General features: G+C 42.0%; 1 protein-coding gene across 1 annotated transcript; it reads left to right on the top strand.

Moving 5' to 3' along the window:
• Nucleotides 1-941: 941 nt before the first annotated feature.
• LOC126282162 (odorant receptor Or2-like) lies at nt 942-58,410 on the top strand. The gene is made up of 6 exons (XM_049981683.1): nt 942-994; nt 11,592-12,409; nt 28,070-28,169; nt 28,341-28,445; nt 52,041-52,196; nt 58,308-58,410. The coding sequence occupies exons 2-6, from the start codon at nt 11,607-11,609 to the stop codon at nt 58,359-58,361; spliced, it is 1,218 nt and encodes a 405-aa protein (XP_049837640.1). The 5' UTR covers nt 942-994; nt 11,592-11,606; the 3' UTR covers nt 58,362-58,410.
• The last annotated feature ends 85,769 nt before the right edge of the window (nt 58,411-144,179 follow it).

Consider the following 144,179-nt stretch of genomic DNA (forward strand, 5'->3'; position numbering starts at 1 on the left):
CAAATGGACCAGTATTGTTGTGTTGATATTGATTCCTTGCCTATCTTGATTACGATAATATATTCAGTTTGTTGTGCATAAAGGCTTAACTTCCATATTTATGCAAAATTAGCTTCAAGCTTTTCGTCTTTTCTTTTACATTAAACTACCGTGAACTTCATATCCATACTACGATTGATTTTAAAATTTTGTTGCGCAACAACTGAAAACAACTCGGAACTTGCTCAGTTTCTGTAGCCATCTGGCTGAAATAGGACGCTGTTATGCATAAAATACGAAGCATCTGATAGCTAAGCGAACACCATAGGGAATACTTTAAATTTCGTCGATATGGTCGATGACACGAGGCAGAAGGCAGAGAACTGAACCTCTGTTTACTGAACGCTCAGATCTCTCGTTTCTGCGACAGAATTCATGAATCATAATCTAAAAAGCTGGTGCGCCGCCACAGACCGCCACAAAAATTACAACGCTAGGCTGACGTCCGTCCACTAGGAGTTTATTTCTCCTTTCTCGTCGTTTAAGATATCGCGGATGAATGAGAAGGATTGAAAGGCCACAGAATTGTGTCACGATTCCTTGTAAATATTTTGTGCGTCGAAAATTAGAGACTCGCGTGGGACCATCTCCTCGACACTTTAGCTGCAGTAAACAAGTACTTTGGAAGACAGTCAACCTCAGCAAGTCATAAAATGCGTGTCTCGCGTTTTTTCTGTAGGAACTAGTGCTTACAGTCTTTGATGTCAGTTGATATGCGGACACGGGACAGAAAAACATTCATAGTTACTTTAGGACAGAAAGAAACGGCCTGTCACTGGTTAATTAAATCTGAAGTAGGCCTTTCCAATATCTGGTGCATATAAAAACCAATAAATAAATTAAAACAGACGACACTGCTTTTATTAAAAAATCCGTCCTCCTGTTCACGGAGGTCAGTCGACAGCGGGTCGTCCACTCTGCCACGACTGCCGCCTCGACTTTCACTCTTCAGAAAGTACGTATGCACATTCAGTTTCATCGACGGTGACAGAGTAAGGGATCACCTCCTAAATATCCAGCATAATGCACAGCGGTAACTTTGCAACACATGTTCTAGACGTTTTTCGGAAAAAGTCTTTGGTAAGTGTTAAGAATCATATGAGTGGGAAGACAGGGACTGAGAATCCAGATCCGTTCCTTTGTTTATTATTATTTACCGCACGCGTATCTGCGTCTCGTACGATGCAGTCTCAACTTCCGAAAGCGCTCCTGTGATACTGTTTCAGCTAGTTTCTACACTCACTTAACGCGATGGCGTAGATAGCTTTCTGTTCATTCATTTAATAACAGTATCAATTAAGAAGTGAATCATAGTCATCTTGCGCAAAACTAGTGTGAGGGAAGCATACGACGGATGAATCAGTATATTACAGTATTTCCTTTTCTTCCGTTTACAGCATTTGGCCTCGTTACCCAGCCAAGAAGATATCTTAATGTGTTCTGTTACTCTAATTTAAATTCACGGTAATAGAAAAGCAATATAAACGCGTTCTTTTCAAAGAACTTGGCGCATATGTTTTAAAAAAACCGCGGAAAGCCTTAAGCGGAAGAGTCTGAACACAGATTTGGAGCTCTGATCTTCTGAACAACGTCTCTGGGGGAAATATTGTACAGGGAATTTCACTTGTCTTCTGTCATCTGCAGCAAACAACATTTATTCAGTGTCTGGGACAGGACTCATTTCACGACGCTTAAAGCGACTCTTAGTCTAAGACATATCTGGAGAAAATAAGTGTATGATACGTTACTGACCACGCTTCTCCCCCCCACCTCCCCCTCCCCCCGAAGCCCTCTCCTCTACCCAGTTTAACTGAAATGTGACGCACGAGGTGAATTACCATTATGGGAACGCTGATTACTCTATTTCTGTTCTCAAAATTCTTACCGGAGCGATACGCATTTCTAAATTCTGGTTCTTGAAATTTTATAATTAGGCTTTCGCGGATTAGTTTCTGTACGTATCATGGGTCTGGCATTCATACTTTTTTCATATTTTCGCTTCACTCTCCTATAAGTTAAGGAAACCTGTGACCATTCGTGTTGGCCTTCTTTGTATATTTTCAATATCCCTTTCAGTAATGCGCTGAGATGAGATGCACGGGGGATTTGTAAACAGTCTCGTCTGTAGTGTCACTGAATTTTCCCAGTATCCTACCAATGATACAAAGTGTCCCACCTGCATTATTTACGAATGAGCCTACGACATCTTTCTTTCATATCCCTTGAAACAGTAACAGCCAGTAATTTGTGTTACTGAATATTCCCGACCCGATATCTGCGAAAAATCTGAGGATCTATTAATATTTTCCATCAGATCATTAACAAACAACATGATCAAACAGGATCACAACACAACTCCCTGAGGCACGCCGTAAGTTACTTCTAGATCTGGTGAAGACTCCATGCAATATAAAATGTTGTGTTCTCGTATGTAGAAATCTAAAATATAACAATAATTTTGTTAGATACTCGGAGGAATGCTACGTACTATCGATAATAACATATGGTGTGGTAAGGAATCACATGCTTTTCGTAAGTCAACAAATACAGCATCCACCTCACTGCCTTCGTCCGTGTCTGTCAGGACGTTATAAAAAAGGAAGTTATGTTTCCCATTGTCACTTCCAGAGACCACGTTGGTTGCCATGAAGCAGGTCGTTTTGTTAGACATACCTCATAGAATTCCCTGCGAAATATTTAGCAGGACATGTTTTTAGGGAAATGTGTGTCGATAAGCGTTAATAAGCATATACATCGGGAGATACGGAACAGGGACAGCAGATCCTTAACTTCCCTCTTTGTTGCAGACTTCTCAAATTAACTCGCATAAAAGCTTCTCTGATTAAGCTGTAGCGAACTTCTAGACACACACACACACACACACACACACACACACACACACACACATACACACACACAAGCGGACGTGGGTACGTAACTATCTGATCACCCATTTATTGATGACTAAAAGGAAGGAGAGACTGATTGTCTTCTGTGCAGAATCACTGCGAAGGAAGCATATGTAGCTACTCCCTTGAGTATTATTTATCAACATCTCTCTCGTACTATTTTACACTTGGTTACAGGAGAACTACCAGGGATAAGGCAGTGCATTACCTGTTTTCGTTTTTTCCTTCTTTACACGTTTATCCTCTTTACACAGCCTAGGTGATTAAATGTGTATTATTATTATTATTCCTAACATGTATTCAGTAATACATTTCCTTAATTACAATAGGTGAAATGAGCAGGGATAGAGAAGGAAGGCATATGAGCTCTGCGTAAACAGCTTTCAAATATTATTTGACGAGACTAGGGAAGGCATTAAGCTGACCATCTGGACTCTGATATTAAGCTCTGATGTCCTGAACGTGACATCTCTGTCGTAACTCTGACCAGTGGATCTTACAAAGCATACGGCACCTCCTCTGGCAGCTGAAACATGTAAATTCGGTATCTGAGACATCGGTAAGCACACGATGGTTAAGTACACCAATGTTACGTAAAATGTCTAACAGCCTCACGTTCCATTATACACACGGAAGTTGAAATAACCCGTAAAATGATACTAACAGCGCGAACTGAAGCAAAACGTTTCATGAATCTTTGCTCTATGTTCCTCAAAGACTGTTGCTCTCTGTACTAATGAGCTATTTTTAAATAAATTCCAGGAAGAACACTGTACGTTTTGAAATAATTCAGCTCACATGCTGAGAACGATTAACCTGATAGTTTCAAGGAAGGAACAAACATGTTTATTCCAGTATTTCTTCTAGTGTGACGCTAAGAAGTCTGCTTCTTTTCTTCTTCTTCTTCTTCCTTCTTTCTCTTTCTTCATGTATTTCTGATTCTTTTGTTACATCCTTTTAGTTGTAGCTGTTGATGATTCCACCTTTATCTGGGTCTCCTTAATGGTCTTCTACCCACTGCCTAGTAATTCGTCAAAAATGTCGATATACTTTTATCTTTCTTTCTTACAATATTGTACTTTTAGTTGTCCCTGTCTACTCCCAGTTCTTCTCCGATATCCGCATTCCTCCTCCTACTGGATAATGTGACTCGCATACTCTTCTTAGGTATCGCTTGTCATGTTTTTGCACATTCTGTACAATTCTTTTTTTATATAGTTCACGGCTCGCTTCCACGTGGCATGGTTTATATTGATTTCTTTCGTAGGTCTTAAGAAGAGTTTCCTTTCACCTTTAGAATTGAGAGTTCTGCAGATTGTTACGTTAATTTCATTGAATCCTTTTACTTCTTATTGCAGTCCGTTTCTGTCGTGAATGAGATGGTATTTCGTAATAAGTTGAAGGTATTTACTCCTTCTATGTTCTGATCATTTAATATTATTACGCTGGGAACTGGCTCTTCCCTCCTCAAAACTATAGTTTTTGTTTTCTTTGACGATACTAAGAGTCTATATAATTTAAACCTAGTAGGTAAAATACGAGCAACTACATGAAGTGCATTCTCGGATTCAGCAATCATAGTTTAATCATCGGGAAACAATGAAATCGTAGAATAGTCGTTGAAGTCATAACTACTTACATAAATTTAATTTAATCACACCTTAGTTGAAATAAAAAGAATCGGTGAGAAACTTCGTGCTCCTCTTACTCCCAAATTTGTCCTGGTTTCAGGTTTTCCATTTCCTGCAACGTTAATTTCTCATCTTTAATACGTTTTCTCTACTAACTCTATAATGTACAGAGGAATTTCTGTTTCATTATCTCCATAGCATTTCGCTATTTACCATATCAAAAGCTTTCAAATAATCTATGAATAGTGAATTTGTCGCTCTACTACACTCTGCGTTTGTCGGTGATTTTTCTAGTAGCGAACGTATTGTTTGTATACGATCTACCTGTACTAAAGCCCATTTAAGCTTCTAAAAAATATTTGCAACAATTACAACTAGTCTCTGGGTTACTCTTTTACAATATATTTTGTGCCCTGTGGTTAGTAGAAAGATGCTCGTGCAGTTTTCACAATTCTTCTATCTACTTGTGTACAGAAGTTGTTGTATCTAATTTCCAGACCTCAGAAATTTTATTATTCGTCCACTAGTATATATAATTGATATGAGTGAGAAATAGATTTCGGTGTGCGAGGTGCACATGTAATCGCTTCTGTGTTAATCCCATCACTGTCCAGTGTTTCTCGGTTTTTGATTTTACTCATTTCATATTCTAATCCCTTCAGTTACTTTTTTCAGTACCCGCAATGAGGGCGGCAACAAGCTCCATGAAGTACATTGCAGCCTATCCATGACGCCATGTTCGCTTCTTGCTGCAGAAGGGCAGATTCGTCTATCCGTTTACGTCCTCGTCTCACCCCATTCAATTTTTAATAAAGGACAATACCACAGTAGGGTACTTAGCAGTTTGCGGTTCTTACTAGAATATTTGTTATTCGCACTGTTCCATCGCACGGACCAAAGATTCCACCTGCATGCACAACTATTTCCGTCGCGTAATTGTAATGCAGTGCTAGCACTAAAAGGCACCATTTTAATATTTAATATTTTAATTTAGATGTGCCAAAAGAATTATTAATTTTTATTATTTTACGATTTCTTGTATGGTGAAATGCGCCAGCGTTGGTCATACGTTACAGGAATTTCCCGTGTTCATATCGGCACTGAGTCAAGGATATTCTTCGATCTCTTGTAATGTTAAGTTTTCCGAGCATCACAGGGCACTGTTTTAATAGTTACTGTTTTATTTTAGATGTGCCAAAATAATTATCAGTTTTTCTTGGTTTGCTACTTCTTCTACTGTAAAATGTTTCAGCGTAGCTAATATGTTATTTAAATATCCCATTTTCATATAGGCGTTGATCCAAAGGTTATCCTCAATCACTTTCTATGTTATACAGTCTTAGCACCAGAGGACATCATTTTAATATTTAATATTTTATTTTGGCCGGCCGTAGTGGCCGAACGGTTCTAGCCGCTACAGTCTGGAACGGTGAGACCACTACGTTCGCAGGTTCGAATCCAGCCTCGGGCATGGATGTGTGTGATGTTCTTAGGTTAGTTAGGTTTAAGTAGTTCTAAGTTCTATGGGACTGATGACCTCAGAAGATAAGTCCCGTAGTGCTCAGAGCCATTTGAACCATTTGAACCATATTTTATTTTAGATGTGCCAACACAATTATTAATATTTTATTTCACGATTTTTTCAGTCTGAAATGTTTCAACGTTGTTCATATGTCATTTAAATTTCCCATTTCCATATCGGCATTGACTCAAGTACGGTCTCCGATCTCTTGCCAACTTTCTGAATTAACTCAGATTTCATTTTGTATTATATAAAATCGCTTGATAGTAAACATCGTAATATACCAGAAAAGCTTGAAATCGGTATGTGTACTTGCCAAGCGTATTAAGAAACAATAAAACTTGTAGTTACGGCCAACTCTTGTTTTCATTCGAATCACTGTCGTAATTGGAAGGATTTGCTCACAACTAACGCGCTTTTATGATTACGTAATCGACAATCTCAACGTGTACAAAACAAGAGCATAATGTGATCTCCATCGATGAAGTCTTATTGAGTATATTTCAATATTACCCTCCAACTGAACAGGCCAGGAGAGGAGATCTCGTATTGTTCGAACTGAAGACTACGGTTAACTATGTAATAGTATAAACTTGGTGGTTCCTAATTCGCAGATAAACTGATAGGAAAGGAGGTCATTTCAAAGGAAAACTAATAAAAATAGTAGCCAGTGATTTTCGTAAGCTAGTCGTCCGCTAGAAGCAGGAAAGATGACGCCCACCATTGAACGCGATACGGGATTATCGAAGTGATCGCTGGCGGCCGCAGATGTCCACAAACAACGGAATGAAAAGCTCTCGTAAATTAAGATCCTTTTAGACAAGCGCGAAACGGCAATAAGAAACCCCAACAAAGGGCAAAGAAGAAAAACGCAGAGAGAATACACATGATAATATGCAAAAATTAGTTAAATTTAATTTATTCGCTAGTAATTTGTATCCCCTTTTCTCTCTTTTTACGAAGATCATCTAATAGCTACTTTCTAAGAGCTGAAAAATCTGTAGTGACTATTTATGTTAATTCAGGTTTTACGTGATTTCCCAAAATCGCTTAAAGTAAATTCTGGTGCCATTCCTTTGTATGGTTATTGCAAATTTTTTCCCCCATTTTTCCCTAATCCGAGTTTTTTCCCTCATCCCTTATGAGGAGAAACGTTAATTTTTCTTCCTTCTTAGGCTAAGAAACAGTAAAATAGATTTTTTTACAAATAGTATGATATCTACGAACCAAGGAATGAAAGCAGAATTGTGGTATGTACATTTAGATAACCTGTATAAGGAAGAAGAGTCGATGGCAGTATGAGAGAAAGAGAACAGGAACCAGCTGGAATGGGGCCGCAATCACCCAGAAAGAAATTGACAGAGCTCTGTAACACCTCAGTCGAAAGAGTACAGTTGGAGTAGGCGATATTTCCATGCAGTTATTAAGATCATTGGGAGAAATAAAAGACGATGGCAAATTTGTAACCGTCATACTTCAAGAAACATGGATAATCTTAATACTGATTACAGTTATGAGCTACGATAGGACAACTAGTTTAATAAACCGTGGTTCCTACAGACTGACAAGACTTATCTAAAGAATACTGAAACGGCGGGTATATGATTCATCGTAGAAAAGAGTTTGTGGATATTTCGGCCTAATTTTATAGCATTGTTAGATTTAGAAGACTCTGTCGACAACGTTCTCTGCAATTCACTCTTTCTAACTTTCAAGTTATAACGGGTAAAATAGAGGGAGTGAAAATGTTATCTTTATTTAGTGCATAATTGAGACAGCTGTTCTAAGTCGAAGCACAAGAAGAGAGTGTGGCGGCAGTAGGGAGGTAGCAGTCAACAACCCTGACTGCCTTGTGTCGTTGAATATGTACACAAAACAAGTAGAAAAGGAAACCAAGGAGAGAATTCGAATAGCAGAAAGAAGAACTTCAGGGAAAAGAAATAAAAACTTCGAATTTCGATGATGGCACTGTGTGAGAGATGGCGAAAAACTTGAAACATCTACTGAGAATATCGGGTAGCATGTCTGTATGCAGATCAAGCACGTGAGACTATACTATACAACTTCATTTGGCTGGAACTAGTTTATAAGTCGACATCCGGCATACCTTGGCATAATGCATGTTAAGACACATATGTTTCTGAAGAAAACGGTATCTAGCTATACAAAGCTGTAATTATGTTGTATGGTAAAGCTTTTTGACACTCAAACTTGTATATGCCACATATCCACGATCGTACGGTATAGTTAAAGCTGTAGAAGCCAAAGGGCGTCTAAAAGCAAAGTCAACATGAATCACAATAGTAGTGTTATATATCAGGGACATCTACTTTCACGCGGAGTCACAAGCTACCTGGTGTATTGCATGACATCAACCAAGATCGGAATACTACTGAACTGGGATTCTCCGATTATTTGTGTCAGACGGGCCGCTGGTAGGAAACGGGGAGCAGAGAAGCTTCGAACAGTGTTTTTGCTTTAGGCAGAGTTTGTCACAAGCGCACAACACACATACGCGCAGTCATGTAAATAATTTGAAAACATATAAAAGAAGCCATCAGCCAACATCAATGTCGCTGGCCTAGCTTATCATTCACTGTCGAGTACAAAACAGCGGCCCATTACCCTACCAGGATGCGTCAGCACATCCCACTTATTTTGTTTATCTGTGCAAGCTGACCATTAAATTTATGTTGTCTGTTGGTGGGGTAGTAAGTGTTGACTAATGGAGCATAGATAAATGAATTTGTTAAACGTTACTTATTTCACTTTAAATTCTTACCTGCGGTTGAGATAAGCTGTGAGATTAATATTATACTTTTATTTAAAGCAGATTCGCCTCTTTTTGTAAATTCTTTTAGCCAGATGTACTTTCATTCGCTTGTATCACGCTGAGATAGGTCTCTGGTTGGTGTTGGATTCCCGTATTGTTGACTATATTCCTTCTGGATGTAAAGGGATTATCTGTGTTTTTATAACTTTGTCTGACAGATGGCACGGGGAAGAAAAGTCTGATACCAATAATCAGCTGGTTCTGTAGATGACCGAGCTGATGTTGTTAGAGAGTTAATTTCCTATGCATTAAATTATGTAGACTAATGGTATAAAATATACTGTACCGGTTTCAATGACGTTTCTGCTCATTCAGATTATTTATTTTCACAAACCTTAAAATGTCAAACCTTTAAATATAAGAAAATGCCGTTGGTGAAAGAGGATAATTTATCGTCTGTGATTACGTTGTGATTAATGTCGCTTTAACTACTTCTGGGTATCTGATATAATTAAACTTTCCTTAAGATATTTCAGTCTCAACTTTATCTACGATAATGGTAGAAGATGAGGAAATGAATTAACATTTATGCAACGTCCGCGATTAGAACCAGGGTATCCTTTCTTAGTACGGAGGTGTGCTAGCCATTAGACCGCCATAGCCGTAGAGGCAAAACAGCTCCCTAACACAAACTTCAATTCGTCTTCAGTTTATTTTCCCCTTCTTAAATCGTCACTATTGTCAGTGCTCTTCGGTATTGGAGTATCACCCAAGTATTGGGGGTCAATGGGGAAATCTTGCCTGGACCTCACGCGTGGGTGATCTGTAGATGATACATTTTGCCACGGAAATTGTCTGACGGTTACGAGTAATTTTACGAGCAAATACAATAATACCTACTGCTTAAACAACTTACTAAAAATCTGGAACGAAACGTAACGGCGATTTTACGTGGTATGTATTCGACAAGCCCATGGTAGTTGTCCGGACATTATGTGGCACCACAAAGGTTCACACAGATCACGAAAATTCGTCAACTTGAGGGCTGGTGGCTTTCGGGCGCAGTGGAGACGCTCACTGGCACCCTTGGTACGTTCCACAGGGTTCGAGTAAGATGAATTTGCTGGTGAAGTCATAACAGAAGTTCACTACAAAGTTCGTCAAACTAGACGCACAGTACTTCTTTCTCACTCTCCGCCCCTCCTCTCCCCCCCCCCCCCCCCCCAACTCCAAACCAATCTCCACGCCGCCGGCGTGCATCCGTAGAACGGTGCCTGTTTCGAGCAGCGTCGATTCCAGAATAGACCCTCGAACTGGTACAAGAAGATATGTGATACCTACGAACAGGCGACGTGTACGTTTCCATTGTACCACGATCGAGCCTCCATTTTCCCGCTCCCACTACAGCCGTAATTGACGCTTGTCATTGAGTCAGTATGGTAACATGTGAGAATCGTCAGCTGTGGTGTCCCACGTTCAACAACGTGCACTACACTGTGTCCTAAGAAACAATAATTTGTGCCTGCACTGAGATTGAACTCTACCGACGGATCGGCCACGGGTAGACGTCTATCCTGCTTTACCGAGTGGGTAAGTTTCCGCAATCCAGTTTCTGTGACGAAGTAATGGTGTCCAGCACCTTGCACACTACTCGTGCTTTCACCGCGCTTCAGACGCTTTTCGTAACTCTGCATGCGAATAGTCGAACATCTTTGTCGTTCCCAAGAGCCGGCCATAACATTCTGCTCTTGTAAATGTCGCTAACGTCAGTGGATTTTCCCAACCGCAGCACGTATCGTCGTGTACTCTCCGTTCGTTTCGGTTCCGCTTACATACCAAGTGATCAAAAAGTCAGTATAAATTTCAAAACTGAATAAATCACGGAATAATGTAGATAGAGAGGTACAAATTGACACACATGCTTGGAATACTATGGGGTTTTATGTGGTTTTATTAGAACAAAAAAAATACATAAGTTCAAAAGACGCCCGACAGATGGCGCTTCATCTGATCAGAATAGCAATAATTAGCCTAACAAAGTAAGAAGATGTTCTTTACAGGAAATGCTCAATATGTCCACCATTATTCCTCAACAATAACTGTAGTCGATGAATTATGTTGTGAACGGCACTGTAAAGCATTTCCGGAGTTATTGTGGGGCATTGGCGTCCGATATTGTCTTTCAGCATCCCTAGAGATGTCGGTCGATCACGATACACTTCCGACTTCAGGTAACCCCAAAGCCAATAATAGCACGGACTGAGGTCTGGGGACCTGGGAGGCCAAGCATGACGAAGTGGCGGCTGAGCACACGATCATCACCAAACGACGCGCGCAAGACATCTTTCACGCGTCCAGCAATATGGGGTGGTCCTAATAAAATGCCATGTCATTTCAAGCATGTGTGTCAATTTTTACCTCTCTATCTACATTATTCTGTGGTTTACTAAGTTTTCAAATTTATACTGACTTTTTGATCACCCGGTACTTTCGTTACCGATTAAGCCGTCATGGCACGTGGCACCACCGAGTGTCATGATGGCCAGGGGTCATTATGGTTGGGCTGAACAGTATTTACCTATAAATCCCGTCAGCCAATTTTGGAGACAGAGTGGAGTTTAGTGCAGTTACCGATTTAATTGTTTAAAAAGAGGATCAGTACAAGATCTTTTTTACGATGATTGCTGTAACCAACTATGAATGTCTTCTTTCCGCAGTTCGAGATAACGAAGATGAAGGACGGGCACATCCCCTGGTCAGAGACGGCCCTGTGGATGAACGCCCGCGTTCTGGCCCTCGGCGGCTCCTGGCGCCCTCCCGGAGTACGCGGCTTCACACTGTACCGGATCTGGGTGCTCTTCACGCAGTTCAGCTTCCTCATCGGGCAGCTGCAGGGGCTGTACTACTTCTGGGGAGACGCCAACAGGATCATCCAGGACGTGTGCCTCCTGGTCACCACCATACTGGGCCTCTTCAAGTTCTTCGTCTTCGTCATCAAGCAGGAGGACGTCTTCAAGATCGTGCAGACGATCGACGACCGCAGGCGCGAGCAGGGTAAACTGGAGAACCCGCGCATAGCGGCCATCCTGGACGCGTCGTACAGCTCGGCCAAGACGATCACGGTGTGCATGGCCGGCGTGGGCGGCACCGCCCCCGCCGTCTGGGCCATCATGCCGCTAGTGATGCGGAGCTTGGGCGTCGGCCCTCCGGATCGCGAGCTGCCCGCCATGGCGTGGTACACCAGCCGCGACACCGTCTCCCCGGTCTACGAGCTGCTGTACATACTGCAGTACTTCAGCATGCAGTACTCCTACTTCGCCGCCATGTGCCTCGACCTGTTTTTCGCGTGTCTCATCATCCACGTAGCTGCCCAGCTGGAGGTCCTCAACGTCAGGCTCAGCCAAATTCGAGAAGACCTGTACCGTAAAGACCGTACGAGTGAGCCGCTAGGAGATACTAAGGACGAGGATGTAGAGGAAGATTCAGCATGGAGGGAACTCTCTGAATGCGTGGAGCACCACAAAGATGCCATAAAGTGAGTCTAAACCCAAATCACTGTGCATATCTTGGCCAACGTCTATCACAATAACTGTTCTTCACTTCTACATCTAGATTTATACTCCGCAAGCCACTCAACGGTGTGTGGCGGAGGGCACTTTACGTGCCACCTGTCATTACCTCCCTTTTCTGTTCCAGTCGTGTATGGTTCGCGGGAAGAACGACTGTCTGAAAGCCTCCGTGTGCGCTCTAATCTCTCTAATTTTACCTTCGTGATCTCCTCGGGAGCTATAAGTAGGAGGAAGCAATATATTTGATACCTTATCCAGAAACGCACCCACTCGAAACCTAGCGAGCAAGATTCACCGCGATGCAGAGCACCTCTCTTGCAGAGTCTCCCACTTGAGTTTGCTAAACATCTCCGTAACGCTATCACGGTTACCAAATAACCCTGTGACGAGTCGCGCCGCTCTTCGTTGGATCTTCTCTATCTCCTCCGTCAACCCGACCTGGTACGGATCCCACACTGATGAGCAATACTCAAGTATAGGTCGAACGAGTGTTTTGTAAGCCACCTCCTTTGTTGATGGACTACATTTTCTAAGGACTGTCCCAATGAATCTCAACCTGGTACCCGCCTTACCAACAATTTTATATGATCATTCCACTTCAAATCGTTCCGCACGCATACTCCCAGATATTTTACAAAAGTAACTGCTACCAGTGTTTGTTCCGCTATCATATAATCATACAATAAAGGATCCTTCTTTCTATGTATTCGCAATACATTACATTTGTCTATCTTAAGGGTCATTTGCCACTCCCTGCACCAAGTGCCTATCCGCTGCTGATCTTCCTGCATTTCGCTACAATTTTTTAATGCTGCAACTTCTCTGTATACTACAACATCATCGGCGAAAAGCCGCATGGAACTTCCGACACTATCTACTAGGTCATTTATACATATTGCGAAAAGCAACGGTCCCATAACACTCCCCTGTGTCACGCCAGAGGTTACTTTAACGTCTGTAGACATCTCTCCATTGATAACAACATGCTGAGTTCTGTTTTCTAAAAACTCTTCAACCCAGCCACACAGCTGGTCTGATATTCCGTAGGCTCTTACTTTGTTTATCAGGCGACAGTGCGGAACTGTATCGAACGCCTTCCGGAAGTCAAGGAAAATATCATCTACCTAGGAGCCTGTATCGAATATTTTCTGGGTCTCATGAACAAATAAAGCGAGTTGGGTCTCACACGATCGCTGTTTCCGGAATCCATGTTGATTCCTACAGAGTAGATTCCGGGTTCCAAAAACGACATGATATTCGAACAAAAAACATGTTCTAAAATTCTACAACAGATCGACGTCAGAGATATAGGTCTATAGTTTTGCGCATCTGCTCGGCGACCCTTATTGAAAACTGGGACTACCTGTGCTCTTTTCCGATCATTTGGAACCCTCCGTTCCTCTAGAGACTTGCGGTACACGGCTGTTAGAAGGGGGCAAGTTCTTTCGCGTACTCTGGGTAGAAACGTACTGCCTACTGCCACAAATTTATTTCACTCCCATCACTACTGCATGTCGGAGAAAAGCTGAATGATATTACCACTGCAGGGTGTCGCCCGGAGTGGCCGTGCGGTTCTAGACGCTACAGTCTGGAGCCGAGCGACCGCTACGGCCGCAGGTTCGAACACTACCTCGTGCATGGATGTGTGTGATATCCTTAGGTTAGTTACGTTTAATTAGTTCTAAGTTCTAGGCGACTGATGACCTCAGAAGTAAATTCGCATCGTTCACAGAGCCATTTGAACCACTGCAGGGTAGAGGATGTCGAACCAAGTAATATGTTTCCAAATAATAATTATTGTTGTCGTCTTTGTTGTTGCTGTTGCGGGCTTCAGTCAGAAAAATGGTTCAAATGGGTCTGAGCACTATGCGACTTAACTTCTGAGGTCATCAGTCGCGCAAAACTTAGAACTAATTAAACGTAACTAATCTAAGAACATCACACACATCCATGCCCGAGGCAGGATTCGAACCTGCGACCGTACCTGTAGCTCGCCTCCAGACTGTAGCGCCTAGAACCGCACGGCCACTCCGGCCGGCTTCAGTCAGAACACTGGTATCATGTAGCCTCTTCAGCTTCATATCTACATCCACTTGCACCTACTTACCGTAACCTTCGCTTCGTTTCACTCCAAAAATTTTAATATAATTGAAAAGCCACAATCGCTTCAATCGTTTATTAGATGACCGGTTTCGGCACTCTGAAGATCTGAAACGTGGATTATCATTTATAAAACCATATGTACATCATGGCATATGAGGCAGACCAACTGATAAAATCATTGTCACAACCAATAAAAAATAATAAATAACTGCTCTCATGGTCGTTCTTTCCATAAAAAAATAAAAATGAAGTCACCAGACGTTAATCCATGTTCCAAATCTGATGATGGAACCTTCAGACTCCTGAAACCGGTCATCTAATAAACTATTGAAGCGATCGTGGCTTTTCAGTTATTTTAAAAACAGAGTGATCGCCCTACGACACACCATGTATTCACTCCAAAATTTTTACTCACCACCCTTCCTTTCATTATCAAGTTGACCATTTCTTCATGCCTAAGGATAAGCACTATCAGATCGCCTGGTTAGCCGTGCGGTCTAACCCACTGTTTTCCGGGCGGTAAGGCGTGCCGGTCCCCGGCACAAATCCACCAGGAGGATTAGAGTCGAGCTCCGGTGTGCCGGCCAGTCTATGGATGGTTTTGAAGCCGATTTTCCATCTGCCTCGGCGAATGCGGGCTGGTTCCCTTTATTCCGCCTCAGTTACAGTACGTCGGTCATTGCTGTGCAAAAGCTTTCTCTACGTCCGCTTACACCATAATTACTCAACCACACAAATATTGGGGTTATACTCGTCTGGTGTGAGACGTTCCCATGGGGTCGACTGGGGACCGGACCGCACGATAACCCTGGGTCCGGTGAGGGGCGTCAGTGGGTTGAGTGGACTGCTGTAGCCTGTTGTGGGGTTGTGAACCACTGAGGGCTACGGCGGGAACAAGCCTCTTCGTCGTATCTAGGTCCCCGGTTCCATACAATACAATACAATACAATACAATACAAGACAATCACTATCAACCAATCCCTTCGTTCAAGCTATTTCAAAAATAAATTTCATTTGCCCCTACCCGATTTGCAGTTATTCAGTATTCTTCCGTAGCATTACATTTTCCATTCTTGCAATCTCTTCTTGTCTGACCTGCTTATAGTCCGCCTTTCACATAAGCTGACCTTCCAGACAACTACCTTTAGAAAAGACTTAAATTTTAACACATTCCTCTTTTTTAAAAAGCTTTTTCTTTCTGCAGCCAAACTGCATTTATATCCTCTCTGTTTCGACCAACTTCAGCTAGTTTGCTGGTCAAGTATAAAATTACCTACTACATACAGTACCTCATTTTCTAATCTAACTCTCTCTCAGCAGCACAAGATTTAATTCAGCTACATTTACGTCATCTTTTAAAAACACTTTCTACTCAGACTTCCTGCTTTTCTCAACCACTGCTTGCCTTCCGTGTCCTTTGACTCTTACAACTGCAATCTCGTTTTTGTACGAACTGTAGACAAACTTAAGCTCTTCGTATTTTATTTTTGCTACCTTTAAAGTTAACTCCAGTCAACACTGTCAAACATTATGTCTGAACTTATGATAGCTGTAGACGTTGCCTTGACCTTCTTCAACGTGTCTTCTACGATAATTCGTAGGATCAGTATCGCGTTGCGGGTTCCTTTATTCCTCTGCAGTCCAAACCGAGGTCAGTTTCTACATCTTTCTATTCCTATCTAATTAATTCGTGTCATTATTTTGCAACCAGTCTCACTAAACTAATACTTAGATAACTTCACACCTGTAAGCAGACGTCTCTTGTGCTACGGGAATTATTACGTACGCCCTGAAATCTGAGGATATTTACAAACAAATCCTTGTGCAGCTACGTACATAAAACGCCAGCCAGTCACTGAAGTCTTGCGGCGGTGTGTACATTTAAGCCGATTTGCCCCGGCTAAGTACTGGTTATGCTGTACAGCGTCGTTATTAAGTAAATGAACAGCTGAATTGTGAAAGCGAGACGAAGTTTAAATACCAAGCCGTGGTGTGTTTCCAAGGAGAAGAATTTTGTATGAAGTATACTGGGTAAAACTTTGCTATTAAATCAACTACTCTAAAAGTACCGTACTGACATTATCTGCAAAGATACTCCTTAAACAGCACTGTAGTATGGGAGTAGACAAGTTGCATTGAATGGTGCAATGTTATTAATATTGAAATCAAGGGACATACGTTTTAATTTTTAGTAATGAAGAGAACCCATCAATGAATTTCCATTCCGAAGGTAGAATACAAGCTTTTTGTATAAACTAGGACAATGGTGAAAGAAACAAGAATTAAGTTTTAAACAACCTTTTCTTCTTAACTAATATTTCTAAAGCAAGTGTTCCAAATTATTTCCCTCAAAAGGGCTGTAGAGTAGACTTCGTCGTAGAAAAATAATGGAACTGTCTGATACAGCAGCACCTTAGTCAGACAAAACCGCACTGCACAGTGAACACAACCAAACATATCTGCTTGCGGACGAAGATACGCGTGTTCGTCGCTGACTGGCTCTCTTTGTTTCTCCGCAACTGCGCTGCGGTGCATTTGTGAGCAACGGTTATCTGGAGAATTTTGCTAGATTCCCCTATCCTGCTTTGACCCTATCGTGTTGCTTTTCTCTCCATATTTCCAACAAATTATCACAATGTACAGAAGAATGTTTCACATAACGTCAGTAGGATAGTCAAATTATCTCAGATGTCACTTGATTAATTGTATGGAAACTTCCTCAAATGTACAAAACAAAGGATAAACCCCGTAAGAAAGAGAAAGGACTCAATAGCGCCTGATTATAATATTGGCGATTAACATCTGGAGTCTCTGATATTACTGATTCCAAATAGGTTAATACCCTGAACGTAGTAGCATGGAATAGTTTTACTTGAAGGGTTCCAGGTAAACGTAATTGAGCGGTTAATGGAAATTCCTTAAAGAAGTTACTGCGACTTATTTTCGATGACTGTTTGACCATTTGGAGTCGTTGTGTCTTAGGATTTGGGGATGAGATGGTATGAATTCTAATAGAAGTTGGTATGGCTGCACCAAGTTGGTACAGCTCAGTGGAAATAGAAAAGAATCATTCTTACATTTAGGACCTTGGTGCCGCGGACCCATTTTCTTTAAATTTAGGAAACCAGTATTTGTCTGATGCTGCGGAAGAATTATAATACCTCTGTAATTTGGTTGTTATAGGGATTAACGGAGAGATTGCGGAGCATATCAAGGTGTATAAATGTTAATCTTTTTCCTCAGTGGGTACTCGAAGGGCGTGTATAGTTGTTTATACCAGTACAGCTTGCGATGAACACTTGCGCAAAAGTGCCATTTCTTTGCGGCCTACCTGGAAATATTCGTTCTGTTTGTATAAACATACAACGATCTGACTATAGGGAGCAAATTACATCTGCGCAAGTATGCATTAGTAGTTGTACATCGTTGGCGAGAGTGGACTGAGTTCGGTGCTCCTTCCCTTCTTTTCCAGCGTTAATAATGTTTTCCAGCTGCCTGTAATTCACTACTCCACTACAGTTGGGGTTCAGTCGTACAGATGGCCATCACAAAGTCCTGGTACATACTTCCCACCTATTCTGAGAACAACGAATAACATTCTGGTTGCAATGATCGTAATTTATGAACCTTCACTTTGGTAACGATACACACTATTGTGATTGAACTGTCGCAGTTTAGAGACCTTTATTCGCAAACGCACGGTATTACAAGACTACCTAACAGTTTCTCCATGATCAATTTGTCCCTCAACTTTGCTGTTATTCCCACGAGTAGAATATCAGTACACTGATTTGAATAATGACATTGCTAATCATACAACATACGTCATAGTTTCAATAGTGATGTCAATTAACGCTTCTCTCGTAACCAGTCTCTACACAGGTGCTGCTTAGTACATAGAACGGATAATCTCAGAAAAGTTCATACTTCAGGTATAAAATGAGCAGCTATGTTGTTTCTGATTTACTCCATGCTCATAGGTCTTAACTACTGTATAATTTCATTCCATTCCCAAAAGCCCAATTTCGCGTCCTCCCATCCTGCCTACGTAAATTACTCTCTCCAAACAAACGCGGTTGCAGTACTACCGACATAACGACGATTTCACAATAGACACACAGCATCTTCTGGTATGAGCTGTAAATTGTTTTTAGGAATGTGTATGTGGACTTAGGTCACTCGTATCTATCCATGTTCCTTATAAAGCAAAGAAACAAACCTTGTGTACTATATCAAGTAGGGCATGCTTTCGATATATGACAGTATTTCCACTGATTTCTGATAGGTACAAGATGAATTTTACTTTCTTTCTTTCTTTCTTTTTCTTTTCTTTTCATTTTTTAGAAAACATGGAAATACTTGTGTTTATCGTTTTGTGCGCAGGTGTGAGTAAGCGCATCAAGTAGACATCTATCTACAAAGCAATATTCCTTCCTTCCTCGAGATGTAGTTTATGACACAGACTGTGTATGATTTCGTACAATAACCTAAAATTGTTTCCATAAGTGCGAGTATTCCTTTTACAATCGATGAGTCTTGCTTTTCATAACACAAAGCAGAAACAAGATACACACACACACTATGGCAAAAAATGAAACACTCAGAAACAATAGCATGTAACACGCCAAGATAAGAGTACGTGTAGACACACAATAGCTGAAGTTTTGCACCACGCCGGTTCCCAGAACTTCTGGAGATAGACGTTGACCGTTGATATTGTATCACAGTCCCTTTGACTGTTCAAACCCGCTCAAAGGTGTAAACCATGCATGAGAAGCGCCTAGTAGGTGGAGGAGGTCCGACAGCCGATCAGTTCCAGTCATTCCACCAGGACGGAGGTACAAGGCTCGTGTTGTCTGTAGTTCAACCGTGCCTAGACGGCCAATACCGCGGTTCGATCGGGTCCGCAGGAAGGTCTCTCAATAAGGGAAGTGTCCAGGCGTCTCGGAGTGAACCAAAGCGATGTTGTTCGGAAATGGAGGACATACAGAGAGACAGGAACTGTCGATGTCGTGCCTCGCTCAGGCCGCCCAAGGGCTACTACTGCAGTGGATGGCCGCTACCTACCGATTATGACTCGTTGGAACCCTGACAGCAACGTCACCATGTTGAGTAATGCTTTTCGTGCAGCCATAGGACGTGGTGCTACTACTCAAGCTGTGCGCAATAGGCTCCGCGATGAACAACATCATTCCCGACGTCCATGGCGATGACCATCTTTGCAACCAAGATACCACGCATCGCGGTATAGATGGGTCGCTCAGGATTGATATCACGTTTTATTGACCGATGAGTGTCGCATATGCCTTCAACCAGACAATCGCCGGAGACGTGTTTGGAGGCAACCCGGGCAGGTAGAACGCCTTAGAAACACTGTTCTGCAAGTGCAGCAAGGTGGAGGTTCCCTGCTGTTTTGGGGTGGGATTATCTGGTGCTCAGTTCCATAGCTGGTGGTCACGGAAGGCGCCGTAACGGTTGTACAAAGCGTAAATACCATCCTCCGACCGACAGTGCAACCATATCGACAGCATAATGGCGAAGCATTCGTCTTCATGGACATTTCGTGCCACCATCGTGGACATCTACATCTACATCCATACTCCGCAAGCCACCTGACGGTGAGTGGTGGAGGGTACCTCTATCGGTTCTCCCTATTGTTCGTGCAAAAATGACTTCCTTGAGGATGACGACATCGCTCGACTAGAGTGACCAGCATGTTCTCCAGACATGAGCCATATCGAACATGCCTGGGACGCATTGGAAAGGCTGTGACCAACAAACGGCTCTGAGGGACCTACGCCAAATAGCCGCTGAGGAGTGGGACAATATGAACCAACAGTGCCTTGATGAACTTGTGGATAGTGTGCCACGACGAATACAGGACTGCATCAATGCAAGACGACGTGCTACTGTTTATTAGAGGTAGCGGTTTGTGCAAAATCTGGACCACCACCTCTGAAGGTCTAGCTCTATGGTGGTACAACATGCGATGTGTGGTTTTCATGAGCAATAAAAAGGACGGAAATGATGCTTATGTTTATCTCTACTCCAATTTTCTGTACAGGTTCCGGAGCTCTCGGAACCGAGGTGATGCAAAACTTTTTTCTTATGTGTGTATGACAATTGATTTAAATACCAGAGAGGTGGCGGGCACGGAGGCCCTGCAGTGCCCACTTTTCTGTTACCGTACAGGTCAGTGTTCACGGTACACTAAGTCCGTGTGGAGCTGTCATATCAAATGTCACTGTGAGTTGCCGACATCATAGTGTGGAATACTGGCATGTGCGTCCAAACAGGCAGGCGAATCTCTCTTTCCGTGACATTTCAGATGGTACAGGGCGCACCGCTTCAACAGTAAAGCTTACATGGAACCAGTGGAAAAAAGAGGGACGTACGCATTATCGGTAGGGTATTGGAAGACAAAATATGACCACAGTGTGATATGACCACCATCTTGTCCTCTTGGTCGTAACGGACAGAGAAACGTCTTCTTCAGAGTTGGTGCTACTTTGAAGCACTGAAACGGGTGTGGACTTGCCTGCTTCGACGGTTCGACGCCGTCTTCTGTGGGCTGGATAGGCGGCAAGCATGCCACTGCGTTGGCTCCCATTATCCAAAAGGCCCTAAGCCGCAAACTGCAATCGGTAGGTAAACGCGGACAGTGGCGTGCTGAATTGCAAAATGTTGTCCCGCTTCAGCTTGTCCTGCAGTAATGGCCTCATACGCGTTCGATGCCGACGTGGTGAACGTAATCTGGCAGATTGATGGGGGGCAGACGGGACGTGTCCCGAGTGTGATGGCTTGGGTCGCCATTTCCTATAACACGTGATCTCGCCTCCTAAGTCTTGAGGGAAATCTGAACAGTGTCACTACATCAGAGTGGTTTCACAGCCCAAGGAACTGCCCCTCCTGCTGCCGTTAAATTTGCATATTTCAGCAGGACAATATCCAGCCGCAATTAGCGAGGAATGTGCAAGCCTTCTTGAAGGAACGATGGGTACCATTGCTGACGTGTCCACCTGGATATCTGAGTGGCAGGCGCGGCAGAATGCCATGCAAGTGGTCACGGATTCGATTGCAGGCTGAGTTGGAGATTTTCACCCACGGGGAGTGGGTGGAAATCATGTCTTCCTCATCAGAGACACACAACTCACCGAAGTGGCATTGAATAAATAGTCTTGTACCGCTCGGCTGGTCTATCCGACGGAAGACCCTAGCCACACGACCTTTCATTTGGTCTCACTGCTTCCCTGGCCTACCTATTCGCGGTGACATGCCACCGATCTAACTTGTGCGGTATATGATCGGTCGGCAGCTTCTTCGTTCAGGCACTCCTGCAGCCTCAGGTGGCGCTTTCTGGACACGCGTGCAAAACGCGCAGTATAATATTCCCCAGCAGCATGTTACCGTCTTTTAACCGTTTATGTATCGTAATTTCCGGTGTGGAGATTCAGGAGCTGGCCAGTATTTGCGTAACAAAGTTGGAAAATAGCTTAATACTCACACACTAAATGGCCAGTTTACCAGGCCAATGCTCTTTAAACGACTACTCACATTCTATCTGAGCGTGGTTCACCTCCGAGTCTCGCAAGCTACTGCACTGCACATTAAGCTATACGAGCAGACACTCCGCATACCTCAGAACCTCTGTCGACGTTCACTCCCTCCGCAACATACGAAGGCAAATCTGCAAGAATCTACAGACTACGATTCACGTGCATTTTTCTCGCACGTACAATACCATGGGTGTGTGTGCTATTATTACACGTATTCCTTCGTAATTTTGAATAATATTTTAAACTTTTATTTTGATTTTTATGTTTCACCGAGATACCACCTGTAATGCAGACACTTTTGCTATTTGTGTGATGAAGTCTCTCACTTCTGCGTTTCGTGGCGTGCTTTTAACTCCTACGTGCTATTTAGATTTACGTAATGCAACACACTCATTTGTTTTGACAAGAGCAGGTTGACTTGAAGACAACTGGACACTGTCGTGATACATAAATTCTAAAGGATTTAATGACTTTAGACTTAAGGAAAGTTTAACTGAGACCGAGGACGTTTGAGTTGGTTCCTGGATATAATACACACAGCACATACACATAACAGAGACTTCAGTGAAAAGTAATATGTTGTCCGTCTCTGTTTACAACAGTGTACCAAAGCTGGGGTAACTTTTCGATTCCGCGACTGTAGAAATGACGTGTTTTTGAGGCGAAGTCCTAGTCGAGCCATGTTATTTTTGTTGCCCACTGTAGTCACTTGTTCGGTAGCTTGTCTCTGATGTACTGTTGTGTTTGATAACATAATTTGATAGTGGAAACTGGAGTCTAGAAATTTTCGGTAAAATATCTGAGGAAACGTTATGGAAACTGTATGAGCATGGAGGGCGATAATTTGAACCGCTGTCCTCGCGTTCGTTACCACTGCTCAACCTCACTCGGTACTACCAATCGCCCGAACTGGAAACTTCTAACGCTCTGTGTCTATGCATCAGTCAGTCACGACATAGTCTATTCTTACACCTTCCATTGGGGCGCTCCTGTAAATTCGGCGTTATCACCCCATTAAGTAAGGATCTAAACAAGAGACAAGGTTTTGTTGCACAAATAAATAACTGCAGTTGACTGCGCACTCTGGAGTTCCCCAAGGCTCCGTCCTTGGTCCACTACTCTTCTCACTGTACATTAATGATATTTCTTCAGTGATTCACTCCTGCAGCTACCATCTATATGCTGACGACATCCAACTGTACATAAGTGCAAGCCCCAAAAACATTGCTGGCGCAGTAGCGAGTATGAACACAGATCTTTGCTCTGTTTCTCGATGGGCACAGAACCTAGGTCTGAAACTAAACCCCAAGAAATCCCAGGTCACACTTATATCTCATCCAAAGTTAATCAGCCGGTACTTTCGCGAAACGGTCCCTAAAATACTCCTCAATGGTACCCAACTACCATACCAAAAAACAGTAAAAGACCTTGGAATAATCTTGGATGAACACCTAAACTGGGAAGAACAAACAGTCACAGCTTGCCGGAAATCGCTCTCCTCCCTACATGCAATTCAAAAATTTAGAAAAATATTTCCAACCCATGTTAAACAAAAATTAGTCCAAACACTAGTCTTTACTACTGCGATGTAGTTCAACACGGCACAAATAGTGAAAATTCTAGATGCCTCGAGCTAGTGATGAATGCTTGCGTTAGATACGTGTGCAATATTCGGTTGTATGATCATATCAGTCCTTCATACTCCCAGCTAGGTTTGATACGCCCACATAAGGCACGCGATCTCCACACGATGTGCTTACTTCATCGATTTCTTAGCCACTGGTGCCCCCAATACTTATCTTCTCACATTAAACACCTATCATCATTCTACAATCGCAATACCAGATCGGATACGTCTATCATCTTGGCTGTACCTTTACATAACACAAAATCTTTCTCCGTGTCATTCTCCATCTCAGCCATACGACTATGGAACGCACTCCCCTGTGATCTGCGTCTTATCCAGAACTACTCAACATTCAAGAGGGAACTCAAAACTTACATATTAGGGACGGTATAGCCACCATTGTTGTGCCCCTCCCATCTCTTTCATTCTCCTCTCCATCACAGCTTCGAATTTTACCATTCTTTTTCTCTTCCTCTAACCTTTCTACCTCTTATATATCTCTTTCACCCCATTCTATCGTCTTATGTCTCTGCTCGATGAGAATAACTCACAAGCTGCAAGAATATAACAAGAAAATTCCCAACTAACAATGGGACTGACATTCACAAAATAAATGTATGTTTACTTTCATACACTTAGTCATCATCATTATTATTATTATTATTATTATTATTATTATTATTATTATTATTATCATTATTATTATCATTATTATTCTTGATTGTTATAATTATTTTTATTGTTATAATTATCATTGTACTACTGTTATAATCTCAATTTTTTTTGTTTAACATCAATACTGCATAATACGTTAAATGTCCTTAATGTTATTTAGAAACTGTAACTCGTTCAATCTGAGTATGCCTGGTTAGGTGTAAGAGAGGACCTGAAGGCCCTAATATTGTCAGGTGAAATAAATGCATAAATAAATAAATAAATAATAGAGAAGCCTTTACCTGGGCAATGATTTGAACGCGCACTTTGCCTTAGTATGGAGATTGTCTACCAACGCCGGCCGCGGTGGTTTCGCGGTTCTAGGCGCGCAGTCCGGTACCGTGCGACTGCTACGGTCGCAGGTTCGAATCCTGCCTCGGGCATGGATGTGTGTGATGTCCTTAGGTTAGTTATGTTTACGTAGTTCTAAGTTCTAGGGGACTGATGACCTCAGCAGTTGAGTCCCATAGTGCTCAGAGCCATTTGAACCATTTGGTCTACCAACGGAGGTTTTCGAATACGATTAGTAGCCAGATTAAAGACCTCAGTACTGTAGTGACACCGAAAGGTTTATAACAACGGTTAAAGGACTGGCTATTAATCACGGAAAAGCGGTATTGAAACCCTCATCAGGTCATGAGGATATACGTTTTACTTGGTTTCTCTAAACGGCTCAAAACAAGTTCCAAGGTGGATTTTTTGTGAAGCAATTTGTCTATTTCCATTCTTATTCAACTCTCATTTGTGCTTGTGCTCCATCTCTAATTTCCTCGTCGCCATCGTGGTCATAAACCATAATTTTACTTCCTTCCTTCCGTCTGGTAGTGGTGCCACCTCATTTCTTGAAACTACACAGAGCTTCTTCTGTGCACAGTGGCTGTTTGGCATGTAGGGCGAACCAGAAATCCACCCACGAACTACCAGAGGTTGTTCAAGGATACCTTCTGAGTATCTCTATAAATAAATGCATTGAACTTGTCTTTTGGAGTCCGTCTGCATCTGCAGGCTAATCGAAGGAAGTGCTGTACTGATTTTGATCGGATTTCCACTAACATGTACACTGTTTCACGGGTAAGGCTTTATGTATATAATTCTTAAATATTTCGGAGAAATTGTCTGAACTAACACGAATTGAAATCAAACTGGGAACACGACGGCTATGGCACCTAGGTAACAGCCGCCATAAGCGCAGTAAGCAGTAGTGACTGAAACCGAGACGGAGAAGTTGTGGAATTGAATCCCAAATCCGACAGATTTTTTTCTTTGCGCTTTTAACTTTGCGTTCACCTCACAATGATGTGGAGATTCGCCAGAAAGGAACGGGGCTCGGTTTGACGTTACGCAGTAGCTTGCCTTTCCCCGGGCGCATAACTGCTTAGTGATGGGCAACTAGCCTAACTCACATCCATCTGTTTGTAATCGTTTGAGAAAAACTAAAGACCGAAACAACGTTCGAAACCATAACCTGTGGTTTTCAGTTATTTAGGCATCAAAACGTTTACCAAAAGCTACTTCAGCAAGGGATGCAGTTTTGCTTCGTCTGGATAAAGAAAGCAGCGCAGCAGATGACTCAACTTTCAGTCTCGCTATCCTTGACTCAAACATAGATGCGACACAGTTCTTTGCGCGGTACGGCGAAATATATTATTTGTTTGGATGCTTGCAAGTTATGCAGAAGACTGCTAAACAAATCTTCACTGGCGAGAAAGAGATTTAGGCTTTTAAAAGGTCAGAGATACATGCGCTCGATTTTATAGAATGAGATCCAAATATTTCTTACGGATGAGTTCAGAATGTTTGGAAATGCTTCAATAGATTATTGAGAGACGCATTTGGAAATGTGGCGACAATTTCAACTAGCAGCTTCTGGTTCCCTTAGATTAGCAACCGCAATTCGTACTCCTAATTCACTGCACATTCTTCGTACAACGTAAGTGAGCTACTAAAATTTGAAGCATTGTAATAAATATGACCAATAACGAAAATATAACAACTTCATAATGAGACTGTGCTGTGAAACAATTTGAGATAATCAATTTTTTTAACCAATAGTTTTCCTGTAATCGTTAGAGAACATTTGCAAAGAGAAATAACATGCAAATTCAAACTACATGGTTCTTCACACTTTACGGAACAAGTAAAACGTTTTCCGAAAACATGCTTCAAGACTTTGTATCGTTTACATGCAGTATGTACTTTACTTTCACTACAGGTTACTCAGATAACACTGCTTTTGTTGAATATGACCTAGGAGTGATTAATTATGTAGCACAACGAAATAGTCTCCCAATGACGAATTAGACTCAACAACGTATCACAGTGTATACTAAGCATCACAAGAAGAGTGCTTTAGAACCAAATAAAAATATACCTCATTCAAGTTCCTTTCTTCTTTTTTGCTTTACTTGTGTCCACTCAGACATACTCCCACACATACTGAATCATTCACACAAAAACACTTATGATTCGCAATTAGTACTTACTTTGGTTATAGACATACTGCTTACGTCACAGTTTGATCCCATCATTGCCATGAAAAGTCACTTCACACTCCAATTCAATATGGGAGACATATTATTCATGCCTCCAGCCAAGTTTTCTGGCCTTTTCTGCTCACACCGCGTAAGTTGTATGAAAATAATGATGTTCATTTACTTAACGTTGTTCTCTGGATTTTGTTCGTAAGTCTATACACTGGTCGGTAAACAAGTCGTCTGGAATAGACACATGCGAAGTGCGGACGGATAGCTAGTTCTCGTATTAAGGCATCCACGGTTTCCGGCGGTTCGTTACAGAGTTGTACAGAGTTACTGCATTACACCAAAATACTCTGAGGCTGAGTAACTTCCGAAAGTTTGTCAGTGGAGCTGCTGTTCACTCTCTATACTCGTATATTGAATTTCTGAGTTTAACGATGTTTTGCGCGTCGATGCGGCTTTGCTTATAAATTTACATCGCCCATGTTTCTGTCTCCGTCAGGTATTACTTATTTTTCTGTCAGCATAGCTTCTACTTTATTTATATCACTCTTATTGATACGGAAATGATCTGGATGACTATGTTCCACATAGCCTGAAACTTGTCTGTAGAGGATATCAGAAATGTTCATAGCCGTGGAAAATAAATACAATTTAGTACTCTAATTAAAAGCTATAACATTGCAACAGAACTGTAATATTCGTAGTATTGCTGGAAAGAAAAAAAAAGCCTTTGTGAACAGGTACGCAAATTCAGACAGCACATGCATTTCACCAACATTGTTAGTAATTATGCACGAATATAAATCTATTTTTAGGCCAGAAAACGTTGCAGTGTGACAGAAGAAACTGATGCCCTGGAGTTCATGTAGAAGCCTGATGCACATGTTTTCCTCTTCTATGAATTTTAATTTTATTAATTTACAATTCTGTTCGTCTCATCTGTGCATACGACTCCGTACATTAATATTTGAAGATATATGAACTAAAACGATACATACAGATATTCTCAAATTTAATCATCTGCCGTCCATACTGAAACCATAACACGTAGCTCTTCCACACACTTCGTGAGGGGACTGTTTCATGTATCTACTTCCAGTTTTGTGTGCTGTGGATTCTTTACTTACTGTTTTTATTCTCTTTCAGGTTAGTAGACGACTTGGAAACTTTAGTGAATCCAATTATTCTTTCCCAATTCATGGGCGCCACAATTATAATATGCGTGACGTTATTCCTAATTACAACCGTAAGTCTCTTCGATCTTTTTCCTATAAAAGTACAGTAGCTTACAGGAAAAAATTGTGTATGGATAAAGATATAACATAACCCCCCGTTCTTAATGCTCCTATCATAATCAAACATACATGTTTAATCTGAGTGACCGTAATTTATGGTGTGTAAATATATCTGTTTACAGAACAAACAACACTTCGTAGCACTCGTGAGACTACAGGCATATCTTGCAGTGGTCGTGTACGAAATATTCATGTACTGCTGGTTCGGTGACGATATTATGTACCAGGTACAGCTGCTCATTACATTTCTCACGCACTTAAGTACCTTTAGCTTAGGACGCGCGATGACGACAGTAAGTTATGTAAGTGTCTAATAATGATTGCTCAATTTTTCTCAATTTTAATGGCTTCAAACACTTCTCATACCATAAATCAGTAGAACTCTAAGTGCACGTTGCAAATTACATTAATAGCGTACTGTGCCGTAACTGTTTTACTGATAGAATTGATTAGTTACTCTCTCATTCTGAATTCATTCCACTTCCGGTCTTCAGGCTTTGTATCAACCGATTACAGCCGAGAGTATACAACAAAATTTTGGAATTAGCATACGATTACACTAAGCTTTACGAAATGGACGCTGAGATGTACATTGCTCCATGTAGAAGTGCATCATCTTTCCTTTCTCTTAAAGAGGTCATAAAAATGTTTTTTTAAAAGTTTAATTCTGACAATAACTGGTGTTGTCAGGTTTGATTCCATGTGGAAGCAGATGGCCCAGTAAAGGATACAGCAATCAGTCGGAAAGTAATATTTATTGCATATCCAGATTGTGGTCACTGTGTATCCTCCTTCATTACTGAAAGGCATATAAATACCTGTGACATGCATACCTTATTCTATATAAGCCTTAACTGTGAGTCAACAATAAAGAAACATAGGAGTAAATGGAAGTTAAATCGTTAAAAGCACTTAGTCCCAACTGAACTACTCATTTTCAATGTCTGCGAGCACACAGGGAGACCATTGTTTATACATAATAAATTAAAACATTTCAACACTTGTTTAAGTTTGAACATTTATATAGGTTAAACCTACCGGTATTTGGTTTATCAATGACCTCCTTCAAAGCTTATACAGTTGTACGTATAATAAAGCACGTATGATACTTATTGTAACTCGTTTTTTGTATGAGTTTTAGCACTGAAGATGGCCAAACAGTGACCGAAATCTCGATTTGCAATAAAAATTATTTGCGACTGATTACTGTACCCTTTACTACTTGACACCCTTTAATACTTGAAATAATTTGTCTAGTATGAATAGTAGGCACTCTACGATTGTAATGTGGCCTTATCATACAAGTTCGTTTGTACGATTATATAATGTGAAAATGGTCTGTTTACTGTAAGTGGGTAATAAAATAGGATCACACAATTCTGGCCGGCCGGGGTGGCCGAGTGGTTCTAGGCGCTACAGTCTGGAACCGCGCGATCGCTACGGGCGCAGCTTCGTATCCTGCCTCGGGAATGGATGTGTTGATGTCCTTAGGTTAGTTAGGTTTAAGTAGTTTTAAGTTCTAGGGGACTGATGACCTGAGAAGTTAAGTCCCATAGTGCTCAGAGCCATTTGAACCATTTTTGAACGCAATTCTGTTGTATCCAAAACACATGAATATAATATGTGGTTACATGTTACCTCTTCATAAATGGAGTAAATGCAACCCAGAATTATTGCAATAGAGAAAATATGTCATGAAATGTAATGGTGGATGACGTGCAACAGAAAATGGTGGTATCTTTTTCACTCAGTAACTTAAGAAATTCTGTTATATCCAAAACATTTGAATATAATATATGGTTACATGTGATCTCTTCATAAACGACATTAATGCAGCATTGGTTTATTGCAATACAGAAAGTATGCCGTGAAAAGAATGATGGATGCCGTACACCAGGAAATGGTGGGATCTTTTTCACTAAGTAACTTAAGAAATGACAGAATGTGGTAGCTATGGTCCATTTGTCAAACAAGGCAAACTGTTTGGTACGAAAGTTTACTCTAGAAAGTAACGATAAGTGCTACCATTGTTCGGTTTATTACCTTCACTGTATCATATTTACATAACGTGGCTCGATTTAATCCAAAAACAGTTTTTACTAAGGTATGTGAATGGGTCATTTATGATTAAATTGGTTTGTGATTGCTTTAACCTTATAGTGGTACTGCTCTAAAAAGTGGTCGCATGGATTACTTGTATATTCTCTTTTCTGAAATAAAGAAGCCGAATAATATGAAGTTTGAAAATTTTTGAGTCGGTGTTTAAGATGTTGCCCATAAAAATTTTCATTAAAAATGCGAACATTATTTTGCCATGTTTGCGGAAAACAGCAGAATTTTAGTAGTACATCACAATTTTAACTAAAATGACGTCACTGGCTTTCAGTTTAAAAAATATATATTTTCTGAAAAATTGGAACAGAGCATACTACTGATCTTGGAATCATCAGGGCAAATGAATTTAATACACATTTTTCGAATACTTCCATTTCAGTTCTCCTGTAGTTGTAGCAGCAATCTACAGAACCCCATCCATCACGTTGATGGCTAACGTATCTCTAGGAGAATATTAAGAAAGTATTTCTTTTTGAGAAACAGGTTTTGTGGCAACATTTTTGTAATCTTCTGTTGTCCAGAGGCCAAAAACAAGCCACAGACAAGTCAAGAAAAAACAATCTTGACACTGAACAGCAACGTAGTTGTGCTTCGCTATACAAATGCAGCTAAGACCAACAGATCGTAAAATGCAGCAAGAGGCCAACTTCTTACACGTCGTAAAGCGGTCACATCTTAGCAACAGGATCCCCTCCACTCTTCGTACGGTTGTAAATGTTATTACTTCCGGTTGTAAATATTATTACCTCAGGTGTTTCATGAGCTTCTGTTTTGTTATGAATTTTTGCGTCATTGTCGACTTCTGAATAACGACTTTGTCAGGCTGAAACATGCTGTCTGCAAAAGCAGTTTTCATTCAGGCAGTTCATTTAGGCTGAGACGACCGGTATACAGTGTTATCGCTTCAGATTCTTTCTACCATCAGAGGAAAAGTCATCCGAAAGTATCTATGGCAGTGTAGAAATCAACCTTCCTGCTTGTCCATGATAGTTCATATTACCCAGATTCTGGACTGTATACACCTGCCTCACGAGGGACTTTTCCCTCTTGTTCAAACTCAGGCTGATGGTCCCGCTCTTCAAGAACATCAGCTTCAGCACTAGAATTCGACTCAGAAAAACAAATTCAGTCGCCTCCAGCCGCCCCAGAATTCGAGTTTCTTGTCTCTCATCAACATTGTTTCTATAATTTTAAGAAAGTAAATTATTATTTCACATGTTTATATGTTTATAAACAATGGTCAATGAGGAATAATCGTTCCCTCGTAATAAAAGTTGAATGGAAAATTAAAGAAAAATAAATTACTTTTTGAAAGCACGTAAGCAGTTCGTGGCGCGGACTACAGTGGTAGGTCACCGAATTCGCGGAACGCCTGTGGCAAAATCAAACGTGAACGGCGCTCGTCGGTTATTCATTTCAGACTGCACAGAAACTGCTCGAAACATTGTTGTTTCCTCTATTTCAAGCTATTTTTAAAATTTTTGCAGGTGGGTTACATATGTAATCCACGCAACCACTTTAGGGTTAATTTGTAAACGTGACGTATTTTGCACCAAAAATTGCATCTGTCCTATTAATTAGTAGGAACTAAAATTGTCATCATAGATGGACATTTGTAACCTGTTTAAAAATATTGTGGTCCATAACTCGGAAGAATAGAAAAAAGGACAAAGCTCCAAGGGAAAAGATGTTTTAACTGACGTCCTTGATGTCACCCACTGAAATCCATTCGTGTCGGTACTGAGTGGGTCTGAAATGTTTTATCGGCCACCTTAAGATAATCGCGTAATTTCAAAGCTGGGAGTCGCAGTTCTGAACTTCATCGCAGAAGCAGAAGGGGTGTATAGGAGAGGGTGTGACGACTTTTCCATCCCGTGACACGTCCACAGCGACTTGGGCAGAACTGTGGTGAAATTTGATGCCAAAGCTGAGCTGTGGCCTTTCTTTCGCACGTGGCGACACCTTTCTGTTAGAAGCGCCGACCTCGAGGATGATGTCACAGGATGACAGCCTTTTGCACCATGGCAGAAGAAGATTGTAGGCACCTTTGAGCCAAATTTCAAACTTATGCATTCTAACGAGAGACAATTAAGGGGTTTCGAAAAAGTGATTCTTTATTTTTGTTGCCCACTGTAGTCACTTATTCGGTAGCTTGTCTCTGATGTACTGTTCTGTTTGATAACATAATTTGAAAGTGGAAACGGGAGATTTCTGTCAGCATGCCACCTTCCAGGGTGGAGACTTAGGTGCCTGTTGGTTTCTCTAGCAGAATTCTATGGTGTGGCTAAACTGCTCTAAGGTCTCGCTTACTTTAACTAGTGGGTTCGCATATACCAAAGCAACATGCATTATGCGTACCTGGTTCCCTGCAAACATTGGTTCCCGCCACACGATACACATTATAGACACAACTAGCGTACTTTTTTTTTATGCTACAGAACATTATCAACGATTTTGTTGAGCAGAATTGTAAAAGCTGTTAAACATTTTTTGAAGACTAAGAGGTTAACATTTTCTAAGACACAGTCTATTGCTGACAACACAAAATTTTGATACAGTTATTGATTAAGGAATAAGAGCGTAATATGAGTATTTACACGACGTTCCTTTACATAAAAAGGGCATATGACAGTTTTCGCTCCTGAACAAATAAAATGCAGAGGCTAGTTTAATGTAGCCAAAAAGGAAAGCAATCCAATAGGTATGTCAGCTAAAATGTTGGCAGCGACAGTGATGTATTTCTGCGAAGCGGTTGGGATATTGCAAATGAAGTGCAGGCTTCGGAAGGATGATGCAGTATCCCCATTTCCATTCAATCAATTGCTGGAAGCGGTCTAGAGACACGAAAATATCGACAGTGAAATTCAGTTAAACTGAAAGGTTGCCATAAGTGGTAATGGTATGAAATAGAATAGTGGTGGCACAATCTAAGGAAAAGAAGCTGAAAACTTCAGAAGTCAGCATCATTCAACAGGCTGCGAAAATGTAGGCGTAGAACAGTTAAAGGAAGATGATGTGCTTGCTGATGTTTGCGATGCAACCGACTGTACGCAAGGTAAGTACGATTTAAATCAGTGTAAGAAATGGGCTAAATGGGAGTATGATTCACAAGCAATGAGTGATGCCTCGATTAAAATGAGAAAATACATGTAGGAGTAGCGTAAAATGATAGCTTGCATAGCACTGCTCCAAGGTATCGGTTACCCGACCAAATGGGTTCGCATGTGCCCTAGTAAAATAATTAACTGAGACAGTTATTCGGCAGACATTAATTCTACTCCCATCTCCCCATACACAGTACATTCAGAGCCTTTTAAGCTAAAAACGACTGTCCATTACCACCATAATTCCAGCTGTAAGAAGTAGCTTACATTATAAAGAAAACAAGCATCTAGTAGTAGTATGAGTGAAAGTAGCTCCTCTGAAACATGGGTGATTATGAGCAACTTTTAACCTCTTAATGATGTGGACATAATGAAAAAATAACTCATTATATGGTACATTCAGAGACATAAAAATGTTCATTTATTTGACACGAAAGTCATTCAAGTACACTGAAAAAAGTCAAATTTGTGGTGGTATGTCTTCATATAACGATTATTCGAAACTGAGATCAAACGGAAATTGTGAATGCTTCCAAGACTGTTCCTATTTAAAAAAGAAAGAAACTGAAGTAAACTGGTTAATGTTAGGTATACATGAGGCGTGTAAAACGCCAACTTATTCCCAAAATTTGGAGCTATAAGCGTGAGACTGTGAAAATTAGTGAGGCATGGAAATTCGTTGAAGGTGCCATATAACAAAAACGAAATTTAATCCCTTCAAAATACGAGAACAAATTTTGAAATGTCGATAAAGGTATGAAATACGAACGAAATTATGCTACAGAAATTGCCTAAACGTTTCCTGGAAGTATTGCGAAGTTGATATACCGTACCTTCACTTACCTAATGAATAATATCCTCTGAAGAAAGGACCAAAATATAACTTAAAAAGTCATCAGAATTTACTGGTGAAAGAACGACAGAAGAACCGAAGGCAGAAAATGATGTTAATAGTAAGAGACATGAAAAGATTTAAATAGCTCTAAAATGTAAGCAAATATTATTTAAAAATGCAAAAATATTGGGTTCACTTAATAAGAAGTAGCATGACCACAAAGATACAGTTACAAAAGTAGATATAGGTAATACAGCCATTCAAAACTAAGGCAGCAAATATTTAACCTAAAGAGAATTTTTTACATCCAATAATAGAAAACGGGGATCCAATTAAGAATTTTCATAATCTTCTATCAAGAACATAGCTAACCTGAACTTTCTCTTTTCACAAAACACAAGATATACAAAGCGGGCAAAGATATTGACCCATTGTAAACAGTAATTCTAGCCCTACACATTTATTAATTGAGAGCTGAATGAGAACTGGAAGGATCGTCTCGCATTCGCAAAATCATAGGATATAAAAAATAGGTCAAGCTTTGCTCATGACATTAATGTTGGAGTATAACAGAAGATGCCATCCCGACATATCTGGATACTCTAGGGCTATATACAAACATTCTAAAAGACCTTATCATAGCTATTGTACAATAAAATCCACTGACTCATTAGACTACGCCATTCATTGAAATCATAGAAATGATCGAAGTGTTGCAGTTCATATTATCATATAACTGTTTTATGTTTAGTAGTAAATGTTATGAAAATGGTGGTCTCGCATGGAGAACACCTCAGCGAAGAAAAGCCTAAAATTTATGTGAAACATCTAGAAAAAAAAATTCTTCAGGGAAAATTGAGATTCAGATGGCAAGAGGTGCACCAATGACTCCAATATGCTACGGAAAGGCGACACGTCACATGTATGAGAAATAAGGTACACGTTAAGTGGAGTGCACATTTAAGTACAATTTACAATAGATCTCAATGTGGAACGGAATATAAATTATGTAGGGCTATTTCTAGAGTTACCAGTAAATTTTACCTATGATCGAAAAACAAAAACCACTTTCACATCATCTATCTTCACATAGTTATGCCTTTCTCTACATGATTATACAGAACATTTGATTTCTCGCTTCGAATGGTGCCGAAATCAGCAGTTAGCACTTGCTAATAGTTAAGACACACCGGTTGTAATAACATGCACAGCAAAATCAGAAGTGGACTCACCAGTACCTTTGAACAACATAAAATAAATGTAAATAAATAGAAATTGTTTTCAGTGACATACATCCGTTTTGTGTCAGGTAAAATGGAACACCATACACAGAAAAATAATATAAGAATGACCTTTGAAATGAACTGTAGTCAGTAATTAACAGCATAACATAATGTTATAACACAAAGAGAAAAGTTCTTATAAACCATGGTGTGTAAAAGCGTATGTGAAGACTGAAAGACAAAATATGTATGGAAGACTGGTAGATCAGGCTTTTGTTTTTAGTGTAGAGGGTGTGATTGTGTTGCGGTGAACGATGGCGGGCAAGGTTAAGTCAAAAGCCGCTCAGAGTAGAATCCTTTAACTGCTTACGGTGAGTTCATATCAGTAGCTAAAGACCATATGTCGTGGGCGCTGGATGGCGGGCACTGACCTACATACATCGACGGATAGGTTTCGTCGTGAAAACTCCTGTAGCTGCGATGCCTAACACAACCCAGACGTTGTGCGATCTTGCATGGCGGACATTCCCGGCCGGTGGTCATGCTACGGCAAGAACTGACGTGCCACGCTGGTACGGCCAGGCCAAGTGTAGAGGAGGCTGGCAGCCTGTACCTACAGTGGCGGGTGACTGTAGTGTAGACGTCCCAAAAGTGAACGACATTCTTGTATCTGATAGCCGAACTCTGTCACTGACGGACTATCAGTGGCTCGCTTGCTGGGAGGGCGTTCGACCCTCAGCCTATCAAAGTTGTAGTTGGATCCGCATGGCGGGGTGACCTGTCGGAATGACAATGGGGTAGTAGCATTCCCACGGTTGAAACAGTCTCACTGCGACAGATGCCAACTGGATGACTCGCCAATGCGATAACCTACCCAGCCGGACGGGCCAACACTTATATCAGCCAAAGCTGGTGTTTCGCAGTGTCGCTGTGAATACCACGTACGCCACGCTCTGAAGAGTCCATGCTTACTGTAACTGGCTGGGCACTGAATGGCAACTGGCGGCAATGCTTACTGCGTGCCATGGCCTAATTCGGTGCCGGCGCATTGGAGCAAGTGTCCTTTACACGGGCGTAGGCTCGAGTCGATAAGCAACCAACATACGGACAACGGCACTGAAGCTTCACCTTAGTAAAGGAGAACACAGTATGATGCAATTTTTCGAAAGAAGGACGGGGCTGGGGACCGTGGCGCTTATATGAAGTAGACTGTTGATGGTGTACAGCAACCAGCCAAAAATTCACTTTAGGTTACTTCATTTAACAAGTACCGTTACGGGTTACGATTTTTTTTCATGCTTTCATCAAAACAAATTATACATCGGTTTCCTACGTGTTGCCCTAGGATGAACATTAATTCACAATTATAAACGTGTATTCAAATGGGTGCGCCAAGATTTGTGTTGGGATCCAACTTACATGAAATGTAAATTTACTAGGTACATGAGTGTCAAAGATGCTGCAATGCAGTGATACAAAGTCGTGGTTTTTTTTTGCCATATCCTTGTATCATTGTTCTGTAGCGTCTTTGAAACTCAGGTGCTGCAGCACGTAGTGGCCGCGTGGTTTGAGGCGCCGTGTCGCGGACTACGCGGGCCCTTCCGCCGGAGGTTAGAGTCCTTCCTCGGGCGTGGTTGTGTCTGTTGTTCTTAGCATAAGTTAGTTTAAATAGTGTGTAAGTCTAGGGACCGATGACCTCAGCAGTTCGGTCCCTTAGGAATTCACACACATTTGAACATTTGAACACTCATGTGCCTTGCGAAGTGGTATTTGTTTTCGTATGTCGTGAATCAGTATATGGGGTGCACATTGAAAATTAGTTTCGTGTCTGAATGAAAGTGGTTTACAATGCAGTTCAACGTTTGTAACTGTGTAAATACAAACATCCTTGAGAGGGTATTTCATTGCCGGAAAACTGCAAGAACAAATGCGCCAGATGGACAATTCATGTAAGTTGCATTCCAACATTTGGCTACATGTTTATAATTTTGAATGATTGTTTATCCAACCCATATGAGATCAGCGTATAATTTAGCTTGAAGAAAGCGTTAAAAAACAGTCTGATGATGAATTGTGTAAAATTCGAAACCGGTTACGAAAACCGGTTACGATAATTTTTAAATAATGTAACCTAAAACAAATTTGTGGCTGTTTGCTGTACCCCATCAGCAATTTAAAACATATTATTAGCGGGAATGAAAATTTAAAAATCCTGGTCACAGAAGGGAAACGTGAACACATGCTTCTATTAATAAACTATACACTTCCATTTCGTAAACGAAAAAACTCGCATATAGTGTTAAATAAACACAGTGGTTTGCACGGACCGCTTATTCTTAATATTTTTGACAACATTTTATAAAACACTTTATCCCACCCGTCATCTACTGGTGCATGTAACCAGTGGAGTTCGTCTGCTGCCTGCCCGTGCTATCTACACGAGGCCGGAGCAGAGCTGTTCGCCAGGATCTCTGTGCCCCTGATAATCAAAAGCAAATCATATGCATCATAGAAGTCCCTGAAAATGTTCAATATTTCCTTTTATCAGTAACATTTCTGTGTAACGTACTTCTCTTTCAATACGTAAATTGTAAAACTTGTTTAAAAATTTAAATTTAAATGGTGTTTTCTTATCAGTGGACTGTGATACCATTCTACGTAATGTACCTACTTGTGACAGATGCATCACATCTGTGTCAGAACATACGATTAATGTAGACTTTTTAATGCAGTTTTACATATACTAAACGAAATATATGTGTATAAAATATACATGCGGTTTTAAATCATTTATTGGAAAATGTATCATTTATGTATGTCGGCAGGATATGAATGTACAGTCAATAGCATAGTAAGGGGTTAACTTTTATGTACATGACCCTCTTCTTATATCTTAATTGACAACATGGCTTCCGCATTGGTTGGCCGGAATCACAGCACTTACTGTACGGCGTAGCATCACTTTATTTTAAGGTAACTTGATTTTATGTAACCTGCGTAACTTCTCCGTTAATATTTCAACTTACAATCTAATGTTCATTGGAAAGGCATTTTCCAGTCTTCTGTGGAAGCGAAATCACTGTAAACGAGCACCATTGGAAAACCAACTTTGGTTTGCTATAGTGACTGGGGAACCGATTATCGTCATTTGGGTGTTTCAGTGGTGCTGGACGGAGAGCATCATTAGGGCAGCAAATGTGACGTATCAATTCTGCTTGATGAACAAGTACATGCATTGTTGTCCCACATTGCATCTACATATCTCCCTAATCACTCCAGATGTTCTGTACCAAATGTGACGAGATCTACAATTCTAGCAGTGAATTGTTCATTGACGAAATGTAGCAGTAAAGTAAAAATCACCACCTTCATTTTCAGAGCGACTTTTCAGTATTTACTGTTTTAAAAGTCACATGTTTCGCTTAGTATACTTGCCATACTGGCAGGATCATTCAATATCTGAATTAAATGTGACAAAAGTCAAGAAGTCAATAGTTTTATCTTAGAACTATTTGTTGCTAAACTCCATGCATTAGTTTCAAACGCAATTATGTTTGGTTTTTTTTTCAGGCTAAGAAATAATCAGAATTTTTTAAAATTAGTTTTTGGAGTTTCTTATGTCTTTGAATCTAATTTAGCGACTGTATTTCCGGGCCCTTTGAGGTACCGCTGAAAGATTCTCTGGCTGATGCTCTGAGTGTTGGAATTATTGGGAACAGGATTAATGAAAGAATTCTATACACACAAAATTAGCTACAAAAGATTTCAAGTGACAAATAGATGCGCTCCGTTATATTGTAAGATGCAACCGGAAGTAGCGCGTGTAACATATCGTCCGTTGGAAAATCGACATAGGTTGAAATGAAGCATATTGTGTTGCGAAAGTCACGGAATGAAACCTGCTGTGGAAGTCACGGAATGAAACGTTCAGTTAAAGTAACTGCAAACTCATAAACCATGGACCTTAGTGTTGTGACTTGCGTGCTTCGGCGATACAGATCGATTTATCGTAGGTGCAACCATAATGGGGTGGTGGTATCTCCTGAGAGGCCAGACAGACGTGTGGTTCCTGAAGAGGGGCAGTAGCCTTTTGATTAGTTGCTGTAAACAGTCAGGAACACTGATTGATTTGGTCTTGTAACATCAAACAAACATGCTTTGCTGTGCTGGTATTATAAACAGCAGAAAGCACTGGAAACTACAGCCGAATTTTTCCTTGGGGCATGCAGCTCGACTTCCTGGTTAAATAATGATGGCATCCCGTTGGATAAAATATTACGGAGGTAAAACCACATTCTGATCTTCAGGAGGGAACCACTCAGGATGATGTTATCAAGAGAAACAAAACTGGAGTTCTACAGGTCGGAGTGAGGAACGTTATATCGCTTATACAGGCAGGTAGATTAGAAAATTTAAAAAAAGGAAACGGACGGATTTAAGTTTGATATAGTGGGAATTAATGAAGTCATGTGGCGAAAGGAACCCAACTTTTGATCAGGTGAATATACAGTTATAAATACAAAATCAAACAGGACTAATTCAGGAGTAGGTTTAATAAGGAATGAGAAAATAGAAATGTGGGTAAGATAGTGTGAACAGGAGAGCGAACGAATTTTCACAGTCAAATTGAATACTAAACCCACATCCATCACAATAGTACAGGCTTATATGCCAACTTGTTCTGCAAGTGATGAAGAGATTAAAGAAATGTATGATAAGACAAAAGAAATTATTTAGATAGTTAAGCGAGACGAAAATGTAATTGTGAATTGTGACTTGAATTAGGCAGTACGAAAAGGAAGAATAGGAAAAACAGTAGGTGAATATGACCTGGGAGATAGAAATGAAAGAGGAAGCCACCTGGTAGAAATTTGCACAGAGAATAATTTAATATTGCTAACACTTAGTTTAAGAATCAGGAAATGAGGTTGTATATATACACTACTGGCATTAAAATTGCTACACCACGAAGATGACGTGCTACAGGCGCGAAATTTAACCGACAGGAAGAAGATCCTGTGATATGCAAATGATTAGCTTTTCAGAGCATCCACACAAGGTTGGCGCCACCGACAACGTGCTGACATGAGGAAAGTTTCTAACGGATTTCTCACACACAAACAGCAGTTGACCGGCGTTGCCTGGTGAAACGTTGTTGTGATGACTAGTGTAAGGAGGAGAAATGCGTACGATCACGTTTCCGGCTTTGATAAAGGTCGGATTGTAGCCTATCGCGATTGCGGTTTATCATATCGCGACATTGTTGCTTGCGTTGGTCGAGATCCAATGACTTAATTGAATATGGAATCGGTGGGTTCAGGAGGGTAATACGGAACGCCGTGCTGGATCCCAACGGCCTCGTATCACTAGCAGTCGAGATGACAAGCATCTTATTAGCATGGCTGTAACGGATCGTGCAGCCACGTCTCGATCCCTGTGTCAACAGATGGGGACGTTTGCAAGACAACATCCATCAGCAAGAACAGTTCGACGACGTTTGCAGCAGCGTGGACTATCATCTCGGAGACCATGGCTTCGGTTACCCTTGACGCTGCATCACAGACAGGAGCGCCTGCGGTGGTGTCCTCAACTTCGAACCTGGGCGCACGAATGGCAAAACGTAATTTTTTTGGATGAATCCAGGTTCTGTTTATAGCATCATGATAGTCGCATCCGTGTTTGGCGACATCGCGGTGAACGCACACTGGAAGCGTGTATTCGTCATCGCCATACTGGCGTGTCACGAGGCGTGATGGTATGGGGTGCCATTGGTTACACGTCTTGGTCACCTCTTGGGCGCATTGACGGCACTTTGAACGATGAACGTTACATTTCAGATGTGTCACGTCCCGTGACCCTGTCCCTCGTTAGATCCCTGCGGAACCCTACATTTCAGCAGGATAAAGCACGACCGCCTGTTGCAGGTCCTGTGCAGGCCTTTCTGGATACAGAAAATGTTCGACTGCTGCCCTGGCCAGCACGTTCTCGAGATCTCTCACCAATTGAAAACGTCTAATAGTGGCCGAGCAACTGGCTCATCACAATACGCCAGTCACTACTCTTGAAGCTCATGTGGAAGCTGCATGGGCAGCTGTACCTGTACACGCCATCCAAGCCCTGTAGGACTCAATGCCCAAGCGTATCAAGGTCGTTATTACGGCCAGAGGTGGGTGTTCTGGGTACTGATTTCTCAGGATCTATGCACCCAAATTGCATGAAAATGTAATCACATGTCAGTTCTAGTATAATATATTTGTCCAATGAATACCCGTTTATCAACTACGTTTCTTCTTGGTGTAGCAATTTTAATGGCCAAAGTGTAGAAGAGATCTCGAGACACCGGAAACTTCAGATCGATTGTACAACGATGACAGAGATTTCGTAACCAGATTTTAAATTTTAAAACATTTCCAAATCGAGATGTGATCCTAACAACAATTTTTAGTTTTTGTTTTAATTGGGATCTGAAAACCGAAATTCAAGTGGCGCATTGGGCTATCATTTTGGTTTTTCTACGACATGCCACCAGTTATGCAAGTGCCTGGTTACCTGTTCCAAATTCGAACACTATATGCTCCAGATCGAAAAGGATCTTTACCCAGCCAAACAAGAGCCTCCAACTCATACATGGAGTATTGCTTTCCAGGAACTGAGAAGGACCTCGGGGCATAAGCTACAGTCCTTTCTCTCTCAATTTCCTACAACAATATGGCCGCCGACACTGAATTGGAAGTGGCTCCTTCTAACGTAAACCCTCGCTCAGTGTCAGGAACGCCTAAGACTGTCACACTAGCTAAAGCGTCTTTTAGCCCTTCGAATGTGACCTATTGGCTGTCCGTACCCTTAGACGGTTCTCGCATATGTCCTAATTGGTTTAAAGGTTCAGCCAAGTGCGCAAAACTGTACACGTACTTTCGGAAAAAGTTCCCCATTCCAATTATTGGTGCTATTTCTTTTTTAAGAACGTGACGCGAGGGCTGGTGAATGGCTTTGGTATGTTTGGAGAATACTCTCATTCCAAAAGGGGAAACAATGTGCCCAAGAAATATATCTGTCTGCAGGCTAAAACTGTTTTAACCGTCTTCACTGTTAGGGCTGCGTAGCGACAATGACTTCTGAGTCACCCGATACGGAATCCAACAATCTGGATAACACTACGGCACCAGTTGCCAGACTGAATTTTATGCAAACAAGTTCGAGCCGGTGTTAAATGCTGTCAGTATTTCAGAGTCCTCGCCCGAAGGTCTGGTTTAAATCAAAGATGGTGAAAATTACTATGTAGGTCTTGTATGGGAACTGACACATGACAACTTTCTGGTTTAACAGGTGATAATCGGGTACAGGTCGATACCCCTTCCCATCCAGTTTAGAACGAAGAAAACTGGGAAACCATGTGGGACATTCACGGCCTTGAAACCACTTTGGCCAACTGCAGATAAATTATTTTATCATGGGTAGACAATGTGCGACGTGACAGCAGTAGAGAAACCTTATAGGATAACTGAGTTTTATACTTCATTTATTCAATACCCAGGATTATCTGTTGGATCTTCCTAATTCGCTTGCTCCTTTTCTAGGTGACCTGCATTAAACTGTGATTTTTTCGCCTTCTCGTTACACACGGTGAGTCACTAACTATTGCCACTAAGAACAACTCCGAAAGCATGACAGGAGCTGAAACGTTTGTCGGGCAAAACTTGCGTGAGACAACGGGGTCATATTATGACGTTGGTTTTTTGTTGCTCGGTGAGGTCGCTTCAGAGATCTGAAGGTCAACTTTGTTTTTTTAGAATTGGATGCTATAGTTTGGTACTTATTTCCTGATAGCGGCTATCGAGACAAATCTAAAGATGTGTAACAGTAAGCTCTTTGAAGGTCAACGAAGATCACAAAGTTGGCACGAACGTCCATTTACGGAAGGTGTTAGGTGATGACCATTGGTATCAATGCAGTACTGCAATCTTCTTATCATGGATTGAGTGGTATTCCTTACCGCATCGGCACTTATCGAAACACATGCTCTGACCATTCTCTCTCGCATTTTTTCAGGTGTAGTTGGAAGGTCTTTGTAATTAATGTCTTTTACGAATCCCCACAAAAAAAGACTCCAGAGACGTCAAGTCTGGCGAACGAGCCAGCCACGGCACATCGCCTCCGCGACCAATGCAACTATTTGGGAATTGTCTCTGCAACTCATTTCTAGCCATTAGCGAAAAATATGCCAGACACCCATCGTCTTAATACCACATTCTGTCCTTGTTACTAAAGATATTTCTTCCAATAACAGACTTAATGTTTCTTGCAGGAATGTGGTGTACTTCCTTCCATTACGATTTCCTTCGATGAAATAGGGACCTATAATTCTGTCCTCCAGAATCTCACACCTTACAGCCACCGACCACGGTTTTTGGTGTGCAATATGCCGCAGCCAACATGGATTTTCACTTGCTGAAGAATTCACGTTATGCAGACTAACATTTCCATGGTTCGTGAAAGTAGCCTCGGCAGTAAATAAAATCATATTAATAAATGTGTGCCGGCCGGGGTGGCCGAGCGGTTCTAGGCGCTACAGGCTGGAACCGCTAGACCGCTACGGTCGCAGGTTCGAATCCTGCCTCGGGCATGAATGTGTGTGATGTCCTTAGGTTAGTTAAGGTTAAGTAGTTCTAAGTTCTAGGGGACTGATGACCTCAGAAGTTAGGTCCCATAGTGCTCAGAGCCATTTGGACCACTTTTTGAATAAATGTATCATCCTTCTGAATCTGAAGTTGATCCCATCGGCAGAATTCAATGCGACGCATATAATCCCTGCGAGTTACTTCTTGGTGGAGACTGAAGTGGTAAGGATGATATTTCTGGTAACGCAGAACACGAATACCATTACTCTGGCCCATGACAGATTCTCTCGCGATATGACGCGAACCAACATAAGGATCTTGAACCACAGTGGCAAGAGTACCAGTTTCAGTTTCCTCGATAGTAACTTTCGTTTGCCGGATATGTTTTCGATGCGTTAAAGTTCATGTTGATTCAGTTTATCATAAACGTATTTAAATGTGCGACGTTTAGGGTGAGTACGTTGAGGATATCTCTCAGTGTATAAGTATCTAGCTCTCAGTGAATTTTTTTGGCATTCTCCGTAAATGAGAAGCATATCGACTTTTTCTTTGAAGGAATACATCATTCACATTCGCTTGAATCGACGATACTAGTTTTACCGTTCCTATTAGTGTTGTAGTGCGACTGCGTCGAATGGTGTTTACATATCAATGGCACGTATGATGGATACGCCGTATTCGGCTAATATTTACTATTTGCACGATATACGAGAGAGAATTGTCAGAGCATGTGCTTCGATAAGCGCTGCAGTGATAAAGAATACCACTCAATCCATGATAAGAAGATTGCAGCAGTGCAATAATACCAACGGCTATCACTTCGAACACCTTCTGTAAATGGACGTTCGTGCCATCTTTTTACCTTTGATTGCCTTCAAAGAGCTCAGTGTTCCAAAACTTGTTCAAATGGCTCTGAGCACTATGGAACTTAACATCTGAGGTCATCAGTCCCCTAGAACGTAGAACTTCTTAAATCTAACTAACCTAAGGGCATCACACACATCCATGCCGGAGGCAGGATTCGAACCTGCGACAGTAGCAGTCGCGCGGTTCCAGACTGATGCGCCTAGAACCGCACGGCCACAAAGGCCAGATTACTGTTACACATCACTGAATTCATCTCGATAGCCGCTATCAGAAAAAAAGTACCAATCTATAGCATCCCATTTAGAAAAAAAAACTTTGACCTTCATATCTGTGATGCGACCCCTCCTAGCAACAAAAAACCAACACGGTAATATGGCCCCCATAGTCCCACGCGACATTTGTCCCACAAACTTTTCAGCTAGTTTCATACTTTCCGAGTGATTTTAGGTGACAACAGTTAGTGGCTCACCGTGCATAGGATGTTATGTGTATAAATGCAAATTTTGTGATCCTTGGTACGTTAATGCGTACCCCCTTTAGTGGTTTTTTCTCTGGTTCTAATACTCTGTCTGCAGACACGTCACATAGCTTACTACCTGGTGTTCTCTGCTCTATTCCTGTCAGTATAGACTCCCCGTTTGCGTCCACGAGTCCACACTTCAACGGCTGATCTGCTGCCTACGGTAAAGTGAGCAGTAATTGCTTGATCTTGCTGTTTTGTAAACTTTCTTCAGCACCAATAAAGGTATCTGCACTTTTACACCTAAAACCCTGTATGCATATCTCCGCTGGCAATGCTTCAGTCTAAACCTTCTTTCTGCCTGAAATCGAAGCACGGAAGTCTTACCTCAGTCGAGAATGCAATCTGTTTTCTACAAGAAATCACGACCTAACAGTCCCCCTGTTGACAATCCTAGTATGACAATGAAATCATTGGCCACTTGACCTGATGAATGCCTATAGGAATTCTCGCTGTTTTTAAGAGTATTGAATAACACACGGCTACTTGACAGCTGACGTGAAGTAATGCGGTGTGCCAGAGCTTCTAAAAAGGCACTTATTCAGAATATCGGGGAACTAAAAACGGAAGTAGAAATCGTAGATAGGGAAGTAGTAATGACAAAATGGTTGCAATCCGTAGAAGCTACTGGTTGGGATGCACGGGGGAAAGTAACAGAACTATAGGAGGCCATGCGGCAGGCTGTAAGAAGTCAGCTAGGAGTAAACTTGTTGGCGCAGCAGCATTTAGAGGGTCTAAGGAAAGCACAGAAGGAATTTACGCCGGAGTTGAGGTTGGTTTTAGAACATGAGCAAAAGAGTTACCTTTTTAGCCACAGTATTAGTGAGAACTGATGGAGTGAAACTTTTCATTTCCGTCTCTATGGCAGTAGCAGGAACAAACATGTTACGAGAGCTACATAGTTCGTGGATATCCTGTTCAGTGGGTGATAGATTTGTAAAAATAAAACGCAGCGACTATTATTAATTGCAAAAGGCAAGGGAATATACGTATAAATGGAGGAATCAAAGTTTCAAAAATGCCGCCGGGGTAAATCACGGTTTGTCCTAATATGGTATTAAGAGAGGGGCAGAATTCCTCTGCAGTGAAATTGTTAATGGGGAAAAAGGAGGTAAGAGAATGCCATAAGAGACGATAAGGCCGGAATTGTACTTTCAGTAGGTTGACAAATGATAGTAGTGCCTAGTTGTTTCGATCAGGGGAAGCTTATGTCAGCAAAGAGGCTAGAATTGAAAAGGAGTGGTTTGTTATTAAATGGAACAGAGTGCGAGATAATAGGGCATTCTTCTCATCTGCTCACCGTGATTTCAGGGATACCTCACCTGAATAATACGCAGCCCCATTTGTATTGGCCAGAGGAGCCCATGGAAGTGCTACCTGCCACAGATCTAACCTGTTTCAGTCAAACTCTAGGGCCGGAATGAATGTAGTGCACAAAAACTCTTATGAATCAGAAGAAGGGACAAGTCAGCCAGAGAAGCTTATTGCAGTACGTTAATTTATATTTGGAAAATCAGCACCGGAAGGCGACAACATAGCACAGATTCAGTCAACATCTGCTCTGCTCGACGTACGATCCTTTCATAGCCGCAGTTACTTATGAACAGGGAAGAACCGCTGATATAATTTAAAATCTAACAAAGAAACATTATTACCTGAAACCACCAACATGCACACTGGTTTGTTATTCCGACCCGCACACACAAATGGTGAGAAAACTCATGACACTGTTGTAACCTTACTGCAACATCAATAGTCCATGGAAATCTTTTGTCTGAGCTGTCATCCTCTCTTGTCAGCTCCTTCATGGGGACCTGAAATCTCATACTGGATGACCGACACGATTACACCTATAACACAGTCTTTCTCCAGAAGCTCCGCCTTAGCCCCCCGCCCTCCCCCTCACGCCCCTGAGGTTGAACTTCTATGCTCAGTGATTCGGCTTTACCTTGCCTAAATATACGCTTCTCATAACAAAACCTAATATTCTCGATTAGGGATGCCATTTTATCGAGATCCTCTAAACTCTCTTCTTTAGTAACACAAATGAGGTGAGAGCAATTTTCTGGTCGCATTCCTTACAAGATGTGGCTAATCACTCTGTCCACTCTAGACGCTCCCCCGTAACTTCTCTCTTAACTTTATTAATGTAGTGCACATGCGTCTTATTCGTACATTATACTCGTGGAAATGCCTGATAGCCAAATCATTACTCAGTCGACTCGAACGCTCTGCAACAAGTTTATGCAGAATTCACCGAAAGAATCATGTATGTCAAGATCTCACTAATTGCCATTGTTAACCTTCCTTTGGCTGAAGGACAGACAAACTGAATGTACAGTCATCAACAAGTAAGGCGCTACCTTAGTCTTCCAACCCTACAGACAACCACAACACTTGCAATATTTGTTCATTAGTATCTGTGTCCAGTCACGCAGTCTTTGACATGCAGGACACACATGTCTTGGCTATTCTCCAAGCATATTCCATCTTTCACCATGACCCACCCACAAGTGTTTCAACCGTAGCTCTTGACCGACTATTTCAAGAAGCAAACAAATACGTGGTCTAATGTTACTTTCCCAACTAAGAAGGTTTGCTTGCATTTGTAACTTCTCACTTAATTCTCCGACATCTGGATTCAGTTTGGACTCCATATTCACCTTATACATATCCTAAATGCTATTAACTAAAGTTCTGAAAATCTGATGAAGAGTTGTGACCCAAACTTGTAATAGTTCTATATTCGCAAGTACACTGAAAACCAATGCCATGCGGAGATAAAAGCTGTTATTACGAGAATATGATGCACTAAACCTCGTAAACATCGGCCCACATCAGCCACGCTGCCCTACATTGAAATGCTTCGAATTGCTGACACATACTGCAGGTCTACTCAAAACTCGTCTCTGAACCTGGCCCTCATCCATTAAAAATCTCGTAAATTCCAAACAGAGCAGCATCCACAAATATACACAATCCTGTGACTTTTCAGGCTTTGTCAACGGTTCTGTTGCAAATACATTTCGCGGGTTTGCCCCGGATCGTATTCTGTAAATCGCATAATGTTTCATCGATGTAGCTGCTCCACATCTTCAGGTGGTTGTGCTAGTTGCTGCTGTCGCTGCTGCAAGACGCGACTAATTATAATAGCGTTGCGGCGTGGAAATTTATCAGCCCGAGAGCAGGTAATACGAGTGCGCGGGAAGACGCTTGTAGTTCGAGGAAAGCGGCGCTCCTGGTGCCTGCCCCCTGGTGGGAGCTGCAGAAAGGCCTTCCGCTCATTCGCTATGGGCGGTGACGATCCTCTCTGACTCTCCTGTTGTTTAAAGCTGAATTAAATCTCAGAAGCGCGTTGCGTCGCGTCATGAATCGGAAGTTCTTGTTACATACAATCCTCATCACCTATACACTCCATCAGAACGCGGACACTCGCACACTCAGAAATCATGCTCACTGCTGGAATGGCAGAGAGCTAGGTGTCACAGTGGAAAGCTGCTGGACTCCAATAAAACGCACAACACTTTATATAACCGTATTAAAATATTCAATAAATCCTGCTTGTGGAAACAGCTTTAATCCCTTCTTTTACAGTACAAAATGTATAGAGTAGACGATGGGATGTAATTTGGATCAAAATTAATTTAATTAAGAATTAAGAATACGAAAGCAATTATTAAACTACGTTTAAATCCCTTAAGGTGTTTAAATCTTTCTTCAGCCAATTAAACTCGTAATATTTAGTGGGAAGCTTGAATGTTACAACAATAACTTTCAAAGTACGAATCATGTTTAAAGAAAACAAATACAACGTTTACAATTGTAACTTCCAGAACCGGTGACCATGCAAACTCTGGTGTACAAAGTAAAGGCGCCAGCTGCTACGTAGTTGCCAGGAACCAGCTACGTTTAGCAGAACACAGCCACGGCCACGGCCTCCTTCTAGTTCAAGGATTCCAAAAAACAATAAATAAGCTACCACTAACGAAATATGTACATCTAAGCATAAAAACTGAACAAAAACATACGATAAAAATATCAGTCTAAGCGTCAACAGCAGAAAGTATTTAAATGGTTCAAATGGCTCTGAGCACTATGGGACTTAACATCTGTGGTCATCAGTCTCCTAGAACTTAGAACTACTTCAACCTAACTAAACTAAGGACATCACACGCATCCATGCCCGACGCAGGATTCGAACCTGCGACCGTAGCAGTCGCGCGGTTCCTGACTGAGGGCCTAGAACCGCTAGACCACCTCGGCCGGCGAAAGTATTTAAAATTGAAGACATTCTTAAAATTTTGACACAACTGCCACAGCTAAATGTGTTAACCCAACTTTAAACTATTTTGCTTGACATAGTTTTCTAACGGTTGTTGAAATTTACAGAAATGGTTCAAATGGCTCTGAGCACTATGAGACTTAACATCTGAGGTCATCAGTCCCCTAGAACTTACAACTACTTAAACCTAACTAACGTAAGGACATGACACACATCTATGCCCTACTCAGGATTCTAACCTGCGATCGTAGCGGTAGCGCGGTTCTAGACTGAAGCGCCTAGAACCGCTCGGCCACGCAGGCCTGCGGAAATGAACAATGAAGTACCGATTAATTGTTCTATAACTTAATCGCATAGTCAGTCACTCATCACTCGGGTAGGAATTACCCAGCCACAGTTGGTAAATGGCAACAGTTCCTTTCGTGCAGTGGAACGGTCAGTATGTTTATTTTAAACACAGGTGAGACTGTGCATCTCTCTAAGTAACCTCTTAATAAACTATAATACGATCGACTGAAAACCAGGATGAGATACACTGGTAGGCTACCTAGAACGAAATGGTTAACTTCTTAAAGAAACTTAGTAGAGGCGGATGCATACCCAGACGTAGTCTAATATAGAAGGAACCACAGTATGATGGAATGCAATTTTGAATATACGGCCAAAGTGTAGTGCCGTTCTCATCCTGCCAAAGCTCACAACTATAGAGGTAAATTCGCCACTATGCTGCTAGCTAGTGATCACTGTCGAAGAATTGACGCCTCGTGACGAGAGACTGAGCCCTGTTGTTTACATTGGGCTGTCACTGGCCGACCACGAGCGCCTTTGTATCCACACGTTATCCATCTGGCCCATGGTGCCCATCACCGAAGACCCTACGTATCGACCGAGAGCAAAGATCATAAGCGAGATCAATAACCCGCCCACCGTGGCTTTCATAGATGTCTATAGCTAGTTTTAAAGAACTGCTACCGAGATAGAATCGCAATGTCATGCATTAGTCTCTGCCGGCTTATTTCATCAACTGGACTCATATTTTGGAACCATATCGAAAGTATACAGATGTGAACCTATCGGTTACGATAGTAACACGTCCAACTAACAGAACATTTACATGGTATGACACAAAATAAAAATTATTTTTTCATTGTGCGACATACCGTGTAAATTTACTGATAGTTGGACGTGTTACTCTTGTAACCGCTTGATTCAGATCACAGAATTGTTCACATCGAACCGGAATCAGTTATCTGAAAAATCAATGCAATCAAGACGGAAAATAAAAACGTTTTAATTGATGTTAAGCATGTAAAATATTTATGGTATCGAATGCATGAACTTCGAAGATTTAGTACGTTGTAAAATCTTTTCATTGCGTTTTGGGCTATAAACGAGAGAAAGTTTAGAAAGCGTTTGAAATTTGTTGAACGTAACTAAGTCCACTCATTATCAGACACTGGATGAGTAGAGTGTGGATAATTTGCAGAGCTAGTTTCTCAAGCAATTCAAACTCATGACGTCATATCCCAGTAAGTGTAGTACATCGACAGAATTTAGAACATAGATTCAGAGTGGATCTTTTGAGCATAATTTATTGTGAACAGAGTCAGAGTAAAGAAATTCCATTACGTGAAGAGCAAAACTTTAGTAGACAACAATGTTACATCCATTCATTATTTTGTGAAGGATCTCATCGAGAAAAAGCCTTTCTTGGAAGCAGCTATACGCTCTCACTTTGGAATACTGACTGAGTATAATTTGGGCAAGTTTCACGTTATGTGTCTCACGGTGTCAAGATGTACAAATACAGTCTCTAACTTTAATACTTGTTTATAGTGTTAAACCCTTAACGTAAGACTGTATATCTCAGTGCCTAGATTATGAAAGGATTTCAATTTTTTTTAAATTCAGTCAGTGAAAAATATGAAATGAAAGTGATTGTATCAGATACTGAAAATCAGATTTTTCTCACTGCTGGAAGCTATGAAGTAGGCAACCTTCCCAACAGTGGTCTGATTCAGCCATTTAGTAATATACTGCAGATCAGCTGTGGTGAGAAAACAGTCTTTGTCTATTCCTTCTGACGTTTTATCTCAGTAGTGTGGCACACTGTTTATTCGCTTGTTATGAAACAGTAAGCATGGAGTTACAGGCAGCGCTGTTACAGTCTGTTGGCGACGTACTTGTTTGTGAGCCAGTGAGAGTTTCTGCACTACTCTGCGGCGGGGCGCTTTCATCAGCAGACTTTCTGTTTGCAGAATTCCCGGCTGGTGAATTCTGTGTACACGTGTGGCTGGCCTGGCGCGCCGCAGAAGCTGCAGAAGGCTCTCATTATTATTCTACTGCGAGCCCAGAGGCCCCTCGGAGTCACGGCTGGCAAGTTCTATCGCGTTTCCCGAGAGACCTTTGTGAGCGTGAGTACCATTTCGTTGTTGTCATAAAAATATTGTTACAAGGAATTCAGGAGTTCTCGTCGAATTTCTGTGCTGGAACCCTCTGGGATTATCAGCTGAGTCGTGGCGTCAGGTTGTTGCAACGTTTCAACGAGTGCCCCATTCGTCATCTTCAGGGGAAGAGGCAGGTACATCTTTGTGTTTGAGCAGAGAGGTGCACTCCCTTCCTCCCCCCTCCCCCCCCCCACCCCGGGCTTCACATACCCCCATAGCTTCATTCCTCCCACCATCTCCTCTGCCATTGGCATCTCTGCTCTCCCCTCTCCCTCCCCCACCACCTTCTTCCCCTCTTGGCAGGTCCCCAGACTCGCCCACGTTCTGTGGACATTCGCGCGCCGGAGATCACCGCCATCAGTTTTTCGTGTGTGTGCCGTCGTGTTTGTGATTCAGTGTTCTTCGCCGCCCACGCTCCTTCGTCCACGCGTGTCGTCTAAATCATTAGTGTTTGTGCACAGTGCCGACAGTTTTCTTGTTTTTCGTCGCGTGTGAACGGCTTCATGTTTTTTTAATTACTGTATCTACTGTTTTTTAAACACCATTATGTTACTTTTCTGTCTTCATTGGTTTTCTCTTTTATTGTACTGCTTTTGGTTGAAGAGCGGAGTAAAATTTTTCCGCTGCCAGCTCACCTTGTATGAGGTGCAAAATAAAAAAAATAAAAAGAGAGGTGCTGTTTTGCGCTGTCTCTGAGATTCTGTCGTCACAGACGCTGTGGAAATACATGTCCGACAGAACAGGCACCATACACTTCAAATAGCTGTGTTAACCAACGTTCGCGTTTCTCGTTTTTTTATGTCAAGTACCAGCTAAAGAGATCGCCTAGCGTTAATAACGGAAACACTGTAGAAGCACCTCACTCGTGCAGTCTCAGATCGAAGCATCACACAAATTCAGAAAAGAAAAATTTTTGGAAAATTCCAAGACTGCCACCGTGCACTAGACTAAAGTTGTTGATACACAGTCACCCGACAGTCAAACCAAAAACAGCGGTAAAAGAAGCAGTGTCGAAAGCGTCACTTCACGTACAAGAGTTAAAGTCCTGGAGTGAGTGCCGTGTCGATGCTCTGGTACGGCTGATGGCACGACGAGAGCGTGTTCCTGGTGTCAGAACTACTAATGTACTGGGCACCTGGGCTAATCCCCTCTCTCCGACGGAACTAGCTCGCTGTGGGTACTGCGGATAGTGCGTTGGCCTAAACAGACGTTGGCTGGCTGGGTAGATGGCGAATTACTTGTAGCACGTGTTCTGGTGGAAGGAAATTGTCCTGCGCTGTCGGTGGTCGCACGACCGTTCCTGGTGACCTGCTGGTGGAGCACGTAATTCTTCGGACCTCTCTGTCAAAGATCTGCCGGCGAAAGGTGAATAGTAGCTCCTGATGTACGGCGGCAGTGCTGCTACTTGACGCTGCTCCAGTTCCTCAGCACCACAGCACTTGATAAATCTATGGTATAGCAGAGAGAAATCTTATCTGCCGCTTCATGATCTGCCACTGCCGATTATGCACGTAAACAGTCTCGCAAGCTGAGCTCATCTAAGTTTGGAATTGATAACTTAGTGTTTCTAGCCTCTAATGATGTCTTCAGAATTTTGAGACGTAACTTTAGCTACAGACATGTACCTTCAACCATGGCGTAGCGTCTGTAAAACCGAAATCAACAAGAATATAAATACAGGGGTGACAGCATGCATTGTGTGAATAATGTCTCTTACTCCCCGATTGTTGGAATAGGGTTCCCGCCGCGCGGGATTAGCCGAGCGGTCTCAGGCTCTGCAGCCCTGGACTTTGCGGCTGGTCCCGGCGGAGGTTCGAGTTCTCCTTCGGGCATGGATGTGTGTGTTGGTCTTTAGGATAATTTAGATTAAGTAGTGTGCACGATTAGGGACTGATGACCTTAGCAGTTAAGTCTGATAAGATTTCACACACATATGAACATTTTTTGAATAGAGTTCCTCATTGTATAATGTCTTCCGCTACGTATTAATTAATTTTAAAAACCATTTCCAAGACAACATGAACTAAAAAAAAAATCTGTTACCTAGGACGTTTGCTTTTAAAGTTCTAACTATCGCCTCAAAAAACAACATGACGTAGGAATAATTTTTTTTGTTTACACGTACATTTCAACAATCTTGGTACGCATTGAAATCACTGCGCAAAGTATCGTGACATGCCGCTGGACAGCCCAAAAGAAAATTCCGCACTCCGCTGGTAAACTGTAGAACCGCGTGATAATAAGTCTTCTGCATCCGAAGAGCAGAACGCTGCATCAGTATAGGCTGAGTTGCGTGAGAGAGCACAGTAAATATGCAGAAATGGTGCAAGAAAAAAAAGAGAACCAGTAAAAGTAATGTACATCTCAGGCCAACAAATGGTTACAATTTCAGAAAATTTGGATGATTTATTCAAAAGAAAGAGCTTCACAAATTTAGAATGTCAGTAACAAGCTGTTCCACCTGTGGCTCTTATGTAAGCAATTACGCGCGTAGTATTTGTTGACAGAGTTGTTGGATATGCTTCTAAGGGCTATCGTGCCAAATGCTCCCCTACTGCCGCATTAGACGGTTAAAATCCCCAGCTTGGTGGAGGGCCCTGCTCATAATGCTCCAAACATTCTCAGCTGAGGGAGATCGACGATCTTAGTTTCCGATGCTGAGTATGGCACGCACGAAGACAAGCAGTAGAAACCCTCACCCTGTGTAGACGAGCGATGTCTTGCTGAAATGTGCGCCCAGATGACTTGCCATGGAGGGCAACAAAAGGAGTCGTACAAAGCTGTATAAGTACTGTAAGGGTGCCACGGATGTCAACCAAAGGGGTGATGCTATGAAATGAAAAGTCACCCCAGATCATCACCCCTACTCATCGGACCGTAAGACCGGCAGCAGTTAGTATCCCACCGCTCTCTGGGACGTCTCCACACACTCTTCTCTGGCCACTGGTGCCCAGTTCGAAGCGACACTCGTCACTGAAAACAATTCTACTCAAGTTAATAAGACTCCAGGTTGTGTGTGCCCAATACGACAGCAAACGGCGACGTTAGTGTAAAAAGGTCAACGATAGTCGGCACAGGTACGCCTTCACCAGGTAGAAAGTATGAGTCGAGGTGTCCTCTTTCGATACAACCTGAAGCAGCCCAGTAGCGTTTAGCTTTCGAGAGAAAGTAGCGGGATGAACAAAAATAAAGTGTCTTTGTCTTCATTTCGTTTACGGGGAAAAATTTACTCACACAGAATAAGTAGAAGCAATCTGCCCTTTGTGAGTAGGAATTCAAAGCCCGTTAGAGATACAAACTGACCATTGAGTTTTTGGTTTTATAAATGCAGTGGCAAATGCATCAATGCCACAACCCTTTATCTACGGCATCTTCATCGCGATTTCATAAGCGACACCAGTTTCTGGGAACGGTGGTGACCATGAAACAGGAAAACGCATTCCCGTATTTTATCGATGATCAGAGTGTTGCCCTATGGCCTCCAGCTACGGCCTACAGCCTACGGCCTTCGACAATTAATTTTATGAAAATAGGCGACAGAAATAACTTATACATTTTCCATGCTTAGAATTAATGACAATAAACTAATTAATTACGTAAATTAAGTGACACATTGTTACCTTTGTATTAAAGTCGTTTTTTAAGAGAATTGCAGTATTTTCACATCTATATTGGCGCATAACTGTACAAAACACATTAATCTGTTAAAATATCATGCTAAACAGGCAGAGAGCGGTTTGTCTTAGGCCTACGTAAGACTATGCAGAGAAAGGAACTCAACCAAGGAGCATTTTGCGTGAAGGAGGTATGGGAGAATGGAAACGTTTTCACGAGATCATGAAAGCGCTGTATCGCTTAAACTACATATCTTTTTTAATAAGAAAGTGAAACTCGATACTGTATGAAATATGAAATGTAAACAAAAAGTATTGTCCACAAAAATGATACAGAAGATCCAAAATCTGATTAAAGTTCGGTCCATGTCTAAATTACCTGTAACACTTACCAAATTCATGAAAACGCTGAAATTTCGTTCCTGGGCCTACTTCATGAGATGTAGTCATGAAACAAAGATCAAACAGTGATCACATAAAGTTTTTAAAAGTAGTACTTCATTCCATCACTCACCATTTTTTGGAGGAAGAAGATAATGAATCATGTTCTAAACGTCATTAATGTAATCCATGTTATTGACTAGCTGATAGAACTTTTTAACTATATTTAATCTCGAATGTTTCTGCAGTAGCTAGAATATCTGCAGGCATTACATTTTCTGCCTGTTTTCTAGTACATTAGCACAATGCACCATACTGAAAATGATGCATTTTGATGGGATCATTAACGCATTGTATCACTTAAACCATATATTTGCATTAAATGCAATGAAAACTCCATAACACATGAACTAAGAATGTAAACTCACAACCTGCCAACCCAACACCACAGGGCTACATGCAATGATGGGAAAGTTTCTGCACAGAGACAAGTGTTTGATATCTCGAAAATGCGATCTCCTCACCACACTAAGTTACTTTCACGAATTGTGTGAACACTTTGAGACACAACATAAGCAGGATATTTATCATACTTTGCAAGTACAATTATATATTTCTGATTGCGAATGAAACTTGGATCCCTGTACCAAAAGAGAATTGTCTCAACTTTTTTACAAATACACAATTTGCAGACTGGCATAATTTAATTGTTCAATAAGATATCAAGAAATAATAATTACATAGCACAAACTATTCAAATAACTTACAGATAAAGTTTTAATTGTTGACTTGTACTGCACTTTGCAAGGTACAATGGAACATCAAATTTACTGAATATACACCTAAATTGTCTATATATCTTAGCCATATCAGCACAGCTTACTTAGTGGCACTGCTGAAATAACTTGCAAGTTACTTGGCTATTGCTTGATTATTGCATAACATTTTGGAAGATACAGTTAACCCTAAAATTAATTGTTTCCATACCTTAATTATCACTATCACATGTTAAAAATACACACTGACTGCTGATGTAACTTACAGATTAATCGATAAGCTTAGTTCGATAACTGTACTGTGCAACAAAGAAAACCAAAATTCTGTATATTTATATAGCATTACACGTAAATGGATTATATGTCATTAAAAAACCCTAATTGCACTGCTGTGGATCTAAAATGCAGATTAAAGAGCACTTGTTGATGATAACAGGTCGATCTTCATATAAAAGTAAACACTGTATTTTCCACTTACAACTATTTTCTCTTTTTTGTCAAAAACTTGTCTTATTTCAGATAAAACCGATAAGTTAGCTCAACATTATAGTGACCTTCATGGTGAGGTAAAAAATTCAACTTGTGATAGACGTCATCTTCTACTGATAAAACTGGATTATATAAATACACAGTGGAGACCACATGACACTTCAACAGCATATTTCACAATCTTATAGCTAAATTATAATGAATTGTCTATTACATAATTATGTTGCAGAGAAATTGCAGTAGAAACTGACATATACATCGACTTGTAACAGTAGAATAGTAACACATTGCCCTATATATTGTCATGTGACAACTATGTTATTTTCATGTAGGAATATGTAAATGAAATGGATTCAAAATCCGTCTGAAAATAACTCTATGCCAGCAATTACTAAAGAGAGAGTCTGAAGTATGCTGTCTTAATGAATGTTTTTATAGTTTACTAACATTATATTCATAAAGGGAAACTAATTGTTGACACACCATACATAAATTTAGTCATCAAATTATTACACCACAATGCTCAAAAGCAAATATTAACAAGACAGCATGAAACAGGAAGAAAGAAAGTTGTATACTGTAGGTTTTAGCACATTGTCAATAGAAACCTTAATGTGTATTTTACAACTGCAGGAACAACCACCAAGTGTCATAACCAAAATTTGGATGTTTTAGTATGGAATATGCTATATTCAATAATTCTCAATTAATTGTCTTTAGTAACCGAATATTTCAGTCACTATCAAGGTTAATGTAGTAAACTGCAATACCTTCTTATAATGTGTATATGCCACTGAATTTGAATCCTTATATTTCAGCTGATGAAGGCATCCTACTCCTATTATGCACTGCTCAACCAGATGAATGACTGAAGTGTGTGATGCTGCAAGTATACTCATGCTACACATTTATTTACTTAGATTCCTGAAATGCTCAGTTTCAAAGTAATGTGTTTATTTCAGTAACAATAAGAAAGACATAAATAAGCATAAGAAGTTTCAATATAAAGCAGCTGTAGTTAGGCACATCAAAAGATGTTTCGTAGACATTTTTATTATGATGTAAGGCACACTAATTGTGGGCATATCTGAAAAACTATGTCTAGGAATTGCACAAGTAAAACTGTGAAAAACTGCAATAATACTCATGTAACTTGTTTTAAACATTCTCATGTAGTCTGCTGTCACTTTGGTTCACAGTGTACTCTGCAATCTTGGTGGTATGAAGTTGGAAAATTGTAGCTCATATTATTGTGTGATACTTTTTAATAACGCCATTTATCATTTATGCCTGAAGTAAATTCAGTTTTCAAATACAATACTGAAATTTTACAAAGCTGCGAAAAACTTAGCAAAATAGGTGAGAAATTTGTACAGAATTGTATTACCGTGAATGTTATTATTTTACCAAATTTGGTCTGTCGGATTAAGCTTAATTCTATAGCATTTATGTTCCCACTGTTCAGAATCCAGAATTGGGAATTTGAAATGATAAGCTCTACTTGCATGCAAAATTTGATCATTATGTGTATGCAAATATAAAGCAAGTCTATTTGTGTCCACTGAACTGTACTAAAAATACATCACAATCTTCTAGAAAACCCTCTGCCATACAAGGAGCAGGTTCTTTCAGAAGGTAAGTATTGTACACAATCCCAGTTATGTAATGGTATTCTTGAGTTATGTCACTCTAACTGCTAACCAGCAAGTATTTCTTACGTGGTGTGGAGATGTATTGAGTGTTTTTGTCAAACTATTCAAAATACAGCAGTTAACGAAGAGACAACTTCAGCACATTACCCCAACATAGCTCTCGAAGGGTACCTACAGTAATATTACAAACCTTGATACTAAGATTCAGTTCTGTAAACTATGCTAGGTATGGATTTTAGCTCAATCCTAAGCAGAAGAGGAGAAAATAGAGAAAGTGAATGCGACAACAGAACCGAAAATTGGCTATACAGATGGAGGTGAACATTCATTGATCTTGGGCAACTGAAACACTATAGCAGAGAAGGAAAATCTGAGAGTCGGAATGAGATGGATAAAGATTCATTGTGCTCTGAAATAATTTCAGCTAATAGTAGTAAATAATCCATTCAAGAATTACGAGAGAGGTGGATATACTTAGAAAAGACCGGGACAGTAACAACATGCTGCCTAAATACATCATGGTGAGAGAGAAACGCAGAAATCCGTTATTGGATTGTATGGCGAACACGGAACTAGAAATCGGCTAGGAACACAATTAGAAATTTAATGAAATCGTTATACCAAGATATCCATCCAATGCTCAGATATACGGTACCATTTCAAAGTCTGCTTATTACGTGCTAGGTATGTCTGAACTTCTCTTGCGGCTTTTGTTTGTAGTCGATTCATATCAAAATAATCTCACATTAACAGGCTCTTTGCGCATTATTACTTCTCGTAATGAATCATAATCTCATTACACAATTTTCAGCCGACCTTTATATTATCTTACATTCACTGTACCTAAACTTTTTGTCTTCTATTCTTTTCACTTCACTCATACCTGCATACTTCACTCATACTGGCATTTTTGGGGACGGCGATCTCGTCATCTACTGTATATAAATTCAGTGAAAATACAATGCATATCGCGATGAGTATTTTGTTAAAATGACCAGTTCCGGCCTAAGCTTAGGCCATCTTCAGACAGTATCACGAGCTGAAACTGGCTAAATTGTTCTTTCACTGATTTTAGTTACATTGTCTCTTCATATTATCTACCTTTCCTACTTGGCCCAATTTCTGACTTTCTACTCTATGACTCATAGAATGACCCATTATTTCCTGGCGATCGCCTCCCCTTTGACAGTTCATGACTAATGATTGAAATGGTATTTCTCCCTAAGGAGTGGTCTCCACAACCCTTTAGTGGCAGGCCACTTTTGTTGTACGAGGTGCATTCAAGTTCTAAGGCCTCCGATTTTTTTTCTCCGGGCTGGAAAGAGATAGAAACATGCGCATTGTTTTAAAATGAGGCAGCGTTCATTGTCAATACCTTCCAGCGATGGCAGCACCGCACGGCAGATGGAATTTTACGGCCAGCGGCGAGAATGAGAACTGTTTTAAATACTTAAAATGGCGACGTTTTTCTTACTAGAACAGCGTGCAATCATTCGTTTTATGAATTTGCGTGGTGTGAAACCAATTGAAATTCATCGACAGTTGAAGGAGACATGTGGTGATGGCGTTATGGATGTGTCGAAAGCGCGTTCGTGGGTGCGATAGTTTAATGAACGCAGAACATCGTGTTACAACAAACCGAAACAACCTCGGGCTCGCACAAGCCAGGCTGACGACATGTCAAGTGGAGAGAATTGTTTTGGGGAATCGCCGAAGGACTGTTGAACAGATCGCCTCCAGAGTTTGCATTTCTGTGGGTTCTGTGTACACAATCCTGCATGACGACCTGAAAATGCGAAAAGTGTCATCCAGTTGGGTGCCACGAATGCTGACGGACGACCACATGGCAGCCTGTGTGGCATGTTTCCAAGCAATGTTGACGCGCAACGACAGCATGAATGGGACTTTCTTTTCGTCGGTTGTGACAATGGATGAGACGTGGATGCCATTTTTCAATCCAGAAACAAAGCGCCAGTCAACTCAATGGAGGCACACAGATTCACCGCCACCAAAAAATTTCGGGTAACCACCAGTGCTGAAAAAATGATGGTGTCCATGTTCTGGGACAGCGAGGGCGTAATCCTTACCCATTGCGTTCCAAAGGGCACTACGGTAACAGGTGCATCCTACGAACATGTTTTGAAGAACAAATTCCTTCCTGCACTGCAACAAAAACGTCTAAGAAGGGCTGCGCGTGTGCTGTTTCACCAAGACAACGCACCGGCATATCTAGCTAACGTTACGCAACAGTTTCTGCGTGATAACAACTTTGAAGTGATTCCTCAAGCTCCCTACTCACCTGACCTGGCTCCTAGTGAATTCTGACTTTTTCGAACAATGAAAGGCACTCTCCGTGGCCGCACATTCACCAGCCGTGCTGCTATTGCCTCAGCGATTTTCCATTGTTCAAAACAGACTCCTAAAGAAGTCTTCGCCGCTGCCATGGAATCATGGCGTCAGCGTTGTGAAAAATGAGTACGTCTGCAGGGCGATTACGTCGAGAAGTAACGCCATATTCATCGATTTCGGGTGAGTAGTTAATTAGAAAAAAAATCGGCGGCTTTAGAACTTGAATGCACCTCGTAGAATCACAATAAGTGTCTTCAATGCGTTCATTGCCATCGCCTTATAGTACATGATTCCAGTTTTACAAATTGAACAGTGTCTAGGATCTAGAGGGTGGCCCCTAAAAGTCGTATCCACACCACACCTGTGCCCTCACTGACAGTGTTTTGGATGCATTGACTTGTTATGTCAGATGCCTTCAACTGTTAATGCTTATTATATATATTAGATCCGAAATAGTTTAGGTAACTTACATATATTTTACAATCTCCAACATTATTAGGTACAGCATCATTTTTCGAGGTTTGGTTATTCTCAACTTTGAAGCTCAGTAACTTCTTTTACGTTAGCTGCAGGTCTTGCAGTACTTACTGTTCAATGGTGCTTGTAGCTTCATCTGTTTTTGGGGCATATTATCCTGAGGGACTTGTTATGAACTCTTTGCATTTGTCCTGTTTAGATTTAGTTAATACCGCACCTGGCCTCGCCCTAAGAATGCTACTAGCGGTTCTGTTTATCATGACAAACATGGATTTCACAGCCACAGTAATCACTGATAATTGCTATGTACCATGCAATAAGTACACAAAAATACTGCAGTAGGCTATAACCACACAGGCACAACGACACTCTTGGTGTCTCATATTCATGCACCAGCCTCCACTTGGCTCTGATAAACACGGACCGCTTCGTGCTTCTGCACTTCTGGCTCAGCGCGTTGTACACGTTTACCGAGAGAGTAGACAGACACCATTCAGATCTCGGTTGGCTGCAGACTACGTAGATTCCTGGGAATCTTTCCACCGACAGGTATTAGAACACAACATTCCACGGACGCTGAAAATGCCAAGTATCAGTAGTTAGTTCAGTTCGGTGCCTGCAGCTCTCTCAGTAGAGTACTCTGAAAATTGTTTCGACTTAGCAGTCGTCATTGATAGAGATATAGAACCAGTAACACAGTGACTGCAAACATTATGATCAGTCGTAATTTAATTATCATAGAGTGGTAAGAAACAGTAAATTCATTTAGGTACCGTTGCATAAGGATTAGGACATCAAGTACACACGCCACACTGTATCAACGTAAGTACCATTTTGTGACATACTCATAATATATATTATTTGGCTATAAAGCAAGTGTTAAATAGCAAACGTTCAATGGCTGCCTTAATGAACTACAGCAGTTTTTTTGCTATTGTGGGTGTTTGGCCTCATTTAAGAATAGCATTCTGTTACTACAATCACAAGTATAATCTTGTGCAGTGTAAACGAGCTCATTAAATTCGCAGCGATGGAGAATGTGTATTGTAAGTTTTTCATTTTGGGTCATCGGTTTTCTGACGGGTTTGATGAAAGCCAACACATATTCTCCTCCTGTGCCATCCTCTTCATCTCATGATCGTACCTGTATTACAGCTGAAGCCATTATTTTTTGGATGTAATCAAATCTCGGTTTCCTTCTACAGTTTTTACTCTCTATAGCTGTCTGTAGTACCATGGAAGTTACTCTCTCACGTTTCACGCATGTCCTATCATCTGTGCGTTCTACTTGTAAATGTTTTCCACATGCTCCTCTCTTTGCCCATCTTCACATTTTTCTCCTTGCTGGTCTACCCAATTTTCAATATCTTCCTATTGTACCACATATCAAATGTTTTGATTCACTTCCTATCCCGTCTTCGAAAGAGTCCATGATTCACTTCCATAAAATACTGTGCTCCACAAGTAATTTCACAGAAATTTCCTCCTTAAGTTAAGCCTGAAAAGACTACTTTTGGGCATAAATGTCCCCTTAGTCTATACTATTTTGCTGTGTCTACCTTCCTTGCTTCTCCATCAAGTGTTTCTTTGCTTGCATGGTAGTAGAATTCCTTCATTTAATTTGTGGTCCGATGTTTTGATGAGAAGATTATCACTAATCTTACCTCTGCTCCTACTCATTACTTCCATGTTACGTGCTTCTTCGGTTTACTTTCATTCCATAAACTCTATTCCACTGATCAGGTCTCGTATTTCTTCTTGACTTCCTCTGAAGATAGAAACGTCATAAGTGAATCTTTTCACTGACATCCATTCACATTCTTGAACCTATAGTATTTCTATCACTGCTTCTCTGATGTATAGATGAAACAGCAGGGCCGAAAGGGTACATTCCTGTCTTATACTGTTTTTTTAATCTGCGTACTTCGTCGTGGACCTGCCATTCTTTTTGTTCCCTCTTAGTTTTTGGACATGTTGTATATCATCTATATTTTCCTGTAGCTTACGTCAACTTTTCTTAGAATTTCACCTTGTACCATTTTATTCTGTCAAACGCTTTTTGTAGATCGACAAATCCTATGCATTTTTCTTGGTTTTTCGTACCTCCACTGTCAAATGCTACATTAGAAATCTCTCTATGGTCCCTTTTCCTTTCCTGAAGTCTAACTGTTCGTCATCTAACGGACCCTCAGCTTCCAGTTTCATTCTTTTTTTTTATTGTTCTTGCCACCAACTTGGACACTTCAACCATTCAGCTCAAGTCCTCGTACTTATCCGCCCTAGCTTCTGTCAAAATGGTGTGAAGTTATTTCGTAAGTCCGTGGGTATGGTTCTAGACTCATAAATTATACAAACTTCTCCCAATGACTCTACAAATTAGGAAGGGTTGCTATGTGAACCTTTCACATTATTTGATCACTAACAGAATTATACTTATTTGTTAAATGTAGTAATAGAAAGGTGTTATTATGGGTATAACAGTTAGGAATACTGATCCACAAACAAATAAAATAGTCGGTGATTTTGCTACATTTAGCAAACAAGACCAATTTTCTAAAATGACTTCAACCCAACCTAGTCCACTGAGATGTTAGAAGTTCGAGCAGGCAGCGTGTAGTGGAGAGAAACAGTCCCGAAACTTACTGGTCTGCCAACCTGGACGCCTTCGGGACGAGTAAGAAGGTTGATTTCCTTACAGGCCCTAGCGTCGAACATCACTACCTTCCCTCACAAGCTACGACGTGGCCGCGGATCAAAACAGTGATCCAGGGAGTGTAGAACGAGTTTCTTTTATTTCCGCCAATAATCACGAAACATTTGGTCGATAGACTGTCGGTTTCGGTCAGCAACGACCATCTTCAGTTCTGCAGCGAATCATGGGAATGAAATACAAGTGAACAGACTATGCCTTTGAACAATAAATATGCCATAACGAAAAATTACTACGTTCATGGATAAGAAAGAATGCGCTTAAACATGCCGAGGCATACTTCTTCTATTACAAGACCTAAAATAATAAAGCTGTAGTGGCATCGTCACAAAATACACTGCTCTTTGGAAAGGCGTGTCGGAGGATACTTGAGATGCTCAGGCGATTAAGTTCCATCGACTTCTCGCCTATTCTGCATTATGGCGAATACGCCAAACATATTTCGATGATTACTTACCTTCGTCACCGAGCGAGGTGGCGCAGTGGTTGTTAGCACAACGGACTCGCATTCGGGAGGACAACGGTTCAATCCCGTCTCCAGCCATCCTGATTTAGGTTTTCCGTGATTTCCCTAAATAGTTTCAGGCAAATGCCGGGATGGTTCCTTTGAAGGGGCACGGCCGATTTCCTTCCCAGTCCTTCCCTAAACTGAGCTTGCGCTCCGTCTCTAATGACCTCGTTGTCGACGGGACGTTAAACACTAACCACCACCACTTACCTTAGTCTCTTGTTTTCATCCTTTTTCGCTTCTTTCCTAAGTTATTCTATCAACTTACGTTATTTAATTAGCTCCACAGCCTTTTTCTTGTGTATCTTATTATTTTTGTCTAAAATGAACACAAGAGCATCTCAATATATATTATCCCTTAACTATTTCCATTCTTCAATTTTAAATTTTTCATTATTTGTGCTTTCATTTATTACAGTTTATTGCTGTAATGACTTATACATTTGCAAGCTCTCTATAGATTTTACTACTGTACTCTTCACTTATTGCATTCTGTAACATTTTCATAATTGACGAATATGTGTAGACATTAGGTAGCGACATTTAACGAGCTTATGGCACAAACATATGATGTGGCTACTGGACCGCGGTTTTTGTCACTGTGCCTATAGCTTATAAACAGTTCTTGTGGCACAGTGACAAAAATGTAAATTAAATAGCTAACATATGTACATATTCCAGGCCACTGATGATGCCTTTGCCGGCCGCGGTGGTCTCGCGGTTCTAGGCGCGCAGTCCGGAACCGTGGGACTGCTACGGTCGCAGGTTCGTATCCTGCCTCGGGCATGGATGTGTGTGATGTCCTTAGGTTAGTTAGGTTTAAGTAGTTCTAAGTTCTAGGGGACTAATGACCATAGCAGTTGAGTCCCATAGTGCTCAGAGCCATTTTTTTGAGGATGCCTTGCAGAAAATAAAGGCGAAACGCGTATGGCACTAAAATGTGCTTTAATCAGTTGCTATCAGACGGTCCATAAGTAAAAATTATCAATATACCGTAATATTACACGCAACTGAGGAAGACAGGACTACAAAACTTGAAGATGTAAACTCAAGGTGTAATCTTGAATCGGGACCAAACGCAGCAATCAGATGAAGATCTGCGTACTAATTTGGCGTGGTGTTGAGTCCATTTCGTTCGCCGCATCCACGAGGGACGGAAAGTTAATAAAGTGGACAATGGAGCTTTAATCATATTCCTCGATGGCAACATTCTGCCTGAGAAACTTAAAGTGTTGATTTATTGCTGTGATGTCAGTCGACGAGGTTTTAAGTGCCAATCATTCAGACACATGCCCTGCCGCTGTTCTAATGAGACTATCTGTACGGCACCCAGACGGGAGTCCCACCAGGGCAACCCTTGTGACCTAGTCCCTCAGTGTGTCAACTGTTCGGAACAACAACCTCCTCGTTCACTGCAATGAACGGGGTTCAAGAGGGAGAAGAAAATTCACGACCGTCTTGCCTTGACAAGACGCTAGAAAAAGTTTGAAAGGCTTCATCCTACTAATATGGACTCCTACATCCCCTATACCCAAAGTACCGGTGGTTCCCAAAGATGCCTAGTCATCCGCCAGCATCAGGAGTACGCTCTCCTGTAAAGATGACCTACTCTCAAGACAGCAGGCCAAAGAAAAGAACAGTCCTCTTCGCTCACGGAAGATAAAATGGGGAAATCTTCACAGAAATCGAAATCTCAGTAGAATAAACAGAGATAAATTTCTTTCCGAGGCTTCGGATGTTCCCCTCCCCATCCCTGCAGCTGCCGAGCCTGTGTAGAAGGACGACGCTCCACTCAGTCAGGAGGACCACGACCTGGTCGTGAGTTAATCATACCCATCTTTTCCATTCGCCGCATTCTCAGACATGACGCCAACGCTTCTTCAGTGGCATTGTAACTGCTACTATGCTATTAAATCGGACTCCGTCATTTAACTGCTACTTACTCCGTAATTGGCAAGCACTTCAAGAAATACGGTTTATGGCAATGCCTACCTGCTCTGAAAAACTGCAGGCTTTACTGTATCAGTCGCGTTAATGCTGAGAGAGCGTCTGGTGTGGTCTGTACCCTCATTCGCTCTGATATTTTCAGTGAGCTGATGCACTAGAGGCCGAGGCCGATAGTGTTTATCTGTCAGTACGGATGAAAGTATCCCCAGATAGATCTTTCCATTAAGACCAGCTGTTGGAGTTAGTGGAACAGCTGTTCCCCACCCCCTCCCCCCACTATTCTTCCTTCTGGTGCACTTGAATGCCCACAGTTATCCGTGTGGCGGCGGCACTATGTCTCACAGAAGTACGTCGAGTACTAGAACACCTCCTGAAAGGATGCGAGTAACCGCCGTGGGCTGTGCATGGCCGCAAATGCAGCAGAGTTTAGTGGGCTACAAGGAAATGGACTACAGCTCCAGTGTTGAGTAGACAGACGTCCTATTCTGAAAGGACGTCGCAGGTTCGAATCCTGCCTCGGGCATGGATGTGTGTGATGTTCTAAGGTTAGTTAGGTTTAAGTAGTTCTAAGTTCTAGGGGACTAATGACCACAGGTTTTGCACTATTTTCCACTATTGATCTCGCTGTTTGCAGCCTGAGTGTAATCCCTGATTCAGTGGCGTTCTTTGTGACAGCGATCATTTCCCTTCCTATCGTTCTCCCCCTCTCCACTCACAGACATCTGGAACACGATCCACGTTGGTCGCTTCAGAAAGCTGATTGGCAGGCTTTGTCCTCTACAGTCACTTTTGCAGCCAGTTGCGTGAAGAATATCGACAAATTGGTTCAGTATACTATTGATACTATTATTCATGCTGCAGCAGCAACGATGCCACAATCCTACAGCTCATCCTGACAAAAGCCGGTACCACGGCGGTTATCAGAGATCACCACGGGGAACTTCAACGGCACAAGCGATATCCGTGGATAATTTAATTGCATTCCAAAAACTCTCGGTGAAAGCGAGGTTTTTAACAAAGAAAATGAAGAGGGTGAGTTGGGAGCAGTATGTTTCAATCATGCGATCCAATACCCAACTGTCCCAAGTATGGTTCAAATGGCTCTGAGCACTACGGGACTCAACTGCTGTGGTCATTAGTCCCCTAGAACTTAGAACTACTTAAACCTAACTAACCTAAGAACATCACACACATCCATGCCCGAGGCAGGATTCGAACCTGCGACCGTACAGTCGCACGGTTCCGGACTGCGCGCCTAGAACCGCGAGACCACCGCGGCCGGCCCGTCCCAAGTATGGACAAACTCTGGCGCATTTGTGGCCATGTACAACCTACGGCGGTTCCTGGCAACATTGTCAGTGATAACATTTTCACTGATCCCGTGGTACTTGCCGAATTTTTGCGGTACACTTCGCTGAAGTGTCCGCTTGCACCAATTACCATCCACATTTCCTGACACCTTATTGAGGGCCGCCCGCTGTCATTCCATGCACACGGCTCTCTATCATATAATGTCCCTTTTAATCAATGGAAACTTTGCTTTGCAGAGTCACGAGGTACGGTCCCTGGACCCCACAATATCCACAACCAAATGCTGTAACATCTTCGTGCCGAAAACATGAAACGAATCCTGGGACATTTTAATCGCATTTGGCGGGAAGGAGTATGTCCCTCACAATGTCCTGAAACCGCAAAACGACCCACTTACTATAATTAACTGCCGGCCAATCTCTCTGACGAATTGGTTATGTGACCTATTCGTTTTGTTCCCACCTTGAAGCCGGAGGACGTGTATCACGATTCCAAAGTTATTTCTCGTCCACCACAAATCACTTGGTTGTTTGGAATCCACAGTGAACAATGCTTTCGCGCATCGCCAATATCTGATTGGTGTATTACTTGACCTACAGAAGGGATGCAATACCTAATGGCGAAATCACATCCTATCTACACTGCATGAGTGGGATTCCCGGTAGAGTTTACCTTTTTATCCAGAATTTCCTGCCTTCCCTAGTTTGGGTCTGGATAGGTTCGACTCTCAGCAGCCAATATGTACAGGAAACTGGAGTTCCTCAGGGATCGGGTCTGAGAGTAACGCTGTTCGCTATAGCTGGCAATGGTATCGTAAATGCTGTGGTTCTCAGTTTCTCCGTCACTATACATGGATAATCTTGGCATGCAGTATGCCTATGCATCACTGCGCCTGACTCAGCCGCAAGATCAGGGGGCTGTTCGGAGAGTCCACGACAAGGCTATGAATTTTCTCCTGCAAAACTACTAGTTATGGATTTTTGTTATCTCTCGACTGTGCATCCACACTCAGAAATGTTTTAGGTGACCAATTACTTGACGTCGTTGAAACTTCTCAGTTATTAGGTATTTTATTTGCCAGCAAGCTAACTTGGCTGGCGCATGTCCACCGCCTCAAGGCAGCTTACGTGCCTCGGGTATAGATGTGTCTGATGTCCTTAGATTAGTTAGGTTTAAGTGGTTCAATGTCTAGGGGACTGGTGACCTGAGATGTTAAGTCCAATAGTGCTCAGAGCCATTGCTCAGGGGAGTACGGCAGACGCTCGAAGTCATGTTACTCTAATTCCTTTGGCCAGTGTGTAGTGAAGGCAGCAGATAATCAAGTAGGTAAAAAGACGAGGGCTAGTAGAAATCCTTGGGTGACAGAAGAAATATTGAATTTAATTGATGAAAGGAGAAAATATAAAAATGCAGTAAATGAAGCAGGCAAAAAGGAATACAAACGTCTCGAAAATGAGATCGAGAGCAAGTGCAAAATGACTAAGCAGGGATGGCTAGCGGACAAATGTAAGAATGTAGAGGCTTATCTCACTAGGGGTAAGATAGATACTGCCTACAGGAAAATTAAAGAGACCTTTGGATATAAGAGAACTACTTGTATGAACATCAAGAGCTCAGATGGAAACCCAGTTCTAAGCAAAGAAGGGAAAGCAGAAAGGTGGAAGGAGTATGTAGAGGGTCTATACAAGGGCGATGTACTTGAGGACAATATTATGGAAATGGAAGAGGATGTGGATGAAGATGAAATGGGAGATACGATACTGCGTGAAGAGTTTGACAGAGCACTGAAAGACCTGAGTCGAAACAAGGCCCCCGGAGTAGGCAACATTCCATTGGAACTACTAACGGCCTTGGGAGAGCCAGTCCTGACAAAACTCTACCATCTGGTGGACAAGATGTATGAAACAGGCGAAATACCCGCAGACTTCAAGAAGAATATAACAATTCCAATCTCAAAGAAAGCAGGTGTTGACAGATGTGAAAATTACCGAACAATCATTTTAATAAGCCACAGCTGCAAAATACTAACACGAATTCATTACAGACGAATGGAAAAACTGGTAGAAGCCGACTTCGGGGAAGATCAGTTTGGATGCCGTAGAAATGTTGGAACACGTGAGGCAATACTGATCTTACGATTTATCTTAGAAGAAAGATTAAGGAAAGTCAAACCTACGTTTCTAGCATTTGTAGACTTAGAGAAAGCTTTTGACAATGTCGACTGGAATACTCTCTTTCAAATTCTAAAAGTGGCAGGGGTAAAATACAGGGAGCGAAAGGCTATTTACAATTTGTACAGAAACCAGATGGCAGTTATAAGAGTCGAGGGATATGAAAGGAAAGCAGTGGTTGGGAAGGGAGTAAGACAGGGTTGTAGCCTCTCCCCGATGTTATTCAATCTGTAGATTGAACAAGCAGTAAAGGAAACAAAAGAAAAATTCGGAGTAGGTATTAAAATCCATGGAGAAGAGAGAAAAATCTTTGAAGTTCGCCGATGACATTGTAATTCTGTTAGAGGCAGCAAAGGTCTTGGAAGAGCAGTTGAACGGAGTGGACAGTGTCTTGAAAGGAGGGTAAAAGATGAACATCAACAAAATCAAAACAAAGATAATGGAATGTAGTCGAATTAAGTCGGGTGAGACTGTGGGAATTAGATTAGGAAATGAGACACTTAAAGTAGTAAAGGAATTTTGTTATTTGGAGAGCAAAATAACTGATGATGGCCGAAGTAGAGAAGATATAAAATGTAGACTGGCAATGGGAAGGAAAGCGTTTCTGAAAAAGAGAAATTTGTTAACATCGAGTATAGATTCAAGTGTCAGGAAGTCATTTCTGAAAGTATTTGTATGGAGTGTAGCCATGTATGGAAGTGAAACATGGACGATAAATAGTTTGGACAAGAATGTGGTGTTACAGAAGAATGCTAAAGATTAGATGGGTAGATCACATACGTAATGAGGAGGTACTGAACAGAATTGGAGAGAATAGAAATTTGTGGCACAACTTGACTAGGAGAAGGGATCGATTGGTAGGACATGTTCTGAGGCATCAAGGGATCACCAATTTAGTATTGGAGGGCAGCGTGGAGGGTAAAAATCGTAGAAGGAGACCAAGAGATGAATACACTTAGCAGATTCAGAAGGGTGTAGGTTGCAGTAGGTACTGGGAGATGAAGAAGCTTACACAGGATAGAGTAGCATGGAGAGCTGCATCAAACCAGTCTCAAGACTCAAGACCACAACAACAACAAGTGTGTAATCATTCTGGAAGCTTCCAACGTCTTTACGCCTCTTCCAGATGTACAGCCTTCGTAGTCGATTCGGAAGCCAGATGTCAGTAGTAATTACATTACACTCTGCTGAAAACTCTACCAGGCGGCTTCCTCATTATTCGTTTTGATCAGTCCCTTTTCTTGTACAACAATATCTTCCGTAGTTTTTCATACTGTCGAGTTTCATTTCCCAATCGCAATGAAATTTACGCCTCTCTGAAGTCTCTGAATAGTTTTATTTTATCTCTTCATATAGGCTTTCAATCGCTTCATCATCTACAGAGGTAGTTGGCATACAAAGTTATTATTGTGGTTGATGTTGACTTAATATATTTCATGCGTATGATGATGTGTTCACTGTACTTGTATATTACGAAGAGGTAAAGGAACTAAGATGTAAAATTTTGGGAATAAAAGGTCTTTTAAAAAAATCTGATGCAGAAACATTCTTTTGTGTAAAAGTATTACGCAACAGACGAAAAATTTGTTTTCACCTGTCCTGGATACGTTATTCAACATGCATTCAGAACATAAATTATAGCAGAAGAAATATTTTTATTTCACTAAAGAATTTCGTCCATATGCTAAGCGATGTCGTTACGAAGGGATAAATGATGAAAAATTTACATTTTTGATGTAGAGCATTACGGGATGTTTCTAAGAATTAGAGACGTCAAACTGTGCTTACTACTTCAGTAATGTTTGTGACCGATTTTAAAATGGTATTTACTGCATAAGATTAAAAAATTAAATATCTGAATAAAAACTGCCTGGGAGACATACTCAGGGTTTACGTGTTTTACTAACATACAGTATATTTGCTAATTTGCAGTTACGGCAATCTCGCCAGTCAAACACTCTAACTCTAAAGACGGCACAATTGACAGAGTCATCCCTTGAGTGGTTCATATGACTTTCATATGACTTTCGCATCGGTTAGTGCTACATAGAAATAGTAATGGTAATTCTTTCACTGAAATCGTGTATGGGTTCCATGTTTTACGGTATGTGGACACTAGATTTAATAACCTCCTACCTGCTAGGACCTTTGCAAATTATGAAACGTTTGTGCACAGGAGTTCCGGTAAGGTAATGAAACTACACGTACCACTGCTCGGGCCACCTTAGCGTCAGTAAGCGTCTCTACGTCCCGAGGCAACTCGAGGTGTTTCCTAGCGAGCACCGCTCGTGTAGGCCAGGCGGCACTGTGTCCTTATTAACAGCGTTGGCCACGCGGCGCACATACATCGCCCCTGCGCTCCTTGAGCGGAATACAAATGCGCGTTCACCCGGCGCTGGTGGTAACCCGGTCACCCCTCGTGGGATTCTCTCAGCGTAGCAGCAACAGCGATAAACTCGTGGCAACATTTCTACAGACTGCGCAGCAAACGACCGGCTTTCGCAGTATTTTATTTCATATCGACTTCGATCCACTCTCCTGAGCGTACCTAATTCAGCGCTTTCGTGGTATCATAGCCTCCACTCTTTTGTTTCAGCATTTTGAATCAATACAATGTGAAAATTCTGATCTCCCGAATCAGCTTCTTTTATAATTGCGCTTTAAGATGAAATGTGATTTGTGATTTTGTTTCCCCACTCACCTTGACATTTCGGCGAAAGAAAAACTTTACCTAATGTACTGGCTCAAAATGTTCGGATAGTGTCAAACAGCGTAGAACTTTTCTCATTATTTTTTGTTACAGCATGGTACTGTGGAGAAACTCAAAACTGCAGCAACAATGGAAAGGAAAGTAGGCGTCATTCAATACCTTTAATAGACCGACTTGGAACGTTATCCATACAACATGCAAGGTTCACACTTTGTTGCAGAAAGCAGGCCCGCATCTGGGAGGAAGGGGGGAGAACCGGGGTATATCCCCCGTGCGGCAGAATTCATATTTTTAACGAAAAAGCCTTGTTTACAAAGTGCCTACCACCCAATGCATATTGGTCTGTCGATTATTCATATGATTTTAAAACACACTGCTGATGGCTTCGAACATTTCTGAACACGTTCTGATTTCTGAACGAATCACAAGGTGCTGTTTGAATGCGTGCACAGTGTAAGTGATGTCTCTGGCAGGGGAATATAGGGCTATACGAGCTGAATCGGATAAACCCGAACAGATGAATGCGATTCGCTGTTAGATTACATGGTTGATTGGGTGTGACAACAATCAGCTTTGTTAAAAGTACTAGAGAAATCTATAGATTCAGACTACCAGAGTGGATATATACGACTAACAGGTATAACAGGTAAGAAAAAATTGTGCAAATGGCTCTGAGCACTATGGGACTTAACTTCTGAGGTCATCAGTCCCCTAAGACTTAGTACTATTTAAACCTAACTAACCTAACCAGATCACACACATCCATGCCCGAGGCAGGATTCAAACCACCGACCATAGCGAGCGCGCGGTTCCAGACTGAAGTGCCTACAACCGCTCGGCCACTCAGGCCGGCAACAGGTAAGAAAGATTACGAATTAACCATCTCGGTGTATCCAAGAAAATAAAATTTTGCCAGGAAATTTTTGCCGGAACGCTACACTATTAAGGGCCAGTTGTACAGTCCCCGCTTAGCAGCCATTTAAGTTCTATTCTTGGAACAGCGCGAAAAACGAGTTGTACGAATACGTAACAACGCCTAACCGGAGAATAAACGCGGCATGACTGTGGATTGTGGCAGGGTTAGCGAAGTTAATAGGAGAATAAATTTTGACACTGGCAGGAATAGTTACAGAATTAGTGATAACAAGATTGTTTGTTAGAACGAGGAAGGAGAAGGAACTGGGACATCACACAAATTATATGGAAGAATATGACGATTCCAAATTTATATAAATATTTCGTACTACTACTTTTAGATCTTCTGCTAGAGAAACTGAAGCGTATGAATGAAATGTGAAACTACTTTCTTGTAGTAGCCCTAACAGTCATTTGATATCGGCACTTCGTGAATTATATTCTGTAACATTATTTATGTAAATGAGTTACATAAAAATGAACATGTGTGCAAAAACAGTCTCACTTATTTGGCGTGCGTTACGATTCCTGCAATATTAAAAAGGCCCATTTCGTTTTATATAGACGTAATCGAATCGAGGAACCGCACCAGTCTTAGCTACTTTTCGTATTAACAGCTTTTTTAGTATGACATTTTGGTTTTTCACGTAGCAAAACGTTTGACGAACTTTGATGAGGTAGTAGATTCTTTAGAAGGAAGGAAAGCACGCCGTGCAAAGCTGTAGCAAGAAAAACTGGTGGGACCTAAGGATTGTAGAAATATGTAGTTCCGTGCTTGTTTCTTTCCGTTATTAGTTTTATGTTTCCTATATTTAATTTTATGTCACACTTAATAGAAACTTATTAGCTAATAGGCAATAGAGAATGAAAATTTTATGAAGATTTCTTATTTCAACAGTTACAAATAATCCCATCCAGTATTAACCTTGAGTTTTATTTATTTAAAGGGTGATGGCATGTCAAACGGGCTAACTGGGAGCAGAAGAGGCACCACAGGACATTTTAATTTCCACTGTGCGGAATATACGTTTCATGGTTTCCATTACAAAATACGCACGTTTGAGTTCCACAGAGCGAAATACAGTACCATGGTATAGAAGAATACTGTGTGAGGATATCAAATAACTTGTCTTATATTTCCTTGAACATACAAGAGAAGCAAACATACTCCTTTTGTAATTACTCATTAAGTGGAGGCTTCTGAACACCTCCTGCCTTAAGGAACAGTTCTATGTTTTCTTTTTAATTTTTTTTTATTTGTGTGCTGACTGTTGTTTTGGACATGACCGAAGGAACAGGCGCCATACTTATAAATTTGTGCACCTTGGCGACAATTAGTGATTACTGAGTGCAGATGCACTCTTCAAGCTTTTGCGAAAATTAGCGTGGGGCTGAGAAGAGTGTGGGTAACAGACAGAGGACACTACGTGTGTAGTGTGGACAAATTGGGAGTTTGCGTCGGAAGTAAAGCTTATCAGGATAGCCGAAGTGTTAAAGATGACCATTTGTGTAAAGCGAGAAATCTTGCTTTCTGTACCCGTCCAGTATAAATTTTCATGTCGCCATTGCAGTTTTTCAATGACCTATTGGGATCGATGTCAGTATTACATTTTCGTCAAATAAATCGGTGGTCTTTAGCCGTTTGCAACACAAACTTCTTACTGGTAGCATTCATAGCTCGCACTTCTTGTCTTTGAAGAACGTAATGACATGACAACGTGATGATTGACTGGAGTAGTATTTTCAGTATTTTGATCTGGTTGGAGACAATACATAGCAGAAAGTTAAGTCAATAATTAAACATCTGTTTTCCTAGTGACTACATTTATCTGGTGGTTCCACCTGACATCTCCGTGAGCTGCAACGACATAAGGGAAACATCCGCGTGGAGGTATGCGTTTGTCTTTCAGTGTTTTTTGATTATACCTAACTTTTCTCAGTAGCGATCCTCAGATCCTCTGGCGTCGGAATATTAAATGAACCAGTCATGTACTTAACAGGAAATTGAGCAGTATGTGGCGAAGGGCACCAATTGAAATGATACAGAACTTATGACGTTCTCTGCGATTGTATGAAGCCTTATTCATACATAACAAATTTCCCTTTACAGAAGCATCAGTGACCACTCTAGCGATTTTGATTTTGTTTAAACTTCGGTTTAACAAGTTCACAGACATTTATAATATTTAAAATAAATTTTAATCATCACGTTATTAGCTCCTTTCAGTATTTCCATGAGGTCCTGATCATAAGCAATCCTTTTCCAACACACTGTTCTTCGATAGCTACATTTTTTGTCTATTTGGTGTGGGTTATATATGCATATCCAACTCGTCATTACTGTGTTCCATAGTTTTTCTCGATCGTATGTATAACAAACGTCATTTGTATAGTTTTTATGTCTGTGGCAACGCGCCTGTTCTCGAGTCTTCTATTCGGGTCTGTATTTCTATAGCTCCTACCTTTCCTGCGTATGGGTGTATGTATGCTTGTTGCTTGTATTTATGTGTGGTGTTTTTCCTGACTCAGTTTAACGATAGAGGAAGTAAGAAGGAGGGATGAACCTGGCATGTCGTAAGTAATGTGTGTGTGTGTGTGTGTGTGTGTGTGTGTGTGTGTGTGTGTCTGTGTGTGTGTGCACGTTCACTGTTTGTTTTAACCGCGTGAAGGAGTGGTGGAAGGGTAATGGGCACTGGGAAGAGGGGAAATGAAGTTAGTTGATGCCCTAAATTAAGAGTATCTAAGTGTGTCTATGTTTGTGAGTGATAAAATTGTAACTTTGCTATAGCTGTTTCTACTTGGGTAGGTGTTCCTCAGTGGCTATGTCTCTTGAGCTTTGGTGATAAAGCTTCTATGGTTGCTAGGGAAGATTATTTATCTACTACATGTTTCATTTATTTAAAAAACGTATGGCTAATATTAATAGTGGGAGAAAGCCATTGTAATACCCCACAGTATTGCTGCCGGTATTCCGAAAAGGTGGAAGATCAACGTCACTATCCCTCTACCATTTGATATGGGCCAATTGTACGCCTTAAAGGCGGCGAGAAATTCCAAAAGGTTTGTTCCTGTTGATTGTGGGAATGAGCCCATGCTGCATCATTGCAGATTTATCCAAGATAGCAGAGCCAATATGGCCAACACTCTAACATCACTATCAGAGAAATAGCGTAACTGATGACCTGTCACATTCGTGCCATTATTTATTGCCCACTTCCAATGGTTTATTACTAAAAAATGTCTACAAGTATTCTGTCTCAGCTCATACGCACCCAAAAAGCAGTAAACCACATTACTCTTCTTGTCTCACTAGCCATCAGATGGACTCACCACACATGTTCTGTGTGTTGTAACGGAAGGATCAAGATGAAGCGCTAGTCATTGTCCCCCTTCCCTATACGCAAATGTGAGGTAGCACACTGGTTTTGAAACAAGTGTCCACAATCACCATAGTCAGACGGGAAACAAACAGAAGTACCAAAAGCATTTATGATGCCTATCTGTGTAAGTACCATTTGTCCTTCACAAACTTTGTAGATTTATACACAACCCCCCCCCCTCCCATTACATGTCAAAAGTACCCTCACACCGCAGATTATTTGCACAATAGGTCATGCATGAGACATCGTAGACAGTCCCTTGTTACAATTAGTGTGTGTGTTTCTTATCCAGTGGTGCTGGATGGCTGCATATGGTAGGTAGGAAGGAATGGATAGGTTATGAATATTCTTTTAGGAAAAGGAAACACAGATATCAATGCAGCCACCGACCACGCTATGTCAGAAAGAGCACTGAATCACACTCGCCAGACTGCCCCAATTGATGACTGCCATCATTGGATGTGTCTCCTATAACAACAATTGCTCCTGCCATATATATGACGAGATTATGAGTGCAGCCCTCTGTTGCGTATAGCTAACACACGCTTCTAGTCCTGTTGCCAAATGCGATTTAAAATTTTATATATATATATTTAATCGCCATAGTTCAGTGAGTAAGGCAACTGAAGAGGTAGTCATTGGCATCCTCCCTCCCACTTGATATGTTGCAGTGAACATGCAGTTACTAAAGAGAAGTCATCATCTTTTACAATCCTCAGAGCGTAGTGAAGCAAAGCAAGCGCTGTATCATGTATAAGATACAGAGGCGAGCGAGTGCACGGGACTTACCCTAGTTCACTGCTAGTAGCGTCACGTCATCGTAACGCGCCTGCATATAGTATTGCACCACATTTAACATAAAAGTAAAAATTAAGATTTGTGTGTAAAACTTTGTTAAAGTATAGTTCTATGTAATAATGTTTCAGGTAACAAATCTTAATGTTATAAAATTAATAGTTTACGTAAAATTCACGTTTTGAAAGAAAAATAGGAGGCGCTAAATAATGACGCTAGGAAGCCAAAATTTGGTGAGAAGGTGCAGTAAGAAGTCATTAATGAGTGGTGCTGGTTTCCAAAACCATAAAACTAAAATTGACTCCAGAATCCGCGTTTTTCGGAAAAATCAGAGGCGCGAAATAATAGAGCTACAATATTGAAAATTGGTAGGATGCTTCAGTTCACCCTAATAATAATAATGGAAATACCACAATCAGTTACCTCTTCTAGTTTTTTAGTAATTTAGTAAAAACTACTTTTGTGAGTAAAATGTACATAAGCATTATAGATTAAGTACTTTAAATTTTAATGATAAAACAAATTCTTTAAGACCAATGATCAGATAGGACAATTAACAAAGCTACACCAAGTTTTAGTCTTGTAGCATAATTAACAGCTGATACAAGTCTTGATAAAGCTATGGTTCAGAGGTAACAATCTACCGTTAGTTCCATTGTAAAAATTCTAGAGAGTAAAGTTTTAATTTTAGCGGGCTGAGATTTTCTACGTGCTTCTGTACTGCTCAGATGTATGTATACAAAAATTGAGATGTTTGTAAAGCTATTATTAAATGTGATATTTAAGATTATGTGCCTGAGATAGCGATCATTTGGAGGCTGCAGGCATCTGCATAGGAACGGAAAGAACAGATGCTCTCTTGGCGGTACGCGCCGGAGCTATATAAAAAGAGCGGCAGAGGCAGTAGTAAGCTCACTCCGCATTAGACCAACACCTAGTCCACGCGAGCTTAACGTCCGATCGCGCCTCGCCTCGGGTGACGTCATAGCGGGCTGTGACATGCGCGTGCTTAGCAATGTAAACGGACATTGAAAATCGCGAGGACTGTACACCGTCCTGGATCGCTTAGACTTCGGTAACAAACTGTTATTGTGCCGTCCGTGTGAAGTATAATTCCGCGTGGCAAATGGTGACTAACTCCACTTTTAAGGCGAGCATTAATCTTTTTTTTTTTAACATTATTGCGAACTATTAATAGAGCACCGTTAGTTAGAGTAATGAACTATTCGGGAGGAACTTGCTGTAGAAGTCGCCTCTGAACTATTAAACGATTGGCTGAATTAACAATATTTGATGTCTTTAGCATTTTCAGAAGTTTCGAGTAATTTGTGTGAGCCTTTAAGATAATAAAATCTTGTTTGGAACTTTAAATTTTATTGAAGCAGCCCTAATCCCGTGAAGAACTATGGATATTTTTCGTTTAGCTGGGCTGTACAGGAATGTGGCCGTGCAGACTGGGAACTAAGGTCAGTAAGTTTCCCTTCGCTTTCTGACTGGCCACCAAATTAGTTGCCAGGCTCGCGTGATTTAAGGTGGCAATGTTCAACTTTCATTCAACATTAAACAACGACTTCTTCGCCGTCCCACATATGTTGCATCGGCAATAGTCTGTTACGTGAAATGAACATTCAAACAACTCATTCGACAACTTCTTCGCCGCCCCACATATGGTGCTTATCGGCCGGGAAAACTGAATTAAAAGCAAATAAAAGTGCTCGATGTGTGAAAGCGATTGGTATAAATTAACGAACTCGGTAGGCAATAACAGGACACTGAATTGAACTAGTGTGGGAACAGTGTTACCAGTAAAGGCGGGTGTAGTGTATAAACAATAAGTGTCTACCGCTGTACATTGGTTAGTGACGATGGTGAGGAAGGCGACGATGCTGGATCGCGGCTGCCGACGGCGCTGAGACTAAAGGAAGACGGTGCGTCATCGCGGAGCTGCGCTGATCTGCGAGACAGCTGCCGGCTGCGCCGAGCGGTCAACGGTGCCTTGCTGCCCCCCCCCCCCCCCCCCCCCCTGGAGCTATTGCAGTAGGCGATTCCTGTGGCGGTACTCGACGCTACAGCTGCTGCTGCTGCCTTCAATACGTCGCGACGCGTCGCATCACGATTGCTGGTACACCGCGACGACATCATTCGTCGAAATCAAGCATTTAAGTTAAGTCAAAGACTTTTAAAATATTTATTAACTGCTGCTAACAAACTAAAAGATATGGAAAGTAGTGTACATTTCAGAAGGGAACCGGTCTCTGACCAAGAATCCTCAGGGTCAGGAATTGAGTTTAATGAGGATGGTTCCATTAATCCCTCAAATATTGAACTGGAACGTAATTTGTCACCAGTAAATTATGACTTTAATTTAAATGAGAGTGCAGGGATGCAATCAATAAGTGAAATAGAAGTCAAAAGGGAGCCAGTAGAGTTGCTAACTTTGTCAGGTAGTGAAACTGAGCTCAATATATCTCCAGCTCAGTCAAGTCAAGAGATACAAAGTATCAAGGTAGAAGCTCCGGATTGGATGCAAATACTGTTTGCCAAACTCGAATCAAACCAAAATAAAATTGAGGCTAAAATTGAGGATAGTAATAAAGAACTAAAAGAAGAACTGCAATCAAAATGGAATAGTTTGAATTATAAGATAGATGCTATTCATCATGACATTCAAGTAAAAGTAGGGCAACAGTTAACTAAAATGCATAGTACTTTCAAATGTGAAATAGATCAAATTCAAAAAAATTATCAAGAGGCAGATGAACTTTTGGAAGTGAGGTTGTCCGAAAGATTGAGCAACGAGTCCAAACTTTGCTCTGACAAAGTTAAAGAGGTACAAATTAAAGTAGATACTTGTCAGAAAAACATTGAGAAAGTAAAAGAAACCTGTACCGAAATTCGTGGTGCAGTGGAACAAAGATGTTCTGCCAGGATAGAAGCAGTAGAGTCACAAGTAGAGGAATTAAATACTAACATTGCTAACCTAGAAAATAGAGTAACCTCTGTTAATTCTAGTCATTCTACTGTACAGCATGTGACTTCAGTTGACGCCGCTTTTATAGGGTGTCGACAGTTTTTGCGCTTTGATCCTGATAAGTACATTCACCCTCTTGAATTTTGGAATGACTTTGAGGATGTTCTCCCCAACACTTGGTCAGAAAGAGAAAAAATTTCATTTATAAGAAGTCATTTGTCAGGTGATGCTTTGCGATGGTCAGCGGATGTAATGATCAAATGTAAAACTTTATCTGAATTTAAGTCTGCATTTCTCAACGAATACTGGTCACATAACAAACAAAATGATGTGTTAAGGGAATTCTGGAGTGGTAAGAAGTTTTTCCCAGGGCGTGAATCAGTAAAGGATTTCGCTAGGAAGTGGGTTTCAAGACTGTCACATTTGACAGAAAAGATGAAGCCAGATATGATCATTATGGGTTTAGAAGGTAAGCTGCCGTGGTACTGGCAGAAGAGAATCATTTCCGCCCTTAGAGATAATATAGACAAATTTATTGAATATCTGGAAAGAGTGGAAAGAGTAGCTGCTGCTGAGGAGCAGGTGCAGCAGAATAACAAATCTTCTAACAATCACGTACAAAATAATGGAAACGTGAACGTTAGAAATATGGAAGTTAGGCACACCAAAACAAACTATCGAAACCAAAGCCGTGGCAGAGGAAGAGGGGGTAGATACTCAACACGCTTTTGTAACAACTACTATGACGAAAGTGGAGAAGTAAATACTATGCCATTAAGACAAGAAGGGAGTCATGATGCTACTATATCTAGTGGTGTCACAGATGAACACAACAGGCCGCGTGTGGGAAACTAAATCCCGTCTATGAGGAAACTGGCGCTCACCAGGCGGTAACAGTAACACAGCCAGTAACGGAAAAACAGACAATCAGCCAACATACACAGACAGACAACATGGATGACGAAATAAATACAGATAATACCAGTGATGTGTTAAGCCACTCTCACAAAATAGTGGATAGTATTTTGGATACACTAGAAAAATGGGTCAAGGAAGAACAGGAACTCAAGGTAGATAATGGGGAAGAAATAGATAATGGGTTTGAGTCTGATGGGAATAATGATGAAGTAAAAGCTTACATCTTCGATGAAAATGGCAATCTAAAAGCTGAAGTAGAAGTAGCAGAAGTAGAATCAGTACTGCAAAACTTTAGAGAGGAGGAAATGATGAATGAAGGGGGTAGAAATAGTAACGAGGTGAAAGAATCTAGTAGTTGTGTAAACGTGCCACAAATGGTTGAAGGTGACGACATTCTTATGAACAGCAATATTGCGCAGGGACGCAGTTGCTCAGAGGTAGAGGATAGTTTGGCTGATGTGCAGCAAACAAAAGTAGAAAAAGTCGTCAGATGCTTCGATTTAAAGTTAGTGGACAGATTAGAGAAAGCAGCTAAGATTATAGAGCATGATGAGCCCCAGGATGTAAATGTAAATGTAATTGCAACTGATCAGAATTACTTTAGCTGGAAGAACATAGAACGAGATTTATTAGACGAGGTGTGTGAGCAACCTGTTCAATGTAAAATAACTCACCCTGTTATCAAAGTAAACATATCAGGAGTCACTGTGCGTTGTCTGCTTGACAGTGGCAGTGAAGCAAGTGCTTCCCCCACTAGTTTTAAAATTGGTGAGCTAGTGCTGGTCAAAACAAAAGAAAAATCAAAGAAAATTTCTGCAGAAACTAAAAAGTATATGCATGTATATCATGGACCATTTAGAATAGTAAGTAAACCTCATGCAAATGCCTATCGTTTGGAATATCCAAAGAGTAAGAGAGAACTAGGTCTAAGAAATATTGTGGATCTAAAGGAATTTAAAATTAACAGTAATTAATTACTGTAGGGAGTCTGCCACTCTTTGGCGGATACACGGTTTGGCGTACCGTGCAGTCCCAGCTGGGTGAAACTTTATTTCCTTTTCAAGTTTCATTCCCTTCTTCTGGTCTATCATAACAGGTAAGAATCACATATGTCTTCATGTTGTATATATGCTATTAGGTTTTAAGTATTCTTAGTAAGGATCTACCTAGTGAATGGCAAAACAAAAGTCTGAGTACCAATAAGAGGCAAACATGGCTAAAATAAATAAATTAAAATATTTCATGTAATTGTAAAGGGTTAGAAACTACAACTAAGAGAGACACTTTGCAGTATACGAAGTACGGTATGAATATGAATAATCCATGAGATTATGCAGAAGGTAGTATGTTGCTAGAAATAAGGTTGTCTGAAGGAAAACAGCGTAAGAAGGTAATGCTCATAGAGGCAAGCAATGGCGTTTTAGAATTAAATAAATGGAGATGTGTGGAAGTGGTGTGAGGATCGCACCAAATATATAGAAACAGGACGTCAATAGGCTGACAAAAGGAAAAGGGAGAAAGAAGTGGAGAAATGAAGTATTTTTGAATCTGGAAGAAAAGGGAGAAAATGAATAAGGTGAAGAAGTGAAGTAAGTAAATTGAAGTAAATGATGTAGGATTAAAGAATAATTCCCTCACGTCTCGTGAAATGGTGAAAAACGCTAAATCTTGCTTGAGGCAAATAAATAGTTAAACAGACAACAGAAACACACAAATATTGGAAAATGCAGAAATTTGGAATCGGTATACTGAAAATAACTAATTTCTTTAGTAATTCATACAATAAAGCAAAGTGCTGGTCAGCAAATGACTTCTTTGATGAACTAATCCATACGATAATTAAGCCAGAGTACATTAAAACTAAAAGGTTACTCAATTTTCTAAGTTGAAGCAAGATCTTAATATATTAATTTGCTAAAAGAATTTTCACTATTTAGGAACCTAAAAGATTATTTATGAAAGAAGAAAGTAGGAGCTATTGTATCAGATACGACTTAGTGCTAAATGTCTTTCTGACAACTTCACAATTAGTAAAATAGTGCGAGAATATAAACTATAAAATGTACTTTGTCCTACCTTAGATATAAGTTGAAAACAGAAACTTAGACTGTATTGTCTGTTTCTCAGGGACATGCAGGCTGCATGAATGACTGACAACAAGCGGTAGGGAGATTGGAAGTAGAGACGCAAACCACAGTGAATACAATTTCCTCCCACAATTTTGTCAATCAGTGAAATTAAATGAGTGTTACAATAGGACACCCACCACAGTGCCGAGTATTAGAGTAAAAGAAAAATGTGAGTGCGTTGCAGTGATAAAAGTCGTGTGTATTTTCTTTTTCAGGAAGAGACTGATTTTAAAGAAAAAAAAATAACTATTTTGTAACCATTGAAAAATTTATATTTCTATGTAAATGTATGTAAATAATTTGTGAATGTCTTCTGTACTAGGTTTTATATGTGTATATGAGTATGGTTATTTTGTGTATGTAGTAATAAGGAATTTCCTAAGAAGAAGCAACTTAAGTTGAAAGAGGTATACTAAAGTAATCCATCGCTTGTTTGTTCTTTTAGAAATTTAATTTTGTTCAAAAATAGATTTTCACGAAAATTAAAAAGGGGGTGATGAAGCAAAGCAAGCGCTGTATCATGTATAAGATACAGAGGCGAGCGAGTGCACGGGACTTACCCTAGTTCACTGCTAGTAGCGTCACGTCATCGTAACGCGCCTGCATATAGTATTGCACCACATTTAACATAAAAGTAAAAATTAAGATTTGTGTGTAAAACTTTGTTAAAGTATAGTTCTATGTAATAATGTTTCAGGTAACAAATCTTAATGTTATAAAATTAATAGTTTACGTAAAATTCACGTTTTGAAAGAAAAATAGGAGGCGCTAAATAATGACGCTAGGAAGCCAAAATTTGGTGAGAAGGTGCAGTAAGAAGTCATTAATGAGTGGTGCTGGTTTCCAAAACCATAAAACTAAAATTGACTCCAGAATCCACGTTTTTCGGAAAAATCAGAGGCGCGAAATAATAGAGCTACAATATTGAAAATTGGTAGGATGCTTCAGTTCACCCTAATAATAATAATGGAAATACCACAATCAGTTACCTCTTCTAGTTTTTTAGTAATTTAGTAAAAACTACTTTTGTGAGTAAAATGTACATAAGCATTATAGATTAAGTACTTTAAATTTTAATGATAAAACAAATTCTTTAAGACCAATGATCAGATAGGACAATTAACAAAGCTACACCAAGTTTTAGTCTTGTAGCATAATTAACAGCTGATACAAGTCTTGATAAAGCTATGGTTCAGAGGTAACAATCTACCGTTAGTTCCATTGTAAAAATTCTAGAGAGTAAAGTTTTAATTTTAGCGGGCTGAGATTTTCTACGTGCTTCTGTACTGCTCAGATGTATGTATACAAAAATTGAGAAGTTTGTAAAGCTATTATTAAATGTGATATTTAAGATTATGTGCCTGAGATAGCGATCATTTGGAGGCTGCAGGCATCTGCATAGGAACGGAAAGAACAGATGCTCTCTTGGCGGTACGCGCCGGAGCTATATAAAAAGAGCGGCAGAGGCAGTAGTAAGCTCACTCCGCATTAGACCAACACCTAGTCCACGCGAGCTTAACGTCCGATCGCGCCTCGCCTCGGGTGACGTCATAGCGGGCTGTGACATGCGCGTACTTAGCAATGTAAACGGACATTGAAAATCGCGAGGACTGTACACCGTCCTGGATCGTTTAGACTTCGGTAACAAACTGTTATTGTGCCGTCCGTGTGAAGTATAATTCCGCGTGGCAAGTGGTGACTAACTCCACTTTTAAGGCGAGCATTAATCTTTTTTTTTTAACATTATTGCGAACTATTAATAGAGCACCGTTAGTTAGAGTAATGAACTATTCGGGAGGAACTTGCTGTAGAAGTCGCCTCTGAACTATTAAACGATTGGCTGAATTAACAATATTTGATGTCTTTAGCATTTTCAGAAGTTTCGAGTAATTTGTGTGAGCCTTTAAGATAATAAAATCTTGTTTGGAACTTTAAATTTTATTGAAGCAGCCCTAATCCCGTGAAGAACTATGGATATTTTTCGTTTAGCTGGGCTGTACAGGAATGTGGCCGTGCAGACTGGGAACTAAGGTCAGTAAGTTTCCCTTCGCTTTCTGACTGGCCACCAAATTAGTTGCCAGGCTCGCGTGATTTAAGGTGGCAATGTTCAACTTTCATTCAACATTAAACAACGACTTCTTCGCCGTCCCACATATGTTGCATCGGCAATAGTCTGTTACGTGAAATGAACATTCAAACAACTCATTCGACAACTTCTTCGCCGCCCCACAGTAGTTTAATAGGAGATCGATCATCACTGTGACATTACACATTAGAATCATAGTGTCTGTGACAATATTCATATCGTATTTTGGGGCATCACTGTGAAATACTTGTGGTAGCCAGTGAAAGCAGTGTGAAATATCAGAGAACAGTGGTATCAGTTGCTTGGGAAATAAATAACAGTTAACTGTGTGCAAAATTCAGTCTCTTTCTGTAGGTACTACATAAATTTCAAGAAGCAGCTTGTAACCTCCCAACAGATAACTTCCGTAACCTACCAATAATACAATGAGGCTAATCTCCCAATAAAATTGTGGCTCACTTATAACCTTTGAATAACTGACTGTCTATTTAGCTGGTAAATGTTGGACGTCAGCAGTGATGCGTCATGGCCCTGGAAGATCATACTGATTAAATTGAAAATTCTTACCTCAATAAGATCGCCAGATAACGCATATATATCTGCTCCTATAAGAAATTTTTCTGGCACAGCTCAGTGTAATGCTGGCCGATAGATTTGTCATGTATAAACAGAAACAACTGACTTTTCTTTACAATATTCGGGGTGACCATGGATTGGAGAAATTAGTAAATTCTTTAAATTGAGATGAATGATTGTCAAAAGTTGATTTTATATAAGAAAGATTATTATTAAGATATTTTTAAAAACATTTACATGGGACTTGATCCAACAATTGTACATATGCGCGAGGCTGCGTTTACCTTATATTACATCGCTCAGGCACCGCCATCGCTCCACACGACCGGCCCAGCCAACGCGATTCACCAGACTATTGGCTACAACTTACTCCTACTGCCACACAGTTCCTACTGCAGTCATTGGTCTGAGATTCTCTTATAGCTTACATATCGCAGGCAGCGTGTGAGAAATCCATCGAAATTACATCTGCTCGAGTGCGCTAGCAAAAAATTCCTTAGTCATGGAGCTCTTACAGCTTACACACATCTTCAGATCTAAGTCACTCAAACAAGTAATACGCGTAAATATTCTGCTCTTCCCTTTCGTCGAATTGATAGTTTTCCTGTTGCAGCATTGTGATATATTCAGATATAATTAGTTTCAGGAAGCACAGTTTATCTGGAGTTAGTAGGTATTTTTTTAGTACTCAAACATCGGGCAGTAATCATTCTCAAGGTCTTTAAAGTACTGACATGCTTCTCCCTTCAGGACCAGCAGAACACTTAAATTGATAACCAGTACTATCATAATGCATTCATTAGGTTTACCGTCAAATATCGTAATCTTATCCATTTGTAACTGTAGAAGTAACAGAACAATCGACAGCTATGAACTAACTTTAGAGAACAGCTTTTTTTTCTTCTATATATCCGAAAGTATATAATGATGCGGAGGTCATGTTGTATATGGGCGAGTGGATTTGTATATGTGAGGCATCAATACAAATAACTGCTTCCATGTTCTGCTGAAATGCTCCAACTACCTCAATAGTATTACAATCTCTACAGGAGACTGCTCCTGCAGTACTCTCTCCATAAAGCGCACATATTTCAAACCTTAATTTATGCGAAATCCAGAGACTAAGCTGGCAGCCATATCTGTACAGACTCTACAATAAAATACGGATCAGTATTGTGGAGGTAGCAAGCCAAACTCAGCATCTGTCAAAACATGTCGTCAGTCAACTATATGATGCTTGCACTGTACCACAACACAAAAATATATCTTAATCAGCCAATCTTGACATAGGTACAGAACTTCGTTCTTATTTATGCACGTAAATATGCCCAACAATCTGTTGGAATATATAAACAAGAAAATTAAGAGGGATATATTCACCTCTGATTTCTCGGTACAACTGAGCGGACGAAGCAGTCTCATCACAAGGACTTCGTAGTAACCAAGAGGTCTCGTGATACTACCACAGAAGAGAAGAAGGAGGAGGAGAAGAAGAAGAATAGATCCCTCCTTCCCAACAAAATCAATGTAATAATCGTTATTCCAGCCTATTGTGGTAACACAAATTGTAATGTCAGTGTTAACACATCCAAATGGGCCCCACTTCAACCATACGCATGCATCTTCTAAAACACTACTTCAGCCTGAACAGCAGCTATTAAAGGAGATATTTATCTGTACTGATGGTATAACATACATAACAATCACGACATTCACCAAAAACAATGGTATCCCCATCACCAAAGGGAATAAATCTAAACCAACATCAAACACAGTAATATATCTAGTTTGGATGTCATATGATGGTTATGTTCTTTTTTCTTTTTTGCATTGTACGTATTCTAGGACTTCTAAGTTGTTCCTAAGCTGTAGGATTAAAGTACTTACCGCCTTCAGACCAGGCAAAACTAATTTAAAGGTAGTTTACGAAATACATGTACAAATACAAACTGATACGACATGCGATCAGTTTGTACCCATGTGCAGAGGTTGCTGTAACTGCGTCAAATGTGGATTTCTGGCTATTGATAAAACAATCAAATCTACTGATCGGCGATATAAATGGAACTTCCAGGGGTTTCGTGTAACTTAATTTATATAATAAAGAAGGAAATAGCGGCATCAGTGTGCATTACATTATGGACACATTAGCACACATGTCAAGCGTCACCCTAAATAGCAGGGAGGTTCATAGACAGAACATCCATCCCTATGTGAATGCAAAAAGTTGAGAATATCATCAAAAGTCTTAAACATGAGTCTATGGAAATTCAAAAAATCTATGAAAGTCAGTCTGAGAAAATTGCAGCAATTGACCAAAAATTTAAATTTCGTAATACAGGCATTCAAACTTTTTACAAAATTCTTAAAACCAACACTAGCTTCATTGAACTGGTCAAGGAAGGACTGTATCCTATAAGTGTTTGAGTAGATGCTGTTGATAGTGCTTCTGTGATCCATATGAATGAGGCAATGAAAATGTTTGTGAAGTTTGAAAAACGCTACAAGGGATAAATATTTTGATGATAGAAAACCTTTGAAGTTAGTATGTCAGTCCCAGTATTAAATGTATAACTTATAGATTTTGAAAAGGATTTAGAATATATGAGAAAATGTGTATAAGTTTCATACTATGTAGAAGACAGTGTAGTATGTTTGCAACAGCAGGTTGACAACATAAACAGCCATCAAAGTTCATAAGGACACCTGATGAAAATTATAACTGCTATAGTTATGGCACTTGGAGCCAGAACAAACCGTCAGAAAGAAGTTTAAATCCGTTTACTAAATCTCTCCAAAGGCTCTCAAAGGAGGAAAACCAGAAGACGCCACTACCTACTTTATTAACTGTGCTGGTGTAAGCTGTCGCCAGCACACCAGTTGGTAAACATGTAATGGGAAGATCGATAGTAGGCGCTGCGTCAAGCCCACCTACCACGAGAGAGACCAGAGACACACCGAGAGGCAACACGCCGCCATTGCCCTCTCGACAGCAGGTATTTAGGCTGCCGCCGCTGACAGGAGGGCGGGACTGACTCACTCTTCCAGTTGGCGTCTGGCAGCTTCCTTGCAGAATGGGACTAGTGGTGTGGCTATGTAATAGCAAGATTACCGATTTGTCTACAAGCTGATGAGCTTGTACTGCAACACATGGATCCTGTTCAAGTTAGGTATCTCTTACAAGTAAATAAAGAAACGTTTTAATCCACATGTGCACCTGTGTTCTAGAAAGAGGATACTAGCCACCCATAACAACATCCCCTCCCTTGCTTCCTGATGGTGCAAGACGTTACATTAACTGTCACCTAAGTGCTGATATAAATAAAATTTAAGATATCAGCAGGGCAAACATCATTTGCTAGGCACACGACCGATAAGTTTAATGGAGCAAAAAATACGGATTGGTGAGAGCTAATTTGAAAAATATATAGTTTACTGAAACTAATAGACCTATGAGCTTCGCAACTTGAAAATTATTGTGAAGGTGTACGTAGAAGTATTAAATTTGACTGATATGCGTAAGGAGGCTAATGGAGTACCAAAAAGATCAATCAATGTGAAACAGGGAACCATATCATATTAAATCGAAATGAGGTACACACATGCGGCACAGAGATAGAGTTTAGGATTAGTAATCAAAATGTCCTCGGTCACAGGTTCGAGCTCCACTACCGCTTCAATTTTTGTTAATAATCTGCAATGACGGCCGAAGACTTCCGGCATAAGAACCCACCATTATTCTTCCAACGGCCTTGTCAAATAGTGTCGAAGAGTGGACAGAGTTTCGGGCACTCTCTGGTCCTTTCGGTGGGAAACTGCCCCTAAAGGGCGAAGAATAAGCAATGATTAACAGCATGAGGATGCAAAAGGCAATGGAAACCACTGCATTAAACTCACATAATGCGTATCCAGAGGCTATATGGTCTGTAATTGAAAGTGTGATGATGATCTCTCCATTGCCAAAGATTCCGGATCTCTGGGATTGAACTGCCAAGGACGAAGTGAGCATGAGAAAATGACTGAATAACCAACGAAAGGATAACATTCAACGATTGGGGTATAGAGTAACAGAAGTGTGAAAGTAGTAAGGAAACTAGAAAATATGAAAAGGGAAATGCAAAGTCTCAATCTAGATGGAGTTTGTGCTAGAGAAGTAAAATGGAAAGAAGGCATTGAAGAATAGGGTAATATCAATAGCAGCAGAAAATGGTATAAGGGCAGTAGGACTCGTTATGAATAGGGAGGTAGGGATGAGAGTGAGTTACTGTGAAGAGTTCACTTACAGGTGTTTTCTCATCAGAATGGACAAGAATAGTTCAGGAGTACATGCCAAGCTGAATAAGAAGAAATAGAGAAAGCATATGAGGATATTAAATGGGTAAATAAGACGTAAAGCGAGATAGAAATCTAACAGATATGGCGGAGTCGAATGCGGTTTTTAGGGAAGGAGTAGAAGAAAGTGTTATGGAAGAATATGGGATTCGTAGCAGCAATGACACCCCCATGAACCATGGACCTTGCTGTTGGTGGGGAGGCTTGCGTGCCTCAGCGATACAGATGGCCGTACCGTAGGTGCAACCACAACGGAGGGGTATCTGTTGAGAGGCCAGACAAACGTGTGGTTCCTGAAGAGGGGCAGCAGCCTTTTCAGTAGTTGCAGGGGCAACAGTCTGGATGATTGACTGATCTGGCCTTGCAACATTAACCAAAACGGCGTTGCTGTGCTGGTACTGCGAACGGCTGAAAGCAAGGGGAAACTACAGCCGTAATTTTTCCCGAGGACATGCAGCTTTACTGTATGATTAAATGATGATGGCATCCTCTTGGGTAAAATATTCCGGAGGTAAAATAGTCCCCCATTCGGATCTCCGGGCGGGGACTACTCAGGAGGATGTCGTTATCAGGAGAAAGAAAACTGGCGTTCTACGGATCGGAGCGTGGAATATCAGATCCCTTAATCGGGCAGGTAGGTTAGAAAATTTAAAAAGGGAAATGGGTAGGTTAAAGTTAGATATAGTGGGAATTAGTGAAGTTCGGTGGCAGGAGGAACAAGACTTCTGGTCAGGTGATTACAGGGTTATAAACACAAAATCAAATAGGGGTAATGCAGGAGTAGGTTTAATAATGAATAGGAAAATAGGAATGCGGGTAAGCTACTACAAACAGCATAGTGAACGCATTATTGTGGCCAAGATAGATACGAAGCCCACACCTACTACAGTAGTACAAGTTTATATGCCAACTAGCTCTGCAGATGACGAAGAAATTGAAGAAATGTACGATGAAATAAAAGAAATTATTCAGATAGTGAAGGGAGACGAAAATTTAATAGTAATGGGTGACTGGAATTCGAGTGTAGGAAAAGGGAGAGAAGGAAACATAGTAGGTGAATATGGATTGGGGCTAAGAAATGAAAGAGGAAGCCGCCTAGTAGAATTTTGTACAGAGCACAACTTAGTCATAGGTAACACTTGGTTTAAGAATCATGAAAGAAGGTTGTATACGTGGAAGAACCCTGGAGATACTAAAAGGTATCAGATAGATTATATAATGGTAAGACAGAGATTTAGGAACCAGGTTTTAAGTTGTAAGACATTTCCAGGGGCAGATGTGGACTCTGACCACAATCTATTGGTTATGACCTGTAGATTAAAACTGAAGAAACTGCAAAAATGTGGAAAATTAAGGAGATGGGACCTGGATAAACTGAAAGAACCAGAGGTTGTACAGAGTTTCAGGGAGAGCATAAGGGAACAATTGACAGGAATAGGGGAAAGAAATACAGTAGAAGAAGAATGGGTAGCTCTGAGGGATGAAGTAGTGAAGGCAGCAGAGGATAAAGTAGGTAAAAAGACGAGGGCTGCTAGAAATCCTTGGGTAACAGAAGAAATATTGAATTTAATTGATGAAAGGAGAAAATATAAAAATGCAGTAAATGAAGCAGGCAAAAAGGAATACAAACGTCTCAAAAATGAGATCGACAGGAAGTGCAGAATGGCTAAACAGGGATGGCTAGAGGACAAATGTAAGGATGTAGAAGCTTATCTCACTAGGGGTAAGATAGATACTGCCTACAGGAAAATTAAAGAGACCTTTGGAGAGAAGAGAACCACGTGTATGAATATCAAGAGCTCAGATGGCAACCCAGTTCTAAGCAAAGAAGGGAAGGCAGAAAGGTGGAAGGAGTATATAGAAGGTTTATACAAGGGTGATGTACTTGAGGACAATATTATGGAAATGGAAGAGGATGTAGATGAAGACGAAATGGGTGATACGATACTGCGTGAAGAGTATGACAGAGCACTGAAAGACCTGAGTCGAAACAAGGCCCCCGGAGTAGACAACATTCCATTAGAACTACTGATGGCCTTGGGAGAGCCAGTCATGACAAAACTCTACCAGCTGGTGAGCAAGATGTATGAGACAGGCGAAATACCCTCAGACTTCAAGAAGAATATAATAATTCCAATCCCAAAGAAAGCAGGTGTTGACAGATGTGAAAACTACCGAACTATCAGTTTAATAAGTCACAGCTGCAAAATACTAACGCGAATTCTTTACAGACGAATGGAAAAACTGGTAGATGCGGACCTCGGGGAGGATCAGTTTGGATTCCGTCGAAATGTTGGAACACGTGAGGCAATACTGACCTTACGACTTATCTTAGAAGAAAGATTAAGAAAAGGCAAACCTACGTTTCTAGCATTTGTAGACTTAGAGAAAGCTTTTGACAATGTTGACTGGAATACTCTTTTTCAAATTCTAAAGGTGGCAGGGGTAAAATACAGGGAGCGAAAGGCTATTTATAATTTGTACAGAAACCAGATGGCAGTCATAAGAGTCGAGGGGCATGAAAGGGAAGCAGTGGTTGGGAAAGGAGTGAGACAGGGTTGTAGCCTCTCCCCGATGTTATTCAATCTGTATATTGAGCAAGCAGTAAAGGAAACAAAAGAAAAATTTGGAGTAGGTATTAAAATTCATGGAGACGAAGTAAAAACTTTGAGGTTCGCCGATGACATTGTAATTCTGTCAGACACGGCAAAGGACTTGGAAGAGCAGTTGAACGGAATGGACAGTGTCTTGAAAGGAGGATACAAGATGAACATCAACAAAAGCAAAACGAGGATAATGGAATGTAGTCCAATTAAATCGGGTGATGCTGAGGGAATTAGATTAGGAAATGAGACACTTAAAGTAGTAAAGGAGTTTTGCTATTTAGGAAGTAAAATAACTGATGATGGTCGAAGTAGAGAGGATATAAAATGTAGACTGGCAATGGCAAGGAAAGCGTTTCTGAAGAAGAGAAATTTGTTAACATCGAATATAGATTTAAGTGTCAGGAAGTCATTTCTGAAAATATTTGTTTGGAGTGTAGCCATGTATGGAAGTGAAACATGGACGATAACTAGTTTGGACAAGAAGAGAATAGAAGCTTTCGAAATGTGGTGCTACAGAAGAATACTGAAGATAAGGTGGATAGATCACGTAACTAATGAGGAGGTATTGAATAGGATTGGGGAGAAGAGAAGTTTGTGGCACAACTTGACTAGAAGAAGGGATCGGTTGGTAGGACATGTTTTGAGGCATCAAGGGATCACAAATTTAGCATTGGAGGGCAGTGTGGAGGGTAAAAATCGTAGAGGGAGACCGAGAGATGAGTACACTAAGCAGATTCAGAAGGATGTAGGTTGCAGTAGGTACTGGGAGATGAAGAAGCTAGCACAGGATAGAGTAGCATGGAGAGCTGCATCAAACCAGTCTCAGGACTGAAGACAACAACAACAACAGCAGCAATGAGAGAAGAGGGAGGCTGTGTTCTGAAATAATTTTAGATAGAAGTCGTCAATACTTTATTCAAGAATCAAAATAAAGGTGTATAAATTGAAAAGACTACGTAATACAGGAAGATTTCAGTTAGATTACATAGTGGTGAGGCGGAGACTCCGGAACCAGGTACAGGATAGTGAGGCGTGCCCTGTAGAGGATACAGACTCGCGTCACAATTTAATAGTGCTTAAGAGAGTAGACTAAGGTTTAAGAGACTTGTCAGGAACAACGAGAAAGGAAGTGGGATAATGGCGCGTGCACCAGCATTCTGCTCTTTCGACATAGATGCCACAGATCGCCATCTGTCCTGCTTTACAGGGCTGACAAGCCTTGGAACCCGATGTTCTGAGAAGAGTGTTGGACGTGAAACCATTCAGCGCCTAGTGGTAGTTTCACTGTCTTTCTATCTCAGGCTCGTCCAAACAGTGCCCCGGGGCGCTAGCGTCCGCGATCGCCCGCAGCCAACCAGCACCCCGGGCGAATTCCTGTGTTGTTGCACTAGCCGAGCCGTGTCGCTTAGCTGGCCGTGCGGTCCGCCCGCCGCGTCTCACCATGCCGCTGTTCGCTCGCTTCGTACGATGCGAAGACTGACTTCAGCGCGAGCAGTGGTCAAAAGCATTCATACGACACAAAGATATTAATCAACAGACGTAAGGCTACAGTGGATCGAGATGGATGGACAACAGAAAAAAAGGAGGAGTAGGGGCGGCGCGTCTGCATTATTTAAACCCGACTGGGAAGTTAATTTCTTTTGTACTGCTGTCGAGAATCATGTCAAATGTTTAGTATGTCACCGGAACCTCATGTATTTAAAAAAGAGATCGATTAACGACACTTTAATTCGTGTCACAAAGACCAGTTCGAAAATTTGTTGCAAGAGGAACGTCAGTCAAAGCTTGAAGAACTGAAAGAAATTTTCGAGCAGCATTACAGTGAGGTAAGTGTTTCCCATCGTATGACTCTTTATTATATATAAAGATGGTACATTAAGCTATATTTCATAATATGATTGTCACTTAGCAATGTGCCAGTTATCGAATTTCAGATTGTCACACAACAAGGTACATTTCTTTTTGGTTAATTTTTGTATTTGGGTTGCATTAATCCGCGTCGCACAGTCAGAAAAACTTTCAGGTGCGCTTTTGTCACTTCCTGAAAAGCTTTCACAAACGCTCTCTCGGACAGCAAAGTGTCATCAAGAGCCATTCTTTGTTTTTGTGTATTTGTGTTTTTATGGATAGGAAAACATATGTTGTAGTTGGATCTATGTTCTCAATGAACTAAAACGCAAATATTCGAATAGATAAAAATTTATTCTGCAGCCACATTACGCTGCCCCTGCTAGCGTCTATTACCGCTTTTCAAGGAACTGCTTTTTATTTGGGCTTCTATTAATGAAACAATTAATTGTTAAAATGATACAACTGCTTTAGAAACAGGATTGTACAAAATTAATTGGAAGGTTTTATTTTTTTGCTGTAGTAGGAGCCGGGAACAGGCGGGCAAAGTTTGCTCGCAAGTTACAAATGCTCGCTGAGTATTGTGGAAGCAGGGAAACCCCTTGCGACTGGGAATGTTATCATGGATTGCCTCGTCGACACGGCGGCTTGTATTTGACCAGTGGACCTCAGGGAAAAATTGAAAAAAATAGCTCTTTCGCCTCAAACTGTTGCTCAGAGAGTCGAAGATATGACCGAAGATATGGAGCAGGAATTAATGGAGAGAGCGGCAAACTTCGTTTCATTTTATTGACGAGTCCACGGACGTTGCAGACATATCTCAGCTCGTCATACTCATTGTCCGTGTCTGCTCCTCTTACATACTTTTTTTACCGTGTCACGTGCCCTCAACGCCACCATGCAGCATCCGACATCGAGGTGGACAGTGGTCAAAATGTTTACGCTGATCAATATAGTTGCACTAATCGTTACGCTCACTCTCCACTTCAATTCAGCAAAGCAAGCGAACTTCGATATCGTTTACTTCCACTTTTTCGATAATTATGGTGTATTTACTTAATGTCTGTGTGGACACATTTAGATGCGGATTAACTGGTTTACTTGTTAGTTGATTCAACTCACTCGAAGGGGACGTCATTCTGTATATGCAGTCGCCCTAGCTGCCTTAGAGGAAATTGGCAACAAATAAATGGCTTACTGCTCACCTCATAGACGCCCTTCCTCTCAGGACACAGAAGGTCGTTGAAAATGAAGGTCGTTGGATACTATATTCCGTGTTAAGAAAACCAACCGCTTTGCCATTTTGATTTCCACAAGAATTTAATTAAGTGCAGTAAACTGTTCGTTCAGCTAACTTTATTTTTTCTGTTCACTGAAGAAATTAACGCAGTAGAAGAAAACATCATTGCCGGAAGTGTGTTTCATTGCGGTTTCTGCACATCATGCAGTTGCTAATGAGTCTACGGACTACATAAGTCTCGCTGCAGTAAATATACGTAAACATCACTCAGCTTTTAAGCCCATTCAGACTGGCCGACATCTGCCTATTATTCAGCACGAGTAGCCATGTATCGTCGTGGTACATGAGATCAGGTTTCCGCCAACACTCCAGCCGATATTTCTAATAAATGATTCCTGATGACTGCACAGCTTTCTTTTATGGAGGAAGTTCCTCATCTGATGGCAAGAGACTGAATGGTGCCCATTTCAGATTTCCCTACCTAAGAAAAATTCGACGTAGTATCGGGTATCGAGCTCGGGAACTGTAGTTTTGGCGAGATTCACATATTTCTTGTTGTTATTCCGCTCTTTCCTCCTCCCTCGCGACATCAATTATCTCTTCCACGTCTTAAATCATAGGTATGATATGGAGGAAACTTTATTGAGTGTTTCTAAACGATGCATGCTTGATGGTTATCGTCATTATGTCGTTACTACCTCAATTACACTCGCAATCAAAAGCGTCTTCGTGTTTATGACGTGATTGTGCAAGATTAATTGAACTGTCAGCCACGGTAACTTTCTGTGCTGTCAGGTATGCTAACCGACATGTCAACTAGAAAAAAACTGCGCTCTGTACTGGCTTAGAATGCAGTATTATAAGAATGTGAGTATTGTATTTTAATTCGTACAGTTATGGCAATGATTATAGAGCTAAGAACATGGATAGCACTTCCGCAATACTGAGGAACTAGAGCATCTTTATGGTGTAATTATACTTTCTCAAAAACAAACTATGCAGGAGATGTCACGCTTTGGTAGCGGTTTGTCAAATCATACTGGTATGTGGGTCATTTCAATCTAGTCAGGTGCATTTGTAACAACACGATCTTCATTGAAACAAGGAGGTTTGTACTGGGTGATCAAAAAGTCAGTATAAATTTGAAAACTGAATAAATAACGGAATAATGTAGATAGAGAGGTACAAATTGACACACATTCTTGGAATGACATGGGGTTTTATTATAACCAAAAACATACAAAGTTCACAAAATGTCTGACAGGTGGCGCCTCATCTGTTCAGAGTAGCAATAATTAGCATAACGAAGTAAGACAAACCAAAGATGATGTTCTTTACTGAAAATGCTCAATATGTCCGGCATCATTCCTCAACAATAGCTGTAGTCGAGGAATAATTTCCGGAGTTATAGTGAGGCGCTGGCGTTGGATGTTGTCTTTCAGCATCCCTGGAGATGTCGGTCGATCACGATACACTTGCTACTTCAGGCAACCCCAAAGCCAATAATCTCACGGACTCAAGTCTGGGGACATGGGAGGCCAAGCGTGACGAACGTGACGGCTGAGCACACGATCATTACCAAACGAGGCGCGCAAGAGTTCTTTGACAAGTCTCTGTTAATTTTTTTTTGTTCCAATAAAACCCCATGTCATTCCAAGCATGTGTGTCAATTTTTACCTCTCTATTTACATTATTCCATGGTTTATTAAGTTTTCAAATTTATAATGACTTTTTGATTACCCGGTATTTTGGCGCTGCAAAATGATGTGCTTGTTTCAGTGTAAAAACAATCTTGATGTTAAAGAACAAACAAGTTCCTCGTTTGCGACGGGGTAATTTGCAATAGGCATACCATTCAGCTTTTTGTGAGTACAGTGATGATGAAATACAAATGTTAGCCGTGAGAAATACATTCCGCTTTGCCTGCATGCAATTCTCACAACTCAATATACGTGGTCCGTGAGGAAACAGTTAATCCCATAAGCTGCCGTTGTAGTTTGAGAAGCGTGTGCAAATTTGCATACGGGTTTAGGTGTTGTGGCAGGGAAGCTTTGTGCAGGCCAATCAAGTGAAGTGCATACCACGAGGGAAGTGCGCCGTGGAACAAGCTCCACACGTAAATAACTGGAACTGTTCGTGTGTTCCGCACTAATGTAAAGTGCCTCTGGCGATGAAGAACAAAAGTATAAGAACTAAAAACGCACAAGAAAACCAGCACTTTAGTTGTTGTATCGTACTCAATTTCGGGATTAAGGATGGGATCGAAATTTTTACTGGATGTTTTAAAATACATAAACAAACACTTCGACTGTTCCTACAGACATACACACACGCACACACACACACACACACACACAAGAGAAAGAAGGATATGAGTTAGAACGAGTTGTTCGGTGTAAGCATTTACTAACAAGGCGTTATAGTACTAGGGAAATATGCTGAAATGTCCGGTCATCATTTTTGCTCCCATTTTAGTTTTAGCTTATATCTACAATTCCCAAATTTATCAGAGAGATGAAAATACTTTTCATATGAATTTCCTTTGTTAAAGGATAATACGCTGGTAGCAGATTACACGTGCTTGAGTGTAACATTACTCTTGTTCAGAGTTAAATTCAGAAGAAGAAGAATCTGTTTTGTGTAATACAGGCAAGCAGTTGCAACAAGATTTTACTTTAACCTGATTTTGAGACCGATTATGGGTGTCTTCAGCATAAAATCCAAATAGTCACAAGAAAATCCTACTATACCAATAACATAGAGAAAAACCAAGCATAAATCGTTTTTAATTCGAAATGTTATATGACGAGACTGTACTCACATTTAGTAACAGATAAACAGATTCATGAGCAATATGCTGTCATCATATAAAATACTGCATAAAAATTATATTTAAAATAAATAAAATCACCCACATTGGAACTGACATAAAGTGGTAATTGTCAGTAAAATTATAGCAGCAAACTACACGCCGCTAAGGGCTGTAAGGAAAGAGGTAGTGGATGTGGCATGAGACCAAGAGACTGACAGGTCGAAGTTGCCACAACGTGGCCACGAAACAAGTCGCGCCATCTAGTGGCAGTCTAAGTAATCAGCGGCTTAAAACACAAAAATATTTTTTTTTAATGTGTGTCGAACTCGGACCCAAGGCACCAACGCACCAACCCTTCAATTGAATTATTCGGGCTTCACTAACAACCTGCCCTCAGAGCTTATCTTGTACCAGTATCTGTCTTGACGTTACAAATATCACAGAAATTCCTCTGCATACGTGGTGTATAAGTACTCCACAAGCCGCGGTTACTGCGCAAGGGTTGTCTTAGTCATGGTAGCAAGGTCTGTTTTCAGAATTAATGTTTCACTCTGGAGTTGAGTGGCGATATTTTTTATCTCTTGACAGATTCAAGCTGTGTGTCGCACTGAAATTTGAATCTATAACCCTGTCTTTCGTTATCGAGGCACGATTCGCAAGTTTATTGTGATTAACTTTCTTCTGTTCAGCTACTTTCAGTTTTGCCTTCTTTTCACTTTCTTTTTCTTTTCTTCATTTGTTTGCCACTGCTAAGACACTGTTATAAGCACTCTCTGTAAGAAACACTTCTTTCGGCCGCTGCTGTTACTTTTCCCCTCTACACAAAGTGACCAAAAGCCACTCTCGAAATGGCCACTTTGCCCGCATACACGCCGTTACACAAAAGCTTGATACACTGATTAGCCAGAACATTATGACCATAGACCTACTATCGACACAAGACCGATCAGATGATAGCAGTGTCACCTAGTCGGACAAACGAACGGTGCTTGTAGTAGCAGTAAACGTGGTGCCCATGTGTAGAAAGAGGAAGGAACATGATCTATCTGAGTATGACGGAGGGCAGACTGATGATCCGGAGGCTCGGCACGAGCGTTTCGGAAACTGCGCAACTTGTCGGGTGTTCGAGGTCTGGTGTGGTCAGTGCCTCCAACACGCGGAGAAATCAAGGTGATGCCACGTCCAGACGTCGTGAGGTTGTCCGCCATCCCTCAATACGGGTGTCGAACGTCGTAGGCTTGATGGACTGGTAAAACACGACAGGCGTCGAACTGAGGCGCAACTAATGTCAGACTTTAATGCTGGGAAGCATACCGTTGCGCCTGAACACGAAGTGCACCAAACACTTCTAATGACTGGCCTCCGCCGCCGACGACACACGCATGTGCCAATGTTAACAACATGCCATTGGCAACTACGCGCAGCCGGAGTGGCCGAGCGGTTCTAGGCGCTACAGTCTGGAACCGCGAGACCGCTACGGTCGCAGGTTCGAATCCTGCCTCGGGCATGGATGGGTGTGAAGTCCTTAGGTTAGTTTTGGCAACCACCACTGAAATGGGAACGTGACCATCGGAACTGAGTGTTTGGGCAGTGGCAGAGCGTTGCATGGTCTGCTGAATTCCTATAGCTTCATCATCATGCTGATGGGAAGGATCGAATCCGTCGCCTTCTACAGGAACAGCTCCTTGACACCTGTACTGTGGGACGGAGGCAGGCTGGCGGCGGCTCCATTATGCTCCAGGGAACATTCACGTCGGAATCCATGGATTCAGCGGAGCTCACGCAAGGCACCATGACGGCAAACGAGCATCCTACACTGACTACAGAGTACGTGCACGCTTCCATGACGATCTTCTTTCCCGACGGCAGCAGCAATTTTGACGAAGATCCATCACATCTAGTGTGCGATTGAACGTGGCGTCCGGGCTCATGGTCCCCCTCACCGCAACTTAAGGGAGTTGGGTGATTTGTGTGTGCAGATGTCGCGCTGAATCCCTCCAGCGACCTACCAAGGCCTCACTGTTAAATGCCACGACGCGTCGCCTCTTCTGTCGGTGCCGAAGATGGACACACCGGCAAATAATAATGTACTGGCTTATAAGTGGACACGCTTAGAGCATGATTGCCATTTCAGTAACTAAAGTAGGATTAGGAAGTAAGGATACGATACATCCAACAAAACTTCATCAAGGAGTAAAATACAATCCCTCTTCTTCTTCTTCTTTCGACTGGCCTAGCTAAGGACCACGATATTCAGTTTTTCAGCCTGGAGCGGGACTTGATGTTTTCCCAGTAATCCCGCATTCTCTGGCTATGTTTCTCCTTTCCCTCCTTTGCCCAAAGGGCGCCGGTCTTTTTGTGGACTGATCTGACCTGAAATCTCATTTCTTCTAGTATATTTCTGAGAAGTGTTCGGGTTCTAATGTCAGTTGTTCAGTTGCTGGATGTCTTCCGTTGTAAGAAAATCGGTATGTGACCGGATTTTTGTTGCGAGACAGTACAACGAGAGGACATGTATGAAGTGCGTGCAATGTAACAGTCATTGTTAGCAGCCATATTGTATAATATGTGTTTTTTGGGATTCACAAGCGATTGTAACGTTTATGTGGAGTTTAGTAATAGCCATAATACAATCTGGTGCATTTCAATCGTAATTTCGCATATTTATTTTTGATCAAAAGATTCTGTAATGAACTGTAATGTACGACAAGCTTGTATAGGATTTCGAACATTTGGTGGTCGTTGTTTTCCATAGAACCTGCTTGTATAACACGGTCAAAAGCATAGAGTAGGTTTTCTCTGGTAAAACTAACTCATTTGACTCGCTGACTATCATCGAATGACCAAATTCGAGCCCGCATCTCGTGGCTGTGCGGTAGCGTTCTCGCTTCCCACTCCCGGGTTCCCGGGTTCGATTCCCGGCGGGGCAGGGATTTTCTCTGCCTCGTGATGGCTGGGTGTTGTGTGATGTCCTTAGGTTAGTTAGGTTTAAGTAGTTCTAAGTCTAGGGGACTTAGATGTTAAGTCCCATAGTGCTGAGAGCCATTTGAGCCATTTGAACCAAATGCGAATATCAGTACCCAAATTCGAGATCCTATAGAACTTTTCTTTCTATTAGATTTCAAGAATTTCAGAGCGACCGTTGGAGTCGGCAGCTGCTTCTACACCAAGAGAGTAACACTTGTATACGTGTACGAAATTACGTACACTGTGGGAGTAGTCGACGCCGCTCTGAAAATTGATATTGTCCTTCACAGACATACAGAGACACCACACATGCTAGGTCAATAAAAACGAGTTGAATGTTACCAGCTTAAAAACATTAATTTCTTCTTTGGAGCCAAAATACAGGTTAGACTTTACGGGGTGACAGCCACTGCAGGGCAAATAAGTCAAAATATTTCCCACGCCATACCAAACTTGACGTTCCCTGGGACCCCGATAGCCACTTTGTCCGCAACGGACACCTTACCAGGCCCTCCCCTACGTACTCTTTTATGATACTAGACGGCAACATGTATTGCAGTCCGGAACATGATCGTTTTGGACGTTGAGGTGTTAAAGCGTGAGGAGCCAACTTCCATTCCCTTGATCACTGTGCACTTACCGGTCAATGTTGTTGTGACACTGTGCACCTCCCCCACTTACTTATTTCCAGGGTAGCAATGCTGCGTGCATGATAATGCACGACCATATCGGAGAGCTTAAGTTGAGGAGCTCCTGAAACAAGAGGATATTCGGTGAGGGGGCTGGCCTGCGCGTTCCCCCGACATAAATCCCCTGAAATACGTGTGGGGATGCGTTTGGCAGACGTATTGCTCAACGCGTCCACATACACGAACGACGCCCCAGCAGTTGTCATCCGAGCTTGGAGAAGAATGGGGCACCCTACGACAGTAACTCCCTACCAACCTTGTGGCGAGCATGGCAGCACAGACTGTCATCCATGGTGTCCGCACATCCTATTAAGATCCGTGACCCGCCTTCTGTGTTGTCCTGGAAACCACAACAAATCACGATAACTTCAGTTTCATTATTGTCTTTGGATAATAGTCTCATTTCTGCTCGTCGCATTGCGTATTTCTTTCAGTTACTTTCTGTAGCACACTATAGCTGTTCATTCCATGTGCGGACCAAGTTTCATCCAGCTGTGTTATTTGGGAATGACAACATATGCCAAATTTTCTTTCGTCGTAAGCTTTCCACACCAGTGTAGATTCTTAGACAGGGATCGGACCATATCTTATAAATTTTGAAAGAATAGACAGTCCAACAGTGCGGATTCAGTCCTAGTAATTGACATATGCATGCTACAGCATCACGGGTGCAACGGCCATCCACTCCTCAAGTATAATTACCTGCACACTTGCTGTAATCTTTAACAGACACAAGAGTAAGAGGATCAGATCAGTAGTTCTTAGTAAGTGTAGTGTAGTGAAGAGTTAGGTAGCATCAGGTGGTTTTACGTGGCGAGGTCATGCGTGTTGGGACCATAGCCCTGCCATCAGTTCTTCCACCTCGAAGTTTCATGCCCCCTCGACGCTTTTACGCAATCACGATTACATCTCCTGAAACAGTCACGACCTCTTTTGGTGCAGGGCCAAAGATCTGCACACAGTCTTGTAATTTTCTCTTTTGTTTCTCCAGTGTGACAACATTTTATGCACACTAACACACAGCAATCAGACGCATCCTTTTTCAAACGGTCCAAATATTTCTCAGATATACATTTTCACAGTGTATATTTTACACCAGTATTGATGAAGACTGAAAATATAAGAACCATCAGGCAGTCGTTTATATATAACCTGGCATTCCACATATTTTACGTTACACGTATGACGGTAAGCATGAATAACTAGTACGGAATACTATATTTACAAATAGTGCAGATGAAAATGCGCAAAATTTATATTCCTACCTGGTAAGTATAAAGAAAAACGTAAATAACCTGAAAATATGTTTAAGCTAGAAACGCCAGCACCAGTAGACATTAGAGAGAGAGTCTGGAAGAGGTAGAGAAAGACGCACACGAAAATACAATATTTTTGTCAGCATTCAGTAAATATGGTGCCAATATTGCACAAGGTTCCCTGGTAGCTTATTATTAATATAAAACCAACAACACAGTTTTTTGTGGTCTTTCCACTCTTCAACATAGGTAAGTTATGTATATAACAAATGTCCAGCTCCGTACTGTGCAGTCTCTCGATGTTCACATTTTTCGTTGTAGTATCGATACGGAGTTCATGTCAGCCTTCTACAAGGTGAATGCGACATCTTTAATTTGGTCAACCACATACTATAGTATATTGCATTTATTAGAAGGAGCAGATTCGTTACAAATATTAAGAAACAAAGTTGATGAAAAACCAGTCAAGATATTATGGCGGTGCTGCACAAACTTTATCCCTTTACTCGAAACCCCAACCCAAACTATTCTTCAAAAACTGCCATAAAAAAGAATTATTCCATCAGTAAAAATTACTCTTGCTTTATGTTAACGCTAGAAAGTGAACAACTTTAAGCAATCTATGAACTAGTCCGTGTGCTTTAACCGTGTTCTCCTTTATTAAGTTTGCCTTTAATTGTATATTTGGATCTTATTTACTGAAACTCGCCATAGTAACTACGCAGTGGATACTAAATATTTTGCAGCTATAGATAAAAGTATTTACCACAACGCCCAAATTATTTTCTACGTTAATGATTAACACCAAATTCATTTTACAAATTCATTTTATTTGTCCACTATATTTGCTGTCAAGAACTAAGGAACTTTAATTTGACTTAGACTGTAATGCAGGCAATAAAAATGCGACATTGCAGGGCCAAAAAGTTTTGTTTTATGGGAACATATCCGTCTCAGTAAAACCGACATAAATCTCAGGCACCTGATCCTGCAGTCATAGTAAATCAGTTTCACGACTCAAATTTCTCTGCAGAAAATCGATATAGCTTCTCAGATATGCAGGAAATTCTCTGTGTATTAAGCATTCCAGACTGAGTAATTACTCTTATAACTTTTATGAGGTCATATTTCAACTCCCGCATTCTGCTTGCTACAGTGAAGTTAATTTTACTATCTAAGAATGAAGTTATGCTCGAGAAGGAGTACTATAAGAATGAAAGCTTCCAACAGTTATAATTTAGAACTGTCTTCATAAAATAAACTTCAAATAACCATATGAAGTTTAGTAAAATTGCTATATACGTCATCGAAGCACGTGTACAAGACTATTGCAGTTAACACTGCACATTTATTTACACAAGCAGCGGCGTGTAAGATCATTACAGTTAGTACAAAAATTTGAATTCTTCTGAGTGACATAACACACTCCAGTCGTTTCTATTACAAACATGCAAAATAAAAGAAACTGAACAACGTAAGTGATTGTCGCTTATTGAACCTTCATTTAAGTGAAGTCTCCAACTAGAATTACACTTTATAACGTCATTTCTAAGTCAGTTATTGTAGCATTTCTAAAGTGTTAGATAGGAATAATACTATTAAAATATATGTAACTCTGCATAAAGAGCAGAATACATAGGTTTTTACGCAGCCGATCTTCGCCAGGACTGAATCTACTTTGTCTGTATTGTCTGATATACACTCCTGGAAATTGAAATAAGAACACCGTGAATTCATTGTCCCAGGAAGGGGAAACTTTATTGACACATTCCTGGGGTCAGATACATCACATGATCACACTGACAGAACCACAGGCACATAGACACAGGCAACAGAGCATGCACAATGTCGGCACTAGTACAGTGTATATCCACCTTTCGCAACAATGCAGGCTGCTATTCTCCCATGGAGACGATCGTAGAGATGCTGGATGTAGTCCTGTGGAACGGCTTGCAATGCCATTTCCACCTGGCGCCTCAGTTGGACCAGCGTTCGTGCTGGACGTGCAGACCTCGTGAGACGACGCTTCATCCAGTCCCAAACATGCTCAATGGGGGACAGATCCGGAGATCTTGCTGGCCCGGTTAGTTGACTTACACCTTCTAGAGCACGTTGGGTGGCACGGGATACATGCGAACGTGCATTGTCCTGTTGGAACAGCAAGTTCCCTTGTCGTTCTAGTAATGGTAGAACTATGGGTTCGATGACGGTTTGGATGTACTGTGCACTATTCAGTGTCCCCTAGACGATCACCAGAGGTGTACGGCCGGTGTAGGAGATCGCTCCCACACCATGATGCCGGGTGTTGGCCCTGTGTGCCTCGGTCGTATGCAGTCCTGATTGTGGCGCTCACCTACACGGCGCCAAACACGCATACGACCATCATTGGCACCAAGGCAGAAGCGACTCTCATCGCTGAAGACGACACGTCTCCATTCGTCCCTCCATTCACGCCTGTCGCGACACCACTGGAGGCGGGCTGCACGATGTTGGGGCGTGAGCGGAAGACGGCCTAACGATGTGCGGGACCGTAGCCCAGCTTCATGGAGACGGTTGAGAATGGTCCTCGCCGCTACCCCAGGAGCAACAGTGTCCCTAATTTGCTGGGAAGTGGCTTGCGGTCCCCTACGGCACTGCGTAGGATTCTACGGTCTTGGCGTGCATCCGTGAGTCGCTGCGGTCCGGTCCAAGGTCGACTTGCACGTGCACCTTCCGCCGACCACTGGCGACAACATCGATGTTCTGTGGAGACCTCACGCCCCACGTGTTGAGCAATTCGGCGGTACGTCCACCCGGCCTCCCGCATGCCCACTATACGTCCTCGCTCAAAGTCCGTCAACTGCACATACGGTTCACGTCCACGCTGTCGCGGCATGCTACCAGTGTTAAAGACTGCGATGGAGCTCCGTATGCCACGGCAAACTGGCTGACACTGACGGCGGCGGTGCACAAATGCTGCGCAGCTAGCGCCATTCGACGGCCAACACCGCGGTTCCTGGTGTGTCCGCTGTGCCGTGCGTGTGATCATTGCTTGTACAGCCCTCTCGCAGTGTCCGGAGCAAGTGTGGTGGGTCTGACACACCGGTGTCAATGTGTTCTTTTTTCCATTTCCAGGAGTGTATATTTACGCGAACTGAATTTATTTAGAAATTAAAGCTTTCAAGACGAATGATCGCAAGCAAGAAACATCAGGTCTATATCTCCCCGCGGATCGACGTGAAACATGATATCCCGTCCTCCTGATCAGCGATAATAAAAACATCAAATTAGCTCCATAACACGTTAACAAATTTGTCACTGCCTCCAAGCAGTAACCGAATCACACTCAAACCCCAGATATGTAAGACAAGCAATTCAGATCACAGTAACGTAAGATTACCTCAAGCAAAGACATAAAATGATAAATTAGCCTTACCGTAATTATTTCTCGCACTCAGCAGCCCCTAGATGACGGACATCAAAATCGGATGCTTGGGTCTGCACGGTATTAGCTCTGAGAGTCCTCTGGCAACAACATAACGCTATGCTGATGACAGCAATAAATTTAAAGAAAACAATGCCACCAGCAAAATCCAAACCAAGCCCTGTTTGTTGTATGAAATCACAACCTTACAGTACTGTACATTAAATGATATATGCCTAACCACTAAAATATTAATGGGCTACGAGAACCCAGAATGCTTAATTTCCTTCGCGTTTCAGTTACCAGAGGTAACTTCTGTCCATTAACGGCCTGACATGTCTGAGATGATACACGCAAGGGCAGCATTCGACAAATCGCTCTAAACTGAAGGTACCATTCATAGTCTAATAACGAAACACCACTACCAGAGTCAAGCAAGGAACACACAGGCTCCTGGTTTAGGTTAGATAGTGTCTTCCCTATAACTCACGTAAAATGCTCACAATGCTTGTGTGGTCTTGGCCCGCTCGCTACCGCCTACTTATCACTGCGTCAGAAGATTGGACGAGGCCCCTGCTTAACCAGACAGTCTTGCACTAAATACACATCATCACAAAATCGGTAGCACGTTCTGATTTTGAGCTGAATGGGCAAAAGGTTACCACACCCGTCGGAGTTTACACTAGTGCGAGAGCCTGGCTCACAAAGTTTAATACAACTTTCGTCAGCGAACCACAAATCCTCAGTGGCAGCCACCAAATCCTCTGTTTCCGAAAGTGAAGTGGGTCTTCTAGAAAGCATCACCGGGGAGCCGTCCTCTGGTTTCATACCCTGTGTGATATTCTGGACGATATCATTTTCAGTGACGTGAAGCTCCAAGTCAGTAACTGCACCGCGGAGTCTTTCACTGTAAGCAGCTAAATTTTCCTAGGGACGACTGCACACGCCAAAAGTGCTTCCGTTATAGCTCCCATTAATCACGTGACAGCAGTTTCGCTGGATCACCCGGTTTCTCAAATCCCGCAGCGAGCCACGGTTTTGCAATACTTCAGAAAAAAACTCTGCACAGTCGTCCTGAATTAAAGGTTAGCATAACTGAATAACAGCCCACAGCGGAAAACCAAAGACGTCAGCGTGATGTGGAAAGCCAACTGTAAACCAGAGGAAAATTTCAACTTGAGCAATGTTCTCAATAGAAAGTACCGTAATACCTTGCAGTAAATGAACAATGGGTTAGTCAATCTAGCAAAGTGTTCAACTATTTCACAACTCTTTCATTTTCCTGCTGTAGAATTGATTCTCTACATGAACTGAGTAACAGACGCAAACGACAGTTTACTGCTTCCGTCGTCCTGATCTAACCCAAAATAGTCACGGCCGCTTGTAACACGTTGACCTGGTTAATGAAACGGTCCACCACACTAATCTGTTCCTCAGTTAACTTCAATTACTTCAAGTGCTTAAGACGATTAATCGAATGCGTAAGCTGAGCCTGCACTCGGCTTAATCGTTTTGCAGGTACGTTGACTGTCCCGAAGGAAATCCACAACCTAACTCAAGACCACTGGAAAAATAAAATCATATCGCTGGCTCTACCTCTCCAGTGCTGTCAGACGTGAGACTTAGCCTTTGATGAAGAACAAGTAATAACCGCAGGACAGCCGAGCTTCCTTCACCCGATTGCTAGCGTATGCTCACTTCATACAGCAAATGTTCTCGGCACAGAAAATATATTCCCGGACACGTTCTCGCCTCCAAAATTGCAAGGAACATATGTGGAGCAGTTGACAAAATAGAAAACCTTTTTAAAACACCAAAAGACAAATCAGTAAAGAATAAACTGTTAACGAAGGTAACTAGCAGGAAAAGAAATACCTACCCCCACCTGCTAAATGAGGACAACCACGCCCTGGTACCATTTGATAAGGGGTAGATTAGCGTCTCATAAAACGCCGTTAAGGACTACGTGGCAGGAGTGGTGGACCTTCTGATGACGGGGGGCGGCGGTTGGGGGGGGGGGGGGGGTGAGGGAGGAGGTGCGGGGGGAGGATGAATTTCATCCACTTTTTATTGCACACGAAGTTTTATTCATGTAAACAACTAATTCAAGTAAGAGCTATATTGGAAATCTTTGCCAAATGAGTGGTTACCAGATATCTAAACAGACACAAGTTTGGCCGTGAGACAATAATTCTGATACAGGTACAATTAGTGAAAGCAACGAACTATAATTAAATAACAGTTCTTTGATTGGTTTGTCGTTACATTCATTGCGAATTACACGTCACACGGAAACAGTCTATTTACGCTGATGCAACTTTCATGTCATTATTCTACCATGATTAACAGCAGAATGATAGGAATCAATTGTTACACATCAAACGGCAAAAGCTAATTCACGTTCACGCACATTCCGAGGGTTTATAGTGATGCGATTACAATAAAATGTCTTCGATGTTAAGTATCTCAAGGACTAGACCGAAGACAAATTTAAAAGTGACAAAATTTACTTACGGACTATAAGTGACATGCTATTCACAACTGAATAAATAGAATGAGCAACTTTAAAAATACAAGTCCTTTCTCTGAAACACAACTTAGCTAACGCCTGAGAATGACAGACAATTATTACACATTCAGAAATTCTTTTCAGATTTGTGAACCTTGCATCAACACGCGACACTCATCTTCTAAATATTTCTGATCTCCAGGAGCCAACCAGGTATAGACACGAACGCCGCACTCAACAGACAACGTGGACAAGCGCCAGTTTTCCATTCGACCATCAATTGTCGGCGCAGTCAATAGTGCGGGGTATACAAGTCCCAGGTCGACTTTGTCTCACGTATACTCCCTCGAAAGTATTAACTTCAGAACAACCGACTGTTACAGGGCGTTCCTGGAGCATAAACGAAACCTTAGAAAAGAAAGGCACACAATGGCCCCAAGGCATAGTCAAACCCGCAACCCACGCTCAGGAACACAACGAATCTTCAGAAATTATGTTCTAATGAATCGCGCGTCCCAATGCGGTAACGAACAAGCCAGAGCCTAAATCCTTTAAATAAATAATTCTACGCTAAGAAACTTAAGGTAGTCGATTTAGAACACTGTTAGAAAACGCAAGAACAAATTAGAACCAAACACATTAATCAAATTGTCATTGGCCCCATGCAGTAACCGAATCACACTCAAACACCAAGAACTTAAAAGAAGCAATTCAAATCACGCTGACAGTACATTACTTCAAGGAAGGGCATAAAATTATAGATAACCATTACAATAATTACGCGTCCTTGATGGATGCAACATTCAAGATTCCGCAGAAAGATGTGGCGCAATGACGATACACAGGTACATCGATCTATACACTGATACACAGTGCTTTCTGAAACAGATTAAAGACTAAGATTAAGAAATAATACACAGCAAGCCCCAAGGTTTAAATAGTAAACCAAAACATCGACGCCATCAAAAGCCAACACGAATTAGTACAGTCTGAATGGCACAACAGATTTCGTAGTGGCGAATTACAAGACAAATTGTACACATTTCGTGACTGAGAATAAACCCTTAATCTGTTTCAGGTTCATAACATTTGCAGCAAGTAGGCAGTCTTTGCAGCCAAGGTTATCTCTGTATCGGTTGGGGAAAGATATGCAGTAATTATTGGTAAGTCGCGCCAAAAACTATCTGCCTAGGAACGCACGCCGGTATGGATGTGCTCTGATACATTAGATAAATGTAAATCTCTCCGTTTCGGTGTGCGGCTTGGTAATTTATCTTTCTCACCAATGATGTAAAACAATGCGAGCGTGGCTGCGCGGCTATTTTCTCATCGTAAATACCTTCGTCTCCGCATGTGTCCACTTAAAAAAGCAAGTTGTCGTCGCATCGGGAAACGGAAATTAGGACGTAGCTCGATAGCAGAATGAAATCTTGCCACTTCATCATATTACAACTTTTACTTAACACAGCAACAGACAAATAAGGGACATGAAAGAATTGCTATGTTTGTTCTTAAATTTTCTGTTAGCTACATTCCTACGATTTTTGGCCGTACTGAGACGGAAAGAAAATTTATTTACATGTGTAGGCCATTTAAAGAACCTGTACAGCTGCCCCTCCCACTGTATTCTGGCGTCATCCATACCACGTCAGTATACAGTGGTGGTGCATTACATCTACTTTGTGGTTTAAACTCTTGGTCTGTCAGGGTACTGATACCTATATGCATGGCCAAGTTCACGGCTATTACTTCATGTCATTACTATTTTGCAAGTTATTTTTACTACTTTCAGAAAAAATAATTGAAGTTGGCGTCAACAGGCGCATTTCAATTCAGAGTCTTTAGCCTGGTTATGGAAACCAACCGCTGCTATTGCGTCATTGTCCAGCGGGCGCATCAGTTGAGTTTCTTAAGGCTGTAGGTATGTTGAGCTGTCCAAGACTGTGCTACAGTTTCATTTATTTACCCAAGATCAATAAAAGTGTTCATCCCATTGCTCCAAGGTTGTGTGCTGAAGCTTGTGCATAGTGGAACCATCGATGCTCTTGCAAGGAGGTTCGTCGTTTACGGTCCATGCATTTGTTCTTGTCGTAACCCACAAGTTTCCATGGCTGAACCATGCTCACGCTATCTACATCCCGAAGACATTTTAGGGGGTCAAGATAAGCCTCCGATGCCTTTATTCATTTCCATAACCTCTCTGTGGTAGAACGTCTTGTCGGTACCCATCGAGGATATAAAACTTTTGTTATCGCTCAGTACTGGAACACATTTTACACGGGAATACATGGATTTACGGATTTCTAACCTATACAAAATGTTCGTGCACATCTATAGTTACTAGGCCACTTATGAAGTCATGGAAAACATAGGTTTACTTAGTCTTTACGTTCCATCATTTTTACGAAAACTTAAGTATTTACATTTTAAAATATATTGACCGTGTTTGCGTATCTGCGTCTCCACAAAAGGTCACGCAGTTGGACGAGTGCGTGGGTCAATTAGACAAACCTCAGTGTGTGTGTTTGAGAAGCAAGTGAAAGTTTTTATTCAAACTGTTGATGTAATTTCCAACTCGCTCGAGCAGCGAGTCGAGGACTGCGTATCACAGGCTATAGCTAGCTTAGAGCGGGCCGAGCAGTTTTCCCCGAGTTTTAGTCAGTACTTATATTCATACTGCGTTTACATGTCTTTTCATAAATATTATATAAAAATTTACGTAAACAGTGTAGAGAAATTAGACATACAAGACAGTTAATACTAGGTACATTTCTAGTACTTATATTCATATTGCGTTTACATGTCTTTGCATAATTATTATATAAAAATTTACATAAACAGTGTACAGAAATTAGACATACAAGACAGTTAATACTACGTACGTTACTTGGGATTTTATGTCACGTAACACCTTCCAGTTTTTACATTATCATTGTTATCACATTTTCCTGTCGGTCACTACCCATCTGATTGTCCATTTGTGAGCGCATATTCATTTGTGAGCAATCTGTATTCATAACATCATCTTACTTTAATGTTAAACATGTTGTCGTTTTTTCAATCTCATTTTCCAGTATTAGCAAAATATCTGCATACAACATTATCATATGACGCGCAAAAGTTTTGTATTCATACACCGCAACTGACGCGAGTATCCAGATGCGGAGAATGGAAAGCCATTATATGTAATCGCGATAAGCCTACATAACTGCTCTCAGCTACGCCTCTGAAAAGTTTACTAGGATGTGTCTTTTGGTCTACAGGAAATATTATGTGCAGGAAGAAACATTCGGTTTGTACTCGACTGCAGCAATCCTTTGTTAATCACGAGAGAACTATTGAGTGCGCCATTTCATGACTATCTACTCGTCTTAATCCACCTACCTCGTGTTTACTATTTACTGATACATTCCGACAGTACAATATTGTGCTATAGCAATGTCATCATCGACTGTAAACAGTGTACTTCAGCGTCGGGGACCAGACGTCCTTTGTTACTTGATATCGCTCTTGTCTATTCTGTTTTGCATGGATATGGTTGTATGAGAATTGTGCCGATTATCAAGTATAAATGAATGTTAGTCTCTCCCATTTTCATTTGGTAACACAGGACCTAAGTTCAACCTTTTTTTTCCATCTGACGTATTATAACTTTGTTTCATGCACACATTCACACTATCATTCACACATATTTTTATACATATTGTTATTCATTTTCGGTGAGGCCCTTATGCTGTGGTACCAAACACCAAACTACTGCGTTCCCTGTTTTAATCAGGACGTGACTCTGCATCGTTCGCTGGAAGGACACTTAAATACTAACTTAAATGTAAGTGCATAGTCCGCTCGCTGGCTACAGTTCTACTGTTGCATCACACTTCCAATATTCATGTTTTCAATTTCTGACAGTCCGCAGTTCATTCTTTATAAAGTTTTTGCGATTTGCAAGAGAGCACATGCTCGTAAGCGGTTGTTGTTTTCATTTACCTTTTTGCACGTGAAAAGAAAAGTGTTATCTTAGCATAATCTTAGCATAATCTTCTCTCTCGTAGTATATTCAAGATGTAGTTTATATCCCTTCACTCATCATGTAGGTACTCCCTTTCATGTAGTGTGTAAATAGTCATTTGTATCAACGTAAATAACTTGTACATAGTATCATACTGTGTAGCTAGTTTTCTGTAGATAGTGTTTACTTCGTCCTCTATATATAGATATTCCTTAGCTTAGTTCTTCCTTATTTCTTAATCTTGTTTCAGTTCTGTAGTGTAGACGTTTTATTTACTTACTAGTCAACTCATATTATAAGGTTTCTCTACATATAGATTGCTAGGCGTTTCTTTGCTAAGATACGATCGTAGTATAGCGGCGATCCATCGGCTTACTCGTTGCTGTAAGCAATTACAGATGGTAGGAACCTGCGTTCGCAGTTCTGCACCCACTTCACTTCACTACTGCATATCCTACGAATCAGTGTGTTCCAGCAGTACAGTGTCGAATTAAAGAATTTCTCGCACACGGCGAGGGTAATGTTTTCTGAACTTCTCTAGCCCGTAAACGTAAAACAAAAATCTCACGTGCCCAAAACTTACATCCTAATAAGACAACACACACGAAACAGGCAAAAATGAATTCTTTCCTTAATATCGTAATGAGTACTTTCAAGTGAACAGTGGGCCATCTCTTATATACATTTATATACATTTCTCGAAGCGGTGCTTGATCAGTGTCAGACTGAGTTTAGTGTACAAATCCACGTAAATCTTTGTGTGGGTAGAGTTTCTGTTCCTGAGAACTGTATAAATATACCAACTTATTGGCTCCTGGGTGAGGGATTTTTCTATAACAAAGGCCCCTGTGTACAGCAGCGATGCTTTGTCGATTTTCGCTGGGTTCTAAGAAGTGCTTGTGGTCTCACATGGTAATCTACAGTGCGTACTAATTTCTTGTCATACAATTGTTTTTTGTACTCTGCGTTTCCTTGAATGCTGACCAGTGCCTGACATATTTTCTCCTCATGCGGCATTCCTATCCAAGGAATCTTGGGTGGAACTTTTTGCCAATCGTCTACTTGTCTGTTCTGAAGCAGCAATTCTGTAGGTGTAAAACCGGTTGGGCTATGTGGGAAGTTGTTAACAAATTGCTGAATTGGAGTAACATATTGGGTCCACCTTGTATGCTTGTAAGGGGTGTAAGTGCTGATAAAACTCTTAAATTTCTTACATATCCTTTCTATGGGTGAAACCTAGATATAAGTATACGTTTCATGTTATGAGTGTTCCTGAACTCCTTCCAACTGTTGCCTGTAAAGTGTGACACTTTGTGCGTCAACAGTATTTCCAGCAAGCCTACTCTGGCTAGGCAATCGATTGTAATCCTTGTGATGATGGTGCCTACAGCCACTCACTGCACGACATACAATTTGACATACTAGGAGGAAAGTCATATAGCGCGACAACATATCGCACACCTTCTTTTCCTTGGAGAAATGATCCAGCCGCATCCAAGGGAACTATGTCCAAGAGTCCTTCAGGCAATATCATGTGTAGTTCAATTAGTTTTGACTTGTTTGTATGATTAGCCTTTTGACACACAACACATTTCCGCATCACCTGCAGAATTTTCCATTCTAAATTTGGATGGTAACAATAAATGCTTATCTTACTAAGGCATCTGGAGACACCATAGTGTCCCCAAACATTATGAATATATGATATGAAGCCGTTAACCTGATCCTCTGGTAAACAAACACACCACTGGCTCTGTTCTGGGTGGAGGCGGTGGAACACTACACCCTGATATGATTCTTGAGTTTCTCCCGGCGTGTTTGATAATCAAAATATCCACGGGTGTACTGCCGGTCTATAGTGTCCAACGGGCACAATATTTCGGCGATCAAACATGTCGCCATCATCAGGTGAACTGACGGACTGAGCTCCTGTGAACGTGCCGGCAAGGAGATCCGTCCGCTATGGCTGCTCAGGGGGAACCGGGTTCGGTCGCGGCGGCGGCCGATTTAAATACCCTCCGCCCGTGGCGCGCTCCCTCCGCCGTCCGCGCCCCGCGCCACGGTAGCGCGGTGGAACAGATTGCGACGGCGTCTGAGATGACGTCGGTGTGATGGCTCTGTCCGCCGTGGTCGTCACAACTATGCGTTTGCTCGATTTACTCTTGATTAACCCAATCGCTGGTTCCCAAGCCTTGCTAAGATTATAGCCACAGTCACGGTTTATGAGGTCGTCATTGGTGCGAATTTCTCTAACAACGCTGTCCCAGTATCTCGACGTCTGTACCAGAATCCTCGAGCGGTCATACTCCATAGCGTGATTTTCCGACAAACAATGTTCAGCGACCGCCGACTTGCTCGGATACATCAGTCGAGTGTGCCTCTGGTGTTCACGGCATCGATCCTCGACGTTACGCATCGTCTGACCAATATACGACTTGCCACATTGACACGGAATCTGGTACACGCCGGACTTCCTCAAACCGAGGTCATCTTTGGCGCTCCCCACCAGTGCACGAGTTTTATTCGGAGGACAAAACACAGTTCCGACCCGGTGTTTCTTCAGAATGCGGGCGATTTTCCCCGAGAGTGCGCCTGTGTATGGAATAATTGCAGTGCCTACCTCTGCACTTGCGCTGTGGATGACGAAGCGAGCGGACGCTCTTAGATGAAGCTGCCGAGGCTATTCCTTTGTTTGCGGTTTTTCAGCAATCGGCTGCGCGGTTTCACGCATTTGGCTTCTCGCCTTGCGTGTTCTCGGTCACCGGTGTTTCCTTTTTCCTTCTAGGTTCGGATGAGACTGCTAGGGACTCAGGTGGCAAAATCCACGTGGCGTGACCCCACAATCTGAAAAGCAAAAATTGTCGTCGCTTCTAAAGAAGCAAAGTTGTCGTGTTAGGGTCGCGACATGGAGGAGGAGCTGCAACGAGACCATCGCTCCGGCGAGACGCAGGGCGCGGCGGATGGCCGTCCAAGGGAGGTTTCCCGAACGGCGGCTGCATCTGACCCGCCATCACCGACGAGGACGACGAGCGAGAGCGCTGCACGTGGCCGCCGTGATGGCGCGGAAATTTCCGCGAACGCACGGGGCCGCGCCCGCACACTCTCAGGACGGCGGCGACGGCCAGAGCCGCCGGTTCCCCTAACAAAGGAGGAATTTGCCGCCGCCATCGCGCGCCTGACCGCAGAGGAGAGTTTCAGCTGCATGCAACGGCTGGCCACGGGGACAGAAGAAGTCAGGGTGGAGGTACTATTGAGACTCCGGTCCTTGGTGCCCGTGGACATGCACGCGCATGTCGTAACCGCCACGACAGCTGCCGTGCCAGCAGTCACGCCGGCCACAGACGCAGCCACTCCATCGCCAGCGTGCAGTCTGGCAGAACCGGACAAGCCCGCAGAGGTCGAGCAAACCTCACGGAAGCGCCCAGCCCCGGCCGTAGAGGACTCTCCCTCCCCCCAGGCAAGTTCCGGTCGCGCCAGGCGGAAGAAGAGGGCGCGCCGTAGGACGACCACGTCACCGAGGCAACCCGATGGAGAAGGCTTCATCGCGACTCCCCGGCGCCATACAGCGAGAGCCAGGGCGTTCGAACTGGTGACGCCAGAAGCGGTCCAGGCTGCAAACCGGTTCGCGGGCCTGCCGGAAGTAGCCGAGACCGACGGGGACGGGACACAGCCGACGACGGCGACGAAACCGCCCCGCCGCCCGCCGCATATCTCTATTCAGTTTCGTGGGAGCTATACCGAGCTGAGGGACAAGCTGTACGCTGTCGCAAAACCGCGAAAGATGATCGCGGGTAACGACACGTACAAGGTTCGACCAGACTGCATAGAGGACCACGCGAAACTCATGCAGCTCTGCGAATCCGAAAAGTGGCACTGCTTTCCGCAGAGCACCGATCAGCTGAAGCAGCTGAACGTAGTCATTCGCCACCTGCCAATGAAGATGGAACCGGAGTTCCTACAGCGGCAACTGGAAGAGATCGGCTTTCACATCCGCCACATCGACTTGATGAAGTCACCCAGGACCCACAGGGACATGCCCTTGTTCCTAGTGGTTCTGGTTGACAACGTTGACAACCGGAAAATTTTTCAGGTTGACAGCATTGCCGACTTCGACGTAAAAGTCGAACCACTCCGTGCAAAAGGCAGGCGAGCCCAGTACTTCAGAAGCCAACGCATGGACCATGTGTCTGAATTTTGCAGGATGCCGGAGCGCTGCTGCAAATGCGGAGAGCAACACCAGTCGCGGGACTGCCCCAAGAAGAAAGAAGACCGGCCGACGTGCTGCAATTGCGGAGGGGACCACGTCGCATGCTACCGAGGGTGCGTCGCCTTCAAGCGAGGGAAGCGCGCCAGCCGCGTAAACCCGGGTCGCAGCTAAGGGGAAGTCGGCCGCCCCCTCCGAGCGGCCTGGGCCGCCCGCGGGGGAGGCCGCACCGGCACCGCAGCCGTCGCAGCTGCCCTCGCCGGCGGTGCCGCCTGCGGTCGGGGGTGTCGGCTTGCCGGCGCCCGCGGCTGCTGGGATGGTTGCCGCCCGCGAAGGGCGTTCTCAGCACGCCGCTCCACTGCCGACTACGGGAAACGTCGCGATGGAGTCGAACCTTCCCGAAACAGTGAAGGATGACACCACCGACCTGGCCGCGCTTCTGCAGTCGCTCAACCAACTGATGACTCAGCTACCGGTGCTCGTGGGAGCAGTGACGGCGGCCCTGCAGGCCACCGCCGGGAGAAGCCAGCCTTAAAATGGATAACGTCCATATCTATGGGCTAACCATTTGCACGTTCAATGCTAGGGGCCTCCATCTCCAGCAGGGCGAATTTCGCCAGTTCCTACAGGACGAGGCGGTCGACATCTGCCTTGTGCAGGAGACCTTCCTCAAACCCGGGGTGAACGTGCGAGCGGCAAATTTTTGCTGCTACCGAGACGACAGAGCCACCCACGGGGACGGTACTGCCATCTACGTGAAGAAGTCACTGCGCCATCACCGGGTTCAACTGCCGGCGCTTAATGCGCTAGAGGCTACTACAGGAGTAGCAGTCAACACCACGGCCGGAAAGATTCTTTTCGTGTCGGTGTATCGGCAGCCTGGCAGACAGCTAGACGAAGCCGACTTCGAGGCCCTGCTGTCGTTGGAGAGGCGAGTTTTCATTGCCGGGGATTTCAACGCGAAACACACCGAATGGAACTCGCGAACTGTCAACTGCAGCGGGCGCCGCCTCTCTCGTGCTGTTCACCGCAATGGCGCGATCACTGTGGGGCGTTTGACCCTACGATCTTCCCTGTACGGGGACAACCGGACGTGCTCAATATTGCTCTTCTCAAGAGCATCGGGCAACTCGCGACCGCCGAGACGCGAAACATTCTGTCTTCCGACCACGTGCCGGTCATTTTTGGCCTCGACGTGGTCGGAGCCTCTCTTCCAGGTAGTCGTCCGTGCTATCGCAGGCTGGACGCCGAGCGCTTTCGTACGAAAGCCCTCGAACTGCTCGAGGACGCGCCAAACCTCACAGAGGTAGGGGCAGACGCCGCCCTGGCATTCTTCACCCGAAGAATACTCCGAGCAGCCGACGAAGCCACGCCGAGACACCGCCAAGGACCACGAGACTTCTCGCGACAGCTACCGCGCCATATTCGGAACGCGATCACCGAGAAGAACCGACTGTTTCGTGAATGGCAGCTCACCCGCCAACCAGACACGAGGCGCCGATTAAACCGCATGAGACGGGAGATCAAGGCAGCAGTCGAGCAACACCGGAACCAGGAATGGGCAGACCTTGTGTCTACGCTCAATCCTGAGGACGGTAATGCATGGAGGACGGTAAAATCCTTCCTACGCCGGTGACAGCGAATACCGCCCTTACAGGTCGGGAACGACTTCGCCAGCGACCCGGACGCGAAAGCCAGCGTTCTGGCTGACGCGTTCGCAGCGAACTTCACACCGGTGGCTGACGTCATCGACGTGGAGCACATACAGCGGGTCCACGAGCAACTATCAACCTTCCAGGCCGCAATGGACGAAGGCGACGTTATCGAGCCGATAACGGAGGAAGAAATTGACATGCAGCTTCGCTCGCTGAACCCCAAGAAGGCTGGAGGCAGCGATGGCGTCACAAACCTCCTGCTGAAGAACCTTCCGCCGGGACTACGCCGGCAACTTGCCGATGTTTTCAAAGAGATCCTCCGATCAGGTGTCTACCCCACTGCGTGGAAACACGCGGAGGTTGTGGCCATCCTGAAATCCGGCAAGGACCCACGCCAGGCATCCAGCTACCGCCCTATCAGCCTGCTCCCGTCCCTCTCGAAGGTTTTCGAGAGGCTGTACGCGAGAAGACTGATGCGGCACGTCACCCAGGAGGGCATAATCCCGGACGATCAGTTCCGGTTTCGAGAAGAACATGCTACTTCTCACCAGGTCCTGCGGGTGGTAGAAACGGCAATGATGGCACTGGAAACCAGAGAATATCTTGGAGCAGTGTTTCTCGACGTCTCCCGAGAGTTTGACTCGGTGTGGCACGACGGTCTGGAGTTCAAACTCTTTGAACAAGGGATACTGACGTCCCACATGACGCTACTGCGGTCGTACTTGTCTGAACGAACCTTCCACGTGAGAGCCGACGACGGTACGTCCACAGACCGGCAGATACGTGCGGGAGTGCCGCAGGGGTCGGTTCTCGACCCCTCGCTGTACTCCCTGTACACTGCCGACGCCCCGAAAGTGGCAGGAGCTGAACTGGCGCTGTTCGCTGATGATACAGCCCTGTTCACTCGCAACATGAACGCCCAAGTGCTGAGAAACCGCCTCCAACGCGGGTGCGACGCCCTGGGATCATGGGCAACCAAATGGTGGCTGAAATTCAACGCCACGAAGGGCCAGGCAGTTGTCTTCACCCGAAGACTTCTGCCGCGAGGGCTTACGCCGGTCGAAATCCTGGGAGAACCTATCCCATGGAGTGGGACGGCAAAATACCTAGGGGTCACCCTAGATCGCAGGCTGACCTGGAAGCATCACATCCGTCATGTGAAAGCGAAAGCAATAGGACGCCTCCGTGCCCTGTATCCACTGCTAAACCAGCAGTCGTCATTGCCGCCGCATCACGGCATCACGCTGTACCTAACAGTGGTCCGCCCACTGTTAGAGTATGCGGCGGTGATCTGGGGGAAAGCCGCAGATGCTCACATTGTGACTCTGCAGAGGATACAGAATCGCGCTCTGAAGACTGCCATGCACCTTCCGAGGCGATACTCGACGCGCCAACTCCACGAGGACACCGGGATCCTGCCTGTCCGAGATAGGTACCGCGCCATCGCCAAGATGTTTTACGAGAAGGCGGGCCACTCCCGCAACCGGCTCATCCGAGGACTGGGCCAACAACCGCACTACAGGCCAACCACGCATTGGCCTGAGCTGCTGAGGGATTAAGTTTTACTAATCCCACAGCAGAGTGTGTTATTTTCTCTTACAGGTCATACCAGCATGGACAATTCGACAATTATGTTAATGTATTTTTCTCTTCCACAGGAACCGCAGGAATGACAAATCTGTCTAGACTGCACCATTTTCGAGCCAAGGATCGGCTCATCTTTACAGCATGAGCGTGAGCGTGAGGGTGACCGAACCTAGTTCCCCCTGAACAGCCATAGCGTACGGATCTCCGTGCCGGCGCGTTCACAGGAGCTCAGTCCGTCAGTTCACCTGATGATGGCGACATGTTTGATCGCCGAAATATTGTGCCCGTTGGACACTATAGACCGGCAGTACACCCGTGGATATTTTAATACACCCTGATAATTATAAAACATAATTGCTAGGCAGCAGTTTTAGCCTTACCTTTTGCCATCTGGGATCCTTCGGCTGTAGTTGCTCCATGCTTTTACTCATCCCAACATAGTATGCCTTTTGTGTTTTATCTTTCATCTGCAGAAGCCTCATTTCTGTTATTGTTCTCCACGAATTCCAGGAATTAGTCTAGATCTTGAGGCATCCTCAATAAGGTATCAGCTATTAAGTTTTGATTACCTGTGACATACACAATTGCAAAATCAGATTCCTGTAAATACAAACAACACTCAGCAATCCTCCTGTATAAGAGTTTACAAGTGAGAATGAAGGACAAAGACTGATGGTCGCAATACACCTTAGTATGCTTTCCCGACAGGTAATATTCGAAATTTTAGAAAGCCGTTATCACTGTGTGAGCTTCCAGTTCAGTCACGGAATATTTTCGTTCAGCCTCAGGTAGGGTCCTACTAGCAAAACTAACTATCTTGGGGGTAAGCTTCCCATTCGTGTCAATGATCTGGAATAAACAAGCGCCTCCGCACCCCAGTGGTTCAGATACGTCTGTACACAGTCAAAAATCCCGGCTCATGTTAGATGATGTAAGATGTTGGCATTAAAAAGAAATTCTTTTGTGTTGTCAAAATCAGTTTGGCATTGATTGAGTCATAACCAAGGGTGATTATTTAATAGAAGTATCAATAGAGCATCACTACTTAAAAGCTGCTGTGGTATAAATTTTCTGAAGAAAGACACTAATCTACGTATCCCTTTAACTCTTTCTAATTTTAAGGTACAGGTCAATGTCTGATAGGATAGAGCACCTTAGGACCTGGAAGTATGCCTCAAGGTGATGTTGTGTCCAAGGTACTAAACCCTTTCCTTGCCAAAATGTTGATTCATTAGGTTGGTTCTGACCTTGTATTCTGAAAACCGGTACAACACTTGAGCTGAAAAACTTAAGTGCTACAAAATGCGGGTAGTAATCATTAAATCATCAACATACACAGCGACTCTTCTTAACAACTCAGGTTCTAAGACTCGATCTAAAGCAGAAATAAATAGGCCTTCACTGACGCTTAAGCCAAATGGGAGCTTCTGCCCCACATATAAATGAAGTGCAATTTCCAGTACGAGGATCAGAGATCCGTTATAGTGAAGTACTTAACATTATGGAATTTTAGACATTGTTCTCCCAAGTTATGCTGCCGCATGCTGACAGGCACAATAATTTTACTGATTCCTCGTGCCTCGAGCATGAGGTGGACATTACCATCTGATTTGTTAATGGCGAAAATGGGGCTATAGTATAGATATAAGGATGGTTATATTATATCCTAATTGAACATTCTGTTGATCTCTTTCGTTACAGACTCCTCCTTGGCCCATGGAATAGGGTAATACAAGAAGCAGAAGGCTTCTGGTGACTACTCTCCATTTTGTATTCGTATCCTTATGCCAGGTCATCATTCAAAATCATGAGCATAACATATTAAAAGCTTCTGCAGTTCTTCCTTTTGCTTTCTTGTGATATATGCTGGCTCACTCACCTTAGCATGCACGATGACATTTCCTCTTCATGTGACAGGTCAATTCCCTGTGTGATCATAAAGACGATGGTAGGATAGAAGTATTCGAACGCCAACAGTGTGGATTGGTTTGCTTTAACTGTCGTTTGACTTGACTAGATATACTAAATATTGTTGGTTGTTTACAATGAAATGACACTTTCCCCTTACGGATGTCAGTTTGTGCTTGGTACTTCCTAAAGGTGTCCTTTTCAATCATGCAATTTACTATTACCCTTTCAACCACACGAGAAATGCATTGTAAAGGACAAGCTAACAATTTGAATAGGAATCCATGCCTGCTACTGTGTGCCTTTCGACTTACCTCCAACAATTCTTTACATTTTACAATATCAGACTATAAGCAACTGTATTTGTCCTTGTTCTTATAATTGGTGAAACAGACCCTGTGAAATTATATTCGTGGTAGCTCGTGTGTCCAGTACTATGGGTACACTTACACCAAGTATTTTTGATGACTGCATGTACCGTGTATTCATTTCCATCCACACAGTTGGTAATATCCTCGCGACACAGGTCATCTTTGGTATCACCAGAGTTGTCATATCTAAGAAAACAGCTTTCAAATAGTTCCATTCTCACACCTCTATTTCTGGTCAGCGGATGGGGACCTATTGAAACCAGCTCAACTCTTCTGAATTACCCTGAGCACTGTCGTCCTCGTTAGGGATAACCTCAACTATGTGTACATTATGCTTATAGTTTCGCCAGTTTATATTCTGCACAGCTCTCGATTCCTTTTGTCTTCTGGTTGCGTCCTGTGCATGACAGTAGCCGTTCGGGCCATTACCCCAGTCGGCGGCCCATTAAACGCTTGCTGTCCATAACATCTCTGGCCATTAAATCCTGCCCGATTGAAATGCTGCCCTTGGTTATTTTTTCATTCTCGCTTGTTTTTTTGCCCCTTTCAGTGAAGAAATTGATTCCGTGTTGCGAGGGAGATGTGCATGGCAACTGTGTTGGATGTTATTGTCCTTCCCGCCATTTTGTGCAATAGTTTGTGTGGAATCTGTCTGCACGCTATCACTTCCGGTTGCATAGGTCTCTCTTCGTAAATAAGATCAATGGAATCAAGAACTGAGAGGAAATTCTCTACATCGTGCTTAGAAGTGGTGATTAATTTCTCATGTATGTTAGCCGGTAGTTGGCTTTTCTTTATTTTTAGGACATCCACCTGTGATATCGGAGTGTGACGGGTTTTATTTAGATTCTCCTCGAAGTATTTTCTGAGCCCTCGGTGTTTACAGCTAAATGCGGCCCGGTGAAACACTTCGCGCCTCAATCTCTCTTGTAGAGCGATGGACCAGAACTTGTCTAACAATGCTCTTCCAGACCGTTCGTAGGCGTGACATACTTCTGCCATGGTAGTGGCCCACAGCCACCCTGTGTATACCCTACCACAAAGCGTATGTTCGACGCTTTGGTCCAATTCTTTGTGTAAACGTTCCCGAAGACTCTTACGAACACGACTGGGATTGTTTGCTTACCTTCTGACGAAACAAACTGAAACTCCCCGTGGCGTAATAAGAGTTAATCGCGAACAAAGCAGACAGACACGCAGCACTGTCCGTTGCCACCGTGGCATTGTTTTGATGTATTCGGATCGTATTCCGAACACCTCTGTGCGACAGGTACGGAAGCCGGCGGCGCCTGCTGTATGTTGTAGTTGCAATCTACTCCGCCTGACAGGTGAGCGTTCAAGTGCAGATAGATGTTTGGATTGTCTATCATGTCTGTTGAAACCTGATAGTTTGCGGTTGAATGTTACTGTTCCCTTTCAGTGTTATTAACCATGGCAGTCCGCGATTTTTTCTCCACTATTCCAACCTCTGATCTATTTCAGCCCTTAGTTCTGCCATCTGTACCTTCATTGCTGCCTCCTTCGCATCTGCATAACCGTTGTGTTCCTGAACTACCTTCTGCACCACGGTACAGGTCTTGCACCTGCTCAGGTAGACCATTGTTTGCAAGACGACAACGGTCCCTGTGAGTGTATTTATGTTCTGGCACAATTGTGAATGCTCCTGCTGCATTTTTGTTCGAGCCTCAGACACTACCTTCACATTTTCCGAGAACTGTTCTTTTGTCTTGCTTACTGATGATATTTTTGGCTTTTTGGCTTGAAATATCTTTTGACAAGTCACTAAGCAATTGTGTTTTTAGGTCTTTCCTCACACTTACAAGTTTTTTGTCGTAATTCATTTGAAAGATCATCACTCACATAATTTCCCAAATCATCGAACTGTTTGTTATGTCCGTTTTGAAAGCATCAATAGTTTGTCTCTATAGATTTCCGTCTTGAGCTGAATGCATAACCTATACTAACAGATGTTAACAGCTGCTTCAGAAGATGGTCACGCAAACAAACGTATCAATAGTTTTCTTTTGCTGCTGAAGTGATTCCTTTTGTGTATCTGTATGTGATTTTAAAAAATCATCATATTTTTCATACTTTGTTTAAGCATTTGTTTTATCTGTTCCTCAAGGTCATTCTTAAAATCATTGAAGCTCTTTTTAAATAACTGTTCTAACATTTATATCGTGATCAGGGTTTCCGGTTTGCGAAGTGCAGCCTGTCCAATCACATTTTCAATAGGCGTAAGTGTGTCAGGCAAAGAATGGTTTTATATGTCCACTCTGTCGCATGTTACATTTTTACCAGGGGAAAAAATACTCCTTCGGGAAAATTGTGACCCTATCTCATCTACTGTCGTTATTGTATCATTTCCAGTGACAATGTTACTATCATCTGTGTCCATGTTAATTGAAAAATGTAATTGGTCATCGTCATTGCGATCGACATTTTCAGATGTGTTTTCATTTGTTGCCATGTTCCTTTGGCGACATCTGGTGCCTGGCTATTTGGCAGTGGAGTGGAAACAATAAGCCTATTGTGTGTACTCATTTGTTTGACAATTTTACAAAATGACAAAGTAAATGAATACTATTTAAAATGAAATATTTTGTTTGTAATAGTGAGGATACCATTACGAATCCTGTTCCGTGGTGTCTCGCTAACATATATCAAAATACATTGTCAGCATAACTCAATTTTATGCTCACACTTCTCTCCCTAAAATTAATGATCTTACCAAGTGTCTACATATTATACGGGAATGCTGCAATTCGGGAATTGGACTAGGAAAACTACTACAATCACTACTGGCACAGCTGCTACTAAGCGCATTCATGCAGGCAACTGATCATGAATTTTCTTTCCTTTTTGTTGGCTTTCTTGCTCCTTCTAGATTAATTCCCCAATTTGATTTTGTTTAACATTTTGTGCATCGTGTGATTTCCCTCCTCCTTGCAATAATGTAGTACCCCACTCATGAAACGGAAAAAAGTCAAAATTTGGTATAACAGAAAATTTACAAAATTACATAATTATTTTAAATTGTTACAAACGAGCTAACTGTGTGCCAATGGCGGCATCCTGTCACGGTCGCCAGATATATTGGTTGGGGGCAGAGATATATATGCAGTAATTATTGGTATGTCGCAGCAAAAATTGTCTGCCCAGAAACACGTGCAGGCTCAGATGCATTCTAAAACATTAGATAAATATTAATCTCTTAGTTTTGGTGTGTGGCTTCGTAATTTACCTTTTCTTCTCAACGCCAGCATAGCTGCAGTTTCTATTCTCTCTTCATAAATAACTTTGTCTCGAAATATGTCAATTTAAAAATTCAAGTTCTCACCCCATCGGGAGAAGGAAATTAGGATGTAGCTCTGTGGTAGAATGAAAACTTGTGACTACCACATGTTACAGCTTTTACTTAACACAGCACAATTACATGCATCTTTATCGCACCAGCTCAAAAGACCGACAGACGGTGACATTGGTGGAAGCAGACAAATGAGGTACATGAAATAATTGCTACTTTTGTTCTTAAATTTTTTGTCAGCATAGATACAATCTTAAATCCCTACGATATCTTTACCGTACTGGGACGGCACGAATATTTATTTACATGTGTAGGCCATTTAAAGAACCTACACAGCTCTCGTGGCAACTGCCTTGCCGCAGTGGATACACTGTCGGGCGTGGTCGGCACTTGGATGGGAGACCATGCAGGCCGCCATGCGCAGTTGTCATTTTCGGGGTGCACTGAGCCTCGTGATCCCAATTTAGGAGCTACTCGACCGAATAGTAGCGGCTTCGGTCAGGAATACCATCATTAGAAGATGCAACAAATGCAACAAGTCCACTAAAGAGACAGCTTACACTACACTCGTTCGTCCTCTGTTAGAATATTGCTGCGCGGTGTGGGATCCTTACCAGGTGGGATTGACGGAGGAGATCGAGAGGGTGCAAAGAAGGGCAGCTCGTTTTGTATTATCGCGTTATAGGGGAGAGAGTGTGGCAGATATGATACACGAGTTGGGATGGAAGTCATTACAGCATAGACGTTTTTCGTCGCGGCGAGACCTTTTTACGAAATTTCAGTCACCAACTTTCTCTTCCGAATGCGAAAATATTTTGTTGAGCCCAACCTACATAGGTAGGAATGATCATCAAAATAAAATAAGAGAAATCAGAGCTCGAACAGAAAGGTTTAGGTGTTCGTTTTTCCCGCTCGCTGTTCGGGAGTGGAATAGTAGAGAGATAGTATGATTGTGGTTCGATGAACCCTCTGCCAAGCACTTAAATGTGAATTGCAGAGTAGTCATGTAGATGTAGATTACGACCGGGAGAGCGGTGTGCTGACCCCATGCACGTCCTATCTGCATCCTCCACTGAGGATGACACTGCGGTCGGATGGTCCCGGTAGGCCACTCGTGAAGACGGAGTACACAACTCTCGTGTCCACTGCCAACCACACTCTGTTACTAACTGCCCTTCACTCCACACGTTCGCTCGATTGATCACCTCTCCCTGCGTACACCACCTCGCTGCCACATCATGAGTGCTGAATGGGTACAGTCTCTGGAGGGGAATCGATAGGTAGAAAGCCGGCAGGGCTCATCTTTGCAGTTCAATTAATCAGGACACTGAAGTGTACTGAATCACGATGAAAAGAACCTTGTCTGAGTAAATGACTTATTCAAGGTTCTCAACACCAAGTTGGATTAAAAAATACATAATCTGTAAGTGCAGCAAACAACTGGTCGATGTAAGTAAGTAGGGTACTAAACTATTACTTGAGATGCAGGTGGTGGCGATGGCGGTGGCGGTCTTCTGTGGATAAAGTAAAGGCGGCAAATGTAGAGGCCATGCAGGATACGGTGGCCAATGTGCAGTGAACAACTTTCGTCCAAAGTGCTCGGCGAGTTCACTCGTTTGTTCAGAAGGGGAGGCCGACAGCGTTGGCCACCTTCGGCCAGTCGTCGATGACGGAATCGAGACGCACACCCTGTTATCTTTATCAATCGATTTTACAGATACTATTTGGTACAAAAGTTTAATTTTTGCGCAGCCTATAGCTTTATACGTTAGGTTCATGATGATGTTCCCATCGTTTCGTTAAAGATCTTAGTTATTGTGAGATTTACATGGAAGTAAGACATTGCGCGTAATTCGGAAAAGTTTCGAATGGAAAACTTGGGTCGCTATGATTTTGCTTTTGGTGCTTGTTATCTAACATGTTGCTGCATATGAAATTTACTTAATATACCAAATTTTTCTTTCGACTTGGATGGATAACACTACTCAGATTTCAGAAACGGTTTGAGATACTGAAATGAGGTTTTGGCAAATGATAGCAGGCAATGAGGAGAGTATTTTTCCACATCGTTATTATGTGAAACTTCATTATTTGCTGGTTGTTCCAGTAACTACAGACTTTTTCGGCGAAAGAATGCAATTTTTTGGTGCCATCGATAGCTGGTGAAAGGAGAAACGCCAGAGATTTTGGCACAACATAATTAAAGTCATTACAAGTTTATTTTGTACTGAGAATATGCTTTTTCATAAGATACTGACCTAACTTGTCCTCAGTTCGTCACTTAATAAACCAATGTTTCTGATTTCTCTCGCAGCTGGATTTACACAGCATGTTAGTGAGGTGACACTCCGCTGGGCTTTGGCAAAAGATGCAAATTTTTACACAGTAACAAGAAAAAATTTAGGTTTTACTCAAAATTCGCGATTTATGACTCTCCCCTGAAAGTTAGAAATGGTTAACAATCCAGGTGAAAACAAATCGCTGTATTTTTCTTTGTAATTCGTTTTAGGTACTAACGAAGGAAGAGGTGACAGATCTTATTGAATAGCCACTACGCAGGGATGGGCTTGGAGGTGCTCTACTTAATATTTAAAAAGTTGTGGACGTAGGCTTCAGTGTAGAATCGTATTTCACCTCGAGCGCTCGGTGTTATTTATTTAGCGTATGCCATGACATATGAAAAGCGACTACCAATTGTCGATTACATAAGTTTACAAAAATGTATTAATTTCATAATTTATAATTTAAAAAATAAGTCTATAAATTAATACCTAATTTGTCAATCCAATCACAGGCTGCCTCTGTCTTCCAAGTTCCCATGGTACAAAAGGGTTACATGGCACTGCAGCATCATACAATGTCGTGCAGAATCTGAAGCCCTCTACCGACACTAAACTGTCCACGCAGTACTTTGGTCATCGGAGCGATGTTTTGGTGTCACGGTTGCATTTTGAGCAGCATCACAAGGACCCAGAGAAGTAGTACACAACATAGGCCGTCGACCTGAAAGGTCCCTCACACAAGTATCTGCCTGAATGTTCCCAACGCGCTGCTTCATATGCAGACTAGCTATTTGTGGAGGTGATCTTCTGGCTAAGATCCTATGTGTAGGTGCAAACTAGAGCAGACCTTGTCGCTACCCGTCTTTAGGCGAAGCCGTTAAGACTGCGGAACCACCTCAACTTAAGGCAGCATCAAAGGACGTGATTTCCGACAGTTGGCAAGATGAGAAGTTAGATGAGTGTGGTAAAAGGCAAGTGGTGACCCATCGGGCGAGGCAGGTGACCTTGCCTTCCACTTAATAGCTGTGTTTTGACGCCACCGACGATCCGAGTGCAGTGACATCACTTTACAGCCCATCTTCGTCCACAATGGACTCGGCAGGTTCACATCAATCGAAACGTCTTAAAAATGGTTCAAATGGCTCTGAGCACTATGGGACTTAACGTCTGAGGTCATCAGTCCCCTAGAACATAAACCTATCTAAGCTAAGGACATCACACACATCCATGCCCGAGGCAGAATTCGAACCGGCGACCGTAGCGGTACCGCGGTTCCAGACTGTAGCGCCTAGAACCGCTCGGCCACCCCGGCCGGCAGTGGACATAGTCGTTTAGTGTCTTAATCGGTCCTCTTACAAGATTGTGCCTCTTTAGTGTCACTGCACGACAAGCTGTCTGAGAATACCTTCGTCCGAGCAGAAAATTTCTAGTCCTGTATCTGCCTTGAGCGGTCGGCGATAGGCAAATTTAGTTGTCCTCGACCCATTCGCTTTGCCATGAGCAACAAGGCAAGGATCGAGTTATAGCATCGGCTGGAGCTCGACATGTATTACGTCGAGTTATCAGGCCAGGTGATTCATAAACCAGAAGGCAGCTTGCACCTTTGGGGCGATTTTGAATAGACGCTAAGTTCACAATGTGTTGCAAATTCGTATGTATTTCCATGGGTATGCGACTTGCCGGCGGAGTTGTCTGGTGGCCCGTATTTTGAACTCATCGATTTGTACATTGTTTTCCTGTAGTTGCTGCTGGAGGCAGATTATCAGAATTTTCTGGTGCTCAACTGCAAGTTCGGGCTTGACTGATTAAACGCTTGTTTTTGGAACTTCGCCTGCAACATAAATTTATTCATAATATTTGTAGCAGTTGATTCAGAGTATTCCTGGTTCCATAAGGCACATCGATGACATCTGAGTAAGTAGCTCTACATGAGAAGATCTGCAGGAAGTCTTTCAAAGCCTTCTGCAGAATGGCCTTCGAGGAAACTGCAAAAAAGCAGCATTTTCTCCCCAAAGGCACATTTCTTGGTACACGTCCGTAGCAAAGATGGTCTCGGCCCTAATAACGAGAACATCTAAGCCAACGTCAAACAACCAGCACCCAACAGTCTGGAAGAGCTCCAGTCCTTTCTGGGCAAGGTATCTTATTATCCTACGTTCATCACCCATACTACACACATTTCCCATCGTCTCGAACGTATTCATGAATTGTGCTCCTGGATCGTGTGCTTTTCGGAGTGTCAATGGCCTTTTGAGTCCCCCAAACAGTGTATGGCTTCCTTTAAGGAGGCTTAACTGTTAACCCTTGCCGCTGATGCATCCAAGTGAGGTTGGATTATTCCCATGGAGTCTAGATGTCACCGAGCAGCCTATCACTTCTGCAGTGAAGACTCAAAAACACAATTACTCGCAGCGGCAAAAGTTGATAATACTATTTTCCGAGTCACAAGGTCTCAAGTTTTCCTTTTAGGAGCAATCTTCTTACTCATCACTGACCATATGTGCGGGATTCCTTATTTAGGGATCGCCCTAAGGCACGCATCGTACTGACTTCCAGCTATAGAGGAGGACTTTCTTTCTTAGTAATTACAGTTAAGAAATTCAGTACTGGCCCATTGACCACCACGCAAATGCAGATGCACGATTGCTGTCGGCTGGTCCCGATTTGAAATTCGATCGACAGGAGGCCCTAGTTTTGAGTTTGGTCGATGCTCTGCTGGATTATCCTTTGACGCCACGGGAGATCGGTACCCTCTTTGCCGCCGATGACTCTTTTCAGATAAATTCTTCAGCTGTCCAGGCGAGCTCTCCCGTTTGGGAGCTGGTTCAGTGTGGCTGCCACATGTAGTTGTGGACCACAAAGCTTGACCTTCGCTTGCGGTGAATGTCACTCAGGAGCAGCTGACCTGTCGTTCCAAATAGTTGCAACTGTCTCTTGTGGGACCCCTCAACTGCTGTCTCAAAGCTGACCAATGACGGATTCAGTTGCAGTCAGGGTCTAGTGGGGGCCCCATAACTACAGAAGCATGAGGCCTCGTGGCAGCGAACTCCATAGTTTCCTCCACCTTCCCTTGCCCGCGGCCTAGGACGCTAGCAGATAGCTCCCACACCTGCCGATGTGGAGCCGCTGGAATATGACCTAGTTCCCTTCTCCACACTCATCAGGAATTGAGTTCTCGCTCCACTAATGCCACTGCACCAGTTGTCAGCAAAGAGGCGCACTTCCTGCACGGCTTCATCAACACTGTCCCCTGTAATTGCTGTTGGACAATCTAGCACTCTTGCCGTTTTTCAGACGGAAGTCTAGGCAGAAGCTAAGCCATTCCCATACTTGGCGTCCTAAGAGGTGAGACATATGGCATCCACGCCAGCAGATACTGAGATGGATGCAATGAGATGAAGTGGATATCGCAGGAGAATAGTACAGAACATTGCCACAGAAGGAACTTGGAAAGCCTGACATGGGCAGATCCATGGGTAAGGTATATATGTCAGCGGCAGTAGACGTGACCCAGTATTTCTTATGCTGATTTCAACTCTGTTCACCCTGGCCTTCGCCTACGCCATGATCTGTTTCCACATATCAGTGTCAGTCGTTCGGCTGGTAGCTCTTCTGTATACCACCGTCCACATCTCGACTCAGCGTTTGAACACTCTGCTTCCTGAGGTTGACTCCCACGTCGAGTTTAGTTCCATCTTCTGGCGTTGAACTCCCACGCATTGTTGCCGAGAAACTGTCAGCTCTAATAGCTACATATGCGTCGACAGCATCGGTTCACAGCGTTTGACATCTTGAGCAGATATAAAACGTCAATAATTAACATTAAAGTTAACGTTAGTTGAGTATCATAATCCCGTCAGAAGGGAATCGTAAACTCGCTTTTGGGATATTTCCAGCACATTTCGAAACTGCCCAACAGTCATCAAAGAAGTCCAGAGTTTTAACAATGCCTCATCTCACTATTTAATAGTCACTGGTAACATTGTAATGAGGGCGTTAGAACTCTCCATAACACTGAAAACAACATAGCCAACTAAACGCAGTTCTTGGCATTGTGTAATCACTCAGACACGGACACTAACAATCTGAGGGCGAAACATCGCGTCGCGATTATAAGCATTGTTGTGACACGTCTTCTGTCTTCGAGCTCTCGACCGGCACTACTACCTCCACTCTCGCAGACAGACGTCGTCTCACAACAATGCTTAGAATCGCGCTCCCATGTTTCGCCGTTACCCGAGTGTTCAGCACATAAAGTAGACGAATCAAGAATGAGCATTTTTATGAACAGCCTGTATAGTGCACTAATGAATGGCGTTGTACTTAAAATAATGGCAATAAGCTACAAACTAATATGGTAGACTAGAAGGCGGGATAATGGTACAGTGTAAACAATAATATATTGCAAAATTATAATCAACGAATTTTAGGCTTACACAATAAACAGCAAAAGCCATAGGAATGCAACGAAACCACTACTGAATTCAAGGTAGCCACTGGAGCGGCAGGTTAGCTTGTAAGCGTATTGTGATATCGCTGACTTGGTTGTGGAGGATCTTTGCGGACAGTCGCGTCTAGAAAGTCGAGCGCGTGACACAGAACTGTTACGTTGTGTAGTGTGCAGCTCTGCAAGTGAGAATCGTTGTTAGTAGGGAAGTTGAAGTGTTGCTACAAGTGCTATTACAGTAAAGTGATAAAATATGTAAATCATTCAGAGGGAAGTGCGTCAAGAAATAATTTAAGAATGAGCAGTGCTGCTGATAACGTATTTGTGTATCCTCTCGTTGCGTGTCGTACCGTACAGTATCAATCATCCGCGCCGTCTTCGGTCTCCAAGAATGAACTAATGTGGATCGGTAATACTATTTACCACAAAAGAGAGCATTTAAGTGCCAGTGTCTTGTAACGAGCGTGAGGATATGCGTTCGGTCATCGCGTTCCGCATTATCAACAATCAGCCGCGCCGCGACGGTTACGCGCACGCTAGTAGAACTGAGGACTGAGAACTGAAAAATTAAGTTAACGAGTAGTGTTATATCATTACTAGTGTCAAGGAGGACTGGTACAAAGTACCTGTCTATGCGTGACGAGCGTAAGAACTTTCGTGCGATCATTCGGTTTCCACATCATCAACAATCACCCGCGTCATGTCGGTTACGCATGCTCTCGTCCGAATGATATTGTGGACTGTTAATCAACCATTAGTCAACATTTCTGAATTAGAATGTAAAGAGTGCAACATGCGACTTTATCGTCTCAGAATATAGTTGTTCATACCAGACGTCGGACAGTGTTGTGTTTTAACGTTGAGTGTCTAAACATTCATGGTAGTGTCTGTTTGTTCTATATCGTGTCTCCCTACCACTTTCGCGCAACGACGCTCTGAGCGTGTTTTTTTAGGGAATTGACTAGTTTGAACCTGGGACCTGTTGCTGGTAAGGAGACGCCAGACCACACATGACATGTAGAATTCAGAAGAGTTCAGTGAGACTAGCGATGATATAACCAAATACTAAATGATCTCAGCGTCAGCTCCACTGCACTCCCTGTAAAAGAATCTTAGTACTAATCAAATTTAGTGGAGGGGGTTCAAGGGTTTCCTATTTTTAGTTAGCTGGTAAAATAACGTCGAAAAAGCAGTTAAGTTTACCATTGGAAATTTTATTCTACTCACAAAACATCGTTTATAAATTACACTATTGATAAAAGGAAATGTTTTAATACATGATGGTAAAAACCAACTGCGTTCAACAAAAATGTGAACGAATATTCCCTGAATGGGTTTCCAAGTTCTATAATCGATCGAAGGATGACCTATGCCATATCATATCTATAATCTTGGTTTAATTTAAGTTTCATAAAAGAGAAAACTATCAAAATGGTCTACAGTGACTCTCAATTATCTTTAATTACTTATCTAACTTGTCGTAAATTACAGTGGCTGACGTGGGTTCTCAATAACTATATAAAAGAAAAATCATTTCGTTTCATATCTGTTCTTCAAGTGGCAAATGTGAACACCATGAGTTTTAATTAACGATCGACACTAGTATTACGCAAAAAGGGGGTGTAACAGATGAGACTTCTGCAGTTCTGAGTGAAGCCTTATGCGCTCAAAATGGCGGCATCGCGTGCGTTCATTACCTTGTCGGTGTTTAAGCAGCGTCAGGGCTGCAGCGGCCGGCGCAGCAGCCATCCAGCTCGCCGTCTCGGAACCAACTCTCCGCTAACTTCTCCTTACTACAATTTACCGAACTTAGTTTTAAAAAAACTATCTGGCTACGTTTTCATGTGACCAATCAGGGTCTCAATGTTAATCTTAAGCTCCGCCTACAAAAATTCTGTCTATCCAATGAGAAACGTTACACTTTTCGTGGTGGGGCAATGTTTTTTAAAGTTTGCAACGTAACAGAGATGCTAAAAAGTCTCACGCTAAAACGTGCGGGTGGTGTGGTCCTTTTAGTGTTATCGTAAGATCTATACTGTTCTTCTGGAGGTCTCTATCTTTTAACACGGGCTGTGGGGTGGTCCTTGACGTATCTGAGACGCTTTACCTCACGCTAAAACGTGCGGGTGGTCGACTTAGCAGTAGGCTAGCGACGTGGGTGTCCACTCCGTCCGTTATCGTAGGGCCTTCTAGCTTAACACAGTTCTGCTCTCGGCATCTGTCCTCGTTTCTCCCCTCAGAATTGCGTCTGCCTCACGGTGGGAAGGTACGACATGCATTTAGGCATTCTTGTGTTAGTCTGTGGTATTCCATTTGCTCACTCGTTACTCGTATTACTTTGGTTAATTTAATGTCACGATTTATTCGGAGCTATGTGACATACGACTAGATTTGCTTATTATGTCAGGGTTTTCATGGAAGGTGTTGGGTTTGCCTGACACTTTACATATCACCACCCTTCGAACTTAATTTTTTGCACTGAATTTAGGCAATGATTGAATCGTTGTCTAAGTCATTCAAAAATGTTCTAATTTATCTAAATTTTGTTGCGTACTGTTCAGCCAGGATATTCTGTTCTTTGCTACTTTGTATTACTAATTTATATTTTTATATTCTTCCACATTATAGTTAAAAATGACAAGAGAAGAATATTTTTATTCTATTATTAATTTTTAATTATTTTCTTTCTTTATTTAAGTGTGATGTTTGTTTTTTAAGAAGTTTGTTATCGAAAGTGAGGAGTGTTTCATATTGATTTTCTTAGAAGTATTGTTTTTATAAATGTAGTACTTAAGTAAAATCTATACCTAACACATTTTCTAAATATCATGTGCAAGTAAAAATGTTTTTGTTTCTAGACACTCATTTCAACATTGTTACACTAACAAATAAGAATTATTCCCGAGAATTGCTTTGACAATGAAATATACATACACAAGTATTGAGATATTATCCTAATAAATTGTACAAATGCTTAAAAAAAAGGGAAACATCCAACAAGATAATTTTTTATTCTTTGTTTTTATAAGGGGAAAATAAGTAAAATATAGTTATTCTTTTATTTTTATGAGAAGAAAATAAGTGGCATATTGTTTCTTTATATACTGTCCATTTCAGAACTAATGGCTTATTTTTATCGACAGTCTATTTTTTACTTAAGTCCATAGTCAATGACTTATTTTTTAGTTTATTAGCTGTCTGGTGTGCTTAACTTGTTTAGTTTTTCACACGTTCCTTTTGCACAATTCCTACATCACATAACTTGATTTCACACATTCACACAGTGCTATGAATGTTCAAGCATGAGGTTGTCGAATGCTTTTGCCCAAAGGTGATGGACTTGAGCGAGATGGATGTGGGCAAGTATTTGATGTACAGCTTCGTTCGTCGTTCCTGGTTGGCTTTGCAAGTGTGTGTTGCTGTTGTGGAGGTCCCATAATGGAATGGAGCTGTGAGTGCAGAATCTCGTGGTTTACTGGCTTTGTATGCGTGAAAGGCATCGTTATGTGTCGCTGAATGCGGTCGTTTTTCGTTGTAATACTTCGCAGACGATTAGTTTACAATAGGATAGGGATTTGGGAAGGTATGTCGTCTATTCTTCACCCATCTTCTTTCTTGGTTTCAATCTTGCGAATCTTCAACTTCTGTTCTTCCTGCTTTTTCTCTACTTCTTACTTGCTTCTTGGTTCTTCTCTGGGCAGGATATGGAAATATTTATTGATAACTAGTCGCTTTGAAGTTCTCCTCCTAGTAACAGTTTGATAAACTGTTTGGGCGCGTCATTTTTTACTTTGTGCAAGTTTTCTTCAGTTTTGTGCATCAGAGTGCTGTTTAATAGCAGTAGTGTGACTTTTACGCATATTTTTTGCCAGTGGTGGCTTGCCCAAGCGGTCTTCTCGTCCGGCCGTTTTTTGCTCGCTCCGTTCATTCGGGGTTCGGAGACCCTTGCGCCGCGTCTCAGCAGGGGTCTGTCACAGTGTGGCCCCGTGTTCCATCCCTGCAGCGTTCCTCCTAGCGGGCAAATTTATTGCCCACTTTCGCTACAAGGGCCTTCAGTTGGTTTCGATGTCCATTCCCTTCTCTCGACGCTCCTGCTATGTAGGAATCGTATCTTGCTAATTACGTCCTTTTCTTTCTTGATACATCTCGTGTTGCAACTTGTGGGGCGTTGCATCTCTTCCTTGCTGGAGTTTTTACAATGGTTCTTACAAAAAGTTTTACTTATAATCATCTAATATATATCTAGTATCTACTTGTTTTACGCCTTCTTAAAAAGCTTTACAAATTTCGGCGCCCTTTCCATGTTACAGTTCTAAGATATTTGGAGTCTTAACGTCTACTCAAGAATCCTCAAATTCGTTTTTTATTCTTGTGTAGTGTCGTGGTGTATAGCATTTTAGTATTTTCATGCTGTTAGACTATCTACGCTTTATCCCTTCACCTTAATCTATGGTACTATTGGTGTTATTATTAAAACTACTTTCTTTTTCCCACCTTCCTCTCTCTTCATTCTTCTTTCTCCTGACTATCTTATCTGCAACATAATCTTGAAATATTGTGCTGATTATTTACCAGTAATAAAATTAATCTTCAAACTTGTACTGAAAGTGTTTAATACCGCCAGTCTTAGGCAAAAATACCTCTGCTTTATCTCATAAAATATCCTCTAATTCTCTTTTACTGTGTTCCGAAATACCTAGAACTTCTTGTAATTTTTCGTCGATTTCTTTATGGACTTCTAACATGAGTTGAGGCGATTCCCCCTTTTGTGCGTACCATTCTAATTCTTCATCCTCTTTATCTCGCATCATTCGTAATTGTTTGTTTATAACTGGTATTTCTTCTAATTTTAGCTTTTGCTCAAAGAGAAGTGTGACGTTCCCGAATGTTACGCTACCTTTCCCCATATCCATTATCGCTCGTCTCTCATTTAAAAAATCTGCACCTATAATCAAATCTACAGTTAGTTTAGGTATAATCACGAAGTTGGCTTCGATCTTTTGACCTTGGCACGAAAGAGTTAACCTTGTTTGTCTCTTAACTTCCGCAGCACTGTTTCTAATAGGACCTCTTACTTTAATCTTACGTGTTTTCAGAACTGGCAATTCCTCATTGGCAGTACACTGCCTGAATAAATTTTCTGAGATCGCAGTCAGTTCACTTCCGCTATCAATTACAATATTGACTGGGATATGCTTTACCTCCGCCTTCACAATTGGTTGAATTTGAAAGGGTTGGTTCTGTTCTTCTTCTTCTTGCTTCAACGAATCCTCCACTGAATCATAGATGAGCCTTTTTAGGAATTTCCCTTGTGAATTCGAACTTTCTGTAGGATAAGCTTCGACTGCTACTTCTCTCTCTTTTATTTCCTCTTCTCTATTTCTTCCTTCATTTACGCTTTCTTCTACATCCTCTACTTTTTCCTCATCCTCGTCTATCTTCTCCTTCTTCGTCGCTACTTCCACATAATCGCATCTAAATGCTCTAATTATCGCTTCATAACTTCCTTCATTATATACGTTGGGTTGTGTGCCCACTAGTAACTTATTTTCAACTTCTGTCGACTGCGCATTATCCGCATTGAATTCGCTTTCCCTGGTTTCCATCTCAAATAGCTCTGCAATACTCATTACTTCGTCCTTTCCTCCTACATTCGTTGTGCATGCCTCTGGTAATTCATCTTCCTCGACAGTATTCTCCCAATTAATTTCGTCCCAACGCGATATTGTTATTTTCTTGTCTTCGTTTTCATCTGGTCTCTGCGGATTTGTTTCTTCCTTTTTCTCTTCTCGTGATAAGATTTTTGCTTCTCTGGTCAAGGTGCTGCAATTGTTCTGGGTCGGTGCGTCATCCTCTTTGGCATGGGCGCTTAGCTGTCAACTCGAACGTTTATTGGGGTTTGGTGGTCTTACCTCCACGTCTCCTATCTGTATTCGCTTTTCTTGTTCAGCTTGTTGATAGTGGTTTCTTTGTTGATATTTTGTCGGTCTATTGGTTCTCCAGTACCCGTTCCAGTTGTCGTTATTCCCTCTGTAATAGTTGTTGCCGTTCCTGGGTGAATTATAGTTATTGCCATATTCTCTTCTAAATCCATAACCGGTTCTTTGTTGAAATCTATCGTCTTTTCTTGGTGCGAAGTTATCACGTGGTTCGTAATTATTGTTTCTTCGTACTGTGTCTTGTGGATTTTACTGATTTTTGCTTTCGTTTTCACGTGCGCTTCGTCTTTTTCTTGCGTCATCTTCCGAAAATATGAACTCTAGTTCCCTTAAAATACCTTTAAACGCTTCGACGTCATTTCCTCCGCGACCTACTAATGATTGCTGGTATTTCAATGGTAGCTTCATCGCGCATAATTTAATCAACTCTCCGCCACTGTATGGTACATCTAAGCATTGATTTTTGTTTGCCATTACTTCGAAAAATTTCATGGGACTCTTCTCGCCTGAATTTTCAAAATATTGGTTCTGTAATAATCCGTACTTCACTCTGTTCTGTGCTTCACTGGACCAATATCGGTAGAGAAACTTCTCTCTGAAATCTTCGTACGATCGGCATGTCGCTGCAACATTCTGCATGGTTTCTGCGACTGTTCCTGACATGTGTGCACATATAAAGTCTAATTTGTGTGCTAGCGTCCAGTGTTCTGGTAATCCTACTCGGAATTGATCAATAAAAGTTCGTGGATGTAACGAGTTTCCTTCCCGAAAGTGTTGAAATTTTCTGACTGTGTGGAAATGATCGTTGTCGTACTTCGTCATAGTACCATTTGAAATTCGCGATTCTTCGCCACTTTTGTTTCTGATCATTTCTCCCGTCGTTATTTCCTGTTGTGGTAGATCCGTTGGATATTGTCCACTGTAACCCGTGGTGCAGACTGTCTGATTTCACGTATGTTACTTTCCGCCTGTGATTGGAATCGCAAATGCGTAATATCTTCGTTAATTGTTTGTTTTTCCGGTGCTGTTGCAGATACGGATGTGGTTGCAGACTCTGTGCTTGTTCGATCCTGTTCACTACGCTCTTCAATGGTTTGCAACAACTCTGCTCGCAATTTCTGAAATTGTCGCTTCGTTAGCGCTTCTATTTTGATTATGCGGTTATCATATCTTTTCAGCGCTGCTTTTGTGATACTTTTGTGTAACACACTTTTTTTAACAATTTCACGCGCTGCACCTGCTGCTTGTCTAGTAATTACTTTTATCTGTTCCTCCAGTTTCTTGACTTCTCCCTGGGTGTTGTTACGTAATGTTTTGATCTCGTCCTGAATGTCATTACGCAATGTTTGTACGTCCGCTTGTACCTTGTCAATGTCTGTTCTCAATTGATTGTGACCTGTTATTAAGTTTCCTATCACTTCTCGAAATTCCTTTGCCTCGTCTTCAATATGACTTAGGTGTACCTGAATTTTTTTGTTTTGTTCTTTAATCTCACGCAATTGTCTCGTGGTTTCTGCATTCTGAATTTGAATTTGGTTCGCTATGTCTTTATTTTGCCTTGTCATGGTTTCCGTAATTTGTTGTAATAATTCTGCCATATTGGTAGGTCCTATTGCGTTTTCTTCCGACGTCCTACGCTCTGAGTTTTCGCCCAATTGCTGGTTTGCAACCGATTGCATTGAACTGTGCTGTGACACGTTTCTGCTCGCATTCCTTGTACTCTGTGGTGAGGGAGCTCTGATTACATGTACCATGGGTTCTACGTATTCAAGACGCAAGTTAGAATCCTCATCGCCTGTCTCTCTACTTTTCTGCTCCTCTGCCGTATGCTGGCCTAGGTTTTCTGTGCCTTGGCGTACATTATCCTCGTTATGGTGCGTTATGTGTCGTACTTCTCGCGATTTTATATCGTCTGTTGTACTGTCCTCTATTCTCTGTCCATTTTCATGCTGGGTCCCTACCTCAATTCGGTCAAGGTCTCGATCTGCCATAGCTAATCTTTCCGAATCCCTTATTTTCTGTTTTAAAAGCAATTCACACGCTCTACTTAGCGTCAACATGCGCTCATACGATCTCTCGCGTTTCATAATACTTTTGTTCAAACGGCGCTCATACGATCTCCCGAATTTCATAAATTTTTTGTTCACACGACTTGACACTACCAAGACTGACAATCCATTCAATTACTTGTTGGGACAGAACCAACCAGCGATGTATCCGCCACCTGTGCGCTTGCATTGGAGAGAAAACTTAATTCTAACAATTTTCAAAATTCATAACTTAATTATGCTATTGTTACTGATAGAATTCTTACTTTTTCTTGAACACTTTTACTATCTATTGCTGCAGCTACTGTTTTCGACTATGTATAACTTTAGAAAAATTTTTTTTTTTTACTATTAAAATTTTTTAGCAGAATATTTTTCTGACCTACTTAGGCATGTGGTCGACCATCAATCATGGTATTTTACCATCCTGGCAGGGTCGCCAGTTTCTAAACATTCATGGTGGAGTCTGTTTGTTCTATATCGTGTCTCCCTACCACTTTCGCGCAACGACGCTCTGAGCGTGTTTTTTTAGGGAATTGACTAGTTTGAACCTGGGACCTGTTGCTGGTAAGGAGACGCCAGACCACACATGACATGTAGAATTCAGAAGAGTTCAGTGAGACTAGCGATGATATAACCAAATACTAAATGATCTCAGCGTCAGCTCCACTGCACTCCCTGTAAAAGAATCTTAATACTAACTAAATATAGTGGAAAGGGTTCAAGGCTTTCCTATTTTTAGTTAGCTGGTAAAATAACGTCGAAAAAGCAGTTAAGTTTACCATTGGAAATTTTATTCTACTCACAAAACATCGTTTATAAATTACACTATTGATAAAAGGAAATGTTTTAATACATGATGGTAAAAACCAACTGCGTTCAACGAAAATGTGAACGAATATTCCCTGAATGGGTTTCCAAGTTCTACAATCGATCGAAGGATGACCTATGCCATATCATATATATAATCTTGGTTTAAATTAAGTTTCATAAACGAGAAAACTATCAAAATGGTCTACAGTGACCCTCAATTATCTTTAATTATTTATCTAACTTGTCGTAAATTACAGTGGCTGACGTGGGTTCTCAATAACTATATAAAAGAAAAATCATTTCGTTTCATATCTGTTCTTCAAGTGGCAAATGTGAACACCATGAGTTTTAATTAACGATCGACACTAGTATTACGCAAAAAGGGGGTGTAACAGATGAGACTTCTGCAGTTCTGAGTGAAGCCTTATGCGCTCAAAAATGCGGCATCGCGTGCGTTCGTTACCTTGTCGGTGTTTAAGCAGCGTCAGGGCGGCAGCGGCCGGCGCAGCAGCCATCCCGCTCGCCGTCTCGGAACCAACTCTCCGCTAATTTCTCCTTACTACAATTTACCGAAGTTAGTTTAAAAAAACTATCTGGCTATGTTTTCATGTGACCAATCAGGGTCTTAATGTTAATCTTAAGCTCCGCGTACAAAAATTCTGTCTATCCAATGAGAAACGTCATACTTTTCGTGGTGGGGCAATGTTTTTAAAGTTTGCAACGTAACAGAGACGCTAAAAAGTCTCACGCTAAAACGTGCGGGTGGTGTGGTCCTTTTAGTGTTATCGTAAGATCTATACTGTTCTTCTGGAGGGCTCTATCTTTTAACATGGGCTGGGGGGTTGTCCTTGAC

Source organism: Schistocerca gregaria, chromosome 7, assembly GCF_023897955.1.
Source record: "Schistocerca gregaria isolate iqSchGreg1 chromosome 7, iqSchGreg1.2, whole genome shotgun sequence".
NCBI classification, from domain to species: domain Eukaryota; kingdom Metazoa; phylum Arthropoda; class Insecta; order Orthoptera; family Acrididae; genus Schistocerca; species Schistocerca gregaria.

Bases quoted from the DNA above. Each gene is read 5' to 3' on its own strand.
- LOC126282162 (XM_049981683.1), top strand. From the start codon at position 11,607: ATGAAGGACGGGCACATCCCCTGGTCAGAGACGGCCCTGTGGATGAAC. The intron at 28,170-28,340 runs GTAAGTCTCTTC...ATCTGTTTACAG, and splicing joins CGTTATTCCTAATTACAACC to AACAAACAACACTTCGTAGC. The intron at 28,446-52,040 runs GTACAGCTGCTC...TTCTGTTTGCAG, and splicing joins GTGACGATATTATGTACCAG to AATTCCCGGCTGGTGAATTC.